The sequence below is a fragment of the Neoarius graeffei genome, chromosome 7, assembly GCF_027579695.1.
Source record: "Neoarius graeffei isolate fNeoGra1 chromosome 7, fNeoGra1.pri, whole genome shotgun sequence".
Taxonomy (NCBI): domain Eukaryota; kingdom Metazoa; phylum Chordata; class Actinopteri; order Siluriformes; family Ariidae; genus Neoarius; species Neoarius graeffei.
The window spans coordinates 34,965,899-35,073,661 of record NC_083575.1 but is presented as its reverse complement, the minus strand read 5'-3'; the positions used below and the strand labels follow the sequence as shown (position 1 = coordinate 35,073,661).

General features: G+C 43.2%; 2 protein-coding genes across 7 annotated transcripts; both read right to left on the bottom strand.

Moving 5' to 3' along the window:
- Window positions 1-19,426: 19,426 nt before the first annotated feature.
- On the bottom strand, window positions 19,427-50,071 carry znf318 (zinc finger protein 318). 5 transcript variants are annotated; one of them, XR_009655032.1, is made up of 13 exons: window positions 49,613-50,071; window positions 49,022-49,140; window positions 45,207-45,765; window positions 43,751-45,089; window positions 43,563-43,660; window positions 34,622-34,721; window positions 34,223-34,515; window positions 25,655-25,816; window positions 25,406-25,496; window positions 23,512-23,630; window positions 19,934-22,233; window positions 19,802-19,841; window positions 19,427-19,697 (listed from the first exon to the last, which is right to left on the bottom strand). XR_009655032.1 is itself a non-coding variant. In XM_060925546.1 (12 exons), exons 1-11 carry the CDS (start codon window positions 49,865-49,867, stop codon window positions 20,140-20,142), a joined length of 5,229 nt encoding a protein of 1,742 aa, XP_060781529.1. In that variant the 5' UTR covers window positions 49,868-50,071; the 3' UTR covers window positions 19,427-20,020; window positions 20,126-20,139. The 5 variants fall into 5 exon arrangements, 2 of the variants coding, with proteins under 2 accessions (XP_060781529.1, XP_060781528.1); XR_009655030.1 differs by having other exon boundaries at window positions 19,802-22,233; XR_009655031.1 differs by having other exon boundaries at window positions 19,427-19,841.
- Window positions 50,072-52,609: 2,538 nt separating this feature from the next.
- LOC132889248 (zinc finger protein 318-like) lies at window positions 52,610-96,989 on the bottom strand. 2 transcript variants are annotated; one of them, XM_060925547.1, is made up of 6 exons: window positions 96,531-96,989; window positions 89,575-89,693; window positions 67,066-67,501; window positions 64,487-66,892; window positions 62,503-62,593; window positions 52,610-53,755 (listed from the first exon to the last, which is right to left on the bottom strand). In XM_060925547.1, the coding sequence occupies exons 1-6, from the start codon at window positions 96,783-96,785 to the stop codon at window positions 53,160-53,162; spliced, it is 3,903 nt and encodes a 1,300-aa protein (XP_060781530.1). In that variant the 5' UTR covers window positions 96,786-96,989; the 3' UTR covers window positions 52,610-53,159. The 2 variants fall into 2 exon arrangements, with proteins under 2 accessions (XP_060781530.1, XP_060781531.1); XM_060925548.1 differs by lacking the exon at window positions 62,503-62,593 and having other exon boundaries at window positions 53,647-53,755.
- Between the last annotated feature and the right edge of the window lie 10,774 nt (window positions 96,990-107,763).

The window sequence follows — 107,763 nt, the reverse complement described above, 5'->3', positions numbered from 1 at the left end:
TTTCATGCACTGACAGCTTCCTACTGATGTACAGTACTGGGCGATCCTCCCCCTCCACCTCCTGGGACAAAACGGCCCCCAGCCCTCTGTCCGATGCATCCATCTGTAACAAAAAGGGGAGAGAAAAGTCAGGGGAGTGTAAAAGTGGCCCCCCACACAGTGCAGCCTTTACCTCAGAAAAAGCCTGCTGGCATTACTCCGTTCACTGGACCGGATCTGGTGCCCCCTTTTTAGTCAGATCAGTCAGCGGGCTGGTGACGTCCGAATAATTAGGTATAAACCTACGATAATAGCCAGCCAGCCCCAGGAACTGTCTCACCCCCTTTTTGGTCTTGGGTCTCGGGCAGGCCGCAATTGCTGCTGTCTTGTTAATTTGGGGACGCACCTGCCCGTTGCCCAAGTGGAAGCCCAGATACCGTACTTCCACCCACTCAATCGCACACTTCTTCGGGTTGGCTGTGAGACCCGCTCGCCTCAGCGACCTAAGGACGGCCCTCAGATGTTGGAGGTGCCTCGGCCAGTCATTACTATAGATAATGATGTTGTCGAGGTAGGCGGCCGCATAGGTGGCGTGGGGGCGGAGGACCCTATCCATCAGTCGCTGGAACGTAGCGGGCACCCCAAACAGCCCAAAAGGATGTGTGACAAATTGGTGTAAGCCGAACGGTGTGGAAAAGGCCGTTTTTTCTCGGAATAATGGAGTCAAGGGGATCTGCCAATAACCCTTTGTTAAATCCAGTGTCGAGTAAAAACGAGCCGTGCCTAGCCGATCGAGCAACTCATCAATACGAGGCATTGGGTACGCATCGAATTTAGACACCGCGTTGACTTTTCTATAGTCTACACAGAACCGGACCGACCCGTCGGCCTTGGGTACCAAGACCACTGGGCTGCTCCAGTCACTGTGGGACTCCTCGACGATGCCCATTTCGAGCATGGCCTCGAGTTCTTCCCGAACCACTTTTTTCTTGTGCTCAGGTAACCTGTAAGGGCGGCTATGCACTACCACCCCCGGGAGCATCTCAAAGTGGTGCTCTATGAGGTTGGTGCGGCCGGGCAGGGGCGAGAACACGTCCGAAAACTCGGTCTGTAACTGGGCAACCTCCGCGAGTTGGGTCGGGGAGGGTTGGTCTCCACAGGGGACCGGAGAGGTACGTGATGCCAATGTTCCTTTTTGAACCTCTGGCCCCAGCTCCGCCTTCTCCGGAACCACCGACACCAATGCCACGGGGACCTCCTCGTTCCAGAGTTTGAGCAGATTGAGGTGGTAAATCTGTAGCGCCCCACCCCTATCCGTTCACCTCACCTCATAGTTAATGTCCCCGACTCGCCGTGTGACCTCAAACGGTCCTTGCCACTTGGCGACCAATTTGGAGCTCAATGTGGGCAACAGTACGAGTACTTTATCTCCCGGTGCGAACTCCCTAAGGCGCGTACCCTTGTCGTACAGGCAGGTTTGTCGTTCTTGGGCCTGCCGCAAATTCTCCTGAGTTAGGTGCGTGAGTGTGTGGAGTTTTGCGCGCAGGTCAATAACATATTGGATTTCATTTTTACTTGGTGAAGGTCTCTCCTCCCAATTTTCCCGCAGCACATCTAGAATGCCGCGCGGCTTACGCCCTTATAACAATTAAAATGGGGAGAACCCCGTGGAGGCTTGGGGGACCTCTCGCACTGCAAATAGCAAGGGTTCGAGCCATTTATCCCAATTATGTGCGTCCTCACTTACGATTTTTTTAATTATATTCTTGAGGGTGCGATTGAACCATTCAACTAAACCGTCCGTTTGTGGGTGATACACGCTGGTGTGGATCGGCTTAATACCCAACAACCCATACAGTTCGTTCAGTGTACGTGATATAAACGAGGTGCCTTGATCAGTCAGAATTTCTCTCGGGATTCCAACTCGGGAGATAACGCGGAAGAGTGCTTCCGCAATACTGTGTGCTGAGATATGGCGAAGAGGCACTGCTTCCGGGTATCGTGTTGCATAGTCCACCAGAACTAATATAAAGCGGTACCCTCGTGTTGACCGATCTAATGGCCCGATGAGATCCATCCCAATTCTTTCGAACGGGGTCTCGATTAACGGTAGAGGGCGCAAAGGCGCTTTTGGAATGGCCGCTGGATTTACTAACTGGCATTCGCCGCACGCTGTACACCACCTACTGACATCGCCGCGAATCCCTGGCCAATAGAACCGGGCCATTATTCGGGCTAGTGTTTTATCCTGCCCTAAGTGTCCAGCCATGGGATTAAAGTGAGCCGCCTGGAATACCAATTCCCGGCGGCTCTTCGGAATCAAAAGCTGCGTGACTCGCTCTTTAGTTTGAGTGTCCTGCGTCACTCAGTATAATCTATCCTTCATAATCGCGAAGTAGGGGAAGGACGGGGTGGCGTTTGGCTGGAGCATTTGACCGTCGATTACTCTCACTTGGTCAAACACATGCCGCAGAGTCTCGTCTCGCGACTGCTCTAATGGAAAATCCGCGAGGAATTCCCCAATAGAGAGAGGAGGAGCCGGCGGCTCCTCACTCTGACACGGAGATGATGTAGACGGCTCTGTGACAGCTGCTCCCGCCAACGCGACACCAGGACCTCCCCCTGTTAAACTATGGCAGGACCCACTCTTCACTAGATGACTCATTGACTCCCCAAATTCCGGCCAATCAGTCCCCAAAATTATCGAGTGGGTAAGGCGAGGATTAACCGCTGCCTTCACTATAAATTTTTCCCCTCGAAAAAGAATGTGGACCGACACTAGAGGGTAGTTGTGAACATCCCCGTGCACACACAACACCTTCACTAATTGTGCTCCCCCCAATGCCTCGTCTTGCACCAGGCTTTGGTGGATTGAGGTCTGATTACAACCAGAATCCACCAACGCCTGATATGTATCCCTTTGGACACTCACCAGTATGCGATATGCTCCGGCCTGATCGAGGGCGGCTCCTGGTGCGTCGGGGATCCGAACCACCGTGCCCACCTCCATCACTGAGCACTGCTGTTGGAGGTGGCCCGGCTCCCCGCAGCGCCAGCAAACCGGCCCGGGCTTCCTCTCTGCACTAGTGCTCTGGGGCTCACTCACCTGAGGGGGGGGAGGGCACCGCGGGTGCGGCGGGCCGGCTGGGGTGGCGCCGGCCCCCGCCTCCGCGGTGGGGGAATGGGGCAAGGAGGAGACACAGGAGGAGGGGGAGAGAGAGAGAGAGAGAGAGAGGAGAAGAGAGGTTGTCTGCTGTCCTGCCGTCGGGACAGCCGCCAAATGGTCCTCCGCCAGCTCGATTGCCTGATCCAGCGACGCCGGGTGGTGGCACTGGACCCACTCTGCGGTTCCTGCTGGTAAACGCGCGATGAACTGCTCCAGTACCACCTGGTCGATGAGTCCCTCGGCATTGCGGTTGTCGGCCCTCAACCACTGCCAGCAGGCGTCCCGGAGTTGCTGGCCAAACATGAACGGTCGGCCGACTTCCTCCAAGCGCAAAGCACGGAAGCACTGACGTTGTTGCTCGGGGGTGCGCCCCACACGCTGGAGGACGGCCTGGCGAAGGTCCGAGTAGGCCAGCCGGTGGTCGGTGGGGAGCTGTAGCGCGGCCAGCTGCGCATCTCCCGTTAGCAGGGGGAGGAGGCGCGCCGCGCGCTGTTCCACCGGCCACCCCGAGGTCTCTGCTACCTGCTCAAAGAGCGTGAAGGAGGCCTCAGGGTCGTCCTGCAGGCCCATCTTCGTTAGGGTGAGGGGGGAAGGGCCCGCGACGGTGGAGTTGGTGGACCCCGCTGACGCGAGGAGGTGCCGGAACGCCTGATGATCTTCCTGTTGCACCAGCACCAGGGCCTCGAACCGTTGTTCTTGCTCCTTTCGGAGGGCGAGCAGCGCCTGGTGCTGGCTCTGTTGGGCCGTGGTGAGGGCGTGGATCAGGTCTGCGAAGGGGGAGGACTCCATGGGGCTGTTCTCTTCTGTGCTCGTGTCGCGGGTTTCAGCACCACTGTGACAGTTCGTAAGGGTGGGTGGAGCACAGAAGGACGGCAGGCCAGAACTGAGTTCACAAAACTCTTTTTTATTGTGATACTTTACAGTTTACACTCTCCCAGACACTCAGACACACGCACACACATTAGTCGTCTGGTTGGGGAGAGAGCTCCCTCTGCTCTCGCTCTCTCTCCTTAAATAGGGCGCGGTCACTGGGGAAGACACACAAACACATTAATTAACATCAGGTGCAGTGACTCCGCCCTCCGGTCACAGACCGACGCTTGACCATGCCCCCGCTGCCACAGTGATATTTTCTGATTCCTTGTCTGTCTTACAAAAAATTCAAAAGGAAGATAATGACATAGAATTATTAGATTTATGGTATCTTATGTATCAGTTTAATCTTATGGGAGGTAAGGTTGTTTTTTGTTGGATTCCAGCTCATGTGGGTATTATTATAGGAAATGAAATGGCTGATAAATTGGCCAAAAGATCAGTAAATAAAACCTATTATGACATTCATTCCCCTTTTACAACTTCTGATATTACAAAACATATCAAAGATGTTATTTTTACAATATGGCAAGACAGATGGGATAATTTTCAAACTGGTATATTCTTCTACCAACTTGAACCAAATATTACAACACATATCACATATTCTGACAAAAACAGAAACAAACAAAGGATAATTACAAGACTTAGGGCCCGTTTACACGAGGACGCTGTCGGGTAAAAACGACTAAATATTTTATCGGAAGTGCCTTTCGTCTACACAGGGACGGCGTTTCCGAGGCTGAAAAACGGAAAAAATTGAAAACGCCTTCCAGAGTGGATAAGTTAAAAACGGCCCCCGTTGCATATCCGTCTAAACTACCCAATACGCGAAACTCTGCTCGGACCTGCTCACGTCGGGTACACGTTTACGTCATACATATGTCATATACTGTACATGCCAGCCCGGGAAGTAAGAAAGTAAGTAAAAAAGTAAGAGTATGTCTGATTACATCGATCCAAAGGACCTTCAAGCTGCTCTGGCAGCTTTAATAAACATCCAGGAGTCCTTCGAACATCTATACCGAATCTGCACATATACCATTAATGAACAGAGGCGGGTATAGTATGCTCTTACTTTTTTACTTACTTTCTTACTTACCATAGCCAGAGTAGTCAAAGTTTTCACGGCGCAGATGTGCAGATCAGACAAGACGGAAGACGTTGCGCATGCGTGCAGACATAGCGGAGGTCTTTCACAGCACCACCTAGCCGCCTGGCATGCACATCCAATTGAATTCCACACATTTATGCATCACCGTATAGACGCAGATTTCCTCCTTGAAAACGGTCGTGTAGACGCGGAAAAAAAGTGAGAACGAAAACGGACTTTTGCGTTTTTGTTTCAGACCGTCCCCGTGTAAAGTGGGCCTTAGATTTGGAAAATGTCTACTTCATGATACACAATTTCTTTTTAAAAAATAACTTCCAATCAATGTACAACTTGTGGTGTAAAAGAAAATGTCAGACATCTGCTTCTAGATTATATCAAATATCCAAACTTTCATGATAAAATTATTTTTAAAAATGAGAAACAATTAGAAATTAATATTAAAAATTTACTTTTACATAAAGAATTTTATGATGACATAAGTTTATTATTGAAAAAGAAATAAAAATTTAATTTTGGAAAAAAAAGAAACTCGTATTTAATGTGTGTGTGTGCTTGGTCACAACATGAGAACTAGTAGTTCCAATCCTTGTCGGACGCCAAATCACTTCGAGTGGGAGCGTCCCTAAAAGAAACTCAAGTAATTGCATGTCAGAGCAAACTCCAAGCCATGGGGTCAAAGGAATTATCTGCAGACCTCAGAAACAGGATTGTGTCAAGGCATAGATCTGGAGAAGGGTACAGAAAAATTGCTGCAGCTTTACAGGTCCCAAAGAGCACAGCAGCCACGATCATTCGTAAATAGAAGAAGTTTGGAACCACCAAGAATCTTCCTAGACCTGGCTGCCTGAGCAATCGGGGAAGATGGGCCTTGGCCAGGGAGGTGAGCAGGAACCCGAGGGTCACTCTGACAGAGCTCCAGCGTATCCTTGTGGAGATGGGAAAACCTTTCAGAAGATCAACCATCCAGGCAGCACTCCACAAATCAGACCTTTATGGTAGAGTGGCCAGATGGAAGCCACTCCTTAGTAAAAAGCACATGACCGCCCGCTTGGAGTTTGCCAAAAGGCACCTAGAGGACTCTCAAACCACGAGAAACAAGATTCTCTGGTCTGATGAGACGACACTGCTAACTAAGTTCTGTTGCACTATATGGCTAAAAGTTTGTGGACAAATTCCCTAGTCTAGTACACATTTAAACATTGAATACTGGCATGGTGGTGTAGTGGTTCGCACTGTTGCCTCACGGCAAGAAGGTCCTGGATTTGAGCCCAGCGGTTGATGAGGGCCTTTCTGTGTGGAGTTTGTATGTTCTCCCCGTGTCTGCATGGGTTTCCTCCAGGTGCTCCAGTCCCCCCACCCCACAGTCCAAAGACATGCAGGCTACGTTAATTGGTGGCTCTAAATTGACTGTCGGTGTGAATGGTTGTTTGTCTCTATGTGTCAGCTCTGTGATGACCTGGCGACTTGTCCAGGGTGTACCCCGCCTCTTGCCCATAGTCAGCTGGGATAGGCTCCAGCTTGCCTGCGACCCTGCACAGGATAAGCGACTACAGATAATGGATGGATGAATATTGTCACTGTATATACTGTAATATATAGCATCACTATGCTGCAGTACTTACTTCTGGCATTTATCTGTAAATCCTGTCTTTTTCACTTCTGGTTAGATGCTAACTGCATTGCATTGGCTTTGTACCTGGACTGTGCATAATGCCAGTCTAATCTAGTCATAAAAATATTACAAATAGCGCCCTCTAGTGGGTGAAGAAACAGTTCTGCTTTTAGTATTTAAAACAAATGGCATATCAGACCCTAAGATGACATTTCATTCCACTTTAAAAATAGCAACATTCTTGTTTTAAGAAGATATTGTATTCCGAATATGTTTAAGAACTCTGCAGATTATTTAAATACTTATAATACGAACCCCATTTCCAGAAAAGTTGGGATATTTTCCAAAATGCAACAAAACTCTGTGATTTGTTAATTCACATGAACCTTTATTTAATTGACAAAAGTCCAAAAAATTTCAATAGTTGTACTGACCAAATTAATGGTACTTTGTAAATATAAATGAAATTAGAATTTAATGCCTGCAACACACTCAAAAGTTGGGACAGGCAAGATAAGACTGAAAAGTTGATAGGATATTCAAGTAACACCATTTTGGAAGATTCCACAATAAGCAGGTTAATTAGGAACATGGTAGGGACTAAAAGGAGCATGCACCAAAGGATCAGTCTTTGCAAGCAAGGATGGGTCATGGCTCATTCCTTTGTGTCAATTTGTGAAAGAATTGTTAGTCGATTCAAAACGGACATTTTCTCAGTGCAAGAATTTAGGTCTCTCAAAATCTAGAGAATATAATATTGTGAAAAGATTCAGGGAATTTGGAGAGATCTCACTGCGTAAAGGGAAAGGTTGGAAACCACTGGTGAATGTGTGTGACCTTTGAGCCCTCAGGCGGCACTGCCCGAGAAACCATCATGCTAATGTGACAAATATAGCCACATGGGCTCAGGGGTCCTTCAGAAAACTGTTATCACTTAACACACAGTCCGCCACTGTATCCAGAAAGGCAACCTGAAACTGTGTGACGCAAGGAGGAAGTAATTCACTGATTCTATGCAGAAACACTACCTATTTCTCTGGGCCTGAACTCATCTCAGCTGGACCAAAAGACAGTGGAAATGTGTGCTGTGGTCAGATGAGTCCACATTTCAGCTTGTTTTCAGGAAAATTGGATGTTAAGTTCTCTGTGCCAAAGGTGAACATGGCACAGAGAAATTCAGTTTGTTAGCAGAGAAATGTGCAAAAGCCAGCATCTGTGATGGCATGGGTAAAGAAGAAACCTTTATTTGTCACATGCACACTTCAAGCACAGTGAAATTCATCCTCTGTATTTAACCCATCTGAAGCAGTGAACACACACGCGCACACACACCCAGAGCAGTGGGCAACCACACCAGAGCACCCAGGGAGCAGTCAGGGGTCAGGTACCTTGCTCAAGGCCGCCCCACGTCAACCTAACTGCATGTCTTTGGATTGTGGGGGAAACCGGAGCACCCGGAGGAAACCCACACAGACTCCACACAGAAAGGCCCTTGCCAGCCACTGGATTCGAACCCGGAACCTTCTTGCTGTGAGGCGACCGTGCTAACTAGTACACCACCATGCCACCCACGTTGACTGCCTGTGTGTGAAGGTACCATTGATATATTGGGGCATATACTGGGATATTAGGGCAACATATTTATCAAGGCAACGTCTCTTCCTGGGAAGCCAATGCTTATTTGAGCAGGACAATACCAGGCCTCATTCTGTACGGTCTCCAACAGTGTGGATTCGTAGATTGTGTGTGTGTGTTTGACTGTCTTGCTGCAGGTCTAGATCTGGCTCCTATAGGGGGGGCTTTCACATGATGTCATTGTAACTGCAGATTTTGTTTATACGGCCATGTTGCCGGGCAAGCTTTGTGTTTGACAAGAATCGGCACAAGCATATGGGAGTGATTCTAAGCCCAATTCAGTAAACATCTACAGATAAACCTGGAGAAGTTACATCTAAAAGAACAATGGCAGATACCGGTCGTGCTTTTGAATGTAATAACATACATAGAGCTAAGCCTGGTTTAATTTTTCACCGCTTCCCAGCAAACCCAGAAAGATGAGGAAAAATGGTGAGCTGCAGTGAAACTGGATGCCAACAAAACATTCCTGTGTGTGTGTAGAACATTTTATCAGTTTAACGTTAAAGCTCTGTGCAACGTTAAAATGTATATCTGGATATATATCTTGGTGAGACTAACAGCATGTTTATGTACTCTGATAATGTAGACTCGGCTAAACACCATAAAATATGCTAGATCTAGGCCCTGGCTTGTTTATTACTATTAGAAGTCCATGTTTGAGCTTACCTTTGTCATAATAAGGTATTTTTCTTTATTAGGAATTTCCCATAACATTCCGGCATGCACAAAACCCGTCTCAGAACATTGGTAGGCATCTGTACTTTTGTAAGCTTCTAGCATCTCTCCAGTGTATTTAGAAATCCAAAATACTAAATAGTTCAGGATGTTGTAGTATTCCAAATCCAGTAGCTGGTTCACCGTACACTTTTCAAGTGGAATAAATACAATTGTGGGTAAATTAAGAAGAAGCAGGCTTTATTTTTGTCACATGTACAACCAAGCACAGCAAAATTCCTCCTCTGCATTTAACCCATCTGAAGTACTGAATATGCTCCTGAGAGAGAGAGAGAGTGTGAGAGCGCAGTGGACAGAATAAATAAATACATTTGTGGGTAAATTATATGGATGTTGCCTGCATGTTTCAGCTTTTGAATGAATTGTGATCTGCTCATATAAATATAAAGTTTTAATCATTTCAGAGACACTGTACTGACTGCAATTGTCTAGATTTTCATTATTAACTGTCGCAGCTATGTTTCTTTGTTTACCCAGCAATATGGCGAATGCTGCATGATAAACAAAAATCTGTGACATTGGTGAAAAGCCCCAATTGAGAATGTATGATGCATCATGAAGAGGAGAATCAGGCAACGGCAACCACGGACTGTTGAGCAGCTGAAGTCTTGTAGCGAGCAAGAATGGACAAAAATTCCAATTGAAAACTGCAACAATTAGCATCCTCAGTTCCAATATGATTAAAAATTATTAAAAGGAAAGGTGAGGTAATAAAATGGTAATAACGCCTCTGTCCCAACTTCTTTGTGTTGCAGGCATCAAATTCTAACTTTGCTTATATTTACAAAATACAAGTAAAACTGTAAAACTGTGGAAAACCTTTATTTAACTGACAAAAGTACAAAAAGGTTCATGTGAATAAATCACAGATTTTTGTTTTTATGCATTTTGGAAAATATCCCAAACAAGTAATATTCTGGGCACAGTTTATTTATTTTTTAGAATTGTCACCCCCCCCCCCCAAAAAAAAGAAAGAAAAAAAAGGGGGTTAATGTGGATCAGAATGAGCTGTATTTGGAAATCCCATGTTTTGCTATCGGGTGGCACAGTGGTGTAGTGGTTAGCGCTGTTGCCTCACAGCAAGAAGGTCCGGGTTCGAGCCCCGTGGCCAGCGAGGGCCTTTCTGTGCGGAGTTTGCATGTTCTCCCCGTGTCTGTGTGGGTTTCCTCTGGGTGCTCCGTTTTCCCCCACAGTCCAAAGACATGCAGGTTAGGTTAACTGGTGACTCTAAATTGAGCGTAGGTGTGAATGTGAGTGTGAATGGTTGTCTGTGTCTATGTGTCAGCCCTGTGATGACCTGGCAACTTGTCCAGGGTGTACCCCGCCTTTCGCCTGTAGTCAGCTGGGATAGGCTCCAGCTTGCCTGTGACCCTGTAGGACAGGATAAAGCGGCTACAGATAATGAGAGATGTTTTGCTATCCAGGTTTAGGTAATCCCTCTTTTGTGTTTGGTTTTTCAAAGCAACAGAAGATTGGATCAGATTGGATTCAGATATAAATTTTTCAAAATGACTAAATCCAGGGGCGGCACGGTGGTGTAGTGGTTAGCGCTGTTGCCTCACAGCAAGAAGGTCCTGGGTTCGAGCCCCATGACCGGCGAGGGCCTTTCTGTGCGGAGTTTGCATGAGATGACTAAATCCAGATTACCAGTGCTCTAAAATGGACTATATATCACAATGCAGGTTGCTAGCTATGCACAAATAACAAGTAGAATAGCCAGCGTGGGACAGACAGCAGACCCCTCACCTTACTCACAACAAATAACAGATGTACATTATTCACAAATTTTGAACATGTATTTTAAAATCATAAAAAGGCTAAATATCTAATAGTTAACAAAATAGTGAATGTTCAGAGTTGCTCGTTTGCGGAGAAACCAGGTTTCTGAAGTTCTGTTTTTAGGAGAGGGATCTCAAGCAGAGGTGGAAAAACTGGACTGACAAAGTAAAAGTCCTGCTTAGGTTTTCCTTCTGCCTGTGCTCTCAGCACAGGTGATTTCACCAATTAGCTCATCAACCTGGCTTAGGGGATGTGGTAATTAGGATCAGCTGGTTCATTGAATTGGCTGGAGCAAAAATGTGGCAGGGTTTTTACTTTCTGCATCCGGGTTTTTCCACCTCTGATCTCAAGTCAAGCTTTGGATTGCTGCACTTGGGTCATAGTGACTATCAGACAAATGTGTACTTCTGCTCTTTCAGTTTCTCATTTAAAAATTGACTTATAGACAACATCTTTGTTTAGCAAAGAGCATTCACAGCCTCTCTTCTGAGCTTCTTTGGTAATATAATAATAATAATAATAAATTTTATTTAAAGGTGCCTTTCTAGCACCCAAGGACACCGTACAAAAATGAAAGACAAACCATAAAATACACATTAAAATTACAAAAAGAAAAAAAAAACATTAAAACAAGTTACAATTCAAAATTAAAAATTTGACAGTGCAGTGATTAAAGTTGAAAAGCAAGTTTGAACAGGTGTGTTTTGAGTGAGAATTTGAAATGTGGAAGGGAGTTGATATTTCTGAGTTTGGGAGGTAAAGAGTTCCAAAGCCGGGGAGCAGGGCGGCTAAAAGCTCTGCTCCCCATGGTGGTGAGACGGGCGGAGGGGACAGTCAAGTGGATGGAAGAAGAAGATCTGAGGGAACGAGAGGGAGTGGCAACGTGGAGGAGATCGGACAGATATGGGGGAGCGAGGTTGTGGATGGTCTTGAAAGTTAACAGAAGGGTTTTGAATTCAATTCGAAACTTGACTGGGAGCCAGTGGAGCTGCTGCAGGATGGGCGTGATGTGGTGGATGGAGGGGGTTCTGGTGATGATGCGGGCAGCTGAATTCTGGACCAGTTGGATCTTATGGACAGATTTGTGAGGAAGACCAGAGAGGAGGGAGTTGCAGTAATCCAGACGAGAAGTGACGAGGCTGTGGACAAGAATAGCAGTGGCATGGGGAGTAAGGAAGGGGCGGAGACGGTTGATATTGCGTAAATGGAAATACGCAGACCGGGTAATGTTATTAATGTGGGATTGGAAGGAAAGAGTGCTGTCAAGGATGACTCCCAGACTCTTAACCTGTGGGGAGGGGGAGACGGAGCAATTGTCAATATAAAAAGAGAGAAACTGTCAATTTTGGATAGTCACGATTTGGTTCCAGTGAGGAGAACCTCAGTTTTGTCACTGTTTAGTTTGAGGAAGTTGGAGGAGAACCAGGTTTTTATTTCTGCTAGGCAGTCAGTAAGGGAGGAGGGTGGGAGGTTGGAAGTAGGTTTACTGGAGAGGTAGAGCTGGGTGTCATCTGCATAGCAGTGGAAACTGATGTTATATTTACGGAAGATGATAAATGATGAAAAGGAGGGGCCCCAGGACAGAGCCCTGGGGCACACCTGAAGTGACAGGGGAAGGGTGGGATGTGAAAGATTTAAGCTGAATGAACTGAGTGCGGCAGGAGAGATAAGATTTAAACCAGTCAAGGGGGGTGTGAGTGATACCAATGGATGCTAATCTATTGAAGAGGGTGAAGTGACAAATGGTATCGAAGGCTGTACTCAGATCAAGGAGGATGAGGATAGTGAGTAAACCAGAATCAGCTGCCATGAGGAGATCGTTGGTGATTTTGATTAGAGCTGTTTCTGTGCTATGGAGGGGACGGAAACCAGACTGAAACTATTCATACAGGTTGTTGTGAGACAGATGGAAGTGGAGTTGATTAGCTACTGTTTTTTCAAGAATTTTGGAAATGAAGGGTAGATTAGAAATAGGGCATAGGTTATTGAAGTTGGTAGGATCTGCACCGGGTTTTTTCAATATTGGTGTTATTGCAGCAGTCTTAAAGGATGTAGGAACAGTTCCAGTGGAAAGAGAGGAATGGATGATGGCAGAGATGAGAGGGACCAGAGAAGAAAGGCAGGCTTTAACAAGAACAGTAGGGAGGGGGTCCAGCTGACATGTGGATGGCTTAGACTTACAGATGAGATCTGAGATTTCTGAGGCAGTGGGAAGCTGGAAGGAGGAGGAGGAGTGAGAGGGTGGAGGAAGTTCAGGTAAACTGATGGGGGTGGATTGTGAACCGAGATGCTGGTGAATTGTTTGGATTTTTTCAGCAAAGAATAACATGAGGGAATTACAGAAAGCAGGTGAATACAGGTGAGGTGGTAGGGAGTCTGGGGGTTGGCTAAATATAGGGCAGCCATGGCTTAAAGGTTAGCAAAGTAGGTTAGATTCCCTGGCCCGGCCTGTAGCCTGGCCTTCCTCTGTAGTGGCTGAAGTGCCCCGGAGCAAGGTACCTAACCCCTAACTGCATCACCTAGCTCTGGGTATGTGTGCGCGCATGTATGCATGTTCACTATGCTCGAGTGTACATGTGACAAATAAAGGCTTCCTCTTCTGTTCTCTAATAACTGTGGCAATAACCACAATAAGTAAATTCCTCTTATTCCTATCAAATGTTTCACTTTCCTCTACAATCGTAGGCTCACAGTCTCCTACAGCATCTTGAATCCTGTCCTAAGCTTGCAACATTTCACCGCCAATAGTATCAAGAGCCACATCTGTAATCACATCTCATAAAAGGACTTGTGTTTGGATGTTTCTTGCTTCAGCACGGTCTTTTGTTGTCCTGGCCTTCATTTTCACTTGCTCCATGGTCCTCGTCAGGTCAGACCCAATTACTTTCCATTTAGGGTGCTTTCAAACCAAACGTCTTTTTTTTTTTTGTTATCGTTAGTCACTTCTCCACCCTTAGTAGAATTAAAACGTCCTGTTATTGAGGCATAAGAGCATGCAATGCCCTCCAACAGTGCATGGGGTCCTGCAACAATGAAATTCAGCTTTTTGAATACATGGTTCAAGCTCTTTGGTGGAGTGAACAGAGTTTATAGACCTTAGGCATGACTGATTTAATTGGACATAAGGCAAAGCCCATCAGACAACTGATATTTAATGGGTATGTGTTTGAAAAGACCAATTACACAGTCATCTTATTCAGACTTTCTTAAAGAACTGACAGATACCCCTTTTTGACCAACAAGTAACGGGTTCTTAAACTGGTTCCATTCAGGATTCTTTGAACCTTGGTACCAAGTAGTGAACCAGCCCATGTTCTCACCAGTTTTGTGCAGAACCATTGTAATCAAGGACCCATCATGAGCAGAGGGCGTTGCACAATTCACAATGAAAGTAAACAGCAAGAGGAGAGCAAGTAGAGAGCGTGCACTGACTACCTGTGAGCTTTTCTTCTATTACTGTAGACTTTTTTTTTCCTGAAGATGCATCCTTTCCCCTTGCATTCTCCATTGCTACGCTCTGCTTCCTCTCCAAACTAAGGACATGCTCAATTATGCCGTGATGAGTAGCGCTGGAAAAACCAGCTATATTTTGGTTCCAGCTGGAAACCATCTTTTCAGGTTCAGAACCATTTTATTTTTAGTTGAAATGCTCTGAACGGTTAAAAAAACCAACCAACCCACCCCCCCAGAACGGAACCCATTCCCTGTTGGTCGAAAAAGGTATGAGGGCCAAAGACAAGGCAGGTAGACATTATCGCCACCAACAGTTTTATAGAAGAGGATACTGTCATAGGGTTTGTGTTGAGTGTACAAAACCAGTGGCGCAATACACCACTAACTGTAGGCTCAGTTTGGCTTTGGGAATGCTGATAAGTTTATCGCAGACCTTGTCAAGCTCAAACGTCAATGCAGAACCCAAAGGAGTCATGTTCCATCTACAGAAGAGGGCATCATTGCTCTGCACATCTGGGACTTTCTAGTTATTGGTAACGAGAGAGAGAGAGAGAGAGAGACCACAGACCGACATCCTGTTAAAACTGGACTGAATTTCCTGCTGACACAATTTCACTTTTTGGCTAAAAAGCATAGAGAGTTATTTAAAAAAAAAAAAAAAAAAAAAATCACACCATCTGGTGTCACCCTGATGAGGGTGGGTTCCCTTTTGAGTCTGGTTCCATTCAAGATTTCTTTATGTCATCTCGGAGTTTTTCCTTGCAACCATCACCTCTGGCTTGCTCATTAAGGATAAACAGTTAAATTCATGTCTGTACAATTTAAGGCTGGAATTTATAAGTTTCTGTAAAGCTGGTGTATGAAAACATCCACTATTAAAAACATATAAATAAAATTGAATGCAACTTTATTGATCCAGCAGCACAATCACAACAGTAGATTAACAATAACATTGAAAGGAAAAAACAGAACAGCAGATCAATACACTGAATATGAAAAAAAGATATTTACAATATATGATAATAAAGGGGCAATAAGAACAGATGCACAAAGTTAACATATATTAGCAATAAGAAGAATAAATTCATGTTACGCCATGGAGTGTTGTGCTGACAGTCCTAACAAATGGTAAGAATGATTTCCTGAAATGATCTTTATGACCGGGGGAAAGGAGTCTGTTGGAGTATGAGCTTTGTTGTCTTGGCAGTGTCAGAGAAGGTGGGATGGACTGGTCAGAGCAATTTGTTCAGTGACCTCCCATTTCTTGCTGACTCAAACGTCTCCATGTTTTGACCAATGATAGTTCCGGCCTTGCAAATGAGTTTACTATTCCTGCTGGTAACTGGCACTGATGATGCTCCCCCAGCATGGTAGATAGCTCTCACCACCACAGACAAGTAGATCTCCAGCAAATTGGTCCATACATTATTTTCTGAGGAATCTCAGATCCTTCAGTCTATTCATCCCCGTGGCGGCATGGTGGTATAGTGGTTAGCATGGTCGCCTCACAGCAAGAAGGTTCTGGGTTCGAACCCAGCGGCCGGCAAGGGCCTTTCTGTGTGGAGTTTGCATGTTCTCCCCGTGTCTGCGTGGGTTTCCTCCGGGTGCTCCGGTTTCCCCCACAATCCAAAGACATGCAGTTAGGTTGACGTGGGGCGGCCTTGGGCTGAGGGGCCCTTGAGCAAGGTACTTAACCCCTGACTGCTCCCCGGGCACTCTAGTGTGGCTGCCCACTGCTCTGAGTGTGTGTTCACTGCTTCAGATGGGTTAAATGCAGAGGATGAATTTCACTGTGCTTTAAATGTGCATGTGACAAATAAAGGTTTCTTCTTCTTGTACACAGTGTCACAGTTGATCCTTGAACAACAGTGTCTGTTGTTCAAGTGGACACCCAAGTAGTTATAGAGCTCAACAATCCCAACCTCATCACCCATGGTGATTACACTCTCAGAAAAAGTACATCATTATGACTTGTCACTGGGGGGCAGTACCCTCCAAGGTACTTATTTGTACCATTTATATACTGATTGGGAACATATATGTACCTTTTTGGCCCTAAATAGGTACACATAGTTACCTTGAGGTCCAGTAATGAGCCCTCAGGGGTACATTAGTGTAGTTTGTACCTTGGGGGACAGAAATGGACTCCTACTGTACCCCTATTTCTCACAGTGTACAGGTTTAGTCATAGTTCTCCTCTTCTTAAAATTGACCATCATCTTCTTGGTTTTGTACACATTTAAGAACAGATGATTCATGCTGGATTACTCCACAAAGTTATCCAACACTTCCCTTTACTCCAACTCCCGCCCATCTCTTACACACCCCATCAATGCAGTAATCAGAAAACCTACAGGTGACATGATTCAGAGGTATACTGAAAATCTGACGTGTACAGCATGAACAGGAATGGAAAGAGGACTGTACCCTGTGGTGTACCTGGATTACTAACTACCACATCAGACAGGGCGCTCCCCAGCTGCACAAACTGAGGCCTGTCTGAGAGACGACCAATCAATCCAATAGATGTGGGGGTGGGGTGGGTAGCGGTGTTCATAGTGCCATCATTACCATCCAGGTGAGAGAGAGTGCACTGCAGCATGTAGATGACAGCATCATCAACCCCTTGTCTACTCCCACATAAGGCTGACAAGCAAACTGAAGAGGGTCAGGAGCAGGTTTCACCTGTGATACAGTGTGGTCCAGAATCAATCTCTTCAGCACCTTCATGACATGATGGGGATAGCTTTCTTAAGTACCAGTACAAACATGTTTTCCACAGCACTAGTATCTTTTCCTGTTTCAGACTCAGGTTAAAGATGTGCTGCAGGATACTAGACAGCTGGGTAGAACCACACTTTAGTTCTCAGAGACTGAAATGATGAGGACCTGCAATATAGGAGTGGACAAATCAACTGTGAGTGATGTGGTAAAAGTCGTGTCAATCACATTGGCCGGCCTGGTCAATCAATTTGTTTCATTTCCAAAGCACAACCAGATTGCCCAGACCAAGTGCAAGTCCCCCCCCTTCTTCTTCTAGGGAACACGCCCAATACTATTGGGGTTATCAACTGCACTCATGCATATACAAGCACATCACAAGAGGGAGTACATCAACCAAAAGGCTGTGACTGACCAACATCACAACCTGGGGATGCATTTGTTAGTAACTACTTTTGACTGGTTAGTCCATCTGGTAATTAATATACAGTGATGACAGTTAATATATTATTTTTGGTTGATACTTGTTTGGGACAAAATTTATTCGACTAGATTGCCTAAATTCTAATTTATCTACATCACTGTAAGAAGTAAACAAAGTGCGATACATATATTTACATTAGACACTGGGAAATATGCCACTTTTCATACGAGCTACATCCAGGACATGGAGAACCAAAACCTCGATGTCACTTGAGGAAATCAATGAATTGTATTGAACATTTTGGGTACTTTTTGTTTGTGACTGTGTCTATATAATAAAAAGAAAATCACACGTTGGCTTGAAGATACGAAGTTTAGCTTCTCCTATTGAAAAACTTGCATTTTTTTTTTTATACGAAATACATTGCGGATCTGAGTGACATATTTCCCATTTCAATTGGATGACATCACGCCAAATGTTTTCACGCTGGCGGATGTGTCCATAGAACAAACAACATTACACGATCACACAAAGACATGGAAGTTTATCTTCTAGTGTTGAAAAATATTTCACTCGCTTGCTTCACTCACTCAAAGATTTACCACTCGGAGATAAACTTGCGACCATGTGAGTGAGTGAGAGTTTAAATAAATAAAACCCCCACACGCAGGGCTGCAAAAGTAGGTATACAGTAATGAAAAATTCTAGTATTAAACAAAACCTAGCACCACTATTATAATACTGGTAATAACGGAATAATCCTTACTGTATACCTACTTTTGCAGCCCCCTGTATATAAACAAACATTTTTTAAACAAATTTACACAAATTTATAATTTGACCAATTATAAAATATTTGAGTACATTTTGTTCCTGGATCTACCCTTCTGCTGGTATCAGCGTAACTCTGATTTTTTGGATCAATGGTATCCCAGTCCAACTAAAAAGTGATGAACCACACAGACTGAAGGTTTAAAGCCAGACCAAAATCAAGACTGGATTACGTGATCTACTCCAATTTCAGAATCCTCCTTTTGGTTTGAACAACTCATTTGGAACAAATGAGCAATGGTTATCCCTGAAATTTCCAGTGACACAAGTCCCAACTGGAATTAATTACAGGCTGACAGTTTTTCAGGTTAGTACTGATACCTATACAAGTCAAATAAGCCAATTATACTAAGTCAATAATAATAATAATAATAAACAAAATCACAGACCACTGGGAGTCCCTGGACCCCACTGATCTTCACAAGACCTGTGAATCATCCAAAAACACCTGCTCACACTTTCCACCTTCATTTCTCTTTCTCTCTCTCACACACACACTTACCTTTTGTCCATAAAGTATCTTGCTCTTTGGTGTAAAGGATATGATGTCACAAAAAACAAAAGCATTTGCATTGTATTACAGCATCAATAAAACATTTGTGATTGGGGGGAAAAAAAAAATTTCAAAAGCATTTCTAGAAATCATAAATTAAGTGTAAAGAATCAGGAAAGTTGTTTTACGTGAGCATTGCATGTAATATATGTAAATACGTACCTAAGTGTTTAATAAATATTAAAATCTTTTGCAGGTTATAGACTCCATGTTTAAGCGGTGTTGTGTAAAATTAAGAGCACTGTTTTTGCTTCCCCTTTTTTTTTTTTTAAATAAACCTACACAATACAAAAAATTTCCATGACTTATAATAAAAGACAACAATTAAGATGTACAGCTATACATTATAGGGAATGAAGAGACAACTGAAAAGACAGATTGAAGCAATGGAGCGAGAGAGGAAAAAAAAACAAACAGGCAAAAATGCTTCCGCTGAAATTATAAAAAGAAACATTACTGAACTACAGCATCTGAAATATTTCAGACATACATTTCTACCTACGGGTAGCAATTACTGTTTATATCTAGATATCATTAATACACAAAAAGGAGGTCACTGAAATTTATTTGAACCAGACCTTGTACACCAGAAACTACAGAACAACCAACAGTAAGAGAGAACCTATCCTTATACAATATTTCAACTAACAGGGTACAGGACCACAATCTCCGATTTGCATCAGTTCTCACAAGAGCTGTGAGGAGAAAACTGCTCATGCTGTACTCAAAAGTACAAATGTATTTCAAGACAGTTTTGTCCTTGTAGCGTGAGCTCCACACCAATTCGTTTTCTCTTCTGACCCTCGATCTCTCTGGCTCCTGTGTTAAAATATCTTTGATTTACTTACGTGGAAGGATTAATGGATTGAGACTTGAACTTAAAATCACTCACAAAACAGATTATATAAAATGGTCTACATTACCTTTTCTTTTCTTTTTTTTTTTTTAAAGGAACTGTTTCGGCTGCAAACAAAGCAAGAAAAGCAGGGAGTTCAAAACCCTGTACTTTAACAAAAAATCTATGCAACATTTTACAGATGCTAAGGATTCATTACTTGTTGAAAAAAAATGCTCATTCTTTCAGTGGAATCGCCTTTCCTTCAGAATGAGTGCTTGTCAGTTCATCATTTCACTGGCATTACCTGCCAAAGAGTTTAAGAAGATGCATGAAACAACAACCCAAAAAAAAAAAAAAAATTTCAGATCAATGTTACTGAAACATTTCTCATGCACATCCCTAGACCTACTGGATGACGGTCCTTTACAAAGAGTCAAAACTGAACTCAAATGTGTCCAAGTTCAGTTGCTCTGTAAAAGAACCTGGGGGTGGGGAGAACGAAAGCGTCATCGCCTCTTCAGAGTCCAGAGGATTTTGGTCATCATTTGTTCCCATCATCTCAATGTTCTCCATGATTTCCGAATTGGCTAAACAGTCGAGAGAATCTGCTTCATTCTTGCAATCAACTGTTGCCATTTCCATACTTCCACTATGCTCTTCAGTAGAGTCCATAAGTGGTTCCACTTCAAGATCAAAAGTTGGTGGTTCAGACTGTTCTCCTCGGTCCTCAGATGGCTCCTCGTCTTTCAAGCTGGACACGTCTGCCAAGTGTCCGCTATCTGGAGCCTGCTCGGTTGTTAATTCGTTATCGAGAGTGGTCACCAAACTTCCTGAATCAGCTTGAGAGTCTTGTTTACAGCCAACCTTATTCCCAGCACTAGAACCGCTACAGGTAGCCAGAGTGCTGTTGCCATAGAAAATGTCAAACAAGTCTTTTGCTTTCGCTGCAGCTAGATTTGTTTTTGGCTTGTCTGGTTTTGAAGAGTAACTATTGAAGGTCTGAATTTGAGGAGGAGGACGGACCACAACTGTTTGCTTGTGTTCCTCTTCGGGTACTCCAGGAGCAGCGACATCAGACTCGAGCGTTATTATACATTCAGTAGGCGCTTTTACCTCAACAGCCTCCACCTCCTGCACTGTGGATGATGGAGTTGTTACAGTGGAAGTGGTTGGTACAGAGACAGAAGCAGATGCAAGACTGGATGAGTTATCACCTGGAATTTCTAACTGCACCTCCTCACCATCGAACGCCTTCGAGATTAGATCGGCTGGTAGAACGTCTTCATTCTCTGCCTGTTTTATCATCTCCGTTTCAGAAGATTTGCTGCTGGTGTCCACGGTTGGTACAGCTAAGGAGGTTGGGTCAGCAGAAACTGATTTGTTTTGGGGCCCAACATTGGACTTCTTCAGAATATTAGAAGGGGTGGGTAGATTAGGACGTATTTTAACCTGGTTATAGGCTACCCAATCTTGGGAAGGCGCGATAGCGGTTTTACCCGACAGTTTGATAGCAATACTCTTGGCAGCAGCCATAGATTTGGCAAAAGCATCCTGATCCTCAGAGTCTTTACTTGTTGCTGAAACGCTCTCCTCGTCTTCCTTGATAAACTGCTCTGCAATTTTCTCGGCTTCCTTCTCCAATGCAGTCTTTTCAGGCTTTTTCCAAGTGAATTTTCCTAAGGTAGGACGCGAAGTGGCTTCCTCGTTCTTTTTGCGAAGTTTTGCAAGCATGGCTGGACTCGGCCCACAAAAAACCTTAGGGGGCTCACTAGGCTTCTCAGGGTCAATCTTAGCATCTTTCAAAGACGACTTCTCTTTCTCGTCTTTGCGGCTTCCTTTTTGTTGCTGCTTTTTGTCCTCCTTCTCAGATTTGGGCCGCTCGTCATTCTCCTCCTCTTCTTCCTCCCATTTTGATTTTGGCAAATTTAAACCTTCCTCCTCCTTGTGTTTTGGTCTCCTGTCTTCCTCAGCGTCATGACTAGATTTGTATTTTTTGTCATCCTCTTTCCGATACCTCGATTTTTCATCTTCCTTCTTGTATCTACTCTTATCATCATCTCTGCACTTGGACCTATTTTCTTCCTTGTATCTATACTTGTCTTCTTCAGCTTTGTACCTCTCCTCATCTGCTTTCTTCTGTCTGCACCTTTCTTCCTCTTTAAACTTGTTCCTCTCCCCGTCTTCCTTTGTATACCTAGTCCTCTCCTCCTCCTCCTCTTTTCGACTTTTGGTCCTTTCAACCTCCTCTTTCTTACATTTAGGTTTATTCTCTTCCTCTTTGATGTATTTTGCTTTTCGTCCCTCTTCCTTGATGTATTTGGATCTATCCTCTTCTTCAGTCTTGCATTTGGGCTTTTTCACTTGATCTTTGCTGGACTTGGAGTTTTTCTGCTCATCCTGGGAGTCGTCGTCATCACGCTTTCGTTTGTGCTCATTCTGCTTTTTTTCGCTCTCCATGCCAGCCTGGCGATCCAGGTTCCTCCGCTGTTCATAAAGAGGGTTCTCATACATTTGTTTCTATTGAGGAAATAAGACAAAAATAAGGCAATCAAGCTTCCAACAAATATGAAAAACAAGCATGTTTATAGCCATCAAATTCACACTCCAAGAACTGTAGATCTGCAAACTTGAGTACAAATATTACTGATCTACCGTTTGAGCTAACCTTTTTGGCATACAGTTTGGGGTTAAAAAGCCCATTTAGATGACTGAACTGTTACATTAAGCATTCTGTACACGTCTAAACAACAAGCCAAACCATTAGAGAGAAAATTTATTTTCTTTACTACCATGTATACGCACTCCCAAACAGGGTGTAGCTTTAAAATTTATTTCGGTTGTTTCATCAACACAGGTCAAGTCAGTTTATTTGTCTAGCGCTTTTAACAGACATGGTCACAAAGCAGCTTTACAGAAAAATAAAGACTTTAAACATATGAACTAACTTTATCCCTAATAAATTTATTTATTCCTAATGAGCAAGCCTGAAGCAACGGTGGTCAAGTGCTTATCAGAGTTTAGTTTCTTAACAAATAATAAGTATACATACACAGGTGATTATAGGAAATCACATGCACTGATTGGTCAAGAGATTCGGACCATTTCTTGATAACCATGAGCAACTCGGCAAAATGCCCGCCAATCGCTTCGTCACCGTGAGTGACAAAGAATGACAAATGACGACAGAAAATGCTGTTCCTAAAAGCTCTAAAGATGCTACGAAGTTTGGTCTAAAACTATTCAAAGAGAAGGTGGAAGTGTGATTTATCCATTTCAAAGCAAAGTATTTTGTGAGTCGGCATAGATAAGCGACAAAATTCTGTGCGTCCTTATTATATTTGCATGTCGCTTTTGAAGTTTGAAATAAATTTATATAGGATATGATTTTTTTGAAAATAAATCACCTGTGTATTTATACTAAAACAATTCTCCGCCTCAGGCTCAGTAAATAATAACTTCGACTTCGCCTCCGTTATTATTCACTGATATTCACCTCGCCTTCGGCGAATAATTGTTAAATGGTTTGAAATTTTCAGAATTACTGAGGATGAATTAATGCAATAAGCTTTTACTGAAATGTATGACACGACACCACACCAGGCTTCTTGTGCAAAGTACAGTCCAGACTATCAAAATAACACTGTCTTGACCCTCTCTAGAATAGTGTATATGATTCACTTCTGCCAAACTTGTACCTAGCTATTGCTGCCTGCAAGTGGAAATGTTAAAAGATTTAACACTAAACTACAAGCACTCTCTTGGAAAGGACAGAGGGGGGAAAAAAATTTAAAATACCTTATACTTCTCATTGTGTGCATGGCATATAACATGGGCCTCTGCACAAATAGGATCACCGAAAAACTCTTTACACAACTGGCAGAAAAATCCCCTCACTGGTAACACAAATTCAGAGCCTACAGGAGAGAAACATGGTAAGGTTTAAGGCACGTACACAGTAACATGAATAACATTACTCTTACAATGTTTGTGTTGAGAAGAAGAAAAAAAACCCCACAAATTACACCAATCCTATCCTCACATTTAGAGCATTGCATTTTTTGCCCAACATACTTAACAGTGGTGCTTGAAAGTTTGTGAACCCTTTAGAATTTTCTATATTTCTGCATAAATATGACCTAAAACATCATCAGATTTTCACACAAGTCCTAAAAGTAAAGACAACCCAGTTAAACAAATGAGACAAAAATATTATACTTGGTGATTTATTTATTGAGGAAAATGATCCAATATTACATACCTGTGAGTGGCAAAAGTATGTGAACCTTTGCTTTCAGTATCTGGGGTGACCCCCTTGTGCAGCAATAACTGCAACTAAACATTTCCGGTAACTGTTGATCCGTCCTGCACACCGGCTTGGAGGAATTTTAGCCCATTCCTCCGTACAGAACAGCTTCAACTCTGGGATGTTGGTGGGTTTCCTCACATGAACTGCTCGCTTCAGGTCCTTCCATAATATTTTGATTGGATTAAGGTCAGGACTTTGACTTGGCCATTCCAAAACATTAACTTTATTCTTCTTTAACCATTCTTTGGTAGAACGACTTGTGTGCTAAGGGTCGTTGTCTTGCTGCATGACCCACCTTCTCTTGAGATTCAGTTCATGGACAGACGTCCTGACATTTTCCTTTAGAATTCGCTGGTATAATTCAGAATTCATTGTTCCATCAATGATGGCAAGCCGTCCTGGCCCAGATGCAGCAAAACGGGCCCAAACAATGACACTACCACCACAATGTTTCACAGATGGGTTAAGGTTCTTATGCTGGAATGCAGAGTTTTCCTTTCTCCAAACATAACGCTTCTCAATTAAACCAAAAAGTTCTATTTTGGTCTCATCCGTCCACAAAATGCTTTTCCAATAGCCTTCTGGCTTGTCCACATGATCCTTAGCAAGTTGCAGACGAGCAGCAATGTTCTTTCTGGAGAGCAGTGGCTTTCTCCTTGCAACCCTGCCATGCACACCATTGTTGTTCAGTGTTCTCCTGATGGTGGACTCATAAACATTCACATTAGCCAATGTGAGAGAGGCCTTCAGTTGCTTAGAAGTTACCCTGGGGTCCTTTGTGACCTCGCCAACTATTACACGCCTTGCTCTTGGAGTGATCTTTGTTGGTCGACCACTCCTGGGGAGGGTAACAATGGTCTTGAATTTCCTCCATTTGTACACAATCTCTCTGACTGTGGTTTGGTGGAGTCCAAACTCTTTAGAGATGGTTTTGTAACCTTTTCCACCCTGATGAGCATCAACAACGCTTTTTCTGAGGTCATCAGAAATCTCCTTTGTTTGTGCCATGATACACTTCCACAATCGTGTGTTGTGAAGATCAGACTTTGATAGATCCCTGTTCTTTAAATAAAACAGGGTGCCCACTCACACCTGACTCTAATTTCACCTTCAAATTAACTGCTAATCCTAGAGGTTCACATACTTTTGCCACTCTCAGATATGTAATATTGGATCATTTTCCTCAATAAATAAATGGCCAAGTATAATATTTTTGTCTCATTTGTTTAACTGGGTTCTTTATCTACATTTAGGACTTGTGGGGGAATCTGATGTTTTAGGTCATATTTATGCAGAAATATAGAAAATTCTAAAGGGTTCACAAACTTTCAAGTACCACTGTATGTTCATTTCAGTTTGTTGGTATGATTGCAAAGCCTCTACCTTTCGCTGGTTTAGAAATGAGTTCGCCTGTCGGGCGTTTCTTCTCACGCTCAGAATTTGATGCCCAAGGTCTGACGTAGGGATCTAAAGTCTTTAAACAAAAGGCAGAATATTACAGACTTATTTTATAAAGCAACTTAACAGGTACAGAAAAGCAACAATAAAAAGAACTGCATATGATTAAATATGTACAAAGGAGTTAAGTAAAATATACCTGTAATAATAAAAAGGGAAATAAGGGGCATTTACCTTTCTGTGCATTTTGCTGTGCAAATGTGTGAAAAAATCAAACATGGAACCACTAGTAATGTTGCAGTTTTTGCACCAGTGGTTTCCTGCATCATAGTACTCAAATATCTCAGCTAATGAATCCGATCTTGTGCTGGATCCTGGCGTTGATGACTTGGTAGCCTGGTTTAGGAAGGACAAATTACATGTTAGTAAGCAGCCCAGAAACCCAACTGAAAGGGGAAAAGCAAGAACATTTGAAAAAAGAAAATAAATAAATAAATAAATAAATAAACCCTGATTCCCTATTATTGAAGTTCAACAAAGTAATCTTACCTTTGTGATATCGGCCATCTGTGCTCCAGCTGAGAGGAACCACTGCTTTAGTTTTAAGCTCTAACAACTGTATGTAATGTAAGTCTGTATGCAGGTCATCAGTAATCCAGGTCAGACAAATAGCAAACCTCTAAACTGATGAAGTCTGACAATTATTCTAGGATGAAAAACAAAGATGCCGACAAAGCACAAAGTCCTGCTCCTTTGTAGTGTTCAACGTTACCGAGATCTTGATGTGATGAGTGATCGTGACAGATTTGTGACAAATCAACATAGCCGTTTGTGGCAGAATTAAATATCTACAAATATATTTTTCTTTCTTTAAATTCAGCAAAAGGAAGAATCTATAAATAAATAAATAAATAAACGAGCTCTCTTTTTAAGGAAGATCACGAGAAATATTCACCGGCGAGTGGCTAGTGTGTCCACCACTCGATCGGGAGATTGCGAGTTCTACTCACGGTCGGGTCATACCAAAAGACCATCATAAAAACGGTGCCTACTGCCATCTGGCAAGGCATGCTGCAATACAGATGTGAGTGGGGAGTCAAACTTTTGCGGTTACCAGAGGACTAGCCCCGCACTGTAACCCTAGCTATGTAGTATATAGGTGAGAGGCCGAGGGCTACGAAATGGAGATCGGTGCCGCCAAACGAGCCATGCATGGTGTAGGAAGGACTTTGACTTTTGACAGTGGTGAGCACCGTCGCCTCACAGCAAGAAGGTTCCGGGTTTGAACCTCATGTCCGACAGGGGCCTTTCTGTGTGGAGTTTGCATGTTCTCCCTGTGTGTGCATGGGTTTCCTCCGGGTGCTCCGGTTTCCCCCACAGTCCAAAGACATACGGATGAGGTAAAATATAAAATACCCAGCTACTGGGACTGTCCAAGCCAGTGCATACTTTGTGCCAATCCCAAGCGCAGATAGACTGGGGAAGGTTGCGTCAGGAAGGGCATCCGGTGTAAAACTTATACCAAGTCAAATATGCGGCTCTAGATGATCTGCTGTGGCGACCCCTTATGCAAGCAGCCGAAAGAAAACAACGATGACTAGGAACGTTCATTTTAGGAGTTCAGTTTAGCTCGGCTCACGGCAAAATGACCGACGGATACTAGGCTATATAAAGTTTTATCTCCTGAATTTTCTGGCCAGTAAATGAAGAAAACGTAACCGACATCCATTTTCATAGCAAACAGGCCACTAGTGCAACTTGTTCACACATGCAAGGCATGGATCAGGTAGTGCACGAGAATGCATGTGTGAACACGGTATATGCAGTGGCGTTCGCTGTGAAAATTATAACAGAGATCAGGTAAAGCCTGGTCTACTATAAAAAAATGCAGAAGCTTTCTCAACAACCCTGGCTTACTGCTTCCAAGGTATGATTTAAGTCAATGTTTACAAGTTTCCCTGATTCACAACAGACCATCCCTGAAATGTACAATCAAGGCTAATTTCAGTTGAGGAGAGGTGTGCATTGGGTTTAACAAACATACTGGACTAAGATAGGGGCTAACGTGATGCTGTGTGACCCATTTACTCCATTTCATTCATTCATCCACCTACAGTAACTGTATTAGCCTGGTCAGGGTCGCTGGGGTTTAAATGAGTTTATATTTCTGGAAACAAAATCACCCTACAGCTTGGAAAATATTTTGGGAGGGTACAAACAAAAATAACAGCAGATTGGTCAAACTCCCTTCAGGAGTAGGATTAAAAAGGAGGGTTAAAAAAAAAAAAAAAAACACCAAAAATACCCATCTCATTCACACCCCTAGGTCAGAGTTTTAAGGCAGACTAATCCAATCCTGATCATAAAGGTGATTAGCAGCACAGAGCAAAGGACAATTTTCAACCATTACGGTTGATTTCTCATTATGACAGAAGTGCATCCTTATTAATGAATATTATGGGATGTCCAACTCGTTAAATTTCAACTTGGCCATCTATTTTACAGAAACAGGACACTTCATTTGAATGAATAAATAAATAAATAAATCAGCCTTAAAACAATTTAGTTATATTAAAAATTTTAAGAAAAGTGCCAACACGCTCTTAAAGGTCATGGGCAATGGTCGGCGGTGAAACGTAGAATATCGACTTTATTGTCTAGAAGAACGACCCAAAAAGCGAATTCAATCTTCTTAAGCCTAGGTCACAACCGGACGTACGATTTTTTGGCCGTGCGATTTTTGGCGTTTCCCAAATCGCTGCGTTTTTTTTTGTTCGTGGAGAAAGACGCACGTTGGCCTCAAGTTTGTCTTGCAACCTGAAAAAAACGTAAGCGCCCGTAGAGTTTGTTTGACATGACAAAGAACCTCTGCGGTCGGTCTACGGCTCGAAAATCAGCACGTCACACGCGCACCCTCCGTGCGTTTCTTGCACGTAGCACTACGGCCGGTTGTGACCTAGGCTTTAGTGTCTAATTTGCACCCTAAAATTGAATAAAAACGGTTAAAATACACTGTTTTGCTCAATTTCCGAAGGTTTGTTTACATCTCACTTATGTGCACTTTCACTGCCAAGGGGCAGTCGTCGTGACGTCATTTAAGGCAAACAGACTGGGAGCAGTTCTGTGTTTACTTGCGAACCGAGCACACGTGTACTTACTTTGGTCGTGAGAGGTTGTGTAAAATGTCTGAAAGCGATAGCGATTTTGAAGTAGGAACTCTTCAAATTAAATCTCGAGAGGTGAAACTATATGAGCCTATGGCGGTGAATGCGGCTCACTGGTTTGACCGTGCGGCCTCGGAATCGGACAGCGACTCGGCCGACTCTGATCGCAGTGACCCCGGACCTTAACAAGACTCACGCCCAAACGATTTATCCTAGTAATTATGATAAATTCCTACTTTTGTCGTAATACGAAATAAGAGCCCTTTTGAAGAATAATTAAACCGCCCTCCCTAGTGGATATAGGGAACGATTACTGGACAGCGCACCGGTAGGCCACATCAGCCTGCCATCCGCAGCATTATACTATCTATAGCTGACTCTAAGCGAGGAAATATCCCTCTGTCTCATTTCCACAATGATTGTACAGGATCCCTCAGGATTCTTGACTTGTCAATTGCAAGCCAAGGTAAAAATGTTTACCTCCAGTCTTCTCCTTTTTGCTTGAGCATTGCTGCTCCGTTTCTTCGAATGCTTGATTTTGTTTTATGCATAAAAAGGTAAAAACTTCTTCCTGAACCAGTCCCGTTGTTACAGTTCACTGAACAATAATAAGGCAATGTTTTTTTTTTTTGAAATTCCTGAATGCACATCTGCAATCAAGCCAAACGGCAATGAAAATACACAGAAGTGGACTCGACTCAAGCGGTTTGTTTGGCTTAAATGACATCACGCGCCGAGTGGTCACGAAAATAGCCGAACAGAAATTCGCCACGATCCACGCTAACTTATTTCAATTATTACTTATTAACAATACTTCTTGGGACCAGAAGAAAATTACAAAGGGTTTTTTAACATATAAAGTTTCAAATGTGCATCAAATTAAAACCGTTGCCTACGACCTTTTATCCTTAAAGAGCAGAAATCGAAACTTCATTACAAGTGGTAAGTTACCAAGAGGAACAAAACAGCATGTCAACTGATTTCATTGTTTTTATATTCTGTGCATCCTACCTTTAGTCAAATTTGTAAAAAATAGACAAACAAATGGATAAATAAACTCGTTGTCTTGCTGACTACAATTTGACTTTTACCAAGGAATGCATGGTCAGAAGACCATTGACATTTTCAAGAGCTTGTTAAGTTCCTTATTAAAAATAAAAAGTATTAGTTGGTGTCATATTCTAGACCATTCCGTCATATTTATTTATATTCATAAACAACCTATTGTCTCCATTTTTCACCTGATATTATAAAACTTACAATAATGTAGTGTCTTGCTTTGCATGCAGACATGTTTAGACCATGCATTCCTATTCCTGATTTCATTAGACCCATGAAACATTCACAGTGCTGGTGGAAAAACTTGTGAACCCTTGGATTTAATAACTGGTCGAACCTTTTTTGGCAACAATAACTTCAACCAAGCAGTTTGGGTAGCTACGGATCAGACCCGCACAACATTCAGGAAGAATTCTGGACTATTCTTCCTTACAAAAGTGCTTCAGCTTAGGTGGTGTTTACATTAGACCGTATCCGTCTCGTTTTCGTCGCGGATGCACTGTCCGTTCACATTAAAACGCCGGGAAACGACTCCACAGGCGGAACAACTTGAATCCGCCAGGGCCCACGTATTCAACCCATTACGTATCTGATCCGGTGCTGTGTAAACATTGAGGAATGAGGATACGCTGTGCTGAGCTCTAGCTGACGTCGTCATTGGACAACGTCACTGTGACATCCACCTTCCTGATTTGCTGGCGTTGGTCATGCCACGTTGGTCATGTGACGCGACTGCTGAAAAATGGCGCGGACTTTCACTTCCTGCTATTTGTTCCGAATCACTGCTCGTGCGCTTCACTCGTGCGCTCTGTGAGCTGCGCAGGGCCGGAGTGCGCACCCTCCAGAGGGCACTCGCTGTTCAGGGCGGAGTGATTTGGAGCGCAGGATGCCTGCGGAGCCGAGCGTATCCGTGTATTGGCGTTGCTGTGTGCACGCAAATCGTGTATTGGCGTTGCTGTGTGCACGCGAATCGTTTTAAAAACGTTAATCTGATGATCTGCTGATACGGTCTAATGTAAACACCACCTTAGCCATGTTCTTACGATGCCTGGTGTGAACGGCTCTCCACTGGGTTAATGTCCTGCTGCATCACCCAACGTCTACGGAGCTTCAACTGGCATTGATGAGCTTTGGAATTCATTTTCTCCTCTATTACCCCTTTTCCACCAAATCAGTTCCAGGGCTGGTTCGGGGCCGGTGCTGATGCTGGTTCACAACTCGTTCAACTTGCGAGCCAGCTGAGAACCAGCTTGCTTTTCCATAGCCCGCGGTGCTAAGGGAAGCCACCTCATTACGTCGCTGTATACGTCAATACGTCGCTGTATACGTCAGTTACGTCGCTACGTTTGCATAAACCTTGGCGCGAATATCGAAGCAAAAACGACACGGAAGAAGCAGCAGCAGCAACAACAATAATAATAATGGATGACTTGGCGTTTGTACAGCTGCTGCTTCTCGTCGCTTAAAAATGGCGATCTTTCGCGGTCTTGTTATTGTTGTTGGTCTTAACAACTCCGCCCCCCGCTGACATAAGCGGTTCTTTCCTCTGGCCCAGCAGAGAGTTGGTGCTAGCCTGGAACCGGTTTTTCTGGCCCCAGAGCCAGTTCTTTGCCAGCGGAAACAGAAAACCCGGTTCCAAACTAAGCACTGGCCCCGAACCAGCCCTGGAACTGCTTTGGTGGAAAAGGGGCATGTGATGGCCAACCGTCCAGGCCCCGAGGCAGTAAAGTGACCCTGAATCATGATGCTCTCGCCATCGTACTTCACCGTTGGTATGAGGTTTACATAGTGTTCTGTGTTCCTCCCAAATAATTCAACCTTCGTTTCATCAGACCACAAAACATTTTCCCAGTAGTGTTGTGGCGTGTCAAGGTGCTCTTTGGCAAACTTCAGGAAAGCAGCAACATTGGAGAGCAGTGGTCTCCTGCCATGGACACCCTACTTGTTCAAATGTTTTACATCTGGTAGACTCATGAACAGATGTATTAGCCTGTTCCAATGATTCCTTCAGCTGTTATTCTATGGTTTTTTTGACCTCATCGAAGAGCCTTTGAAGTAATTTTGGCTGGGCACCCACTTCTAGGGACACTAGCCACAGTACTAAATCACCTCATCTGTCTAACTGTGGACGAATGAATAAACTCAACAATTCTTGATTTTAGGTCTTTGGAGATCTCTTTTGCAAGGCATGCTTCACATCAGCAGATGCTTCTTGTGAATAGCAAACTCAATGTTTCAGTGTCAAAGTAGCTCGAATGCACATCCCCAAACTCGTTTCACTGACTGGACTCCAGGTTTGCTAACTCCTGACCTGACTCCAGTTAGCGTTTGTTGAAGTCATTAGCCTATGGGTTCACATACTTTCTCCAACATACACTGTCGATGTTTGAATGATGTATTCAATATGGACAAGAACAAAGCAATAATGTGTGTGTTATTAGTTAAAACAGATTGTGTTTGTTCATTATTGTCACTTGGATGAAAGAGGAGACCATATTTTAAGACAAATGTAGACATAAATGCAGGCAATTCCAAAGGGTTCACTTTTTTTTTTGCTTGCCACTGTATAAACCCAAAACATTTGCTCAATTTGGTAGCTATCTGTGAGAATATTAGCGACAGGAATTGAATACGAATTAGAAAATAGGCTCAAAAGTTTAAATAACTATTCGACTGTGTACTCTAAATCAGGAGTTGGATAAATCACTTGGTGACACATCTGAAACGAGCAGATTGTGTGTCCAGGCTATTGCTGGGTTTCAGTCACGTGACTTTTCATAGCGGTTTTACCGGAAGTGAAATAACTCAGGGATGCCAACGGCGCGCCTTTTGGCGGATGCTGCCTTTTTCACGGCTGTCTGGGGGACTTGTGTGAATTGCGCAGATCCGATGAGTTTTTTTTTTTGGGGGGGGGGGGGGGGGGGGGGGGGGGGGGGTTGGAGTGTCTGATTATAATTTCATCAAATCAAAGTAAATTCTGTATTAAAATTACTAAATAAGCAAATGCCGTTACAGTTCATGAAACAGAGGAAGTATAAGTATGAGAAGAAAACAGTAAATCAGAAAGCTGCGCACGTAAAGCCAATTATGTAACTTACGTTAGACTGATGGAAATCCTTGCGCGTGCAGTGAAGTGCAGCCAGCAGCAGATAATGGCGCGCAGCCAATTGGCTTTACGTGCGCACTCCAACACCCCCCTCCCCCCAAAAAAAACCACTCATCGGATTTGCGTGATTCACACAAGTCCCCCAGACAGCCGTGAAAAAGGCGGCATCCGCCAAAAGGCGCGCCGTTTGCATCCCTGATAACTGGTGGTCTAAAGGCAGCCCTAGTGCAAACAACTAGCGATAACTTATCAGAGTACGCTCGTAATCTAGAAGCCACTGCTCACTTTAGACATATTCAGAAGATTGCTATGTGCAATGGAATCGACCCCTACAGTCTGGGAAAGAAGGATGTGTCATACGATCTCGAAAACGACCCTTCAGTCGAGTTCCCGGACATCTCGAACTATCTGGTGTTGCAGACGTCCTTCAGCACCGCAAAACAGATGAAAGCGTGGAAGAGTATGGAGGCTTACAACTTTTTTTTTTTTAAATACGTGGCTGGGTAAAGGACCTCGCCATCAAGTCGCTGCCGAATAAATCCTATATTGTTTTTGCCTGTGTAAGTATTTAAGCTTTTCGCCCGAGTCTTTACAACAAAGCGCTGCAAGTGTAAACAAACAGCAGTTCACCGATTCTCACTTGTGTTGGCTCTTACTGTATCTCTCCGCTAAATTATTCACAAAGATCATCAGAAACCCCTTTAAAGACCTGGATCTTAGTTAAACAAGACAGAGAAGTGATCATGATGCATTGTAACTGTACGGCTGGGTAAGAATCGTGTCGCAACCTTCATGCATATAGACTTTGTGAGGAGTAAACAAAGAAACAGCTGGGGACTTTAGCGCTTTGTGACTTAAAAAAAAAGTACCGTAAAATAACGACACAGAGCAAGAAAAGTACTTGGAAAACATTAACATAGCTGAGAGGGAGATACAAACTTTTCACCAAGTGATCACTGCAAACTCGAGCATGCTTCGACTCGGCTCCCTTCGACTTCAGCAAGAGGTTCAAAAGCCACCTTTCTCGACGTCTTTTTGTGAAATCCTGTGTTCGTTCACCCTTTTTTATTAGTTCACGGGGAACCCTGAAGAAACTCATCAGTTCCACGGTTTGATCGATTCGAACAACCTAAAACAATGCAAGTTTGAGGCATTTTTCATGCGAGCAATGCACCTTCTCCATACAAACACTTTGTCAACTGAGCTCTGGTAGACCATCAGCTAAAGCTCTGAATAACTATTGAGGCGGATATGACGTCACATGAAACCCAGCAATTAAATTTTTTTTACATAGTTGCCCAGGAAACAAGAAAGTTCAGAAACCAGAAAAAGAAGAAAAAAAACTCTCTCCATATTGACTTTCACCATTCACCCAAAATTCTTTTGGTTAAATAAACCAGATTACTGGGAGGATAGGCTTTACCAGTTCCCTTCCTCTCTGGACTTACCCACTAGCAGTAAAATTAAATCTACCTGAGTGTTGGACGTGATGGAGGCCGATTTAGATTTCTCTGGGCTTCTGGATTCTTTAGACTTGCTCTGAAAAGATCTGTGCGCATGTTCCCCAGAGCTCCGAAGGTTTTTGTGGTCCAGCCCCAGGATTGTTGCCACCTTCACCAGTTCTTCATACTTCTTTTCTGCTTCCTCGTGTTCAGCGCGCAGACTGGATATCTGGGCCATTACATCCTCTTGAAGACGACCAAGCTCCATAAGGATGGGATCCTTGTGACCATCTTTTTCCCTTCGCTTTTTCCTTAGGAGCTCCCCTATGATCCAGAGCAATAAAATGCCAATTAATGAACAAGTATCGTTAAAGAATCCCAACCATAATTTTATTTCAGTAAATGGCGATCAGCATAGGCAGAGAAATACCTTGCTGCTTTCGCAACGTCTCCAACTCTTTTACGAGACTCTCTTTTTTCTTCATTCGGGATTCTTTGTCCTTCTTCAGCTTTTCTAGCTCTTCAGTTACCTAACCACGATACAGTAGTACAGTATTTAGGTCTTGTCCAAAATAATGAGCAATTCTGCAAATGCATTTAATAGCTTTAATGAAAAGAATGATCAGCAACAGCATATACCTCAAATAACAAAACTAAACAAAAAGAGAACACTTCACCACTAGAGCACACAGAATAGGGCTGTCAAACTGAAATGACACTGAGGTTTTGCTGTGGACCACTTTTGAACTTATGCCTCTGGTTATATTTTTGTCTGCTGGCAGATTGTGGTTGTTTCGAATACCCGAAATAACAAAAGCACGTGGTATGCCAACCTGGATGGGTTACTTGCACCTCTGACACCGTTGAGCTCCAGTTCCATTTATAGTCCAAATTGTACAAAGCAAGAAGGTTGAAGGACAGCTGCTTTTATTGCAAACATTGTTATATGTCACCTCTGAGAACACATGCACATGAAGATATTCATTTATTCTCTATGCCCTTGGAAATTAGGAGGTTTTTGCATTATTTACCACAGTGAATTGTTTCAGGTCTTCATACAAACTTTAATAAAAGACAACGACAACCTGAATAAGCACAATCCACTTCTGAAATGATCCTTTCATTTATTGTAGTAAAACATATCCCTTTGTTGTGTGAAAAAGTAATTGCCCACTAAAGGAATACTCCGAAGTGAAATGCTTTTTAGGTCTATTTTCGCATTATTGGGAGTGCATATGTTGAGTTGCTACCACAATCGCATCAATCAAACGTGTTTTGAGAAAATTCGTTTTTTGTGATTTCAACCGGAAAGCGCCAACACGGCAGTGCGCGGGGCATGTCTTTTTGCCGATACAAAACGCTAGTTTTAAAACCATTGCAAAGCTCAAAACAACATGACAGTTCTGTGGAAGTGAGTAGAGGGTTCCTACAAACAAAACGAAGTGTCCCGAGCTCTGCAAGTGCACGGATAGAATGTGTAGAAGAGTAAATACAAAGCCAGTGACCTTACCTGAAGTTGGTCTTCCTCAGACGCCATCTTCATGGGACAGTCCGTAAAAGCCGAGTGCAGAGCCCATCCTGCTGGAAATGCACAATTGTGGTATGTTGTGCATTTCCAGAGGGATGGGCTCTGCACTCGGCTTTTACGGACTGTCCCATGAAGATGGCGTCTGAGGAAGACCAACTTCAGGTAAGGTCACTGGCTTTGTATTTACTCTTCTACACACTCTGTCCGTGCACTTGCAGAGCTCGGGACACTTCGTTTTGTTTGTAGGAACCCTTTACTCACTTCCACAGAACTGTCATGTTGTTTTGAGCTTTGCAATGGTTTTAAAACTAGCGTTTTGTATCGGCACAAAGACATGCCCTGCGGACTGCCGTGTTAGCGCTTTCCGGTTGAAATCACAAAAAACGAATTTTCTCAAAACACATCCGATTGATGTGATTGTGGTAGCAACTCAACGTATGCACTCCCAATAATGCGAAAATAGACCTAAAAAGCATTTCACTCCGGAGTATTCCTTTAACCAACCAATTAACTGATACCTGGGTACAATGAGACTTGACACACCCAGGCCTGATTACTGCCCTGTTGCCATTTCTAAGACTCTGGAACTCCAGCAAACCAGTGAGAGCTATTATGTCCAAACGAAAGATACTTAAAAACAGTGGTGAATCTTCTCAGAAGTAATCAGCCTACCAAAATCCTCCAATGCCCTTTTTTGACCAACAGGGAATGGGTTCCATTGTAATTCCCGCACCAGATTTTGAACCGTACAGAGCATTTTGACACCCCACCCCCAAACTCAGAGCTTGTCCTGCAGAAGAGCCGGGATGATAGTGTTGAAGGCGGAGCTGAAATCCCCAAACAGGATCCTAGCATAGGTTCCTGGGGAGTCCAGGTGCTGGAGGATGAAATGAAGAGCCATGTTGACAGCATCGTTTGCAGATCTGTTGGCTCTGTAGGTGAACTGCACACAGTCCAGGAGTGGGTCAGTGATGGCTTTAAGGTGGTAAAGCATAAGATGCTCGAAGGATTTCATAACCACAGAAATCAGGGTCTGTATGTAACCACATATGGGTCTGTAGTCATTTAATCCTGAGATCCTCGGTTTTTTGGGGACAGGAATAATGGTGGAGGCCTTAAAACAGGCTGGCACATGGCATGTCTCCAGTGAGGTGTTGATGGCCATGAACACTGGAGACAACTGATCAGCACACCGCTTCAGGGTAAATGGTAAGACAGAGTCAGGACCTGCTGCTTTGCAGGGGTTCAGCTTCTTAAAGCGTGTTTGTTAACATCCCTCCCCAGAATGGAGAGAGTTGAGGCTATGGTGGTGGGGAGGTGGGCCTCCAGGGCATGAAGCTGTAGAGAGACCCCGACAGGAGTGAAGGTGGGGGTGGCAGGCAGGAGCTGGCGTGTGGAGTCACAGGGGATGATATCAGGACAGTCCCATTGTCTTCCAAAGTGACAGCAGAACTCATTCAGTTGGTTGGCCAGGTGCAAGTCGTTAACAGAGTGGAGGGCTGTAGGTTTGTAGCTTGTGATCTGTCTAAGCCCTTTCCACACAGATGCAGAATTATTTGCTGAGAACTGGTGTTGGAGTTTCTCAGAGTACAGTCATTTAACTTCTCTCACTGCCTTGCTAAACCTGTCCCCACTTCTGAACGCTTCTTTTTGCAACCTTAGCTGTCTGAGCTTACTGTGAACCAAGGTTTGTCATTATTTAACTCACCCTGGTGAGTGATGGAATACAACAGTCCTCACAGAAGCTGATGTAGGACATTACAGCCCGTGTACTCATCCAGAATATTGGTAGCAGTCCTGAACACATCCCAGTTGGTACAGTCCAAGCACACCTGAAGGTTCTCTATAGCCTCACTGTGCCAATTCTTTGATGTCCTCACTACAGCTTTCCTCACCAGTCTTTCAAGTTGCTCTTGGGTGGCTTTATGCCACTCCTGGTGCAAAAATTCAAATCGACTCAGCTTTGTTTGAAGGCTTTTAACAATCCATCTTCCTCCTGAGCACATTCCAGAGGTTTTCAATGGAATTCAAGTTTGGAGATTGGGCTGGCCATGACAGGGTCTTGATCTTGTGGTCCTTCATCCACACCTTGATTGACATGGCTATGTGGCATAGAACAATGTCCTGTTGGAAAACCCAACCCTCAGAGTTAGGGAACACTATCAGAGCAGAAGTTAGTTAGTTTTCTTCCAGGATAACCTTGCACATGGCTTGATTCATGTGTCCTTCACAAGCAAAAATCTGCCCCATTCCAGCCTTGCTGAAGCACCCCCAGATCATCACTGATCCACGACCAAAACTTCACAGTGGCTGTGAGACACTGTGGCTTGCAGGCCTCTCAAGGTCTCCACCTAACCTTTAGATAACCAGGTGATGGGAAAAGCTGAAGATTGAATTCATTTGAGATGACAACCTTACTCCAGTCCTCTATGGTCCAATCCTTATGGTCCTCAGCAAACCTCAGTCTGGCTCTTCTTTGCTTCTCATTAATGAAGGGCTTTTTTTCTAGCTTTGCATGACTTCTACCCCACCTGGAGGAGCCCGTTTTGAACCGTCCTTGCTGCACACTTAACCCCAGGTGTCATTTGCCATTCTTTTTTGTAGGTCACTTGATATCATCCTAGATTGTTGAGTGACATTCAAAGGACTTGACGATCATCCCAGTCAATGGAGTCTCATTTTCACCCTCTGCCAGTCTGTAACTTTGTTGTCCCCAATATCTGTTGCTTGACCTTCTTCTTATGAACTGCTGTCTTTGAAATTTTGAGGATGGAAGCAACCTCACTGTATCCACAGGGGTGATAGCGTTCCGGCGCCGCGCCGGATTTCCGGCGTACCGTGGCTGGGGAAAAAAAATAAAAAATCTAGTTCGCCCATTGTCCTGTGTCATTCTGAGATGCGCAGATAGACAGTAATTCCCTTTACTGTCTATCTGCGCATCTCAGAATGACACAGGACAATGGGTGAACTAGATTTTTTTTTTTCCCCAGCCACGGTACGCCGGAAATCCGGCGCGGCGCCGGAACGCTATCACCCCTGTATCCAGTAAAGACAGAAATGAACCCTTCTTTTTCCTCACTCAAATTTTCTTTTTAACTCTTGTCATGATGAAAATATACTTTTGTATTCCAATTAAATTTAAAGTACTGTTTTTGCCATCCAAACTGGTCCTACTGCAAGAGGATAGTAATGACCACAGCAGTGGTTTTTATACTTTTCCTTGTTAAACAAGATTTGGTTCAGGTAATCAACTAATCAGTCCCTTATTAAGTAAAATGAGGTGCGCTTGTGTTGGAATTCCAGCACAAACACTGGAATCAAATGGCTGCCATACATACAGATGCTGATTTAAGAAAAAAAATTTAAGTCTCTTAAAATTTTCCACAACTCTGTGTGTGTCAATTTTAAAATGTACCTCTACTAATATATTGCCACTAAAGAAAAAAAAAAAAATCACCTCTACTAATGTCTTCAGTATTAAAAAGTGTAATAAATGGGAAAACCAACTGCCAAGCACGGCCTTAAACACGTCCAAATACTGAATGCATTTACTGAGCATTTTATTAAGTCATTCATGTTTCATTGTTTTGAATTTTACTGCACTTCTCTCTGCGTTGTGTGTACAACTGAGGAATGGTGGAGTTAAAAAAAAGAAAAAAGAAAAAAAAAGTGTTTAGCATAACCGTAATAATCGTTCACAATCCAAAGCCCATGGATGCAAACGGCACGCCTTTTGGCGGATGCCGCCTTTTTCATGGCTGTCTGGGGGACTTGTGTGAATCATGCAGATCTGATAAGTGTTTTTTTTTTTTTTGGGGGGGGGGGGGGGGGCGCGTTGGAGTGTCTGATTATAATTTCATCAAAGTAAATTCTGTATTAAAATGACTAAATAAGCAAATGCCGTTACAGTCCATGAAACATAGGAAGTATAAGTATGAGAAGAAAACAGTAAATCAGAAAGCTGCGCATGTAAAGCCAATTACGTAACTTACGTTGGACTGATGGAAGTCCTTGCGCACGCAGTGAAGTGCAGCCAGCAGCAGATAATGGCGCGCAGCCAATTGGCTTTACGTGCGCAGCTTTCTGATTTACTGTTTTCTTCTCATATTTATACTTCCTATGTTTCATGGACTGTAACGGCATTTGCTTATTTAGTAATTTTAATACAGAATTTACTTTAATGAAATTATAAATCAGACACTCCAACGCCCCCCACCCCAAAAAAACCCTCATCGGATCTGCACGATTCACACAAGTCCCCCAGACAGCGGTGAAAAAGGCGGCATCCGCCAAAAGGCGCGCCGTTTGCATCCATGAAAGCCATCATATTGCCCATCTCCACTGGGAAGTTTAAAAGTAGCTTGATTCCATGTAAAAACCACAAATCTGGCTCCACTGATGACTGGACGCTCTTTTGATGTCAGTGACGCATCACATTATGTTTGCCACAAACATAATGGATTCTTCCATGACCATAAGCAAAACAAAGTACCTGGAAATTCGAGTTTCACTCTGTGCAATGATATAAGCTACCATGTAATATTTGGACCAAATACAAAGAGAGGAAGGTTTTAAGACAGAAGACAACATGCTTTGGAGTTCTGAATGGATGTTTGCACACAGTGTGGTGTGCAATCAGAAACTGCAGCATTCCTCTCGCTCAAAAGCAGTGTTGTATAGTAACCAAGTAAAAATACTTCACTACTGTACTGAAGTACATTTTGGGAGATTTTGTACTTTACTTGAGTTTTCAAATTTTTGAGAACTTTCACTTTTACTTCACTATATTTTTTAACTTAATTGCATACTTTCACTCCGATACAAAGAGCCGTTTAGTTACTCGTTACAAAAAAAGAAACAAACAAAAAAAAAAACGTGTTTTAACCCCACTGACTGCAACGAAGTCAGGACGTGCCTGGGCTTGTTCACCACTTGCGCATGACAACCAATAGGCTACACCTATGGAGCACTTACATGTGACGTCACAGCCGATCCAGATTGTGACAGACGCCATCTTGTCGGTCAAACGCCATATTCCGCCTTCTACTTCTGGTTCTACTTCTGCTTTTACTTCTACCTTTTCTTCTGGAAAACCCTACTATATACAATTCTACTACAACGGCTGCGGCTACAAGCTCTCCCTACCTGTGCACGTTTATGTTTTTTGTGTGTATTTTTGCGTGTTGTTCGTCTGTACCGGACTTCAATATCCACTACAACCGTATGGACTTACTGGACATTGGTTTCCAGCAGAAAATGACGGTTTGTAGCAATTTCCATCGCATGCACAACATTCCGGACGAGAAAAAAAAAAAAAAAAAAACATTCCGGACGAGATAGCGAGACCAGCGGGGTCTCCGTGGATTGTTATCGGAAGCAAAGCGAAGGAGGTGGCGCCGGGAGCGGAAGCAAAAGCGAGGCTGCAGAGCCGGCCTGTTGACTAAGCTCAGAAAACAGCTACTCAAATCTCCACTGCCAAGCCTCTACCTCTCCAAAGCCAGATCCATGTAAACAAGACGGACGAGCTGGAATTACCTTATTCTATTCTATAATCGGCTGGTCAGTGCTATACTCAATACTTAAGTGACTTACCCGTCCAATGAGGATTCTTGTTTACAAGATGCCACATCTGAGTCGCTGACAAATCCTGAATTTCTGTAGAGATAACTGTCCAGAGATTTATAAGCACGCAGTGCTTCACCACTGAACAGCGAGGGAAAGTTAATGAGGTAATTATACACGTCCGGGTATTCCGCTGGCAGTTCAAAATCCGGTCGTGAAAACTCCGTCCAATAAGCCATAAGGGTCACAAATCTGTAGATCGTTTATTTTAGACATATATCTAGTTATCTGTTCATTAGAAAAATGAGCCGTGTAGTCCGTCGGTTGAAATTGATCCATTCTGCACACGAGTGCAGCAGTATTCAGCGGTGTTTTTGACCGACAAGATGGCGGTTGTGTACTTTCTGGTCACGTGACTGCAAGATCTCTATTGGCTTCACGCAGTAAGCAGAAAGCTAGCTTCGCAATCAACAGCCCTGATGGAAGAGGAGACGGAGACAGCAGCTACTTCGGCTACAAATGAAGAGGAACCTGATGATGAGCACCCCTGGCCGTATTTGAACACAATGTTCTCTTACGTTGATGTGAAGGATTCGTCCTATCGAATGAAGTGCCTCTTATGCCTTCCAAAAAACATGGAAATTCTATATCTTATAGAAACTCCCCGTCCAATCTAAAGAAACACATCGAGGTTTTCTCAGGTTTTTCAGTTTTCTCCAAATTACTTTTTTCTTTTGATTATTATGACAGCAATTGGTTGTGTATGCACCTCCATAGTTTATAAAGTACAATAACAGTAGCAGCTTTTTTTTAATGTTTTTTTTTCTTAATGGCGTCAGGGGTTTTTCTAGAAAAATTTAGTATGAGGGCGCTCACCATGGCAAGGGAGCGAAGCGGGGGGGTTTGCCGGTTGTCCCCCCCTCCGCCGTGCGAAGCCTTTGAAAAATTGAGGCTACAATGGGACATTCTGAGGCTATCTGAGAGGGAAATTGTAACAAATTGTCTGTCAACATTGAAAAGAAAGAAGTAATCATCTTCTGCCCCGGACAGTCTTCGGCTTTCTTCCGTTTCGTGCCGCGGGATGACATCTTTAAATGCCCGTGTCAACAAAAACAACTCGCGAACTACTTCTGTCAAAAGCTCCCGCGCCGGTGGGTGAAAGGTCATTCAGTCTCGAGAAATCTCGCTCTACAAGCCAGCTGACCTTGTATGTAACCCATGTCAAATCTCGCGAGAGCAGCCGCGACAAGTAAACAAACATGGCGCCTCAGTTTGGAAAACGCCAATTCGGATTGTTTTTGCACCGCCTGGCGGTGTATCTGCTATGACTGGAATATTTTTGGAGTAATTATAACGTATGTGATGATCAGACACATTGTCACGTGGTGTTGCTGGGATGTTTTCACGGAGAAACGATCGTTTTGAGAGATTGCATGTTGTGCAGTAGCATACAAGTGCATGGCGTAAGTGTGACTTGGGGTTCAATCGGCATTTCGGTAAGAGGGCGCAGCGCCCCTGTTCCCTGGTTTAGACGAAAGCCTGGGTGTGATGTATGCCTAATTTTCAGTACTTTCTCTTAGTTTAAAAAACAAAGGAAAAAAATGAGAAAAAAGTGTCAAAACTGTGGTCTCCATCTTCAGATGCCAGATAGGCAGCTTCATTTTTCTCCCAATTTATTTTTTTCTTGTTTATAATGGTTGTGTGCGCACCTCTATTTTCAGCAGTATAATTGCTTGTCATGAACCACTGGTGACAAATTACCTTCAGTTTACCAAAATATTAAAAATATTACAAATTCAGATTGCCTTTGCTTGTTTACTTTTACATGTACTTTTAATTACATTACTTGAGTACATTTATTTTTGCATTACTTGTCATACTTAAGTGCAAGAAATGTCAGATACTTTAAGACTTTAACTCGAGTAACATTTCAGCCAGTGACTGACTTTTACCAAAGTCATTTTTTGGAAGGGTACCAATACTTTTACTTGAGTGTGATTTCCCAGTACTTTATACAACACTGCTCAAAAGATATCTTCCAAAATACCTTCCCCATTTATAATATACTACCAGCTTGACATGCCCTGGATAGGTGTTGGTTGAAGACAAATGAGAGCAATATTCTATTCTTGGACAAAAAATTTGCACTAAAAACAGTAAGTAAATCAAATGACTCATGACCTAAACAATGTTTTGCAGTAGAATTCACACTCGTCTGACGTTTTCTCTATCTGGAAATTCTTCACAATAATCCTTTCTGATAAATAATTCCGATAGTTACCTTTTGCTTTTGTTTGGCATTATTCTTTTCTTCAATTACTCTCCTTTGGCTTCCACTGCATGCAATTGTCATGCTTTCTAATGGGTCCACCTTTGAGTCTATGGGAAGAAGCAAAACATTCAATATCTTAAAAACATAAAATGCAGGTTTGCATTTAATTACTGAATGAAATAACCCAAGTTTTTCACCTTTTTTATCGATCCCTTGAGCTTCATTTGCCACTGTCTTGATTACTTTTAGGAAGGGTCGCTCTACAGCAGGGGAACTGTAGTCATCCATGGGAGTTTGTGGTGGCATTGGCATATTAGGGGGTGGGTACATGGGCCAACCTTGGGGCATATATGGTATATAGTTCCCATAAGGATCATAGCCCGGGGGAGGATAGTTAGGAGGCATAACTCCATGTGTGTGTGGTGGCGGGTAGGGAGGCATCTGATGGGTCGAGTGAGCTGGGAAAGTATTTGTTCCAGGATTCACAGCTTCACAAGGCAGGGGACCGGTGTTAACCCAGGGGTTCTCTTCAGCTTTAGTGCCAGGCCGCGTCTCCCTCTGACTCTGACTGACTGACCGTGATGAACGTCTTTCAGGAGGAACAGATTTCTTCCTGATACGACTTGAGGTGTGCTCATAGCTGCTACTTCGACTGCTTCTCCTGCTACAGCTGCTTCTTCTGCTGCTGGTACTCCTACTCCTGCTGTTGCTACTAGAACTCCTGCTGTGGCGCCGGTCTGATTGGTGCCTTTTGACAGACGACTTCGCAGGAGTCTTACCTTGGAGGCGCTCTTGTGTCCGGGCAGCCATCTTGCTGATCTCAGCAACGCCCAGTTCAAGGCCAATAGTCTTAAGGAGGTCTTGTATTTTCTCATATTCCTCCACTTCTGACCTAACTTTAGCATCATGAGACCCAGTCACTGATGGCTTACTCTGAGGTTCCTCATCATGATGCTGCCCAGGTGAGGCCGAAGAATGGTCCTTATCCTGATATTTGCTCTGTTTCGTTATTCGACTTTCACCTTCTTCAGGATGCCCATGCCTGCAAGAATGTCCATATTCTTTCTTATGGAGATCATGCACTACTCCAGGCTTTGGTTCATGATACAGCACATCAGCGCCAGTTTTCTCATAGACATCCAATAAACTACACTGCCCAGATTCAGACATTTCTTTTGCTCGGAATCGGTCATCCTCTTGTTCATCCCCATACAGGAACTTCTCTTCATCTTCAATATCCACAAAGCTTTTCTTTTTGTCTGGTGGTTGGGCTACTGCCTCTGCCATCACACTGAGAAGCTGGGTGAGGTCTGAATTCTGCTGGCTGTTTCTTTCATAAGGGAGAGTAAAGCCATGCCCACTCTCTTTGGTGGGCTGTAGTTTGCTTATGAGCTCTTCAAGTGCACTGGCATTAGAATTTCGATCCAACAGCGACGCCAGTATGTCTGGGTCCATTTTTTTAGTCACTGTACACAGTAACTGTTCTGCATCCTTTGAAAGGCCACCGCCTGAATTCCCTTGTGGAGAGTCAGTACTCTAAAACCATTGGATAACAGTGGAATTAATGGTAAAAAAAGGTTTCTCCAAATTATCTGCAATTAACCCATTACAAATTCATTAAAATTATCCCCTAAAGATCAAAATCATACCTACCTGTCCTATCATTGGAGAATCAGTTTCCGAAGAGTCAATTCTTTTTTTCAAGATGGATTTTGTGGGCATTGTCAGCATGTCCTCCAGCTCTTTACGTCGACGGGCTCTCTCAAGCTCTCTAAAATCTTCCTTATCTCTCTTGCTGTTTCTGCTGCTACAGCTACTGCTGCTGCTGCCACTGCGGCTCTGGCTCCGGCTCCGTCCTCTGCTGCGGCTCCGGCTCCGTCCTCTGCTGCGGCTCCTTCCCCTTCCCCGGCTCCTGCTGCGGCTCCTGCTGCGGCTCCTACTGCGTGGTCTACTCTTGCTCTTCGCCCTGCTCCTCGCTCTACTCTTTCCTCTGCTCCGGCTTCTACTCCTACTGCGTGGTCTGCTACGTCCTCGGCTCAGCACCCTGCTACGGCTCACTGCACGACTACGGCTCCTGCTGCGAGGACGACTTCTGCTGTGAATTCTGTCTGGACTGCAGCTCCAGCCCCTGTTCCTACAACGGCTATGACTGCGCCTTCTTGAACTACGCTCATCATGGCCCTCATAGCTTGACCGGCGTGGAGAATAATGTCTGAGGGAAGAAGGAAAAAAGGGGGGGAAAAAAACCCCCACACCGTTAGGCTGTTCATTCAATTGTTTAAGGTTCATGATTTCCAAGTCAGTGGTGCTTGACCATTGGGCACTTGTATTTTCAAGGCTGTACTAGGAATCAAAAGCCCCCATCACATATCAAACCCATCACTGTACGAGGTAAAACACCATAGAATAGATACATTTTCATTCCCACTCAGTCTTCCATATTGACAAAATATCATGTATTCCCACCTGATTGTATCTGTATTGTAATTTGACAAAGCTATGGAGCACTAAACATACAAGATCGGATATGACGCGTAATTCACTTTGCAGCAAGTCCATTGTTGTGAAAAGTCCAAGCTAGTTAGCAACATGACATGAGTCAAGCTGCACCACATCTCTGTTGACAGTTCTTTTCCCGTTTCTGAACATTTGTTTTGTTCAAGCAAAGATTACTTTCAACACTTTTTGCTTGTGGGTAGTTCTTCGGGAACGGAATTACATTCACAGCAAAACGTGGTAACTTTTTTTAGTCGCAAGACTCAAGATAATGACATTAAATAAAAATTTCACACTGTATGGGGCATCTTTTGACCCCAAAAAAAAAGCAGAGAAAATGAGCTGTGTTTAACTCTGAATGCAAAATCTTTTAGGAGGAAGGAAAAGTCAGTAATGGAATTACGTCAGAAAAAACTGAACTTTCATTTCTTAAAATTCAAACCAAGGGTTCTCTGAAGTGACACTGGTATAATTGGAGTGATGAGTTTTAAATGTAGTTTTCAATACATTTTGCCTTGGATTCCATACTTCAGCAATATCACCGAGCTGACAAGTTAAGGCAAGCTTAATAATTTCATAATTTTGGCCTCGCTGCTGAAGAACTGCCCTTATACAGTGGGACTGCTGTATCTACTGAATCCCTAACTGGTCAGTTATCGGCAGTTTACCCCAGGCCGAAAATAGTCACGTTAGCGCCGAGAAGTGACGCCTGGTGAGACTTCGGGTTTGTGCTTCCCAGAGCGCATTATGCAACCTCCAAACATGACCCCTCTCCAACTACAATTCCCACACGTACTGCTTATGGACACTTCACCACACACACCTGCTTTCTGTTTCTGCACCTCAACCATGACATGATATTAAGTGGACGGCATGCAACAAGTTATGATTCGATACTGGGTGTTCCCACAATATTTTTGAAAAAAAAAAAATTCAATGAAGAAAATTTTATGACCAAAAATAAAAGGGCTACGTTTACTTTCCTATTCTTTTATCAATGTAAATGTTATTTTTGTTAATTTAAAAAAAAAAACTTCCATTTTCTTAATAAACAATATTTACCCATATTTATCAAGGTTGGAGTAAAATATAATAGCCAATTAAGTACAATATTCCTTTCCTTAAATATGAAAAATCTTAGTACCTTGCAAAAGCAGAGATCAAGCAAGTGTCAAATGTAGCATGATTTTTTAAAAGTAAGGTGTTTGATCAAAGACTTATTTTTATCTGTATTAGTTCTTTCATCATTCTATTTATTTCAAATTAAAACCAACATCACCATTCAAAACCGTTTAGTTTATTGACTGAGTATATTTAGTGGGGTTCCCCCACAGTACCCAGTTTCTGAGACAGACCCATATATATATATGTATATATAATCACATCACACACAGGGCTTGAAATTCATATATTTTTTCACCAGCCAGCAGGACTAAGTTACCTTCCAAAGTAACTTGCCAAAATTTGTTCATGTATGAATTTTACTTCTGTCAAAAATAACACAAAAGAGAGTAGTTACCACTGTTCATGACTAATGTGCATTTATTTCAAGACCCAAGTATTTTAATACTGCTGTTAAATACATAAATGAGAACAACACAGAGCACCATAATATAATCCAAAAAAAATGCCAGTTGACTGACCCCTTACTAGTTCTTTTAGGAACCAATTCGTCCACTTCCATTTTTAATTTGTCGCTGAAATTGACTGAGCTTACATGGTAGCCTATGCAACACCAGCGATCGCGCGAACTGAGTCAGCGCTGTAAAACGAAAATAGAAAATCTTCCCGCAAGTTCCTTTCAGCACCTAGATGTCGCCCGGGATTGGTTGGTGAGTGTGTGATGTTATTGTTTTGGGTTTTTTTTACCCTTAGGCAGCCTCTCACGTTACTGCCTGAGGGACAGGGAGAAAACCACCGGAAAATGTTTTAAACAAACACGAAACAAACGCAAGTCAGCAAATGACCATAAAATACTCGATAGTTACGATATAATAATTTTATGCATCTCTCACAGAATTTTCGGAGATATATCGCGTATATTCGATATATCGCGTATATTCGACATATCGCACAACCCTAGTCTGAATCTTCGCTTCATATATATTTTTTATTTCCAACTAGCCAGCTGGGCTGGCTAGTGACAGGAATTACCCGCCAAATGACAAATTAAGTCCCCTTGGGCGACCGGACCACCCTGAATTTCGAGCCCTGATTTTTATTTATACACACACACACACACATGTGTGTGTGTATGTATATATGATGCGATGGGAGTGACGAGGTTGGACAGGATAAGGAACGAGCACATCAGAAGGACAGCACACGTGGAGAGCTTGGGAATTAAGCTAAGAGAGATGAGACTGAGATGGTACGGGCACATCCTGAGAAGAGATGCAGAGATTGTTGGAAGGAGAATGTTGAGGATGGAGCTGCCAGGCACACGAAAACAAGGAGATACATGTATGTGGTGAGAGAGGACATGAAAGTGGCAGATGTGGTAGAGAAGGATGCAGAAGACAGGGAGCAATGGAGACGAAAGATCCGCTGTGGCGACCCCTAATCAGGAGCAGCCAGAAGAATTAGTGTATATATATGAGAGAGGGGTGGCACAGTGGTGTAGTGGTTAGCACTGTCGCCTCACAGCAAGAAGGTCCAGGTTCGAGCCCCGTGGCTGACGAGGGCCTTTCTGTGCAGAGTTTGCATGTTCTCCCCGTGTCCGATTTCCCCCACAGTCCAAAGACATGCAGGTTAGGTTAACTGATGACTCTAAATTGAGCGTAGGTGTGAATGAGAGTGTGAATGGTTGTCTGTATCTATGTCTCAGCCCTGTGATGACCTGGCGACTTGTCCAGGGTGTACCCCGCCTTTCGCCCGTAGTCAGCTGGGATAGGCTCCAGCTCGCCTGTGACCCTGTAGAACAGGATAAAGCGGCTAGAAATAATGAGATGAGAGAGACACAAAGACTTTACCTGGTATAGGGAATCTCTGCTCCTGAGCTCTGGGATAAACCTGTCAGCTCGTTGCCCACAGTTATCACAAGACTATGGTCAGTAGGCAGACCACCACGTGGGGGTGAAGGGGTATATCTCTGTAAGAAAGTAAAGATACAAATCAACAGGACACATTTTGCCCCACAATGATCTGGGGGGGGGGGGGGGGAGACAAGACTGCATAGCATTTTACTGATTTTTTTTTTAAATACTGATGCTCCAAATGTTTTCTGATCTACTTGTTCCCCAGACCACAGTCTCCCAGCACTGATCATGGAGCATCCCCTGTTCTCCACAGTTCAGTATCTTCTCTGCTCCAGCACACCCACTGCAGTGCAGGAAGAGCTGTTAATGAGCTGATTAGTGGGATTGTGAGAAGTGAAAATACTAAAACGTGCAGGGCAGGGGGCCACCAGGACCTGTGATCTACGGAAAAAAAAAACCCACAAAGCCGCAGTCTGCCCACTTTACTGACTAGTCTAGAGTTTGGGCCGCAGCTCAGCGCGAGTTCATCTACATCACGCTGCTGAGCGCTCAGGACAGACAGGGGAGGAAAGCGAGTCAGCCTACATGGCCGTAGTCTCTCGGGGCAGGCCCATCGCCTCTCAACTCCTCCGCCGAGCCTCTCCCCGGCGACGAGCAGCGCCTCCTCGGATGCTCCGGGTGCCGACGGTAGTCATGCGGATATCCGTTGCTGCCTCGCGCGTGTTCGTGACGGTACGGAGCGCGAGGAAACGAACCGGCAGGAGGCGGGCCGCGGGGAGCAAAGCCGCGACCCGCTGCAGGATGATACGCTCCTCGGTGCGGCCTAGAGCCTCGGTACATGGCGCCAGCCAGCCGCCCGCTCGCTCGCTTATACACGAAACCGTTTCAGATCCAGTGGCCGCTGTTTACGGACCTAACGCATATTATTATTATTATTCTGCGCACAAAAGCGCTGTAAACTCAAATTACTGCTCAAACTCAACAGATCCACACAGCTACAGCCGGAACTAAACCGCGTCCGAACTACTTCCTGCACCGCCATTCGGCCAGCCAAACAGGAAATGACGTCCACTCGGTCTCCACCAATTAGAACTTTCCTATTCCCTCCCCCTCATTGTTTACAGGGCTGTGTGCAGCGGATACAGTTTATAAGAGGAAAAATGGCGGATTGACGATTTAAAGAAAACAAAACACGAGTTCATCCTCTTCAGTACAACTCTCTCTCTCTCTCTCTCTCTCCAAAACCACGCAAATATTCACCAATTTCTGAACTTTCCAATCATTTTATGAAAACCATGATGAAGATTCGAGTTATTTCTGAGCCTCCTTGAGTGATAAATCAAACCCATTCCATTAAAGTCAAGTAACTTAAGAACGACAAGAGCTCTCATAAATATTTATAACAGCTTTGAAAAGGATGGCTTTAAAGACCGACAGCGTGTTTAACAGTCTCCAAAACCACGCAAATATTCACCAATTTTTGAATCATACACCATTCAAACTTCCTTTGTCATTAGATTCAAGTTGACATGATTTGGGTTACTGATGGTGACATTAAACCCCTTCAATTAAACTTAAAGTGCCATTCCACCATTGGATGTATTCTTTGGCATAAAATACAATATATTTTGACAACATATATAAATGGTATCACTAGATAGAGAAATATTTTAGCATCAAAATATATCAAACATAATTTTTTGACGACAAGTATATTAATTTTGCGACCAAAGTCACCTACCCTTTTAATTTCCGCGCGTGATGTCATCGGCAGGTTCCCCTTCTTGTGTACCACGTGACGTGGCACATATCAGCAATGGCGGATAGAACGCGATAAAAATAATACCAATAAAGCTAGCTAACTGAAAGATTAACTCAATTTTTCGCAATTTTTTTGGCCCCCATATCCGAGGAGAAATGACTCTCTCACTTTGGGGGTTTCCTGGTCTAAAAATAGACCGACACATGGTACACAAGAAGGGGAACCTGCCGATGACATCGCGTTTCACTACCGCGCGGAAATTAAAAGGGTAGGTGACTTTGGTCGCAAAATTAATATACTTGTCGTTGTCAAAAAATTATGTTTGATATATCATTTTGAAGCTAAAAGATTTCTCTGTCTAGTCATGTTGTCATAAAATATATTGTATTTTATGCCAAAGAATACATCCAATGGTGGAATGGCACTTTAAGACCGACAAGAGCTCTAATAAATATTTATAACAACTTCGAAAATGATGGCTTTAAAGACCGACAGCGTGTTTAACAGTCTCCAAAACCACGCAAATATTCACCAATTTTTGAATCATACACCATTCAAACTTCCTTTGTCATTAGAGTCAAGTTGACACTATACTAATGGTGACATTAAACCCCTTCAATTAAACTTAACTAGCTTAATAACTACAAGAGCCCAATAATAAATACCTCTGAAAATGACTGATTTAAAGAATGACACTGTTTCTGAATCAGTGTTTGTTTATTGTACAGCAGGAGGTCACAACTGTGATGAAACATAAGGAGTAAAAACACTATTAATATTGGTTTGTTCATCCATAGTTATTGAAATGTGACAAACATGAGGTCAGGAAAGTATCTCTCTAGATCTAACCATTAAAGCTGGTTTCAATTTTTCCCTAACTGGATATATTACATACATTTTACCTGCAATTTCAAGGTGTTCTTCAGCCTACATTCAGCTGCAGGTCATTCCTAATAGATCAGGACACTGTAGTCTTACCTGTGTAACCAGTAGCATTATATAATATGGCTTTTTAATGCAACACAATAAACCAATATTAACACAACATATTTACTCTGTCTCGTCACCGCTGTGACATTCTGCTGCACAATAAAGGGATTCAGAAACTTCAATTTACAAAAACCTTTACATAAACTCGGATCAGTTAGTGTTGTCCTGCCAAAACATCCATTATCCGTAATCCCTTATCCTGCGTAAGGTCACAGGCAAGCTGGAGCCTATCCCAGCTGACTATGGGTGAGAGGCAGGGTACACCCTGGACAAGTCACCAGATCATCGCAGGGCTGACACATGGAGACAACAATTCACACCTATGGTCAATTTAGAGCCACCAGTTAGCCTAACCTGCATGTCTTGGGACTCTGGAGGAAACCGGAGCACCTAGAGGAAACCCACGTGGACACGGAGAGAACATGCAAACTCCACACAGAAAGGCCCCCCTATCAGCCACTGGGTTCTAACCCAGAACCACAACAATTATTTTCTATTAAAACAATACTAAACATAGTATGCCATTTTATACAGATACTCGTACACAATTACTGTCAGATTATTTCTGAAATAATCCAGTGAAATCCCCCTGGGTGTCATTGTATACACATATGAAAATGAGCTTGCATTACAGTTTATTCCAAAGGATCGTTTACTTGAGTAAACAATCACAGGAGATCCAAGACTTTCCCTTAAGACACAATAAGCTAAGGAGTGCCATTACCATGCCAAGAAAAAAAAATGCAATCACTGTGTCTTTACACATATTAGGAGACAAAGAATGAGCCTTTGACATTTATTGCCATTATATAATTTTATTATAATGTCCACTATAGGAGGCAGAGCACAAATCACATTTTGAACAGATGTGCAGAAGAACAGCGTTAGGAAATTTGGTACAAAGATGTATACAATAACAAAAAAAACTGCATTTGCTAGACAACAAACAAAACTGACTGAGTATATAAACAATCGTTATACATGCTACATAATGTAACCAAAAGAGTTAACAAAGGCAGAACTAGGTTATCAAAAGAAAGACTCCGTACACTCAAGACAGTGTTGAGGCAAGTATTGTTTTTATTTGTTTTCATACTGTTCAACAATCAATTAAAAAAAACCCTAAATCTACATAGAATTACAGAAATAAGAGTAAACATTAACAGACAATCATTAACAAATGGTTTTTAAACTCATTTAATAAAACATGCAGTTGCATTCAGATGACAAACATAGGTTGGTGTTGAACCTTAACATTAAAAGAGATACAAGAATGAATTCCCAATCGAGTTTCATCATACAAAAGAGATACTGAAAGCAAAAATAGTACTAAGTTGTTAATAACCTAAAAAATAATTTCAGCTTTCAGAAGTCTCGGTCTCATTTCTCACTTTCCCACTTCTCAAGGAAGTCTTGCATGTTCAAATTAAAAGTATCGATCCCTTTACCAGAGAGGTGAACCCCATCTGGTCTGTAGAGGCCAGAGTCCAGTCCAGGCATTATGTTGTCATGAGTCAATGAAGAACCGCCAAGCTCCGCTATGATACCACGTATTGTTTTGTTGATCGCCTGTCGCATGTTGTTCACTTCTGTGCTGTCACTTGAGTGCCTCCAGGACTTGCGGGGCAGGATGTCTGACCAAACTAGGTGGCACTGAGGAAAAATGCTCTTCAGTGAAATCAGGTCTTTCTTCACTGATAACACAAAGTTCTCTGGGGTCATCTTGCCAATATCATTTCCGCCCAGATGGATAAGAATCACGTCAGGTTTGGGCCAGTTGTCCTTTAGTTGGAGCAGCTGGGGCAGAAGCTGTTGCCATGTCATGCCCTGCACACCCTTCCACCATATGCGTACACTATTGGGGTCCATACCAAGCTGCATACCTACTTCAGGAGATGTGGCCCTCTTCTCAGCCCAGAACACAAGGGAGTGGCCACATATCCACACATTCTTTACTTCTGTTTGCATAACTTTTCCTGTAAAAATGTAAAAGTATAGGTGGTGCATTAACATCAGTGTACTTGTACAAGTGGGGTGAGTTCTCTGTCTAAAACAATGGTTTTTCCAACAATACATCATGTGCTTTCAAAGCTTTCTCCAATAAGGTGTTTGCAAAGGAGAATAGGTGCTCGTGACTTGAAAAAAGGACCACATGTTGAATAAAACATTATTACTGTGAGCAGGTTTATTCAAACATCAGTTGGAATCTTTTTTTTTTTTTACAGAAATAACTGTCCTCAAATACTCAATCCAGCTTGGTCTGACTCGCAGCCAAAACACACTGACCTGTTACTTGATTGAACTGCTTAATAAATGTTTGAGATTTTGTAATTGTCTGACTGTATTGCCCCCCCCCCAAAAAAAAGAACTTACCAACAATGTTGTATTATTAGCAGTAACTCAAATACTCAGAACTTCAACCATACCAGGTCCAAGATGACACCCACTGTGGAAGATGCCCTTGTTTACGCCTTCTCTGATCCCTGATTTTTTTGTTTATTGTAATTGTTTTTTTTTTTTGTACTCTTATTGCATCGTGTGCACTAAGAGCTCATGACAGAATTTCTGCTACACATCGGAAATAAACACCACAAATTGACTTTTAGCCTTCCAGATTTGGATTGCATCACGCACCCGGCTACACCTGGAGCCATTTTTGCATCCCTGACCAATACTTGGAGGCACGACCAAACGGGGAGAAGAGATTGAAGCAGAGATGAGGCAGGAGGGGAGACCTTCATGCAAAGCAAACCAGGCCACCTCTGCCCATCTTGTTACTGGCTAACGTGTGGTTGATCGTTTATTCAAAAAAAAAAAAAAAAAAAAAGGATGTACTCCAGATCGGCATTGCCACTCTGGGAATATAAAGATTGCTGTGCCTTAATTTTTACAGCAACATGAAAAACTGAGGATAAACCAGACTCAGTTATTCATCTATAAGCTCATTCTATACACAGCAGCGATCAGATGCCGGAATCCGTTAAGAGCAGGGCTGGCAGTGTGTGCGTTTATAGCAACAACAAAAGGTACTTGGACATGAACATCACACATACAGTGTTCACCCAACACAGAACTGGTAAAATCTACCCCCAAGATTTTATCAACCCACTGAAGTCCCCACCAGAGAAAACTGGATGTGTACACCAAAATACAAGGAGCTACCAAAGCAAAACCGAGACCACAACTGGAATGATCAGACAACACTTTTTTTTTTTTTTTTTAAACACCCAGTTTACAGACAGATGTTAAAACAAAGTACATCTCTGAAGAAAACCATCAGCATGTGGTCAGAGGAAGGGGACCAAAAACCGAGGGACTGCTTTGCATGCACAAACCAAGATGTCTTTAAAACTGCATCAACACATCAGGACTCCACAGTCAACATTGAGGAATATACCTTAACTGTGACAACCTATATCAGAACATGCACAGACAACATTGTTCCTCAGAAGACCATCTATATTTCCCCCAATCCAGTCCAGCCTTCATACCTTGCTCTGTAGCATTTCAATCTGATGATTCTGATGCTTACCAAAGAGCAAGGTATGATGTCTGAAAAAACAAAAGGATGCCCCCAAAAAAAGTACAATCGGAGTGCAGGCAAAGACTGCAGAACTACTCTACCACACATCACTCTACAACATCACAAGTTACAGACCACATCACAGACCACAAAGACAGAAGTGAACAGTTCTACATCTGTAGCGGATGAGTTGCGTTACATCTTTTATGCACATTTTCAAGCCCAGAGCATGGATTACTGGGGGGAAAAAAAATGGAAGTGGCACCTGATGAGGAGGACCAGGTACCACTGAAGCCAGTAGTTTATATACGCAGACAAACATTATGGCAATACTGGGCTTTCAGTAGTTTCTTTGAACTGTTCTTTTTCGTACTAGAATACTTAGACAACATACACCTTTCATAGAAAAAGAACTGGTGCAGAAGACTTAATTTACTTTGGGGTTTTTGAAATCAACACAGGGTCAAAAATGTACATACGCTAACTCAAAGTTCCCAAGTGTCTTAACCCTTTCACCATTACAGACTGCTATTCTGGTCTCATTGTATTAAGGAAACCCCTTCTGGAAAAAATGATGCAGTGGTGAAAGGGTCAACTTACCAAAGCCTTTGAATTTCCTGTTTGTGATCATGATTGACTACAGATAGTAGCTTCTCTGTGACAACATAAAAAGGGTTTGGGACAGCACTCATTGGACTGACCAACACACTGTATAATGGGAAAGTCCAAGGAGCTCAGTGCAGATCTGGGAAAGAGGATCATAGAAAGCATCATATCATTGCTATGACGTTCATGTCCATGATGACATTCATGTCTGTGTATGTAAACTTTTAACTGCCAATGTCCCCTGCAGAAGTGTTTAATGTGCTGAGCAACAGAAACACACATAAGGCGGCAAGATCAGATAACATCCCTGGATGTGTCCACAGGTTGCGTGCGCGTCAGAGCTGATGAACGTTGCTCCTGACATCTTCAACCTTTCCCCTCACCCTGGCTATAATTCCATCCTGCTTCAAAACCACTATAATCATCCCTATTCCCAAGAAGTCAACAATATCCTGCCTCGATGACTACAGACCAGTGGTTCTCACACTGGAACTCCTGAAACATTTTGAGAGTCTTGTCAAAAATAAGATACAGAGCATCATTCCCGCAACTCTAGACCCACTACAGTTCTGCCCATCAGACAAATACATCTAAAACTGATGACATCTCACAAGCCATGCACACAATCCTCACCCATCTGGAAACAAGGCAGTTATACCATGTTGCTTTTTATTGATTATAGCTTGGCTTTCAATACCAATCATTCCCTCCAAACTCATGGCCAAGCTGCACAGCCTCAGCCTCTCCCCTCTGCTGTGTAACTGGATAATAGATGTTCTCACAGGCAGTCTGTTTGCCTTGTCGGCAGGTAATGATTCATGTTTCAAATAAAAGAAAAAAAAAAAGTAGCTATTTCTAGTTTGACCAATCACTGTATGCTTATATCACTCATGGTTTCTCTTGTGTTGGGAGAGTAGCTGCCCTGAAAGTAGGAGCGATACAAAAATTCCCTCAAAACAGGATATACAACTACGATCATTCTCAGTTCCTCCAGTGTGGACACACAAAAAAGGGGGAACTTTTTCCAACAGTTTTAAGAACTATGAAAAAGTTCCTCTGGTCCAAAAGTTCCTTATCAGCTCAGCTGTCTAGGGAACACGCTCTCAGAATGTTGTAGTTTGTTGGAAAAAGGTGCGCAGTGGTCAGAATTTCCACAACTCCACCAAACCCGACTGGACAGGTCAAACTCAAAAACAAATTCTATCTGACAAAACACAGACTGATAGCGTACACTGATCCAACAGTTGGTGCCTGGGACATTTGTCTGGGAAGTGTGCAGTGACCCCCATTTCCCCCACTGTACAGTGATTCACAATGAATGAGGACTAGAGATATTTTCTTAAAAATTTATTCGATTATGTTTTGATTACAGCACACATTCACCCTAGCATTATTTCAACAATTTTATGCAGCAACATTTATTTCCGCCCAGAGTTGCATTCAGTTTTTGCTGAGATCTTGTATTGATGATGGGAGAGTCGAGCCACTCTAAAGTCTTCTCCAGTACATCCCAAAAACTCTCAGTGGGGTTAAGGTCAGGTCTCTGTGGTGGCCAATTCACGTGTGAAAATGATTCCTCACGCTCCCTGAACTCTTTCACAATTTGAGCCCGGTGAATCCTGGCACTGTCATCCTGGAATATGTCCATGCCACCAGGAAAGGAAGGGGGGAAAGGGAGAAGAAAAAAAAAACCGCTGAGGGGAGAACCTGGACATTCAGTACATTCAGGTAGTCAACCGAGTTCATTTTATTGCCACATAATGTTGCTAAGCCTAGACCTGAATAATTAAAGAAACCCCAGATCATAACACTGGACTATGCATGATTGGTGCATCACTTCATGTACTTCCTGTCTTACCCTGACTCGTTCATCCATCTAGAATAGAGATCTTGCATGTGATGTCACAGCCGATCCAGATTGTAACAGACGCCATCTTGTCGGTCAAACGCCATATTTACGCCTTCTACTTCTACCTTTTCTTCTGGAAAACCCGACTATATACAATTCTACTACAACGGCTGCGGCTACAAGCTCTCCCTACCCGTGCACGTTTATGTTTTTTGTGTGTATTTTTGCGTGTTGTTCGTCTGTACCGGACTTCAATATCCACTACAACCGTATGGACTTACTGGACATTGGTTTCCAGCAGAAAATGACGGTTTGTAGCGATTTCCATCGCATTCACAACATTCCGGACGAGATAGCGAGACCAGCGGGGTCTCCGTGGATTGTTATCGGGTCTGGCAGGCGAAGGAGACGGCGTCGGGAGAGGAAGCAAAAGCGAGGCTGCAGAGCCGGCCTGTTGACTAAGCTCAGAAAACAGCCACTCAAACCTCCACTGCCAAGCCTCTACCTCTCCAACGTCAGATCCATGGTAAACAAGACAGACGATTTGGAATTACAGCTGGAATTACCTTATTCTATTCTATAATCGGCTGGTCAGTGCTATACTAGATACTACTGATATATCTAGTATCAGTACTAGTAATACTTAAGTGACTTACCCGTCCAATGAGGATTGTTATTTTCTTGTTTACAAGATGCCACATCTGAGTCGCTGACAAATCCTGAATTTCTGTAAAGATAACTGTCCAGAGATTTATAAGCATGCAGTGCTTCACCACTGAACAGCGAGGGAAAGTTAATGAGGCAATTATACACGTCTGGGTATTCCACCTCTGGCAGTTCAATATCCACTGACACGGTCGTGAAAACTACGTCCGGTAATCGATAAGGGTCACTAATCTGTAGGTCATTTATTTTAGACATGTATCTAGTTATCTGTTCATTAGAAAAATGAGCCGTGTAGTCCGTCGGTTGAAATTTATCCATTTTGTACACGAGTGCAGCAATATTCAGCTGTGTTTTTTACCGACAAGATGGCGGCTGTGTACTTTCCGGTCACGTGACTGCAAGATCTCTATAGGGTAAATCTGGACTCATCAATCCACATGACCTTTTTCCAATGCTCCAGAGTCTAATCTTTATGTTCCCGAGCAAACTCGAGCCTTTTCTTCTGATCACATTTACTAACAAGTGGTTCTCTTATGGCCACAAGGCTCTTTAGTCCCAGTCCTGCGAGTTCTCATTACACTGAGTGTGGAAATACTCTTACTTTCACTCAAACACAACCCTTAACATAGGACATAGACCCAAATAGAGTTCTACTGTCAATCTTTCTTCAAGTGTATAAGTAATCTCCGATCACGGTCAATCAAGACTTTTTTCCCCAACCACATTTCTTTTGTGAAGCTGACGGTTCACCACTATCCTTGCAAGTTTTAAACATTATCTCTCCAACCACAGAATACATTTTCTAGCATTGTTTAAGAAATGAGAAGCTACTCACTGCATCAGTGAGGGTGAAAAGAAAAGAACTGTTGCCAGTTGAAACACAATCACTGCAATATTTATCCAATCAAATGCTTTTAAGTACTTGCTTATTTAAATTCAAACAGTGACCTTTTTTTTTCCTTTTGTTCAGTTAGTATGTGTCACTGTTGTTCTGGGAATACCATATATAATGATCAGCCATAACACTAAAACCACTGACAGGTAAAGTGAATCACGTTGATTCTCTCATTATACTGGAACCTTGGATCCTGGCATGCATGTGGATGTTACTTTGACACACAACCCACCTAAACTTTGCTGCAGACCAAGTACACCCCTTCATGGCAACAGTATTCCCTAACGGCAGCTTCTTTAACACGATAACGTGCCCTAGCACACTGCAAAACTTGGTCAGGAATGGCTTGAGGAACAAAGAGTTCAAGGTGTTGACTTAGCCTCCAAATTCCCCTGATCTCAATCTGATCAAGCATCTGTGGGATGGGCTGGACAAACAGGTCAGGTCCATGAAGGCCACACCTCAAAATTTACAGGACTTAAAGGATCTTGCTGCTAATGTTATGACGCCAGAGCACATCATCAGAAGTCTTCTGGAGTCTGTGCTCTGGTGGGTCAGAGCTGTTTTTGCAGCACAAGGGGGACCTACACAATATTAGGCAGGTGGTTTTGAAGTGTGATTGGTGGAAGCATCTGGGGGAGGGAACGCTCCTCCTACAGTGGCATGACACTGTAGGACCAAGCATCCCTGCAGCCTGTCTACAGGCTAAGGAGATGATGTCCACCACAGAGTAGGCTTCAGCTACAAGGTTACTCCAAGCTTATTTGGCCACCATCACACATGAGGCAGGCTTAATTTCGGAGCAGGGTAAACTTTACAGTTCACATAGCTGAAGATCTATCTATATAAAGGGAGGCAGAGAAAGGGCTGTGTGTGTGTGAGAGAGAGAGAGAGAGAGAGAGAGAGAGAGAGAGAGAGAGAGAGAGAGAGTGTGAGGCAGGTAAATAGATCGAAAAACCTACTGACAGAACAGAATGAGGTTAGAAATTGAGACCCCTTCAGTTTTTGCACACTTAATTCTTTTGAAGATTTCACTGACTGTGGATTAAATTAACAATGTCCATTAATTTACACACAATAATCCATAATGACAGACATGCTTTCAGAAATTATTGCAAAAGTATTAAAAATCAAAAACTGAAAAACAAACCGTTTTCATTCAAATACTGATAATTATTCAGATCATAGGTTAAAGGCACTCCAAATTGAGCTCAAGCATATCCTGTTTACCATGATTATATTGAGCGGTCTCTAGAACTTGCATAGAATTTAGTCCACCTGTGGCAAATTCAATTAATCGGATATTATTTAGAAACAGATACACCAATGTGTCCAAAGTCCCAAACTTCATATTCCCTGTCGGACCAAAATTCAAGCCACAAGTCTAAGGAACGCTCTGTAGACCTCCATGATCAAATCGTGTCGAGACGGATCTGGGCGCGGGTATAAAACCATTTTTGAACCTTTGAATGTTCTCATGAGCACAATGGGTTCAATCGTTTTGAGATGAAAGAAGTTTGGAACCACCAGGACTCTTCTTAGAGCTTGCCTCTATAACCAGGCAAGAAGGTCCTTGGTAATGGAGGTGACCAAGAACCCAATGATCACACTAACAAAGCTTCAGAATTCCTCTGCAGAAATGGGAGAACTTGCCAGAAGGACAACAATCTCAGAAATACTCCAATCACTCAAGGGTAAAGTGGCTAGACAGAAACCACGCCTGGGTAAAAGGCATATGAAAACTGGGTACTGTCCTTTAACTAGCTAATACCATCTAAGAACAGGCTGCTTCTCGGCAGCAGGGACTGGGAGATCGTTCAGGATTGAGGAAAGGATGAACAGACCCAAATACTGAGATGTTATTGTCTGGAGTGTCTTTGGTCTCTGAATGTCCTTGAGAGGCAGAACAAAAGCCTAGATTGAACTCAATAACATATCTATGGAGAAATCATATGACAGTTCAGATGTGCCCAATCCAGCCTGACCGAGCTTGAAAGGATCTGCCAGGAAAAAATGGAAATACTGTCCAAATCCAGGTGTGCAAAGCTTGTAGAGACTTACTCGAGAAGAAATGAAGCTGTAATTGAGGCCAAAGGTGGTTCTACAAAGTACTGAATAAAGTGTATGAATGTTGATGTAAATAAGAGTTTTATAGACAGTTTTTTTTTTTAATTTACAAAAAAATTCATTATAAGGTATTGTATGTACACTGATGTGCTACATATATTTCTGCACACTTTATTGACTAGATATTTAATTTAAGATGGATATATATCCATTTTAAATTAAATCTCTAGTCAATAAAGTGTGCAAAACTGAAGGGGTTGGAAGAAGTACAAATTCAGTAGGATCCTAGTTAACAGCAGCAGACTCTCAACAGTTAACAGTGCACTGTGTTCAATTCTCTTAGAGGTGAATGTCCACTGATGGATAAATGCAGAACAATAAAGCATGCTATGCGATTGGGGGGAAAAAAAAAAAACCCACAAAAAACCCCCCCACCCCACACAGAAGCTACTACAGTGCCCAGTAGCATTAAAAGGACCTATATTTCAGAGCTGACATGGAATAACCAAGTTAATAAACTGTATAAAAAAAGGCATCAGCAGGGATGCCTCTTCTGCCAACAAGTCTAGACCTTCTTGTTACTGCTCCGAATGCCTCAAATACCCTTAAAATATACTTTAAACAGGAAGGAAGCAACTGGAGAAAACCATTTCAGACATTTGATCTTGCCCCAGTTTGAGTCAATTTCAAAATCTAATGAGTTCATCTGCTGGTTACAATGAAAATATCCACATAAACAAACATTTAACCACTTGTTCCTGAGACAGCTCGGTCACAAAAATCTCATATGGATGACGGATGGATTTTCCCCCAAAGTACTCATACATTCTGTAGCTTCTTGCTTAGACCATCATTGGTTTGTCTCCCTTTAACCATTCTGCTGATTACTCATCAACTCCAGCCTGATGACAAGTAATACTGACTGCTTTAGTAGAATCCTCATGGGTCATGAGCATTCTTTCAAAATCCAATGCCTCAAGCTAAAGAATCACAGATATCTATTCTCAGGTGTAGCAGAATTAGCCAAGTGGAGGAAAAATTCTGGCCAAGATTTAACAGTGGCGTTATTGCTGAATATGCCTCAGAACTAAAAATGTCAGAAATGCTACTCTGATACCTGGTTCTGATTTCTGGCTTTGTCCTCGTGTTCGCTGGGCTTCCATTTGCTGTTCCTTCTTCAGTCTCATTCTCTGATTAAACTGCTCCAGCTGCTCCAAACAAAAGTGTTAAAAAAAGGATCTCAAGAGTCCGACACTGAACGTAAGCATTAGAGCCCAACCGATATACAACACCAATTCCAAAAAGTTGGGACAGGGGCACGTTTATCACTGTGCTGCATCACCTCTACTTTTACCACCACACTGTAAAGGTTTGGGAACTGAGGAGACCAATTGCTGTAGTTTTGAAAGAGAACTATTATCCCATTCTTGCCTGATATATAATTTCAGTTGCTCAACAGTTTGCGGTCTGCGTCATATTTTGCGCTTCATAATACACCAAATGTTTTAAACGAGAGACAGGTCTGGACTGCAGGTAGGCCAGTTTAGCACCCGGACTCTTTTACTATGGAGCCATGCAGTTTTAATATGTGCAGAAAGCGGTTTGACATTGTCTTGCTGAAAAGAGGAAGGCCTTCCCTGAAAAAGGTTTTGTCTGGATGGCAGCATATTGCTCTATCATTCAACATTAATGATGCCTTCCCAGATATAAAAGCTACCCATGTCATGTGCACTAACGCACCCTCATACCGTCACAGATGCTGGCTTTTGAACTGTGTACTGATAAGCCGGATGGTCCCTCTCCTCTTTAGCCTGGAGGACTTTGTGTCCATGATTTCTACTTTTGATTCGTCAGACCTCGGGACAATTTTCCACTTTGTCTCAGTCCACTGTAAGAGAGTTCGGGCCCAGAGAAGATGGAGGTGTTTCTGGATATTGCTTATATCTGATTTTAACTTGCATTTGTGGATGCAGTAATAAAAACTGCTTTCACAAACAATGGTTTTCTGAAGTGTTCCTGAGCCCATACAGTGAGTTCCACTACAGACACATCTGCTTTTAATGCAGTGTCGCCTGAGGGCCTGAAGATCACAGGCATCCAATGTCAGTTTTCAGCCTTGTCTCTTGCATACAGAGATTTCTCCAGATTCTCTGAATCTTTTCATGATATTATGTACCATAGATGATGTGACCCACAAATTCTTTGTAATTTTATATTGAGGAGCATGATTCTTAAAAATTGTTGCACTGTTCACCCACGCAGTCTTTCACAGAACAGTGAACCCCTCCCCATCTTTACTTCTGAGACTCTCAGCCTCTCTGGGATGCCCTTTTTGACCCAATCATGTTCCTGACCTGTTGCCGCTTAAATTATTTTGTTTAGCATTACACAACTTTTTCAGTCTTTTGTTGCCTCTGTCCCAATTTTTCTGAAACTTGTTGCTGACATGAAATTCAAAAGGAACATTTTTTTTTCAAAAAACAAGATTTGTTTCAACATTTGATATGTTGTCTTTTACTACTTTCAATGAAATCTATTGTTTCCATGATTTGCAAATTAACACATTCTGTTTTTATTTGTTTTACAGTGTCCCAACTTTTTTGGACTTGGGGTTGTAGGATTTTTAAGACCAATCCAGATTTTGCTATTTGAGGATTTAAAAGTCTGATAGATTATATATTGGCTGATTTTCTTTTTTTCTAGAAACACCAAGATTTTCTCCATCGTTCATGTTCCGTTATTTAAGAGTCCTGACCAAAATAACATGACAATGTAGTTTAAAAGTAAGCTTATTTTATTGTTATAATAGTACTTCGAACAAAAGTACAACAAAACATGGGCTTCTCTGCTGCTGATTGTTAAGTGTTGTGGCTTTGCAAACACTTGCGTTGCCAACAGTGGAGTTGCAGTGTGCCCTCTGGTGGACAAATTATTGGTTGGGCTCTAGTAAGCGTTACATGAAAATAAAAGTATGAAACAAAACGCATCTTTCCCGAACTGAATGTTCCCAGATCTCTTAAATCAATGGTACAAGAATCCAAACATCCAATTTTATAGCAAGAAATCTCTTCTTCCCCACGTGGGTGTGAAGTCTAACTTACCCTTTTTTTTTGTTTAGCTTTGATGTCATCTTCCATCATGGGTATCACTTGGGATTCAACACCATTGTCAGTATTTTTCGGCTCATTTTCTGTCTGTATGCTAATAACAGTACATACTTCTTTGACTGCAGAAGGTTTTACACTTCCAGACGTCTCAGTTTCTATTGTTTTGAGACACCGGTTACGTGCAATGGGTTTTGTCTTAGCCTGCTGGGTGGCATAACCAGAGCTGCCAGGCTGCATGGCAAATCCAAATTGACCTGAAGTGGGTGCATAAGGACAAGCTGGCAACAGACCAACTGTCGGTGTGGTAAAAGTAGAGGGGGCCGGATAGAACTGACCAGGACTTGGTGGCATCATGGAAGAAGGCCTGGAAAATGCTGTGTAATACCCATAACCAGATGGGAAATGAGAGGGTGGGTTCAGATAACCAGGACCATAATGCAGAGGATTTAGAGCAACTGATCCATAAGGATTTTGTTCTCCACCTGTAGTATAACTACACTTCCAGGAATCTTGCTCGTTTTTAAGGTGGTGTACAGCTGAGGAGTATCCACTGGATATTTGAGGATACTGTAAACCAACAGACTGAGTTAAAGACAATGAGGGTTCTGCGCTTGTTTTGGAGGAGTCATGTGTGACTTCTGCCGATGGTGTGGTTTCGTATGGGTCCGATGTATGGACCTGTATCCGTTTTGCTTCAGGACTGTTCCTAATAGTCCTTTTAAGGCCTAGAAGGTCCAGCTCCTTGACTGCGACTTCATCTCGGCGATACTTAATGGAATCCAAGTAGCTCATGTAAACCTCACGATTAGAGGTTTTAGCAGGGGATACAGAATAGACACCCTCAGAATCAGCAGAACGACTGCTCCCTCTTCGATCATACCTACTTCTTGATTGTTCATCTTTTGGATCCAAAGAGTGAGAACTCTGGGGTTTGACCTTCTTGCCATACAGGCGCTCATTTGTCCTAGCAGATAACTTGCTAACTTCTGTTCTGTCTAAATTAAGACCAATGGTTTGCAGTAGATCCTGAATTTTTTGATACTGGTTTGCTTTTTGGTCCTCATCTTCATTAGCATTCTCCGATTTCTGATGCACTGGGCTAAGGCTGCCTTCTACTCTGTAACTTTCAGATGGTTTTTGTTTTTTGTACCTCTCTCTGTCCTCTGCATACGGCTCATCACTGGAACGACCTTGCGACTGTTTAAATTCATCACGCACTTTCAAAAAATTTTCATGCTCTTCTAAAAGTCTGCCTTGACTACTAGAAGGCATTTCCTCTCCATAAAGGAACCGATTCTCAGGTTTCCCTTCAAAGCCATATTTCATTCCAACAATTCTGGAAAAGCCACTGCCATCTACCACAGCTCTTTCATGTGGTAATAGATTATTTTGGGTGTTTTCAGTTTGTTCCAATATAGGATTCACATTCTGTTTGCTCCCCATTAAGTGATAGTTGTCTTTGCTGCAGTCTGTTTTTTTCAAGAGATCACAGTATTTGTTACAAGATGCTTTTCTATTTGCCTGCTCTTGTGGGATCCTCGGATTCTCCAGTGAACCAGAATCTTTTCTAGCATCCCTCAACATTGAGGACAATAAATTTGAATCTGCTTTACTTAAAGCACCAAGAAACCTTTCCATTTGTGTTGCAAGGTTACTCTTTTGCCTTGAAGCTGAAAACTGGTTTGGAGAGCCTTCACTTGTGGATGCCTGGTCACAATCCTGGTGAGAAAACTGGGATATTTGGGAAAGCGATGTAGAGTAACTTTTGTCTTTTGTCTCTCTGATACTTTTTTTCGTCTTAAGACGGTCTTGTATTTTCTTATATTCCTCCACTTCTGCCCTAACTTTAGCATAATAAGACCCAGTTACTGGTTGGTTACTCCGAGATTCCTCATCGAGATGCTGCCCAGGTGAGACTGAAGAACATTTGCTCTGTTTGGTTATTCGACTTTCATCTTCTTCAGGATGCCCATGTCTATAAGAATGTCCATATCCTTTCCTATGGCGATCATGACGGAGCACATCAGATCCAGTTTTCTCAGAGACATCCAATAAACTATGCTGTCCAGATTTAGACATTTCTTTTGCTGGGAATCTGGCATCCTCTTCATCTTTAATATCCATAAAGCTTTTCTTCTTGTTTGGTGTTTGCCCTCCTGTCTCTGCCTTCACACTGAGAAGCTGGGTGAGGTCTGAATTCTGCTGGCTGTTTCTTTCATAAGGGAGAGTAAAGCCATGCCCACTCTCTTTGGGTGGTTGTAGTTTGCTTATGAGCTCTTCAAGTGCACTGGCATTAGAATTTAGAGCCAACACTGATGCCAGTATGTCTGGGTCCATTTTTTTAGTCACTGTACATAGTAACTGTTCCGCATCCTTTGAAAGGCCACTGCCTGAATTCCACTGTGGAGACAAAGTCAAAAACCATTGGATAACAGTTAAATTAGATTAAAACAAATTATCTAAAACAGACTCCCAGCTATGACAAATGGGAAAAAAATTTAACTAAATTATCTGCAACTAACCCATTACAAATTCATTAAAATGATTGCCTTCATATCCAAAATCATACCTACCTGTCCTATCATTGGAGAATCAGTTTCAGAGGAGTCAATTCTTTTTTTCAAGATGGATTTAGTAGGCATTGTCAGCATGTCCCCCAGCTCCTTACGTCGACGAGCTCTCTCAAGCTCTCTAAAGTCTTCTTTATCTCTCTTGCTGTTTCTGCCACTGCTGCCATAGCTACTGCCACCACTGTGGCTCCGGCTCCTTCCTCTGCTCCGGCTGCGCCGCCAACTCTTGCTCCTCACCCTGTTCACTGCTCTACTCCTTCCACTGCTCCGGGTCCTACTACTACTACGTGATCTATGTTCTTGACTTGGCGCCCTGCTGCGAGGACGACTTCTGTTGTGATCTGGACTGCAGCTCCTGTTCCTATGTCGGCTAGGACTGTGTCTTCTTGAACTATATTCATCATAACCTTCATAGCTTGACCGATGTGAAGAATAGTCTCTGTGAAGAAGGGAAGGAAAAAAAAAAAAACCACCACAATTATACTGTTTGTTCAATAGTTTAACATAACTGATTTTAATGTCACTGGTGCTTCACATGTTTACTAAAGTGTTATGATAAAAGCTTGAGTTATCAGGTATGGCCCGTTGGGCGCTTGTATTTTCAAGGCTGTCCTGGGAGTCAATGAAAACGCGCAAATTCCCATTCAAATTCCTGTTCTCACTATGTAGCTCCTATTCACTAGCAACATTATAAACATTCATTCATTCAAAACTCATGACACATGCAGCGCGTTTACATGCACATCCAAATCGAGCTACTGTCGGTAATCGAGCTAAGGGTCCCAGCAGGGGTGCCAGAGAAATCCAATCCTACATGCACACAAGGAAATCAAGCTATTGTGTGAGGTACATTGTGCACCCGAACCACAGGTGGCGCTACACGCCCCATCGTGTTGGTATACGACCGGTTGTCGTCATGAAGAGCTATTCAAGAGTATAAACAAAGTTATCAGTTCCGTGTTCACAAGAAGAACGACGACGAGGACAGCAACATCGAGAGAGAGAAGATTGACAACAACGAAGCAGCTCAGCAATTGTTGAACCACTTGTGGTCTCGTCACTCGTCACTTCCGGAAGGGGCAGTGCTGAAGTAAGTAGCTCGATAGGGTTTACATGCACTAAGTAGCTCGGCTACAATCGCATAATCTAGGTTGCGTAGCCCAATTACGAGAAATCCAGTTCGGTTTCAGCCGAGCTAAGGTGTTTCCATGGCATTTAGAACTTCGATTTCAGTCGAGCTACGGCAGAAATTCGATTTTCTCTATGTGCATGTAAATGCACTGATGGTGATTTTGTGGATTCAGGCAGTATCTCACCTACAATTTAATAGAAAAGCAATCATCCGATCATGGGGAGATTGCAACTTCAAACCCCAACAATGCCACAAGGCATTCCTAGACGGGGGCAAAACTGGTCATGGAGTGGGAATAATGGCATAATTTTTCACTCCTGTCAGTGAACTCATGTATGTACAAAAGGGTAGGTAGCCCTTTCCTTTGAGTGCATTACAGTGTCCCATGATGCAGCATGAGCACTGAAAATATGTGGTTGACTGGTTTCAGGCATCTTTGAGGAAGTATGTGTGAGCTTCCACCCTCCCCAGGTGAAAGCCCTTATGTGATGGGGAGAACTGGCTGGGGAGTGGGAAATGACAGCTGACCAATTTGGGGAGAAAAGGGGTTTGGGGGCTATCAAGGCCAGTTTATACTCCTGCACACAATCTATGCCATAGGTATGGCACTAACTTTCATATAGGGTCAAGTATTTACACTTGCATATAAGGTAAGCACGTTCTCCTGGAGGAACTACCACATGAAATATACCAGAACTGACTGACATTGAAGAAAAGCAAAAAACACCTCAATGTGAGTTCCATGTCTCACTGTAGGAATAATACAACAAAACATGGACAAAATGTTGTTGAAATATAAATGTACTGGGGGGGAAAAGAAACCTGAATTAAACCTTCGGGTGCTTTTAACAATCGACGTTGGCACAAAGCAGCCTTACAGACTGACAAACTTTAAACAAATTAATGAATAAATTTATCCCTAAATGAGCAAGCCTGGAGTAACAGTAGCACTGAAAAACTCCCTGATACAACATGAGGAAGAAAGAGAGTAACCAGACTCAAAAGGGAACCCATCCTCATTTTGGTGATAACAGTAGGGCTGGGTTCAAAAGATTGATCCACGATCCGATATCGATTCACGTTCAAAAAATACGAGATCGATTCAAAAATGTGTGGCTCGATCTCTTCCAGGTGGCTATAGGCACTATTTTCTCAACCACGCAAGGACCGCTATAAAAAGCGAGTGCCGGCAAACGAAACCGAAACTTAAGAATGCGAGATGGCTGAAGCTGCACAGCTAAAATTACCGCCTGGCCTGAAAGCTGATGTATAGCATTACTTTGGATTCAAACGTTACGAGGACAGACGAAGTCGACAGAACAAAAGCAGTGCGCAGCAAACTGTGCCACATAGAGGTAAAATATAGTGGCAATACAACCAATCTCAGGCGGCATGGTGGTGTAGTGGTTAGCGCCGTCGCCTCACAGCAAGAAGGTCCTGGGTTCGAGCCCCGGGGCCGGAGAGGGCCTTTCTGTGTGGAGTTTGCATGTTCTCCCCGTGTCCGCGTGGGTTTCCTCCGGGTGCTCCGGTTTCCCCCACAGTCCAAAGACATGCAGGTTAGGTTAACTGGTGACTCTAAATTGACCGTAGGTGTGAGTGTGAATGGTTGTCTGTGTCTATGTGTCAGCCCTGTGATGACCTGGCGACTTGTCCAGGGTGTACCCCGCCTTTCGCCCATAGTCAGCTGGGATAGGCTCCAGCTTGCCTGCGACCCTGTAGAAGGATAAAGCGGCTAGAGATAATGAGATGAGATGAGACAACCAATCTCCGCAACCACTTATCCAGGCACCACGCCAACACAGTTTCAGCTAAACCTGCGGCGAATCAAACTGCACTGGAGAAGGCATTTGGGGTTAAATTACATGCACAAAACACATATGGGGCTGTTCCTGTCAATAGGGACAGTTTTTACTTTAAAGTGACAATCCAGCAATATCCAAGTAAATCGATATCGAATCGGATCGTGACCTTATGAATCGGAATCGAATCGATCCAGGAAATCTGGATCGATTCCCAGCCCTAGATAACAGATAACATAACTTGCTTCTATAAGTGTGTTCTATATGTTTAAACAGTGCAATTGTGTAACCAGGAAATTCTTTATAGTTTTATCATGAAATCTATTTTGTTCATGTTATCAACTTTTCACTGATTAACAGTCTTGCACTCAAGTCTCAATGATAACTGCAGTCCTAATTTTATTATGACAAAGCCTCCGTAACAAAACTGTGTGCGTTAAGTGTCCAGAGCCATCTTCCAAGTGTATCTTTAGGTTGTTCATATGGGACCGTCCTCCACAAGAAAGAAGCAATGGGAACCGCAGGCAGAAGTAGTGCATCAAGATGGATAAAGCAGGTCTGGAGAGCAGGAGAAGTCAGCATCACTGGTATCTCAGTAGTGACGTGTATAACTCGACAGAGAGAAACAGACTTAAGTATATGCTATCACATAATGGTTAAGAATAGTGTGCATTGTCTGCTGAGTGCAAGCAGGGACTCCAGCAAAACCAACTATGACAGCATAAATAAAAGGGAAAGCCAGAAGTTAACATGGACATGAGGGCACCCTGGGACATAAAGCAGCCAGCCACTCGACCGTCAACAAACCTGAGTGAACACACGAGAGTGGAGGGAGGTGACAGTATCCATACATCCCAGTTTACCAAAACACTATGCCCGAAAACCCTCCAGATCTACTCCTTTACCTAATAAAAAGCTTGACAAAACAAATATGTTTTCAGCCTAGACTTAAAAACTGAGACTGTGTCTAAGTCCCAAACACTACTTGGAAGGCTATTTGAGGTGCAAACAAATAGCCTGCATTTTTTGATCTACATACGCGTGGCGGGTCATAAAAGACCAAAAGATCACTTAGGTACTGTTGTGCAAGAACATTCAGTGCTTTACAGGACAATAGTAGCCTTTTACAATCCATGCGAAATTTTATTAGGAGCCAATCCAGCGTGGATAAGATAGGGGTGATGTGGTCATAACATCTGGTTCTGGTAAGGACTATTGCTGCTGCTGCCTTCTGGACTAACGGGAACTTGTTTATTCACCAACTGGAACATCCAGACAATAAGGCATTATAATAATCCAACCTAGAGGGAACAAAGGCATGAACTAGTTTTTCTGCACCATGCAGTGACATATTTCTTATCTTAGCAATACTTCTGAGATGAAAGAAGGCTATCCTAGGGCTGCGCGGTATACATGGTATGACGATAGAAACGATATAAATTTGGCCACGATAGAGATTTGTGCTCTTCCGTCATACCGTCGATGACGTCATCGCACCTGCCTCTGTGTGAAAATGGCCGCAAGCACAGGAACGGCGGAGGAGGAGGAGCTAGTCAAAAAAAACGGCGCTCCATCCGTGATTTGGACATGGTTCGGGTTTAAAAAGTCGGATGTTGAGCAGAAAAATGTCATCTGCAAAGTGTGTGGAGTAACTGTGACCACCAACAAAGGTAACACGAGCAATTTATTTCACCATTTGAAATCAAAACATGTGCTCGAGTATGCAGAGAGCCAGAGGCTGCGCTCGGCTCAAACGCCGGCTCAGTCTACGGACACGGGAGGAAAGAAGAAAAAAAAAAAGTTTCCCCCGCGACCCAACAGACCTCCATTGTGCAAGCCTTTTCCAAGAGTACTCCTTATGACAAAAAAAAGCACGCGGTGGAATGACATAAGAGCCATCACAACACTTGTGCAAAGACATGGTCCCTTTCCAAACGGTTGTGTTTCTGGCTAACAACCTATAAAAGAGGATGGGAACTTGGGAAGCAAGTGAACTGGAGTAAACACTAAAGTTCAGTGTTGCAGCTTGTGATTTTAATTTGAAATACGCTGCTTTTTATTGTTGTTTTTTACTGAAAAGATGCCAAGTGTACTGTAAGTGTTCCTCTCTTAAAAATATATTGTTCAATCAGTCAGTGACACTTTTGCACAACAGACAAAACAAAATAAAAGTCTGTTCTGTGTACTTGAAGTAGTGTTATTTAGAATTGTATTTTTGTGTTCTTTAAGATGTGGAAAATGTGTTTGGTAACTTTTGCACTATTTTGGATTAGAGAAGAAAACCTTATTGTTGGCAACCAAAGTTCAGTGTTTGTGTTTGCAGCTTAATTGTAATTTGAAATATGAAACCAAATGTTCAGTGACAGTTTTTGCACAAGAGAACAAAAGCCTGTTCTGTCTGTGGACTTGAAGTAGTGTTATTAGAATATCTATTTATTTTTTGTGTTCTTTAAGATGTGGAAAATTTCATGTTTGGTGTCTTTTGCACCATTTTGGATTACAGAACCTTTTCACTGTTTTTGCCATTTGCCCAAGAGAAAACCTCTCTTACTTGAAGTACTGTTTACAATATCCACTTTATTTTTGTAAGAATTTTGTACTTCTGAGGTGCCATCCTTACTTCTGCTGTTGTTCTGCACAATAAATGCTCAAAAAATTACATTATATCTTTGCTTTTTGTTGTTAAGTCAATCTAGCTTTGCTAAGGGACTACAAAACCCATTCAGAAGCACTTCCATTATAAAGTTTTACACCGCGACATTTATACCACGATATATACCATTACTGTGAAGAGATTCAATTTATATCGTGATATGAATTTTGGGTCATACCGCCCAGCCCTAGGCTATCCCTCGTAATACTACCTACATGAGTTTCATTTTAAAGACTGGCATCAACAATCACCCCAAGATCTTATACTGCTGCACAACATGAAACAGAACAGTCATCCAGTGTTGCCTATGTAAATGGAAAGCTTATTTCTAGCTGCATGTGGACCAAGTAGAAGTACTTCGGTCTTGTCAGAGTTAAGCAGAAGGACGCTAATAAGCATCCAGTGTCTAATGTCCTTTACACATTCTTCAATTTTATTAAACTAGTGTCCCATCTGGCTTTGCAGAAACATACACCTAACTAAAGCTGCTGGTGCCCCTCAAGGCCTAGCTAATTTCACCTGCTGGAAGATAGTTTCCTATAACCAGAGCTCATTCAGGTTTCTCAGCAGGTGCTTCACTAAGGAGAGCAAACCTGTTTAATACATGGAGATGTGTTCCCTTGGGTGAGCCGGAGTGTTAGCGCTAGCTCTATGATTATGCCACTGAATTGTCTCCCATTTGCACCGCTGTGAGGGCTCTCATGCTGGAGTTGGGGGATTGCTAACTCCACCTAAGGCATCCAGACTTATCCCTACAGAACCTATGTTGCTCTCACTCTAACCCTCTCTAGAGTCTGGATGCGCACCTCTAAAGCTGTTAGCTCCATCTGAGAGCTAAGAAATATACATTTATTACAAATAAAAGTTGCTACAAATGACAGAAGAGGAATAACTAAACATCCTGCACTCAACACACTGAACAAGCAGAATGTTTGCCATGATGAATGATTTACAGACCTTAGTCAAAGATTTGTTGATATTAAAGCAGATCCAATGTGGATGGTCTCTGCTCAGTCTTTGGACAGGAAAAAAGGCATTCTTCAAGAAAATGAAAATGTGGCAGAAGGGAAAGTATACAACAAAAATTAAAAATTTGATGAAAAACAGAAAAAAGGTCATAGTTAAAACACCAACACCGAGAAGAGACTCACAGCAACCAATTCGAAAACAGGAATCATGTCACAGGAAACAGGAAGGTGTGGATCCAGAAGCAGAGTATGAGGACTCCGAAGAGGATACTCCAATCACTCGGACTGAGATCACTGATTTGGATTAAAAAAAAAACAAACAAACACCACCTTCAGTGGGACGGCACCAGGAGTAGAGGAGATGTGGTTTGACTTCCTAAAGGCACTGAATGTTATGGGGCCGTCTTGGTTGACACACCTTTTCAACATTGGATTTGGGGACAGAGCCACTGGTTTGGCAGACTGGGGTAGTGGTCCCTCTTATTATGAAGGGGGACCAGAAGGTGTGACCCCCCAAAATCCATTTTAATTCCAGCTTGTCATGCGAAAAAACAGGACAAACACTTTTGCAAGACACTGTAAAACTCATCATAGCACAGAGACAGCACTGGTTCAAGTAGTAAATGACCTACTATTGGTATCTGATGATTGCTGTGTCCCCCTGTTTGTATGGGTCGACCTTAGTGCAGCCTTTGACACCACTGATCATTCCATTCTCCTGGATAGACTAGAAAATGTTGTGGGAGTTAAGGGAATGGCCCTCTCCTGGCTCAGGTCTTGTTTAACTGATCGTTATCAGTTTGTTGATGTAAACTGTGATTTTTCTATGCATACTAAGGTAAAGTTTGGTGTTCAACAAGGTTCTGTCTTAGGCCCACTGCTTTTTTCTTTCTTTCTATATCTATACACACACACACACACACACACACACACACACACACACGTGTTACCTCTGGGTAATAATATTCATAAGCATGGCGTTAACTTCCACTGTATGTTCCTGCAAAGCCAGTTGAGATACACGAGCTTAATAAAATTGAGGAACACTGAATGCTTATTAACTTCCTTCTACTAAACTCTGACAAAAGTACTTGTACTAGGAACACATGCAGCTAGAAGTAGGTTCTCTGATTACAGAGCAACTCTGGATGGTCTTTCTCTTTCTTCACGTGCAGCAGTAAAAGACCTCAGGATGATCTTTAACTCCAGTCTTTCATTTGAAACTCATATCAATAACATTATGACGATAACTTTCTTTCCTCTCAGAAATACTGCCAAGATAAATGTGTCACTACTTAATGCAGAAAAACTAGTGCATGTTTTTGTTACCTCTAGGTTGGAATATTGCAATACCTTACTGTCTGCATGTACCAATAAGTGCATAAATGAGCTCCAGTTAGTTCAAAATGCAGCAGCAAGAGTTCTTACTAGAGTTAGAAGGTATGACCATATCAACCCATCTTAATATTGCACTGACTCCCAATCAAATTTCCCACTGATTATAAAACACTACTACAGACCTATAAAGCACTGAATGGTCTTGGGCCACAGTACCTGAGCGAATTCTGGTCCTTTATGACCCGCCACGCCTACTTGGATCAAAAGGTGCAGGCTATCTATTGGTACATCAAATACTGAAGGCTACATCAGGGGGCACAGCCTTTCCTGAGAAAGCCCCCACAGTTAAGGAATAGCTTTCCAAGTAGGATTCAGGAATCAGACAGACAGTCTCAATGCTCAAGTCTAGGCTGAAAACATATCTTTTTAGTCAAGCCATTTGTTAATAGTTTTTCATTACGTAAAGGGCCCTCAGGCATAGAGTTTTAGTAAACTGGGATGTATGGATGCTGTCACCCCCCACCCTCTCACGTTCATTCAGGTTTGTTGATGGTAGAGTGGCTGGCTGCTTTACGTTCCAGGGTTCCCTCATGGCTGTATTACCTTCTGGCTCTCACTTTTAGCTACACTGGTGCTTTAAAAGTTTGTGAAGCCTTTAGAATTGTTTATATTTCTGCATAAATATGACCGAAAACAACATCAGATTTTCACCCAAGTCCTAAAAGTAGATAAAGAAAACCCAGTTAAACAAATGAGACAAAAATATTATACTTGGTCATTTATTTATTGAGGAAAATGATCCAATATTACGTATATGAGTGGCAAAAGTATGTGAACCTCTAGGATTAGCAGTTAATTTGAAGGTGAAATTAGAGTCAGGTGTTTTCAATCAATGGAATGACAATCAGGTGTGAGTGGGCACCCTGTTTTATTTAAAGAACAGGGATCTATCAAAAGTCTGATCTTCACAACACACATTTGTGGAAGTGTACATACAGTAATAAGCATGAACAAAGGAGATTTCTGAGGACCTCAGAAAAAGCGTTGCTGATGCTCCTCAGGCTGGAAAAGGTTACAAAACCATCTCTAAAGAGTTTGGACTCCAACAATCCACAGTCAGACAGATTGTGTACAAATGGAGGAAATTCAAGACCATTGTTACCCTCCCCAGGAATGGTCGACCAACAAAGATCACTCCAAGAGCAAGGCGTGTAATAGTCGGTGAGGTCACAAAGGACCCCAAGGTAACTTAAGTAACTGAAGGCCTCTCTCACATTGGCTAATGTCAATGTTCATGAGTCCACCATCAAGAGAACACTGAACAACAATGGTGTGCATGGCAGGGTTGCAAGGAGAAAGCTACTGCTCTCCAAAAAGAACATTGCTGCTCGTCTGCAGTTTGCTAAAGATGACGTGGACAAGCCAGAAGGCTACTGGAAAAATGTTTTCTGGACAGATGAGACCAAAATAGAACTTTTTGGTTTAAATAAAAGCGTTATGTTTGGAGAAAGGAAAACACTGTATTCCAGCATAAGAACCTTATCCCATCTGTGAAACATGGTGGTGGTAGTATCATCATGGTTTGGGCCTGTTTTGCTGCATCTGGGCCAAGATGGCTTGCCACCATTGATGGAACAATGAATTCTGAATTATACCAGTGAATTCTAAAGGAAAATGTCAGGACATCTGTCCATGAACTGAATCTCAAGAGAAGGTGGATCATGCAGCAAGACAACAACCCAAAGCACACAAGTCGTTCTACCAAAGAATGGTTAAAGAAGAATAAAGTTAATGTTTTGGAATGGCCAAGTCAAAGTCCTGACCTTAATCCAATCGAAATGTTGTGGAAGGACCTGAAGCGAGCAGTTCATGTGAGGAAACCCACCAACATCCCAGAGTTGAAGCTGTTCTGTACGGAGGAATGGGCTAAAATTCCTCCAAGCCGGTGTGCTTGGACGGATCAACAGTTACCGGAAACATTTAGTTGCAGTTATTGCTGCACAAGGGGGTCACCCCAGATACTGAAAGCAAAGGTTCACATACTTTTGCCACTCACAGATGTAATATTGGATCATTTTCCTCAATAAATAAATGACCAAATATAATATTTTTGTCTCATTTGTTTAACTGGGTTCTCTTTATCTACTTTTAGGACTTGTGTGAAAATCTGATGTTTTAGGTCATATTTATGCAAAAATATAGAAAATTCTAAAGGGTTCACAAACTTTCAAACACCACTGTATACTGTCGTAGTTAGACTTGCTGGAGTCCCCGCCTGCACTCAGCATAAAATGTATACTCTTCTTAACCATTTGGTGACACCAGGCATACTCAGCAACGCATGTCTGAAGGTTCTCAGTCATTAAGGGTCATTGTAAAGTGTAGGTGCTCAAGAAGACAACTCTACTTGCTTGAAATCCTTGAAGACATTTCACCTCTCATCCAAAAGGCTTCTTCAGTTTTGTCTGACTAGTGGGGAGTTTCAGGTGGAACTCCCCACTGGTCAGACAGAACTGAAGAAACCTTTCGAATGAGAGGTAAAACGTCTTCAAGGATTTCAAGCAAGTACAGTTGCCTTCTTTAGCACCTATGGTCAACAACCCGTGTCCCCCGTCTCTTCCTCAATCGAATCACGTCGATCCTGGGACACCAGTGATGCTGACGACTTCTGCTCTTCAGACCTGCCTGAGCCATCCTGATGCCCTATGTCTGGCTGGAATCTCATCAGTTCACTCCTGTGGAGGATGCCCCAATAAGGACAGTCAAAAGACACACTTAAAAGATGCCTCTGGGCACTTACAGTTTGGCCATGATGGCTGAGAACAATTGCTATGATGACTTTAGGACTGCAGTTTTCATGAACAGTCTTGCACTCAAGTCTCCATCAATGAACAGTAAATAACGACAACAAAATAGACTTCATGCTCAAACTATCATGAACTTCCTGGTTACACAAATTTCTGTGACTAAAAGGAACACAGTTAGAGAAGCAAGTTATTTATAATCATGTTATCACCCAGATAAGGACAGGTTCCCTTTTGAGTCTAGTTCCTCTCAAGGTTTCTTCATGTTGTCTGAGGGAGTTTTTCCTTGCCACAGGCTTGCTCATCAGGGATAAATAGATTTATTTGGGATAAAGTTAGCTTGTATGTTTAAAATGTTTAATTTTCTGTAAAGCTGCTTAGCGGCAATGTCTGTTGTTAAAAGTGCTAGACAAATAAACTGACCTGACTTAAGGCATGTCATCTCTGACACCTGAAATGTGCAACTTGCATTTTTTTCCCTTCAATAACACTGTTGGACTATATCCTGAAGGAAATGTGCATGATTTATAAAATCTGAAATGAACTGGTGTGGCAGCGGGGCGTGGTCAAGCGTTGGTCTGTGAACGGAGGGCGGAGTCAGGGAAGGTAAGTGGTAGAATCACTGCACCTGATGTTAGTTAACGTGTGTTTGTGCATCTTCCCCAGTGACCGCGCCCTATAAAAGGAGAGAGAGAGAGAGAGAGAGAAGGGAGCTCTCTCCCCAACCAGAAGACTTGTGTGCGTGTGTGCGCGCATGCACGTGTGGCTGGGAGTATAATAACAGCTGAAAAGCTGCAAATAAACAGTTTCTGAACTGAGTTCTGGCCTGCCGTGCTTCTGTGCTCCACCCACCCGCTCCAATTCTTGCAGTGGTGCCGAAACCCGGGACGGAGCACAGGAGAGAACAGCCCCATGGAGTCCTCCCCCTTCAAGAACCTGATCCATGCCCTCGCCATGGCCCAACAGAGCCAGCACCAGGCGCTGGTCGCCCTCCGGAAGGAGCAGGAGCAAAGGTTCGAGGCCCTGGTGCTGGCGCAGCAGGAAAATCGCCAGGCATTCCGGCACCTACTCGCATCAGTGGGGTCCACCACCTCCACGAACCCTCCCTACCTCACCCTAACAAAGATGGGCCCGCACGACGACCTCAAGGCCTTCCTCGCGCTCTTTGAGCAGGCAGCAGAGACCTGGGGCTGGCCGGTGGAGCGGCGCGCCTCCTCCCCCTGTTAACGGGCGAGGCGTAGCTGGCCGCGCTACAGCTCCCCGCCGACAGCCGGCTGGTCTACGCAGACCTCCGGCGGGCTGTCCTCCAGTGTGTGGGGTGCACCCCGCAGCAACAACGGCAGCGCTTCCGTACTCTGTGCCTGGAGGAGGTCGGCCGGCCGTTCGCATTTGGCCAGCAACTCCGGGACGCCTGCCGGCGGTGGCTGAGGGCCGAAAACCGCGACGCCGAGGGAATCGTCGATCTGGTGGCGCTGGAACAGTTCATCGCCCGACTTCCCGAAGTAACCGCGGAGTGGGTCCAGTGCCATCGCCCGGCATCGCTGGATCAGGCCATCGAGCTAGCGGAGGACCATTTGGTGGCTGTTCCGACAGCAGGACAGCATGTCTCCTCTTCTCCCCCTCCCCTCCTGTTCCTCGTTCTCGCCCCGTCCCCCCACCGCGGAGGCAGAGGCCGGCTCCACCCCAGCCGGCCCACGGTGCCCTACTGTTTCCCACTTCTGTGTCTGTCTCTCCCCCCAGGTGAGTAAGCTCAGGAACACCAGTGCAGAGAGAGCGAGCCCGGGCCGGTTTGCTGGCACTGCGGGGAGCTGGGACACCTCCAGCATCAGTGCTCAGCGATGGAGGTGGGCGTGGTGGTCCGGATCCCCGATGCGCCAGGGACCGCCCTCAATCGGGCCGGAGCGTATCGCATACCGGTGAGTATCCAAGGGGATACATATCAGGCTTTGGTGGACTCCAGCTGTAATCAGACCTCAATCCACCAAAGCCTGGTGCAAGACGAGGCATTGGGGAGAGCACAATTGAAGGTTGTGCGTGCGCACGGGGATGTTCACAACTACCCTTTAGTGTCGGTCCACATTCTATTTCGAGGGGAGAAATTTTGCGTAAAGGCAGCAGTTAATCCTCACCTTATTCACTCGATAATTTTGGGGACTGATTGGCTGGGATTTCGGGAATTAATGACTCATTTAGTGAAGAGTGGGGCCTGCCATAGCTCAGCAGGGGGAGGTCCCGGTGTGGCATTGGCGGGAGCAGCTGTCACAGAGCCGTCTACGTCATCACCGCGTCAGAGTGAGGAGCAGCAGGCTCCTCCTCCCTCTCTCGGGGAATCCCTCACGGATTTCCTGTTAGAGCAGTCGTGAGACAAGACTCTGCGGCATGCGTTTGACCAAGTGAGAGTAATCGATGGTCAAATGCTCCAGCCAAACGCCACCCCGTCCTTCCCCTATTTTTCCATTATTAAGGATAGATTATACCGAGTGACGCAGAACACTCAGACTAAGGAGCCGATCACACAGCTTTTGATCCCAAATAGCTGCCGGGAATTCATATTCCAGGCGGCTAACTTTAATCCCATGGCTGGACACTTGGGGCAGGATAAGACACTAGCCCGAATAATGGCCCCGTTCTATTGGCCAGGGATTCGCGGTGATGTCCGTAGGTGGTGTACGGCGTGCCGCGAATGCCAGTTAGTAAATCCAGCGGCCATTCCAAAAGCGCCTTTGCGCCCTCTGCTATTAATCGAGACCCCGTTCAAAAGAATTGGGATGGATCCCGTCGGGCCATTAGATCGGTCAACACGAGGATATCGCTTTATTTTAGTTCTGGTGGACTATGCAACACGATATCCGGAAGACGTGCCTCTTCGCAATATCTCAGCACGTAGTATTGCGGAAGCACTCTTCCACGTCATCTCCCGAGTTGGACTCCCCAAAGAGAGTCTGACTGATCAAGGCACTACGTTTATGTCATGCACACTGCGCAAACTGTATGGGTTACTGGGAATTAAGCCGATCCGCACCAGCGTTTATCACCCACAAACGGACGGCTTAGTCGAACGGTTTAATCACACTCTCAAAAGCCTAGGTCACAACCGGACGTACGATTTTTTGGCCGTGCGATTTTTGGCGTTTCCCCAAATCGCTGCGTTTTTTTTGTTCGTGGAGAAAGACGCACGTTGGCCATAAGTTTGTCTTGCAACCTGAAAAAAACGTAAGCGCCCGTAGAGTTTGTTTGACATGACAAAGAACCTCTGCGGCCGGTCTGCGGCCAGTCTACGGCTCGAAAATCAGCACGTCATGCGCGCCCTCAATGCGTTTCTTGCACGTAGACCAGCCGTAGGAGCACGTACGGCCGGTTGTGACCTCGGCTAAAAACAATTAAAAAATTTGTAAGCGAGGACGCATGCAACTGGGATAAATAGCTCGAGTCCCTGTTATTCCCAGTGCGAGAGGTCCCATAAGCCTCCACAGGGTTCTCCCCATTCGAATTATTATATGGGCGTAAACCACGGGGCATTCTAGATGTTTTGCGGGAAAATTGGGAGGAGGGACCTTCAACAAGCAAAAACGAAATTCAATACGTTATCGACCTGCATGCAAAACTCCACACACTCGCACACCTAACCCAGGAGAATTTGCGGCAGGCCCAAGAACGGCAAATCCGCCTGTACAACAGGGGCACGCGCCTTAGGGAATTCGCACCACGAGATAAAGTACTCGTGCTGTTGCCCACGTCAAGCTCCAAATTGATCACCAAGTGGCAAGGACCCTTTGAGGTCACACGGCGAGTCGGGGATGTCGACTAGGAGGTGAGGCGAACGGACAGGGGTGGGGCATTACAGATTTACCACCTCAATCTGCTAAAACTCTGGAACGAGGAGGTCCCCATGGCGTTGGTTCCAGAGAAGACAGGGCTGGGGCCAGAGGTCTAAAAGGGAATATTGACTACCACTCCAGTCCCCTGTGGAGACCACCTCTCCCCGACCCAACTCACGGAGGTTGCCCAGTTACAGACAGAATTTTCTGATGTGTTCTTGTCCCTGCCCGGCCGCACCCGCCTCATAGAACACCACATTGAGACGCCCCCGGGGGTGGTAGTGTGCAGCCACCCTTACACAAAAAAAAGGTGGTTCGGGAAGAACTCGAGGCCATGCTCGACATGGGCATCGTTGAGGAGTCCCACAGTGACTGGAGCAGCCCGGTGGTCTTGGTTCCCAAGGCCGACGGGTCAGTCCGGTTCTGTGTGGACTATAGAAAAGTCAAACACGGTGTCTAAATTCGATGCATACCCAATGCCTCGTATTGACGAGTTGCTTGATCGACTAGGCACGGCTCGTTTTTATTCAACACTGGATTTGACAAAAGGATATTGGCAGATCCCCTTGACTCCATTATCCCGAGAGAAAACGGCCTTTTCCACACCGTTTGGCTTACACCAGTTTGTCACACTTCCTTTTGGGCTGTTTGGGGCACCCGCTACGTTCCAGCAGCTTATGGATAGGGTCCTCCACCCCCACGCCACCTATGCGGCCGCATACCTGGACGATATTATAATCTATAGTAATGACTGGCCGCGCCATTTAGAACACCTGAGGGCCATCCTGAGGTCGCTGAGGCGAGCGGGTCTCACAGCCAACCCGAAGAAGTGTGCGATTGGGTGGGTGGAAGTACGGTATCTGGGCTTCCACTTGGGCAATGGGCAGGTGCGTCCCCAAATTAATGACAGCAGCGATTGCGGCCTGCCCGAGGCCCAAGGCCAAAAAGGGGGGGCGAGACAGTTCCTGGGGCTGGCTAGCTACTGTTGTAGGTTTATACCTAATTATTCGGACGTCACCAGCCCGCTGACTGATCTCACTAAAAAGGGGGTACCAGATCCGGTCCAGTAAACGGAGCAGTGCCAGTGGGCTTTTTCTGAGGTAAAGGCTGCACTGTGTGGGGGGCCACTGTTACACTCCCCTGACTTTTCTCTCCCCTTTGTTTTGCACACAGAAGCGTTGGACAGAGGGCTGGGGGCTGTTCTGTCCCAGGAGGTGGAGGATCATCCAGTGCTATACATCAGCTGGAAGCTGTCGGTGCGTGAGGGCCACTACAGCACCATCGAGAAGGAGTGCCTTGCCATCAAGTGGGCGGTCCTCACCCTCCGCTACCACCTACTGGGACGCCCCTTCACCCTCTGTTCGGACCATGCGCCCCTCCAGTAGCTCCACCGCATGAAGGATGCCAACGCGCGGATCACCCGTTGGTATCTGGCACTGCAGCCGTTTAAGTTCAAGGTGGTCCACAGGCCGGGGGCGCAGATGGTCATGACGAATTTCCTCTCCCGTCCCGGGGGGGGGGGTCAGCTGCAGGCCGGACAGCTCCCCGGCCTGAGTTGGGCGGAGGGGGTATGTGGCAGCAGGGGCGTGGTCAAGCGTCGGTCTGTGAACGGAGGGCGGAGTCAGGGAAGGTAAGTGGCAGAATCACTGCACCTGATGTTAGTTAACCTGTGTTTGTGTGTCTTCCCCAGTGACCGTGCCCTATAAAAGGAGAGAGAGCACAGAGGAAGGGAGCTCTCTCCCCAACCAGAAGACTTGTGTGCGCGCGTGCGTGTGTGGCTGGGAGCGCAGTAACAGCTGAAAAGCTACAAATAAACAGAGGAGTTTTTAAACTGAGTTCTGGCCTGCCGTGCTTCTGTGCTCCACCCACTCGCTCTGATTCTTACAACTGGATTTTCATCTTTGCAGGTAAACAAGGACATTAACACTTATAAAAGTCTGTCACTTGGATTTCAATTTTGTAATTTTATTGTGGCAGTTGTATATGACGTTTTACTATCAAAAAAAGCTTTAGTACTGCTGTCCATTTTATCCCTGCACCAATGTCATTTTGGCAAGGTGTGAAATATTTGCCCAGCAGGGAACTCACGCCGAGCATTTCCCATTGTCCTGTTCAGGGTCAGATTAATAGACAAACATGGAACTCTACACAATAAAAGCCAAGAGTGCCCTGACTAATCCTATAACAGTCTTGTGGTTATAAAATATTTCATTTGCTTATATTGATTTAAAAATGTCCACCAGTGGAATGAAACAATCTTTACGAGTACAAAGGGTTAAACAGATTTTTACAAATGTTTTTCATCCGTTTCAAATGAATATATTTACAGACTTCCTCAGTTCATTTCTCTTCAAATTTGCTCCATGCTTATGCGACTCACCTTCAACTCAATTTGATAAAGGCCAAGAAGGAGCAGCAGCCAGAAATGCGTAGGAGGAAATGCGATGCGACCAAGCGGATCCATCACAGTTGCGGTGGACTGCGTTGCCACAACATGTAGTTACATTTCTGGGGAGGTGCATGCATTGTTGCCAACTAAGCGCAACTTTTCAGACCCCTCTGCCCCCCCCACCCAAAAGAAAAAACCACACCCACGACTAGAAATCTAGTCACTTTTTAGACAAACCTGAACTGCTTTCCATCGATGAGAGTTGCCATTTATACTCCAAATTATCAAAAAAAAATATATATATATATCTGAAGAGTTACAAGATGGATCCACGAGGGGAAAAATTAGGCCTAATCATTCCTGACTGAAAATGGAACATCATTCTTTTGGTTTATCATCCAGACAGGCAGAGGTTATGCATTGTGTCAGAGAAAAAAAAAAAAAATAAGGAAGCCATCCTGTCACGTCTCACTTTCTCACAGAGTGATCATTTTTCATGTAAATATAACAAAATCACAGCACAGCCATTGCTGTTTTTTGTTAAAAAAAAAGTAAATGAGAACAACTTGATTGGGAATTCAGTTGTATTAAAATATTTGTAAACACAGAATATACGAGAGAAGCAAACAGATGTAAAAGGGCTGAAGCTTTCTGACACTAGGCAGAATGCAAATACTATGTGATGACGGAACCAATTTGCAAATTAGAGCATGACGACATCTCACGATATTGAGCGACTTTTCAAGCAAGCTTAAAGGAGATACGTAGAACCTTTATTTTTAAATACATTTGTGTGGATAGTATCTCCATCCTTGACTCTTGTATGCTGCATAAATGGGAATAAAAAAATTTTTTTTTTTGAGAGTTAAAATCGACCGCAAAGTTGGCATTCGAGCTGCCCTGCTGAGCCAGCCAGCCGAGTGCGTGACGTCACTGAGGTAACCGGTTTTAAAGCTCATAGGCAACAGTTTTAATTTTATGCACATTTGAAACTTTATATGTTAAAAAAAACCCTCTGTAATGTTCTTCTGGTCCCAAGAAGTATTGCTAATAAGTAATAATTCAAATAAGTTAACGCGGATTGCAACGAATTTCTGTTCAGCTATTTCCGTGACCACTCGGCGCGTGATGTCATTTCAGCCAAACAAACCGCTTGAGTTGAGTCCACTTCCATGTATTTTCATTGCCGTTTGGCTTGATTACAGACGTGCGTTTGGGAGCTTCCAAAGAAAAACCGTGCCTTATTGTTGTGCAGTGAACTGTAACAACGGGACCGGAAGTTTTTACCGTTTTCCAAAAGAGGAGGAGAGTGGATTGTGCGTGTGACACAAGAGGGTTGGCAGCCAGGTAAATACGCCGCTCTGTGCTCCGATCACTTCGAGGAGGATTCATTGATTCATTTGTGAAGAACCCCCATCTGTTGGAGAGTTTAGGTGTCCGTATCGGACAGAGAAGGCTCAAACCTGACGCTGTTCAGACAAAATTCGAGCACAAAATCAAGCAGTCAAAGAAGAAACGAACCAGCAATGCTCAAGCAAAAAGGAGAAGATTGGAGGCCAACATTTTTACCTTTGCTTGCAATTTTTCAAGTAAAGAATCCTGAGGGATCCTGTACAGTCAGTGTGTAAATGAGACAAAGGGGATAGTTTGTCATGGCTACCTGCCAGCATGCTATTGACTAACATGATAAATGTCTGTGTGTGTGTGCGCACGCGCGTGTTCGAACGCAAGTGCTCCTAATGAAGTGGCCACTAAGCTCAAGTTAATTTGTCACCGCTAAAATGATACCTGCGGGCATGCTAACGGTTCACATGCCATTTGCATGCTAAATGTATGTGCGTGTTTATACAGACACACGTGTTCCTAATAATGTGGCCATGAAGTTGAAGTTGATTAGTCACAGCTAACATACTAACTGCTAGCCTGCTAACATGCTCAATGCATGTCTGTGCATGTGTCCTAATAAGAAACAATTAGGAACAAGTGTTCCTAATAAAGTGGCCACTAAGTTGAAGTTGATTTGCAATGGCTACCTGCTAGCATGCTAACATGCTACTGACTAACATGATTAACGTTTGTGTATAGGGGTGTTCACACGGCACATATTTGCATCGATGCTGCACCGATGTATTTTGTTGCGATATATCTTACACCGGTGTAAATTTTGTGGAGCGTTCACACGTCACAAACCTGCTTACTAGAGATAAGCGTGTTAGCACCGGTGCAGCCCCACTTGCGTTCACACGGCAGTTTTTGCGACCGTGCTGTACGATAGTAATAATGCGGAAATGAAATATGCGCATGCGTGAAAACGTACTTCCTTTTCCCGGTTGTCATGGCATCACCAAGCGCCGGGAAAACAACGTGGATGAAGACACCAGTGTTGCCAGATACTGCTGACGTTTTCCAGCCCAAAATATGTTCAAATCTGCCAAAATGCACTTAAAACCTCCCAATCTGGCAACACTGGAAGACACGCAGTTCTGTTGTTGTTGATATTCGACATTTTGGAAGCGCTAAATACCAGGATGCAAATCATGCAATGCCCGTATGTAATCAACTCTCCTCACGCGTAGCGAGTCTACCCCTGTAGCGTTCAGACGTCCCATTTTATATCGGTGCTGCCCCGCAAACTAGCATTTACTCCGGAGTACATTTCTTAAACCACCTCCCGAGCAGGGTTAGATTTGCACCGGTTTAAGCAGCTTTCAGGGGCTACACCAGTATAACTTTGTACCGTGTGAACGCTCTACCGGGGCAGCCCCGGTGCTACACCAGAGTAAAAGTTGCCGTGTGAACACCCCTGATGTTTAGAGTAGACTATCAATAGTATAATGCTTGTATTAATATTAGCAATATAAACGAATCCACGTTCTATAATAGGGATTGTGTGCGCGCGCCCCTGTGCGCATCAGTGGGTAACCCTATTAAAAGTCCTGTTATATGTTGTTACTTAATTGTTGAAAATTAGCCCTGTATGTTTCTCTCGAGCAAAAAAAAAAAAAAAAAAAGTATATTTAGAAAGTGGTTAAATAAATTAACCTCCTAAACGTGTGCTCGGTTCACAAGTAAACACAGAGCTGCTCCCAGTTGGTTTGGCTGAAATGACGTCACGACAACGGTCCCCTGGCGGTGAAAGTGCGCATAAGTGAGATGTAAACAAACCTTCGGAAATTGGGCAAAACAGTATATTTTAAGCATTTTATTCAATTTTAGAGTGCAAATTAGACACCAGGAAGATTTAATTTGCTTTTTGGGTCGTTCTTCTAGACAATCAAGTTGAGATTCTACATTTCACCTCTGACTGTTGCCGATGAGCTTTAAGGCCGAGGCCTTTGACAGCTAGAGTTCAAAGTCACATAAATAAAAATTTATGGTGAAAGTAAAAAATCCCGTTACCAACTTGCTCAACTAAGACTGATTTGACATAATTGTGGGTTGACTCTCATTAAAACAGCATAGGTGTTATAACTTATGCAACATACATGCACATGCATGCATTTTCACTGATAAAACGTAAAAGGCTAATTAAATAATCAGATGAACTGAGACAATCACATTCTGAAGCAAATTAAATAATCTTATACCGGGAACTTAAACACACAATACAAGTTACATGTATTAATCTAAATGCAAGTAAACAAGTGTTGTGATGTAACCAAATGAGAGTCACATCTTACCAGTCTGTGCTCTCGCTTCTTGTGGCCGATTTGTTTTGAAACAATCTGACTTTCAGTTCTTCGTTCAGTTCTCCGTTCATTCGCGTCTTCCACGCAAGGGCGAGATATTGCTGCTGAAGCAAGCATATCCAGCGGAGAAATCAGACGGCTGCTTGACTCATTCTCCATTTTCTCCATGTTGAGTACTCCGCCATTACTGCTCGGCTCAGGCAATTACTAAAACCCAGGACGGGACGTCACCGGTTTTAGCAAAAACCACAGGGAGGTCACGTCTCATCCCATGTTTTCGCAACAACCCTCGGCTCACACTCCGGGAGAACTGGTGCAATTGAACTTACTTTCCTTTTCTTGTAGTTTTCTTTTCCTTTAATTGTTGGTACTGCACCCCTTCTTAATACAGGCTTATAGCCAACGCTCCTCAACAGATCAGAGGTCTCGCATGAGTCTTCAGTAAAATGTGCAGAGCAGAGGAGAGACCACTTCGTAGGCACCTAATGTGCCGTGAAATTCTTGCAAAACGCATCCAAATCTTTGCAGTTTGAGCATTCTTGGGCCATGAATGCAACGTAAATCCACCATCTGTTGTGTTGCTGCACCCGCCAGCAACACATCTACGTGGCATGGTGATAAATTAGCTCAAAACAGAAGCTCGAAGTGGCAGTTAGCTCTGTGTTTTAGTACAATATAGCGGAAAGGGTGAGGAGACCAATAGCCTTCCTGCAGTGACGTCACAGATCTCAAGGTCATTCACTCAGACCGCTACCTATATGAATCATTTTAATCGTAAAAATTACTACGATTTATTGTTTACGCTTAAAACTATTCCTATGCCATTCTTGAGGTCTCAAGGCATTTATAAACAAGAAGTGAGACCATGGTTCTGAATATCTCCTTTAAGCTACTTCCCACTGAAAATAATTGGCAAAACTGGGTGCACTGCTACGGCGTACCCACAGCACAGACTCTATGCCGTAGTATATACCAGCCTCAAATTTAACTATTCCTGCTTTAACTCTTTACCCCTTAAAGTGCATATTCTGGACCAATTTCGTGGGTTTTTTTTTTTATATGAAAGTATGTCCCTTTACACACTCATCCAGAAGGGTAATTTTTCACAAGGCCATCTGTCTACAGCAGAAAAAAATAAAACGCGTCTGGAAAAATCCCAAGGGAGTCTGGAGCCAGATTCGTGACGTCACCTGCGGAAGCGCCAGCAGGCTGCGAGAGCTTTGCACGGTTTCAGTGCACAGCCTGTGTAGACCAAGCGCTCCCATTTCTCTCTCATCGTCCGGTCTTTTGGGAAACGATGAGTACTAATCCCATCAAGATTGGTGTTGCTACACCCTCCTACGATACATCTGTTGACCATTTTAATAATTACGTGATAACGTTGAAGAAATTTGCAGAAAACCACCAGGTCGTTTTCTCATAAACAAACCAGCGCTGATGTAGGATTCAGAGGGAGGCATCCCGCACGCGACGTCACGAAAATCAATGTTTCCCGGGAAATTCAAACGCCAAGTTTTTTCAGAGGCGGACCAATTCGCCTCAAATGGCTTGATTTTAACTGAATTTTTCTAGTATTGCGCAAGGCAAAAAATTTGCACAAAATGCAAAATGTTACAGATATTTGACCAAAGCTTAATATAAAATAGGAGAATTACATTGATCTTGCTCCTGAATTTACCCGTGATATGCACTTTAAAGCAGTTGTGACAGCCACCCTTGTATATGTATATACTGTTCACCCTTAGAACATATTTACAAGAAAAAAAAAAAAGTCTAAAGACAATGTTTTAGACAAGGCGTCTTATGTCGTCATTAAGGGGTAAAGAGTTAAGCTTCTTCATCTAAAATTGATCCAGGTGTGCTGCAAACAATCATCTTTTCAAAATTTAAAGAAGGGAAAAAAAAAAAAAAAAAGACTTTACCTGGTATAGGGAATCTCTGCTCCTGAGCTCTGGGATAAACCTGTCAGCTCGTTGCCCACAGTTATCACAAGACTATGGTCAGTAGGCAGACCACCACGTGGGGGTGAAGGGGTATATCTCTGTAAGAAAGTAAAGATACAAATCAACAGGACACATTTTGCCCCACAATGATCTGGGGGGGGGGGAACAACAAGACTGCATAGTATTTTACTGATTTTTTTTTTAAGCAACTGATGCTCCAAATGTTTTCTGATCTACTTGTTTCCCAGACCACAGTCTCCCAGCACTGATCATGGAGCATCCCCTGTTCTCCACAGTTCAGTATCTTCTCTGCTCCAGCACACCCACTGCAGTGCAGGAAGAGCTGTTATGGGTCGTTTTACAGTCAGGGTACAAAGTTTGTGTCACAGGGGTTAAAAAATTCAAATGGATTCAAACTGGTTCTTGTACCAGTTTTTAAGTGAAGGACAAGTTAAAGAACAGATTTCAGGTAATTTTTTGACATGTGTGTATGGTAGTTTTGTGTAATCTGCTATAAGATAAAGAAGATTAAGTGTAGCTTTAAGCAGGGCTGGGAGAAACAAATGAAGTGATTCTCGGAGAGGACTTTTTTTTTTTTGACAATTCAGAATCCACTACTTCCATAGTGCTTTTAGATTAGATTCACTTTATTCATCCCACATCGGGGAAATTCACGTGTTACAGTAGCAAGAAAATGTCAAACAGATAAATAAAAATTAGACAAACGAAGGATTAAATACAGAGGGCTATTTGCATTATCTACTGTGAAAAAGTATAGAAAAACTGCCTTATTGAGAGGCTCGGAAAACTTGCACATTACAGGTAGACTCTGTATGTATGTGTGTGTGTGTGTATATATATATATATATATATATATATATATATATACACACACACACACATGCATGCATATATATACACATACACACACATACATACATATATATGCATAAAAATAGTTTAGGGCCTATATTATTGCACATAATTGCATCGATAAGAGATGGCAGAGGTAGTAGTGATGAAGTAGTGCAAATATAACGACAAACAGGTTATTGGTGCTACATTAGAAGTTGTGGGTGTTATACAGTCTGACAGCAGTAGGTATGAGTGACCTGCGGTATTTCTCCTTCTTACACCGTGGGTGTAGCAGTCTACTACTAAAAAAGCTGCTTAAAGCCCCCACAGCCTCATGTAGGGGTGAGAGGGGTTATCAAGCCTCTTAAATAGAAGGCTGTAAGCTTTGTGTTAGTTGTCTCTAATATTTATGTCCCAATATCTTGACCACATTTTAGGATGAAAATAATCATTTTAGATATGCTATTTTATATTGAAAAATTAGCTGTCTCGGAGAGGACTTTTTTTTGACACAATTACATACTAATTTGATCAAAATAGTCTGAAAACTTACTGGCATTCAACATTAAAACTTAACTATGTTTCCAATGATATGGAACCAAATATGTGTTTTATGGTATAAAGAATGATTTAAGTGCATCCCTTTTGGAGCTACCTGTGGTCAAAAAAGCACTTTTTCTAAATGACACGAGTAATTTTGCTAAATATGACATATAGAGTGCTTCGAGGTCAGCGCGAACCCGGCGGCGGCCATATTGGAAGTCAAAGGTCGCTGTGTCAGTGCATTGTTGTTGTTCAGCGAAGCAAAAAGGGGTGACAATCAAGGCCGGATTAACTATATGGGCCTGCGGCACAGTGCCCAGGGGCACCAACCACTCACAGCCAGTGGGGGGGCACCACATGACAGAAACTTTAAAAATATTTTTCGTGGGGGCGTCGTGGCTCAGGCGCCATACCATAAATCCGGGGACCCGGGTTCGATTCCGACCCGAGGTCATTTCCCGATCCCTCCCCCGCTCATTTCCTGTCCTGTCTCTACACTGTCCTATCCAATAAAGGTGAAAAAAAAAAAGCCCCCCAAAAAAAATCTTTAAAAAAAAAAAAAAATTTTTATATATATATATATATATATATATATATATATATATATATATATATATATATTTTTTTTTTCGTGAATGATTGTACACTTAAAATGGTTATACACTTGACATTGTTAAATAGTCATATATAATTCATTATGAACACTAATTTCATAACAACAACAACAATAATCATAATTCTGAGCAAGAGTGGCCTATGTGACCATTAACCCCCCTTTCCTCAACCTGTCAGTTGAGCCAGTCCACCTACGGTGAAATGTATCAATTTTTTTAAAACCGCGGTAGAAATGAAAAATGGACAGACATCAATTGAGTGGTTGTGCGAAGAGAAAATTAAAAAAAAGAGAGAGACTCCAGGCGTGTAGCTGCAATTAAAAATGTCAGTGTTAGATCGTTTTTTTTTTTTTATAAAAACATCGACAACTGCTGTCACTACCAGCACTGAAGCCGAAGCTAGTGAAATCAGCGATGCTAGTGAGGGAGACGGCCCTGCTAGCACTAGCCGGGGAGATGCTACAACCACAGCCAGTGTTAGCCGAGGGGTCGGCGACGACGAGGATCCCCTTGAGACATACAAATATATGCTGCTCATTTTTGAATAAGACATTTCAATATGCCTACATGCATATCGTTGGTTGTTTTCAGTGAATTTGATGGGCTGATGTAGCCTACTTAATACATTTTCAATGAGGAAGAATGACCTTGTTTATGTGTACTATTGTTTATGTATATGCTACCATTTTTGACAGCAAAGGGCAAGGTTTGTGTGTGCAGGAGGATACTGAACGCGTGCGCGCAGGGTGCGTGTGTGTGTGTGTGTGGGGGGGGCACTTGAGGTATAGTGCCCAGGGGCACCGCATTGGCTTAATACGGCACTGGTGACAATGCCGAATACGTGCGTCATTGTTGGCTGTAGTAGCCAGGGCGGAAAGGGTGGCAAAAGCTTCCACAGACTCCCTAAAGTCATGACTAACCAAGGAATAGAGGGCTCCGAGATGATGCTAAAAATAGTAACACTGCGCGTGCGCAGCCATTTTGGAAGTCACTCGCTCCAGAGCGCTCACAGAGTACACATCATAGAGTACGCATCATAGAGTACACATCTAGCGATTCGTTTCTGCGTTAGAGGGCTTAGAAGCTTGGATTTTTTAAGAATTTAGAGATGTGAAGTGATGGAGCACTACTGTGAAAGTTTGGATAAGCAGGCACGGGAGCGTTATGCTGAGAAGGTACGTTTCATTGGGAATGTAGATCCATACACTGTTAGTGAGAAGGAATGGAAAGCTGACCCCAGCTTGTTGCCGCATTTAACATACATCGATCTTGTGAACTATCTAGTGTTTCACCCAAGTCCATTTTGTGAACTAAAGGATTTCCAGAACTACAAGAGCATGGAAGCATACGATAGATTTGTGTCCGGTTGGGTCTGCGATGTGTCGGTGTTTACTGCTGAAGACGTAGAGAAAAGTGATCGGAGAGAAAAGTGATCAGAGGGAAAGTGTTACACTCGCAGAGTCTATCCCAGCCTAGTCTACACCCCTGGATAATAGTTGACAAGAGACATGCTATTTTGTGTACACATTGCAACTGCATTGCTGGACTTGGGGAATGTTGCTCCCATGTTGCTTCCCTGTTGTTTTATGTTGAAGCGGCCACGAGACTGAGGGAAAGAACGACGGTCACACAACAGCCGGCATACTGGATGCTACAGGTAACTATGAAATTAAAATAACTATTTTAGTAACTATGAAATTCAAGACAATATTAACCTACCTGTCACAAAGTGATCAGAACAAATCCGGATACAGTCAAGTTGTCCTAAATTTGATCGGTTAATGGCAGCCAGCCACTGTCTTCTCCTCCGCTCGCTTTTCTCCTGTGCTGCAATTCCCTGGTTAGTCACAACTTTAGGGAGTCTGTGGAAGCTTTTGCCACCCTTTTCCCCCCGGCTACTACAGCCAACAATGACGCACGTATTCGGCATTGTCACCCCTTTTTGCTTCGCTGGACAACAACAATGCACTGACACAGCGCGCTTTGACTTCCAATATGGCCGCCGCCGGGTTCGCGCTGATCTCGAAGCACTCTATTGCAGCACAGGAGAAAAGCGAGCGGAGGAGACGACAGTGGCTGGCTGCCATTAACCGATCAAATTTAGGACAACTTGACTGTTTCCGGATTTGCTCTGATCACTTTGTGACAGGTAGGTTAATATTGTCTTGAATTTCATAGTTACTAAAATAAATGTGATACAAACTTATCTTTTCTATGTACTTTCAGCAATGATTAATGGATATATTTGTCACATTAGGTAGCTTATGTCTACTGCAGTGCATTGTTGCATCAAATGGCATTTAAGATCTAGGCCTAGTAATGTTTATGTACACATGCTGTTAGTACAAGTTACATACTAGGCCTACATTTTATTCACTGACTAAAATAATTGATAATAATTATAATAGTTATAACACCGACACATCGCGGACCCAAATCTATCGTATGCTTCCATGCTCTTGTAGTTCTGGAAATCCTTTAGTTCACAAAATGGACTTGGGTGAAACACTAGATAGTTCACAAGCTTGATGTATGTCACATGCGGCAACAAGCTGGGGTCAGCTTTCCATTCCTTCTCACTAACAGTGTATGGATCTACATTCCCAATGAAACGTACCTTCTCAGCATAACGCTCCCGTGCCTGCTTATCCAAACTTTCACAGTAGTGCTCTATGGCTACGTTCACACTGCAGGCTGAAGTGACTCAAATCCGATCTTTTCGCCCATATGTGACCTGTATCCGATCTTTTATTGACAATATGAACGACACGGATCTGATTTTTTCAAATCCGACCCAGGCCGTTTGGATATGTGGTCCTAATTCCGATTCCTATCCGCTCTTTTCATATGCGACTTCAGTCTGAACCGCCAGGTCGCATTCATCCGACTTACACGTCATCAAGAAGCCACGAACGTCACTATTCTGCGCTGAAGTAGGCGGCGGGTCTCTCAAAAAAAGTTACAACAACATGGCGCATAATCACGGGCGCAGATAGAGGGTGGGACTCGTCCCACCCAGATTTAAATTCACCTTGTTCGGTCCCCCCCACTTATAGGGAGGAAAAAACGTCTATGCTGTCTTTCTTTGCATAAGGCAAACCTCACGGAAAAATCAAAAGACTAATTACCATTCGGTTTATTGAGGTGCACAGCAGTACAGACACAGTTGCAACAACTCACATAAAACAAAACAAAGACTGATATTCGGTTGGTTGAGCTGCGCAGACTGCACAGGTTGCGAGCTCGAGCTTGGTTGCTATGGTAACCCACAACAAGTTTGACAGGCATATCGGGGTTGGTTTGCTGGCAGCTTTGTCCCCCCCAGTTCAAAAAACATATCTGCGCCCCTGCGCATGACATCAATGCGAGGGACGCTTCGGGCTGTGAAGGTTCTGAATCTTCTCAATGGAAGGACACAGAGGTTAGGGAGCTGATTTCCATTTGGGGGGATGCAGCTATTCAAACTAGATTGGATGAGTCATACCGCAACCGGGCGTTTTTACTTCCGTAAACACTGGCCATGCTCACTGCGTGACGTCGTCGTATCCTGCAATGCGCATGCGGAACACTTTTAGGTCGCTTTTCGTTCATACTGAGGATCACATACAAGCCGCATATATTTGTTAATGTGAACGACGTCACAGAAACTCGGATTTCACAAAAAAATCGGAATTGAGCATTAAGCCTTGCAGTGTGAACGTAGCCTATCACTTCAGATGTCTAAATTCTTAAAAAATCCAAGCTTCTAAGCCCTCTAACGCGGAAACGAATCGGTGAATGTGTACTCTGATGGTGCGTTCATGTGCTATGGGAATTATGGTAAATACCAAACACCGACATGGGAAGCACACATGAACGCCCCCTCTTGTGGTATTTTCCACTGGGCAACTCGTAGAAAATTTTGATACACGAGTTGCCGAGATGAGATGAACTTTAACCTTTTCAACATGGCGGCGAGCGGTACAAGACTAGCTTATGAACCAAGAAAGAAGTGGTTTTCACCTACGGAAAGCTGACTCTCACCTTTTAAACGAGTCATGTTATGTGTATTATATTATTATAATATGTATATTATAGCCTAATACAAAATATTCTGTGGCTGTCCAAAAAACGCCAACAATGATCTAGATACTGGCTACTCTCATTGTGGCTACAGCCAAATTTCCAAAAACTGCGTGGCATTCAATGTGTTAAGAAAATCTCTACTTGTCATGATCAGGAAATATTCAGCATTATTTACCTTTTGACAACTCATATTCCTGCTGCAGCTGATGAACAAGGCAATCTATAATTGTTTTAGCCAAATAACAGGCCTGATTCTGAATCTGGTCCACCATCTTTAATTTGTCAACAACAAAAGCATGTGAACACAACACACTGGTAAATACCACTTCCCAACTGGAAAATATCATCTTCCCATAGCACATGAACGCAGCATATGCGCGCTCTGGAGCGAGTGACTTCCAAGATGGCGGCGCAGACCGCAGTGTTACTATTTTTAGCATCATCTCGGAGCACTCCATTGCCATACATTCACCAAAAATAACGTTATCACCAATTTTTTTTTTTTGCATGGTAAATAGAGCTATCACAGGGCTACAATAAACAACCAAGTTTATTTAGTCAAGCCTTTTGATATTGAAGATAATAAGTGTTAAATGGGATTTTTAGCTTGCGTACCCTGATTGTAAAACAACCCTTAATGAGCTGATTAGTGGGATTGTGAGAAGTGAAAATACTAAAACGTGCAGGGCAGGGGGCCACCAGGACCTGTGATCTACGGAAAAAAAAAAAACCCACAAAGCCGCAGTCTGCCCACTTTACTGACTAGTCTAGAGTTTGGGCCGCAGCTCAGCGCGAGTTCATCTACATCACGCTGCTGAGCGCTCAGGACAGACAGGGGAGGAAAGCGAGTCAGCCTACATGGCCGTAGTCTCTCGGGGCAGGCCCATCGCCTCTCAACTCCTCCGCCGAGCCTCTCCCCGGCGACGAGCAGCGCCTCCTCGGATGCTCCGGGTGCCGACGGTAGTCATGCGGATATCCGTTGCTGCCTCGCGCGTGTTCGTGACGGTACGGAGCGCGAGGAAACGAACCGGCAGGAGGCGGGCCGCGGGGAGCAAAGCCGCGACCCGCTGCAGGATGATACGCTCCTCGGTGCGGCCTAGAGCCTCGGTACATGGCGCCAGCCAGCCGCCCGCTCGCTCGCTTATACACGAAACCGTTTCAGATCCAGTGGCCGCTGTTTACGGACCTAACGCATATTATTATTATTATTCTGCGCACAAAAGCGCTGTAAACTCAAATTACTGCTCAAACTCAACAGATCCACACAGCTACAGCCGGAACTAAACCGCGTCCGAACTACTTCCTGCACCGCCATTCGGCCAGCCAAACAGGAAATGACGTCCACTCGGTCTCCACCAATTAGAACTTTCCTATTCCCTCCCCCTCATTGTTTACAGGGCTGTGTGCAGCGGATACAGTTTATAAGAGGAAAAATGGCGGATTGACGATTTAAAGAAAACAAAACACGAGTTCATCCTCTTCAGTCCAACTCTCTCTCTCTCCCAAACCACGCAAATATTCACCAATTTCTGAACTTTCCAATCATTTTATGAAAACCATCATGAAGATTCGAGTTATTTCTGAGCCTCCTTGAGTGATAAATCAAACCCATTCCATTAAAGTCAAGTAACTTAAGAACGACAAGAGCTCTCATAAATATTTATAACAGCTTTGAAAATGATGGCTTTAAAGACCGACAGCGTGTTTAACAGTCTCCAAAACCACGCAAATATTCACCAATTTTTGAATCATACACCATTCAAACTTCCTTTGTCATTAGAGTCAAGTTGACATGATTTGGGTTACTGATGGTGACAATAAACCCCTTCAATTAAACTTCTCATATTATCTCTAGCCGCTTTATCCTGTTCTACAGGGTCGCAGGTAAGCTGGAGCCTATCCCAGCTGACTACGGGCGAAAGGTCACCAGGTCATCACAGGGCTGACACACAGACACAGACAACCATTCACACTCACATTCACACCTACGCTCAATTTAGAGTCACCAGTTAACCTAACCTGCATGTCTTTGGACTGTGGGGGAAACCGGAGCACCCGGAGGAAACCCACGCGGACACGGGGAGAACATGCAAACTCCGCACAGAAAGGCCCTCGCCGGCCCCGGGGCTCGAACCCGGACCTTCTTCCTGTGAGGCAAGAATTAAACTTAACTAGCTTAATAACTACAAGAGCCCAATAATAAATACCTCTGAAAATGACTGATTTAAAGACTGACAACGTGTTTGCATTAGTTTTAGAACACATACGGAGGGGGGAAAAAGTGACGAAACATGAGGTCAGGAAATTCTCTCTTACCTTCTGTCTTGCATGTGTAATAAATCCTTAAGTTTAAGATAAGAGAGCCTTTTATTATCCCACAAGGGGAAATTTACATTGTTACAGCAGCAAAATATATTGAGAGAAAAAGATAAGGCAGTGAAGGAGTAGTGCAAAAGTACTAAATATACAAAAAATATATATATAAAATTTCTCTCTCTCTCGATTTTATATAAATATACAACCCCGATTCCAAAAAAGTTGGGACAAAGTACAAATTATAAATAATTTATGCAATAATTTACAAATCTCAAAAACTGATATTGTATTCACAATAGAACATAGACAACATATCAAATGTCGAAAGTGAGACATTTTGAAATTTCATGCCAAATATTGGCTCATTTGAAATTTCATGACAGCAACACATCTCAAAAAAGTTGGGACAGGGGCAATAAGAGGCTGGAAAAGTTAAAGGTACAAAAAAGGAACAGCTGGAGGACCAAATTGCAACTCATTAGGTCAATTGGCAATAGGTCATTAACATGACTGGGGATAAAAAGAGCATCTTGGAGTGGCAGCGGCTCTCAGAAGTAAAGATGGGAAGAGGATCACCAATCCCCCTAATTCTGCACTGACAAATAGTGGAGCAATATCAGAAAGGAGTTCGACAGTTTAAAATTGCAAAGAGTTTGAACATATCATCATCTACAGTGCATAATATCATCAAAAGATTCAGAGAATCTGGAAGAATCTCTGTGCGTAAGGGTCAAGGCCGGAAAACCATACTGGGTGCCCGTGATCTTCGGGCCCTTAGACGGCACTGCATCACATACAGGCATGCTTCTGTATTGGAAATCACAAAATGGGCTCAGGAATATTTCCAGAGAACATTATCTGTGAACACAATTCACCGTGCCACCCACGGTTGCCAGCTAAAACTCTATAGTTCAAAGAAGAAGCCGTATCTAAACATGATCCAGAAGCGCAGACGTCTTCTCTGGGCCAAGGCTCGTTTAAAATGGACTGTGGCAAAGCAGAAAACTGTTCTGTAGTCAGACGAATCAAAATTTGAAGTTCTTTATGGAAATCAGGGACGCCGTGTCATTCGGACTAAAGAGGAGAAGGACGACCCGAGTTGTTATCAGCGCTCAGTTTAGAAGCCTGCATCTCTGATGGTATGGGGTTGCATTAGTGCGTGTGGCATGGGCAGCTTACACATCTGGAAAGACACCATCAATGCTGAAAGGTATATCCAGGTTCTAGAGCAACATATGCTCCCATCCAGACGACGTCTTTTTCAGGGAAGACCTTGCATTTTCCAACATGACAATGCCAAACCACATACTGCATCAATTACAGCATCATGGCTGCATAGAAGAAGGGTCCGGGTACTGAACTGGCCAGCCTGCAGTCCAGATCTTTCACCCATAGAAGACATTTGGTGCATCATAAAACTGAAGATACGACAAAAAAGACCTAAGACAGTTGAGCAACTAGAATCCTACATTAGACAATAATGGGTTAACATTCCGATCCCTGAACTTGAGCAACTTGTCTCCTCAGTCCCCAGACGTTTACAGACTGTTGTAAAGAGAAAAGGGGATGTCTCACAGTGGTAAACATGGCCTTGTCCCAACTTTGAGATGTGTTGTTGTCATGAAATTTAAAATCACCTAATTTTTCTCTTTAAATGATACATTTTCTCAGTTTAAACATTTGATATGTCATCTATGTTCTATTCTGAATAAAATATGGAATTTTGAAACTTCCACATCATTGCATTCCGTTTTTATTTACAATTTGTACTTTGTCCCAACTTTTTTGGAATCGGGGTTGTATAACATGAGTCAGGTTAATAATACAACCCTGATTCCAAAAAAAGTTGGGACAAAGTCCAAATTGTAAATAAAAACGGAATGCAATGATGTGGAAGTTTCAAAATTCCATATTTTATTCAGAATAGAACATAGATGACATATCAAATGTTTAAACTGAGAAAATGTATCATTTAAAGAGAAAAATTAGGTGATTTTACATTTCATGACAACACCACATCTCAAAAAAGTTGGGACAAGGCCATGTTTACCACTGTGAGACATCCCCTTTCCTCTTTACAACACTCTGTAAACGTCTGGGGACTGAGGAGACAAGTTGCTCAAGTTTAGGGATAGGAATGTTAACCCATTCTTGTCTAATGTAGGATTCTAGTTGCTCAATTGTCTTAGGTCTTTTTTGTCCTATCTTCCGTTTTATGATGCACCGAATGTTTTCTATGGGTGAAAGATCTGGACTGCAGGCTGGCCAGTTCAGTACCCGGACCCTTCTTCTACGCAGCCATGATGCTGTAATTGATGCAGTATGTGGTTTGGCATTGTCATGTTGGAAAATGCAAGGTCTTCCCTGAAAGAGACGTCATCTGGATGGGAGCATATGTTGCTCTAGAACCTGGATATACCTTTCAGCATTGATGGTGTCTTTCCAGATGTGTAAGCTGCCCATGCCACACGCACTAATGCAACCCCATACCATCAGAGATGCAGGCTTCTGAACTGAGCGCTGATAACAACTTGGGTCATCCTTCACCTCTTTAGTCCGAATGACACGGCGTCCCTGATTTCCATAAAGAACTTCAAATTTTGATTCGTCTGACAACAGAACAGTTTTCCACTTTGCCACAGTCCATTTTAAATGAGCCTTGGCCCAGAGAAGACGTCTGCGCTTCTGGATCATGTTTAGATACGGCTGCTTCTTTGAACTATAGTTTTAGCTGGCAACGGCGGATGGCACGGTGAATTGTGTTCACAGATAATGTTCTCTGGAAATATTCCTGAGCCCATTTTGTGATTTCCAATACAGAAGCATGCCTGTATGTGATGCAGTGCCGTCTAAGGGCCCTAAGATCACGAGCACCCAGTATGGTTTTCCGGCCTTGACCCTTACGCACAGAGATTCTTCCAGATTCTCTGAATCTTTTGATATTATGCACTGTAGATGATATGTTCAAACTCTTTGCAATTTTAAACTGTCGAACTCCTTTCTGATATTGCTCCACTATTTGTCAGTGCAGAATTAGGGGGATTGGTGATCCTCTTCCCATCTTTACTTCTGAGAGCCGCTGCCACTCCAAGATGCTCTTTTTATCCCCAGTCATGTTAATGACCTATTGCCAATTGACCTAATGAGTTGCAATTTGGTCCTCCAGCTGTTCCTTTTTTGTACCTTTCACTTTTCCAGCCTCTTATTGCCCCTGTCCCAACTTTTTTGAGATGTGTTGCTGTCATGAAATTTCAAAATGTCTCACTTTCAACATTTGATATGTTGTCTATTTTCTCTTGTGAATACAATATCAGTTTTTGAGATTTGTAAATTATTGCATTCCGTTTTTATTTACAATTTGTACTTTGTCCCAACTTTTTTGGAATCGGGGTTGTATAAACTTAGATTACACATTTTTTTTCAGTTTTACTCAAATTAGGGTGGTGCAAAAATGAGTACACCCCACAACAAAAACTACTACATCTAGTACTTTGTATGGCCTCCATGATTTTTAATGACAGCACCAAGTCTTCTAGGCATGGAATGAACAAGTTGGCGACATTTTGCAACATCAATCTTTTTCCATTCTTCAACAATGACCTCTTTTAGTGACTGGATGCTGGATGGAGAGTGATGCTCAACTTGTCTCTTCAGAGTTCCCCAAAGAAAATAATTTCTTTACACCACAAAGGTGAAGGCTACAAGATCAGCAAAGCTTTACGTATCAGTCAGAATACTGTTGCAAAAGTGGTACAAAAATTTAAGAAAGATGGAACTGCAACCATCTCACAGAGACGTCCAGGTCGTCCACAGAAGTTAACACCTCGACAGGAGCGTCTTCTGATGAGAAGGGTTGAAGAAAATCGGCATGCAAGTTCACTGCAGTTATCTGAAGAAGTAGAAAGCCAACCTGGGGTGACTATTTCCCATGACACAATATGGCGTACACTGCAGAGGAATGGCATGTGTGGATGCCGTCCATGAAAGAAGCCTCTCCTAAAGCCCGCCTAGAGTTTGCCAGGACCCATGCTGACAAAGATGATGACTACTGGGACTCTATACTCTGGAGTGATGAGACCAAGATAAATGTTTTTGGAACTGATGGCTTCAAAACTGTATGGTGTCGCAAAGGTGAGGAATACAAAGAAAAATGCATGGTACCTCCAGTGAAACATGGTGGTGGCAGTGTCCTTATGTGGGGCTGCATGAGTGCTGCTGGTGTCAGGGAGCCACATTTCATTGATGGCATCATGAATTCACAGATGTATTGCTCTATACTGAAAGAGAAGGTGCTACCATCACTCCGTGCACTTTTCCAACATGACAATGATCCTAAACACACATCTAAGGCCACTGTTGGATTTCTGAAGAACAGGGTGAAAGTGATTCAGTGGCCAAGTATGTCTCCTGATCTGAACCCAATCAAACGCCTATGGTGAATTCTGAAGAGACAAGTTGAGCATCACTCTCCGTCCAGCATCCAGTCACTAAAAGAGGTCATTGTTGAAGAATGGAAAAAAAGATTGATGTTGCATAATGTCGCCAACTTGTTCATTCCATGCCTAGAAGACTTGGTGCGGTCATTAAAAATCATGGAGGCCATACAAAGTACTAGATGTAGTAGTATTTGTTGTGGGGTGTACTCATTTTTGCACCACCCTAATTTGAGTAAAACTGAAAAATGTATAATCCAAGTTATATTATTAACCTTACTTTCACGTTATAAGTTAAACAGATGTTATATTAAACTTTGTCTTGTCAACATTTTGGAAATTGTGTTCATTGAGATATTGTTTAAAATGTTATTTTTCAAAGGGGGTGTACTCATTTACACTGAGCACTGTATATATAATGATGTATATTTAGCATATTGTTTTTGTTTGTGTCTATATTACAGTCTAATCAACAAAGCTGCACAAGAACCATAACTAGGACAATCCATCAAGAACCATTATTAATATTTTATACACTGTCAGAAACAGGGGTACAGTTGGAGTCCATTTCTTACCCCCAAGGTACAGTCTACACTAATGTACCCCCTAGGGCTCATTACTGGACCTCAAGGTAACTATGTGTACCTTGTTCAGGCCAAAAGGTACATGTATGTTCCCAAGCAGTATGATAAACCAAACACTGGCTTTGGAAAGCACCTTTTCATGTTTTGCGTCATTATAAATGGCAGCTTGAATCCAGTGCTGGAAGGAAGACGAAGATGATGAAAGAAGAGGTAAACGTCAGTGAAGTTGCATTCTTGCTTGTGTAATTGTTTCAGTGGTTCAAATAAAATATGACGCTCACATTAAGATGATGCTCTGTTTGAAGTCAAGTTTTATTCCTGCACATGTAGTCTAAGTGTACACATAAAGCCCAGACAAACAAACCACATACAGGCTTTTAGTTTTCAAAAAGAAAAAAAACCCCAAAAAACATGAAGGGTTCAAAATGGTTTATGACACGAGCGTTGTTTTATTTTAGTTTTAGATCACAAATTTATCCAGAACAATTGTTGAGGAGTCTAACATTCACTATGATAAACCAAAAAAAAAAAAAGGGGTCCACATGTGCTGCAGCTGGGATGAAACTGCTGGCAGAAAACTGCAGCTCTCCAAACAGATGTTGCACCTGATGCACTTTACAGTAGCGTTGTAGGACTTGAGTAGACCGGTCTCAAGACCACTTTTTGAAGGTCTTGGTCTCATCTCGGAATTGAATGCATTTTTACTTGGTCTTTTCTCAGTCTCAGACATGGAGGACTCAGGATTTTATTTCAAGACCGGTCAAGACCACAACTGTGAGGATTTCACTAAATTGCCTGTACAATGTCTGATTCATTTGTTAACATCATTACTGTGATTGAATGTAAAACTTCCTACTTCAAATGCTAAATAACATGATTCATTGCAACGGCCATCACCCCTCCCCATCCCCCTTCACACCCACTGGTCCGGTCCTGGTCTTAATTAGGTCTGACCCTGCTATGGTCTTGACTTGGTCTCAACCCCTCAAAGTTATGATAATATGGAAATCCTTCTCGATTTCAATACACTTTGGTCTCAACTCTAATACAACCCCGATTCCAAAAAAGTTGGGACAAAGTACAAATTGTAAATAAAAACGTAATGTAATAATTTACAAATCTCAAAAACTGATATTGTATTCACAATAGAACATAGACAACATATCAAATGTCAAAAGTGAGACACTTTGAAATTTCATGACAGCAACACATCTCAAAAAAGTTGGGACAGGGGCAATAAGAGGCTGGAAAAGTTAAAGGTACAAAAAATGAACAGCTGGAGGACCAAATTGCAACTCATTAGGTCAATTGGCAATAGGTCATTAACATGACTGGGGATAAAAAGAGCATCTTGGAGTGGCAGCGGCTCTCAGAAGTAAAGATGGGAAGAGGATCACCAATCCCCCTAATTCTGCACCGACAAATAGTGGAGCAATATCAGAAAGGAGTTCGACAGTGTAAAATCGCAAAGAGTTTGAACATATCATCATCTACAGTGCATAATATCATCAAAAGATTCAGAGAATCTGGAAGAATCTCTGTGCGTAAGGGTCAAGGCCGGAAAACCATACTGGGTGCCCGTGATCTTCAGGCCCTTAGACGGCACTGCATCACATACAGGCATGCTTCTGTATTGGAAATCACAAAATGGGCTCAGGAATATTTCCAGAGAACATTATCTGTGAACACAATTCACCGTGCCATCCACCGTTGCCAGCTAAAACTCTGTAGTTCAAAGAAGAAGCCGTATCTAAACATGATTCAGAAGCGCAGACATCATCTTTGGGCCAAGGCTCATTTAAAATGGACTGTGGCAAAGTGGAAAACTGTTCTGTGGTCAGACGAATCAAAATTTGAAGTTCTTTATGGAAATCAGGGACACCGTGTCATTCGGACTAAAGAGGAGAAGGACGACCCAAGTTGTTATCAGCGCTCAGTTCAGAAGCCTGCATCTCTGATGGTATGGAGTTGCATTAGTGTGTGTGTGGCATGGGCAGCTTACACATCTGGAAAGACACCATCAATGCTGAAAGGTATATCCAGGTTCTAGAGCAACATATGCTCCCATCCAGACGACGTCTCTTTCAGGGAAGACCTTGCATTTTTCAACATGACAATGCCAAACCACATACTGCATCAATTACAGCATCATGGCTGCGTAGAAGAAGGGTCCGGGTACTGAACTGCCCAGCCTGCAGTCCAGATCTTTCACCCATAGAAAACATTTGGCGCATCATAAAACGGAAGATACGACAAAAAAGACCTAAGACAGTTGAGCAACTAGAATCCTACATTAGACAAGAATGGGTTAACATTCCTATCCCTAAACTTGAGCAACTTGTATCTCAGTCCCCAGACGTTTACAGACTGTTGTAAAGAGAAAAGGGGATGTCTCACAGTGGTAAACATAGCCTTGTCCCAACTTTGAGATGTGTTGTCATGAAATTTAAAATCACCTAATTGTTCTCTTTAAATGATACATTTTCTCAGTTTAAACATTTGATATGTCATCTATGTTCTATTCTGAATAAAATATGGAATTTTGAAACTTCCACATCATTGCATTCCATTTTTATTTACAATTTGTACTTTGTCCCAACTTTTTTGGAATCAGGGTTGTACTACCTGACAGTCCCTATAGGTTCTAGTACATGCTTGGAAAGAGAGGAGTATTCATTTGGGTGCAATCTGCATCCTGACTACTAGATGCCACTAAACCCTACATCTTATGGTAGTCTGTCGTGTCCGATGACAACTAGGAGGTGTTTAGCATTTGTTTGCTCATAATAAAACTACGGCCACATCTTTCACATATGCTGTTTGACACCACCTGCCCATGACATGACTTGTGTTATTATGATAACATACTGATATTCCTCCTCCCTTTTCTCCTCAACCTTTTCAACTGATTGTGAAACAATCTTTCTCCACTTGTATCTGTCTCTGGCTTTTTCTGCCCAGTTGTTCTTCACAGTCTATTCTTTTAAGATGAAGCCAAGGCCTAGTGGTTAGAGAAGCAGCTTTGGGACAAAAGGTCATTGGTTCGATTCGGGAACTGGGAAATGTGAACTGGGAAGTGGGAAATGGGAACAGGGTGGCTGTAAATGGGAAATTGGAGGTTGGATTAGAAGAACGGAAGGAAATAGAAAATTGGGTGATGAATGAAAATGGGAAATTGGGAATGGGGTGGATTGAATTGGGAAATGGGGGTCAATGGATTTGAAAAATTGGGGGATGGATTGGCAATTGGACGCAAATGAGAAATCGGGGATGGGAACTGGGAAGCCGGAACTCGCAAGTGGGAGTTCGGAACTGAGAACTTGGAAGTGGTAGGTGGGAACTCGGAAGTCGGAGTACCTACTCATCTTAAAATTCCTACAGGAGTCCTCGACATCCTACACTTCAAACAAGGTCCACAAGCAGCAAAGGTTTTGGCGTTTCTTTCTGATAATTTACAGTCCACTAAATCTTAAACTTCCTACAGGTTATATTTGTTGTAGGGCCTAAACCATCATTCTACTGGATAAATGGTAAGTTGCTGCAGGATATATAGACTGCATTTAATTGTCGTGGAGCAAACATACTGTGAGACTTATTTTGTAATTTAAAAAAAAAAAAACCCACCCCTACACACACACACACCTTTATTCATGCATATACTTAATTTCAAGTTCATTAAAAAGAAATACAAATGCATGCTCAGTTTCAAATCCAAACACTTCATGACCTGATACTACCATTTTACCAGATACCCAGATTATGTCACATAACTGTTTATTAATCTTCAGTATATAGACAATTCCTGATGACATTTGATAGACATCCGGCCTTATCAAACTAATGAAAATTTTAGTTGAGTAATTATATAGGTTACTCAAAGTAATAGTTGTACAAGGTAAAAACAACAAAATAACCACAATATTGGAAATAACTACCTTTTAAAAGGGGAAAATTACCTCCATACACAAAAATTAAAATAGTTGTTGAACTCCCCACTTTCTCATATCTAGTGGTCATTTTTCACAAAGCCTGATACAAAATGATATAATTAAATAATATTGGCTAGCTTTTTTTTTGTGGTCTATCAGATATATTCCATTCAGCTAGCATGATATTGAACAAGGGCGGCACGGTGGTGTAGTGGTTAGCGCTGTCGCCTCACAGCGAGAAGGTCCGGGTTCGAGCCCCGTGGCCGGCAAGGGCCTTCCTGTGCGGAGTTTGCATGTTCTCCCCGTGTCCGTGTGGGTTTCCCCCACAGTCCAAAGACATGCAGGTTAGGTTAACTGGTGACTCTAAATTGACCATAGGTGTGAACGGTTGTCTGTGTCAGCCCTGTGATGACCTGGCGACTTGTCCAGGGTGTACCCCGTAGTCAGCTGGGATAGGCTCCAGCTTGCCTGCGACCCTGTAGAACAGGATAAAGCAGCGAGAAATAATGAGATGTTGAAGATGAGTTCAGTACCATGCTAGCTGAATGAAATATATCTGATAGACCACGAAAAAAGCCATTATTATTATTATAATGCATACACACACTCTCCATATCAGTATTCTCGAAGGCCAATGTTAGCTTACCCACGACTCGATGCTGTTAGCATGGCAGTCCAGTTACCTTCCAGCCGGTGTAGCGTTAGCAAAGGCCAACGTTAGTTTACCCGCGCCTCGGTGCTGTTAGCGCGGCAGTCCAGTTACTTTCAGAGGGGTTTCTGTGGATGTAGAAGTGATCTGGACAGTATTGTTCATTATTGTGAGGCATGA

Bases quoted from the DNA above. Each gene is read 5' to 3' on its own strand.
- znf318 (XM_060925545.1), bottom strand. From the start codon at position 49,867: ATGTACCGAGGCTCTAGGCCGCACCGAGGAGCGTATCATCCTGCAGCG. The intron at 43,661-43,750 runs GTGAAAAACTTG...TTCTTCCCATAG, and splicing joins TCAAGGGATCGATAAAAAAG to ACTCAAAGGTGGACCCATTA. The intron at 34,722-43,562 runs GTAACTATCGGA...TATCGTGGTTAG, and splicing joins ATGCCAAACAAAAGCAAAAG to GTAACTGAAGAGCTAGAAAA.
- LOC132889248 (XM_060925547.1), bottom strand. From the start codon at position 96,785: ATGTACCGAGGCTCTAGGCCGCACCGAGGAGCGTATCATCCTGCAGCG. The intron at 67,502-89,574 runs GTAAAGTCTTTT...CCTTCTTCACAG, and splicing joins GCAGAGATTCCCTATACCAG to AGACTATTCTTCACATCGGT. The intron at 62,594-64,486 runs GTAAGTTAGACT...TGTTTGGAGCAG, and splicing joins AAGCTAAACAAAAAAAAAGG to CTGGAGCAGTTTAATCAGAG.